This window comes from Empidonax traillii, unplaced genomic scaffold, assembly GCF_003031625.1.
Source record: "Empidonax traillii isolate 1590-97213 ecotype Southwest subspecies unplaced genomic scaffold, ASM303162v1 scaffold284:size1552100, whole genome shotgun sequence".
In the NCBI taxonomy this organism is placed as follows: Eukaryota; Metazoa; Chordata; class Aves; order Passeriformes; family Tyrannidae; genus Empidonax; species Empidonax traillii.
Window position 1 is genome coordinate 506,096 of NW_020955477.1, and position 141,922 is coordinate 648,017.

Genomic DNA, 141,922 nt, shown 5'->3' on the forward strand with positions numbered 1-141,922 from the left:
CTAGTCAACTTCTATAAGAGCTAATAATTTAATCCAAGAGGAAAAAAAAAAAGGCCATATCACAGCAACAAGGACAAAAAAAAAATCCTACCTCAAAGACATGGACCTTTAAATATTCCCATTGTTCAGACATTCTTCCTTCTTCCCTGCCTCTCTCAAAGCTCTAACTCTGTAATGACTACCTCTGTGACCACAAGCAACTCAGCTGTACCCAGTGGTGACAAGAGGACAAGCAGAGGCAAGGATCACACAGGAAGATTTTTAGACGAGAAACAGCTGGAAAAACAGGAAAGCTTTTAGATGCCTATGCTCCACCTGGCTTTTCCTGCAAGGAACCACCCCCAGAAATGTAGCTAAAAGTAATTTTTTTAAATATGTTTTCAAAACCAAATATTCTTGATATTTAATGGCATAGCTAAGGTGAACTCAGCTGCCATCACAGATGCCTCACTCCTCAGCAAGGTCAGTTCTTCTATCCCTGCCATTCTAAATGTTTGTTTTTCTACCAACCATTGCAACAATTTTCTGAGGGCAACGTTCAAAGGTGGTCTGGGAAAAATAAACTCAAGCCAATGTGCTCCTTATCAAGTTTGTTTTGTTTTCTATAGTCTGTGAAGATTTTCTAGGAATGCCACGGAAAATGAGAGAAGTAGCAAAGTGTCTCAGCTAAGCAGAGGAAGCTGATTTTATTTACTTTTTTAGCCTTTTTTTTTTTTTTTTGGTGAGCTCTGCAGTACAAAAGCATTAAAAAAACAATAAAATACCCCACAGAAACGTTTCTACTCAAGTTAAGTATTCCTAAGTACTCCAAGGCTGTGTGCTATCAGCCCAGGTGTTTATCCCTGTCCTACAGCCAAAACCCCCCAGATCTGTATATCACTGGATATATTTTTTTGAATTTAAACATGTATAATCTCTACAAGTCTTCTATATACATCAAGGAACAGAATCCAAAATGGTTTTAGCTCTTTGAAACAGCACACAAGGTCTGCTCACGAGGAGAGCAATTTCTGACAGGCAGTCAGGCAGATCCTCACGGAGAAAAGCCCTGCAGAGGAGGAGCGTGGTGCAAGGGGAAGAGCCTGGGCAGTGCTGAGAGGAGAGCTCAGCCCTCTGGACACGCTGTTTTCCCGAGGTTGTGTAGCCTCTCACCTCTGCTGCGGGCGTAGGCAGAGGCCATGGGCGTCAGGCTCTTGTGGAAGTCGTGCACCATGCAGACTTGCGCCTCCTCCTCGCTGAGCGGAACTCCAACAGCAGCACCTAGTGGGAAACACCAGCCAGGGCACTCAAACCCTGTCCCCAGGATCTCCCCACACTGCCAGGGGGAGGGACACCCCCCCCACCGGCAGGGCCTGCCAAAAGCTGGAGTGTGTCCAAGGAGCAAAGCGTGAGGAGGAAGGGGCCGCCCTACCTGCGGGACTGACGTGTTTGAAGGAGGCGGCCGCTGGAAGGCCCAGAGCCTGCTTGAGCTCCTTCACCAGCTGCCAGGCATTGAGGGCATCACAGAGGTTGATGAAGCCTGGAGAGCCATTCACCACTGCAAACACAGCACACGGACATGTTAAAGCGGGCAGAGCCCTCTCCCCAGAGCCTGGGGAGTGAGCACAAAAGATTTCTCCCAGCGAGAGCTGAAAGAACTACAAGTCCTTCTTGTGCAATGACCCTGGCTCCTCAGCAACTGGTTAAGTGCCCAGCAATCCACTGAAAGAGTCAAGGCCCTTTTGCTCTGGCCCTGACAGAAGAACTCCTTGTTCTGACACGGCAGCACTGTGAGCATTTCAGGAGAGTGGGGGAAAGATCATTTTAACAATAACCCCCATCCGGGCTGAGTGAGCACCGTGTTGTTCTGGTGCCCTTCTGGGAGGCAGACTTGCAAGCAAATCAATCTCCAGTGCAGGAATGGAAAAGCTTCCTAGGAGGTCTGAAAGTTGAAACTGGGAAACGCTGCAACACAAAGCTTCGCTGTTTATTCAACAGGACAATGCCTGCACACACTGGAAGCAGTCTCAAGAGCAAAAGCACCCAGATTCTCTCTCCAAAACAGGGGGTTTCCCCACTGTAACAATGCTGGGGTGAGTGGCACACCCCATAAAATGGCAGAGAGACATACCAGACCTGTCCCAAACTTTCAAGTGAGGCCAGTACCCCTTCCCTCTGCCACCATCAGCAGAAGCAGCGTTCTACAAACCTAAGGTAACAATTCAGACTTAGAGAAGAACAGCTTGGTTTCCAGACAGATTAAATGGTGACACAAAAAGATGGGGAACATACTAAACAAGGAAAATGGCAAGCAGAAAAGCATCTTCAAAGGATGATGAGGTTTTCCTTTGCAAAATCTGGATCTAATGTCAAGCAAAAAGTACACTATATAAATCTGCTTTAAGTATCTTGGACACACAATCCCACAGCAACAGAGAACACGGACCAACAGTAGGTCTTGTGGGGATCAGCAGACAAACTTTTCTGTCTCACACAGCTCAACCTTTTAATTGCCAAGGTAGTGCCACTCAGTAACAAAGCAGTTGTGAAGGCACTGCAGGCCATCCTAAGGTTGGCCTAAGGTACAAGAAGGTCTTTCAGTCCGAAAGACAGACAGCAGGTGTGTCCAACCACCTCCATTCCCAGCTGTCCCAGAGCTCCCTTTTGAGCCAAGCTCACCTGTCAGGGGAAGTTTGGCTCTCGTGGTGTAGAGCTGTGCAGGACTCTGGTGAGGGTTCATGCCGTACCTCAGGGGCAGCTGGGACACTCCCTTGCTGTATTCCTTCCTAAAGTAGTCAGAGATGGCTGCATCGTACTGGGCAGTGTGGGTGAAAGCCTGGGGACACGACAGGGGACACCTGTCAACTCACAAACATCAGCTTACAAACGATTTGGTGTTTGAAGAGGTGAGGAATGAAAGGCAAATGAGTCTGGCCCAGCCCTTCCCTGGAAGCAAACTCGACCAACCTTCAGCGCCAGGAGCCTCCTGGTCTCCATGGCAGTGTCTTTGTCCCCCGATGCCGCCATCTCTTTGGCTACTGCAGAGTAGTCTGCAGGGTCACACACCACTGTCACCCGGGCGTGGTTCTTGGCGGCCGCCCGCAGCAGGGCAACTCCTCCTGCAAGGCAAGGGCACGGCGTGAAGCACTTCCCTCCTGGACATGGCACAGTCACAGCCGAGGCCAAGGAGGGACATGCACCAATCCACCATTTGTGCCAGATGAACGTGCCCCCTCCCTCCAGCACGGAGCAGGGTGAGGGTGCTCCTCAGAAAGCACAAGGCTGGTGAGTTGGACTCAATCCACGAGGAAGGTTTGCACACTGACTGGCCTTTGCAGGCCCAGGCAGAGCTGCAGTGCTGGGGAAACAGCTCAAGGGCCTGAGGAGCAAATGGGGCAAGGATGTCCTCAAGACAGAGTCTGCATCCACATCTAGAGATGGCTCCATTCATACATGGCTTAAGCACCATGCTCTGCAACATCAAGGTGGGCAGGGGTCTAGAGAAAGATTTATTTCTACCCTGCCAAGCAATCAAGGTTTCTAAAGCTCTCTGCAAATAATGCTGAATCTTGCCCAGGCCCTCTGTGTGAGATAAAATGCCACAGTTACCCCTCAAGTCTGACTCTGCACAGCTGTTGCAACACTTTAAATCACACAAGATGGGCTGTTGCAAAGGAAAAGGAGAGGCTGGCACTGCTTCATGCAGAGCAAGTATTACTCCATAAAACATTTAATAGAGAGCTCTGCTGGGCATCATTTGGACTAAACTACTGCAGGAAAATTCAATCCCAATCCAACTGCATGGCACAAAGCTGTGCCTGTACTGTTCAGAACATGCCAAGCAGAGATGCTGCAGTGAAGAGCAAGCCTTTTGGGGTTAATAACTAGGAAGAGAAAATCTGCTAATACAGGTGTCCATGCTTCCAAAGTCAGGTCCTAAGTGCTCTCCCACACAAGCAAACCAGCCCCTTTCCTTGTAACAGCTTCCTGCAGTGAAGTTCTCGGCCATCCCCAGAGCACTTTCAGTGGTTCAGCCTTTTGTCTCCAAAGCTCATGTTTTTTGAAGTTTTTATTACACTGCCAGAGGCAGCACAAGAGGTTTATTTTGCTCCCTGTGTTTCAGTAGGAAGCATGCTCCCCCTGGCCTTTCCTAGCACAACCTTCTGCAGTACCTCAGGCCTTCTCTTGGGCAGCGCACAGCTTGCCCCCCATGCAGTGTGCCTTCCCAGCCTGTTACCTGCCATTTTAACTGCAGATCTGCTTGAAAGCCCAACAAGGCTCACCCAACTTATGCCTTCAGTCTGCTCCTTGCAGCTCCTGAGCTCTCGAGCAGACTTCCCTGGCGGGTGTGCGAGGCCACCAAACAAAAGGGAAAAGAACTGAGACCACTCAGAGATCAGAGGCATCGAGTCTGTCTGGTAAACAGATCTGTTCTCCCTTTAACTTACCGATATCAATCTTTTCCACCGCGTCCTGAACAGTCACACCAGGAGAAGAAACGGTCTTCACAAAGGGGTAGAGGTTACACACCACAACCCTGAGAATTGAGGGGGAAAACCATTACTCAGCAAGAAACAAAAATGCCAAATTAAGCTTGGCAAGCACGTGATACCAACAGTGCTCTCACGGTCTTGTTTCTCAGGGACCAACTAAAATCCCGTGGCCAAGGCTTCTTCCTCCAAAAGACTTAAGACATGGTGGTGCTCAGCCAGAAGGCCAGGTGATGGTACAGTGTATTCTGACATTTAACTGGGTTCTGTGTATCAAACAGTGTTGGAACCACAATTTACAGGAGCCAGTTTAAAGGAAGAGATTCTTTGAATACGTGGGCCTGAATTTAGATGTTCAGTGATGTTGGTGCACAACTTGAGCCATCTCAAAGGACTTCAAAGTGGGTTCTCAGCAATACTGAAAACAGGCACCCAGTAAGCACTCAGGGCAAGGGCCGTTGCAAACAAAGAATAATCAATCCAATTTTCCACAACTTTTCCAAGAGCAGAAAATGACCTACATATCACCTTCTGGACTTTCAAAATACCAACAACATATTAAACCTGAGCGTGCCACCCAGATCCCACAAAGCCTTTGTAGCACATGAAAGCAGGAGGGAAAATTGACTTTTCCCTCTCAAGCTAAGACTGGACCTCACTGGAATTAGTTTTTTCATCTGATCTGGAAGGTCTGTATTCCAGCAAGCAAGAAGTAATAACTTGCCCTGTCCCATCCTACCAGTGCCACATGAACTGTAGCGAAAGAAGGGATTTGTTCTGACCTTCACAAATAAGGTTTTTAATCCAAGAGAATTAATTTACTCTCTTGATCTGAATGTATGAAGGTATTGAACTCCAGTGCATGCCCAGTACTGGCAGTGAATTGCTGTGATGAGTACCCTTGCGTTCAACTTCTAATAATCCTTTGTTCCCACTCAAGTGTGAACTCCAGCAGAAGGGATGATCAGCTTCCAGTATGGCTTTCAGAACCCCTCGTGTCCCTAAATTTCCTACAATGTCTTTTATTGTCTCTTCTGTTTCTAATACCCTTTTCCCCTCCATCCATTCATGCTCCTAACCTGTTGCAAACCATCAGGAATCCGTGGACTTTAACACTGCTAATGCTTTTATCTGTGGAAATCCAGACAATCAACATCAAGCTTTCCTACATTGACTTGGATATGCAAATTTTATGCAGCTATGCAAAGACAGTCCTGCTGGGGATCAGCTACTTGTGCTCTTTGTAAGAGAACCTGAATCCAAATTATTACTCTGGAATGCAAGTGCACTATAAGTCACTGATGTAAGGGCATGTTATTCCCCCTGCAATTCAGCAGAGCCTGCTTTAATGTGCAGCGTGCTCTGAAGAGCCACCACTGCTGAGCCATCTATGAGGATTCCCGTGGTTTTAAATTTCAGGTTTTCAAATTCAGCCTGGAAATCCATCCATCAGGTTTTAAAAGTCATTTTAAAACTTAGGATGCATTCTGGCCCCACGGTCATACTGCACCTCCCATCCTGGCTATACCTACAGTTTACTGTGTCCAGCTCAGCCACTGTCTCTAAACCAGGAGCTGACATACAGCTGCTTATTCACAAGCACTGGTTAGATGTTAACACCAGTTAGTGACACATACCACCAAACTGCCCTGTGTGAATGAACCTGGTAAATACATTCTAACAGAAAAAACGACCTTTGGTAAATTTTACTTCAGTTTCTGGCTGCAGCTCACTTGCTCCCAAGATGGCTCTCAAAGTTTAAGTTTTCTGTCTCTTATCTGTGTGTTTTATGTCTAAACAAATGCTGCGTGTGTTCCTGACCCACTTCTGGTGTCTATTCTTTATTTATGTGTTGAAACTCAGTAAACATTATGCAAATATCAAAGGGTATATTTACTAAGCAAGTATTTCAAAATCAGGAATTGCCATCTGATGGGACATGTGGAACCAAGCTGAGGGGAGACGAGCCAGCTTCAAAAGTACTCAACTCAACTTTGCAACACGTGTAACGTGGCCCTACATCAACAGAATGTAACGTGTCAAAATTCCCAGAGAACCAGAAGAAAGCAAAACCTCTGTTCCCCGCGGAAGCCACAAAGTAACTTTCTCCTGGTTTAGCTTTTCTCTTACTACAAGCGATGAAAATGCATCGGTTGAGTACATTTTTAAATACAAAGTATCTCCTGCCAGGGAAAAGGAAGGAGACTGCAGATCTCCCGGTGTGCAGATGTTACAATCCCTACTGCTCCCCACTCCCTGGTGCTGAATGGTCTCCAACGTCGCAATTTGATAACTGATGGTTTGTTTGCATCGTGTCCCCCAACATTTACCTTACGAGGCTGAAATCCTGTTTCTTCATATCAGCATTATCCTCAGGAATATTGCGAGCCAAGATGCCTAGTTGTAAAAAGCAGTACATCTTCATTGACAAAGAGCTACATCACCACCAGATTTTAATTCAGCATCTCCTGTCAGAGTGTGCTTTTCCTCAGAGACTTTCTATCGTGAACTTTCTGATTCCAGTTCAGACAACACCCTCAGCCCCTACTCCTTTATTCCATTTTACAGACTCCTTGGCTGCTCCAATTCCACGCTAACAGCTGTTTTCCCCCAATGATAATTCCTAGAACATTCCAACTACTGAACAGCAATTTCAAAAATGTACTTTATAAGCACCCAGTTGCTACTCTTAAAACATTAAAACTGTCCTTAAGGAGTTCACGGGGGAGGAAAAGGGCACGTGCCCTATGACACGAGGGAAGCAAGAGAGGCTGTGCCTCTAGCTGGGCAGTGTAGGTGGCTGGCTTGGGTCTAGGAACTTGGACAAACAGGTAGGTGACAGACAGGCTGGCACAGCGTAAGCAACAGCACAGTCCTGGGTTTGAGGCAGTCAGAGATTGCCTCCAGCCCCCAGGTATGACAGACAGCGGGTTCCACTCCAGGGATCTCCAGCACAGGAACAGGAGATGAAAGAGCGGATGGATTAATTTGCAGATGGACTAAGTGTCAGAGATCTTCTCTGCTGAAGTGGAGCCAGAGAATATCAGAGTATGCAGAAATCACCCACTAAAGACTACGCTGTCGCGTTCCTTATGCTGCACACCAGATTCATCCACAGATTAAATTCCAGGGACTTCTCTGCCTCAACAAGCCTGCAACTGACTCTGCAAAGGATGCGCAAAGGCTTTTACAGAGAAGCTCTGTTACTTATAGCCCCAGGGAGGACGAGCTCTGCACAGATGCCAGCACAGCAACAAGCAAGTAATTCAGCCACCGTGCACTTCTCCACCCCTGTGCACTTCTCCACCCCGTGGCTTTTCACCTCTCCTCCAGCTCCTACAGCAAATCTGTTCTCATTACTTGGTTCTTCCACACAAACCTTAAAAAAAGATATCTGTCAACTCCTTTTTCCCACCCTCACTGCCCATGGATTTCTCTTTTACACTAAAAATACAACAGCAGGAACATACCAGCATGGACTGCAGGATGAAGGGTTTTCACACGTCCACCCAGCATCTCAGGGAAGCCTGTCAGGTCTGAAACATCTCTGCTCAGGGAGAAAACAGATGGTAACAGATGTGCCATACTGACTTTATTTATAGGCTAAATGAACCAAACCAAAAGAATTGTATAAATTTCACTGCAACACCTCCCTAAGCCAAAGGGGCAACAACTGCTTTTCCCGTGAATGGAAATAAAGTTCATGGGTCACACTCAAGTAAGTAGTATGGTTATTTCTCAAATACATACACTGGAATAACCAAGACAAGCAAATCCCAAGTCAGCATGGTTTACAGAGAGAATGGAAGGCCATGCTAAGGTGATACACCTCAGTGCTCTGCACCACTCCTTGTAACTGTTTAGGACGGTGAAGAAACAATAAAGAGAAGGGGAAATGTGACCATCTTTGCTTCAGACTCCACTGACAGCACAGCCAAGCAAAGCAGTTGGAGAGACATGACCAACTGCAGGGAGCACAGGGGGTGATGTATGTTCGTGCTGATGCGTCCCACTGCATTCACTGGAACCAAAAACAGAGTCATGGTCACCTGTCCTGCCGAATAATTGACAGGTTTTTCATCACTGCACTGGAAACCATTTTTATTTGGCCAGAACTGCTTTTTAATCACAGCACGGAAGAAACCAGAACGAACTTCCCCCGAATCATTGGCCAAAACAGCACGACTGTACATGCACCTTCTCAAATGGTGGATGCACAACACCTAAGTGCTTTGTTTGGATCAGTGGACCACTGCGCTGGGAAAACTACTTGTGACAAATGAACTCCAGCAAGCTTCAACATGTTCCTGACACATGTCAGTCCCGTTCCAGGACCAGGCAAAGATGAGCTTGCACCTGGCTGTGAGGAGCAGGACTAGGGTCAGATTATGAACATCAAGATAACAGATTATCCCATGGAAACAAAGCTGCCTCAAGGCAGACAAGGCATCACCTCCAACACGAGGCTCCTGGCATCTCTCTGTGTGCTGACCTGCACAGTAACGCTCTTCAGCCTCAGTAAACCAACTCCTGGCCAAGAAGCTTCAGAAGTTTGCTTTAGGGCACGTTTGGGGGTTTTTTTGTAAGGGAAGACTTGCTTTCAGGCCATTTTTGCTCACAGAGAAAACAATTTAAGCAACCTCAGGGCCCAAATGAGCCTTTTTGTGGGGATGTCCAGGGCAGCGTGTGTACCTGACAGGCAAGCCAGCATCTCTCAGGGACTTGGCTGTTCCTCCGGAGGCAATGAGACCCAGGCCGAGCGCATGCAGGCTCTTGGCGAATTCCACCAGGTTGGTCTTGTCAGAGACGCTGAGCAAAGCTGGCGGGAGGGAAGAGCACGAGTATTTGGGTTTTTTAAAAGCAGAACAGAGGGGACAACAGGATCAAGTGGGTGAAGCCTTTAAAACTTCTGTAATTTGGGGAACGCACGTGATGCCAGTCGGCTGGGGAGGGGAAGGGGAGCACCCGAGCCCCACGCTGCTCCTCACGGGGCAGCCGGCCCTGAGGCGGGACCCCTGAGCCGGGACCCCTCAGGCGGGACCCCTCAGGCGGGACCCCTCAGGCGGGGGCAGCGCTGCCGCCCGCGCCTCAGGGCGCCGAAAGCGCGGGGCATCCACCGCCTGCGGTCCTCCCGCCTCCCGGAGCCCGAACTTCATCGCCCCGCACCCACAACAAGGTATAACCGGCCCGAGGGGAAAGCAGCGCCTTCCCGCGCCGCAAACACGCAGCCCGGGCACCACCGGGATGGAAGCGGCGGCCCCGCGCTGAGGCGCCTTCCGGGGCCGCCCTGTTGAGTGGAAGCGGCGGCCATTTCGGGGCCGGCGGGCGGGCACCCCCCCCCCCCCCGCCCTCAGGCACCCCCTCCCCGCGGCCATGGGCGGCCGCCCCGCGTTACCGAGCTGCTGCCGGGCGGCCATGGCGCCGTCGGTGGGTGCAGGAGGGCGGGGAGGCAGCAAAGGGCCGAGCGGCGGCGGCCCGGCGGGATTTGGGTGCACGGGGGCGGGAGCCGGAGGGGGCGGCCCGGGCGGGGCGGGGAATGGAGGGGGGCGGTGGAGCCTCGGCCGGGGGTGCGGGCACGTGTGTTTGGGGTACACGCGTGTCCTCGGTGCGCTGGAGAGGGTGTGTGGTGGAAGTGCCCCCTGGTCGGACGTGTTGTGTGTGTGCGACACGTGTGTGCCCACGGGTGCTCCCGCTACACGTGCGCCACAGACAGGGATGCATCGCACATACAGAATCACAGAACAGCTGAGGTTGGAAGGGACCTCTGGAGATCCTGCAGTCAACCCCCCCCCCCACCCAGGCAGGGTCACCTGGAGCAGGTGACAGAGGAACGTGTCCAGGTGGGCTTGAAATGTCTCCGGAGAGGGAGACTCCACGACCACCCTGGACAGCCTGTTCCAGTGCTTTGCTGCCCTCCATGGAAGCAACATCTTCCTCATGTTGAGGTGGAACTTGTTGTGTTTTAGTTTATGGCCATTATTCCTTATCCTGTAGCTGGGCAGCACTGAAAAGAGTCTGGCACCCTCCTCTTGGCACCCACCTTGGAGATTTCATTTGTATTCATGAGATGCCCTCTCACTCTTCTCCAGACTAACCAGGCCCAGCTCCTGCAGTCTCTCCTCATAGGAGAGATGCTCCAGACTCCTCATCATCTTTGTGGCCTCCTCTGGACCTTCTCCAGTAGCTCCTTGTCTTTCTTGCGCTGAGGAGCCCAGAGCTGGACACACATACATATGTGTACAAACACACAGGCACATACGTGTGTGTGTGGGTGCTCAGCCTGCAGGTGTGGGGGACAGGCAGGCAAAGGGCAGCAGTGCTGGGGTGAGGAGGGGGCACGGCCCCCCCTGTGCCCCATTTGGGCTGTAGCTGGTGGTGACCCTGCTCCCCAGGTCCCGGTGGGGACAGGGAAGGTGGCCACCAGCCTGGTGTGTTCAGGCCAAGCACCTTCAGGGCAGGGTACAAGGTTTTGTGGGGCTTCCTCAGTGACAGGAGTGATAGGATACCCAGCTTAGTACACAGGTGAAAAATGAGGTGTGGGTGAGGCAATGCCTCATTGCAGTGAAAGGTGGTGCAATAAGGACAATTAATTTTTCACAGGAATACTCACTGGAATTTCATCCGTGGAAAATCCTCTCACGGAGCTTACACACGGGCAGAGACAAAACACTTGTTTACCAAGTCTGAGGTGAAAAACTGTTTGCAAATAGTAAAATGATGCTTTTCTTCCTTTATTTATTTTTTTCTCTGTAAGGGAAACTAACAGGGGGGAGCTTTTGTTCTCTACTGGCCTCCAAATTTCCTGATACTCCCTGCAAAGGAGCTTTTCTTGTGTTCATTCTAGCTTCTAACTGTTGGTTTTGACTGATTAAAAGCTTGGCTGCGCCCCTGTACACCCCAGCAGGGTTAAGGTGCAGCACTGGGACAGCAGCAGCCCCATGCTGCTTTGCAGGTAGAGAGCTCTGCAGTTACTTTGCAGCACAACCCCTGGCCATATCTGGTATATTGAATCAGCAATAAAATCAGCATGGGCAGGCCCTGAGTACTCCTCTCACGTTTTCATGTCCACACAGGTGTTTACTGTACACTTGCAGCTCCTGGAACAGTCCAGACTGCCATTAAAAAACAGTCCCTACTTCCATTAAAAAAAAAGAAGGAATAAATGAAATATTTTAGCTCTTGCAGATAAAAAGCTGGGAAGTACAATGCAAGTGCAACTGGAAGGCACAGAAACTCGGCTGTTTTGATTTGTGGCTCTCTGGCCTTCGGCAGTATTGTCTGTGCAAGAAAGAGCCAAGCAAGAAATACCAAGCAGCCCAAATAAACCCAGTTTGTGTGTTACTCTCAGTAGCAGCCAGTGACAAGCAGTAATAAATTACTGCTCAGGAAGGTGGCTGGAGCCAAATGAAAATATACTGTTAAGTAGTACATGAGCACCATCATTATGAAAATACACACCTTTGAGAGAATAAAAGTTGCACAAGGAGTGCAGCTGAGGTGGGCTCTGCTGGTGATTAATGTCTGTGCAAATGAACAACCCGAGGGAGCTCTGCATGTTTATCCAGGATGGAGAGCAGTTGTGTTTTCCAGCTGCTGGCGCTGTCAGCCTGTGCACACGAGGACAGGGACGCTGCTGCCTTGGGGCAAACAGTCAGAGGGACGTTATCAGTGTCAATAGTGGCGTTGGCTCTGCTGCAGCTGCAGCGGTTCGTTGTCCCTTGGCCTGTGAGTTTGGGGTTTTGTTTGTGCAGGGCCGGGAGTGGCAGGGGGTGGTCTGGGCTTACCCCCTGTCACATCACAGGAAGGACATGGACCTGTTGGAGTGAGTCCAGAGAAGGCCACTGAGATGATCAGAGGGATGGAGCAGCTCTCCAATGAGGAAAGGCTGAGGAAACTGGGATTGTTCAGCCTAGAGAAGAGAGGGCTCTGGCATGACCTAATTGCAGCCTCCCAGGACCTGGAGGGAGCCTACAGGAAAGAGGGAGAGAGACTATTTACAGGGGCCTGGAGTGGCAGGACAAGGGGGAATGGCTTCACAATGACAGAGGGCAGGGTTGGATTGCATATTAGGGAGGAGTTCTTCCCTGTGAGGGTGGGGAGACCCTGGCACAGGTTGCCCAGAGAAGCTGTGGCTGCCCCATCCCTGGAAGTGTTCAAGGCCAGGTTGGACAGGGCTTGGAGCAACCTGGTCTAGTGGAAGGTGTCCCTGCCCATGGCAGGGGGTTGGAATGAAATAATCTTTAAGGTCCCTTCCAACCCAAACCATTCCATGATTGACATCCAAGAAGGGACATTCTGGCTGTGTGCTGGAAGGATGTCAGGATTTGGATGTGATAGATCTGTCCTGATTTGGGGAGGGCCATGCAGGGAAAGCAGTCTGCCTCCCCAGAGGTTCAGTTTTGCTTCATAGAGCTTAACTAATTAACTGTTTTTGGTGATGTTTAAAGGATATTCAAATATCCTGTGCTCTGCTCATGTCCCATCATTTATTCAGTAGGAACGAGGTCTCACTGGAGCTTTTTTTTTTAAAGCATTACAGAAGCTCTTCTTGAGCCAAGAATGCAGGAACATCATACTGGAAATCATGGGGAGAGGTAAATGCTAGAATTACAAATACTAGATTAAGGTTATTTTTAAATCATATCAGGGCCTACATCCAAGAAAGAAAAATCAGGCTTAATTAGCACTGTGCTCTGCTGTGTTACTAAGGAGAGGTAAAAAGAGGATGAGGCTGAATAGAGGCACACAAAAGGGACGGTGTTCCTGGTCTGGTTGTTGTTTGACAGTACCCTAGATTCCCTTCTTTTGAGACTGCAGGGAGCAAGCAATGATTTGTAGCCTGGCTCTGAGTCCCTGTTGTAAGTCTGTTTCCTACTGTTGTTTTTTTTTCTTTTTCAAGGATCAGACCAAGAGGAGTGTAGAGCATGAGGTTAATCTGGCTGTCTGTTAATTGGTTTGGGTAGGAAGCAAACAAGCTGGGATCCTCCAGCTAATCCTGCAGGCTGGCACAGGGGTGGGCTGGGCCTGGCAGTGGACAGAGAAGACCCAGCCAAAATGTAGGACTTCCATCCAAAGTGGAAGTCCGAGGTTGGTCTGGTTTGGCGCTCCAGAGATGAAGTGTCATCAGTGGTGAGCACTGCACCAGTGTCTGACCTGGATCTGCCCTACCCCAGTGAAGGTGCCTCAGAGACATGAGGCTGCTGGAAAAAACCATGGTATTGTGGAAATCTCTGCCTGTATGAAAACAGTCTTCAGCTTTGAAATGCTGCGTCATATCAGGTTTATTTTCCTTTACCAGGCCCTGCTTTCATTTAAATATCTCCCTACTCGTGTGCAAACAACCCCTTGACTCCTTCATGCTCATTCTGAGCTGCCTTCAAGCAAAGGCTGTGATGTCTCAGCATGATGATATTCAGCGTGATGTAAGACAGGTACATCTCTGTCCTACCCCAACTCCTGTTTTCTTCACTGCAGTTATTGAAATAGGAAGCAAGGAAGTATAGATGAGGAAGATGTCACATTCACAAGGGGCACTGCCTTGTCTGCACTGGTCTGGTGTCTGGTCTCTTCCTTCAGGATGCCTTTTGTCAGGCACTGGGCCTCAGTTTCTCCAGTCTCACAGAGACCACACTCCTGCCAGCAATACACCCGGTATTTTGGGATTGCTCACTGCAAAGCTGAGTTCTCATGAAGGGGCACGCTCAGGAAGCTTCAAGTGCCCTGTCTTCAAATGTTGCACAACAGTAGAACTGGGAGTGGAATTGAATCCAGGCTGTTTCTCTCGATGGTTAGTGCCATATCCAGGCTTTTGGGTTATCTGCCTTTTCCTTTCAGGGTTCATGAGAACTGCAGGGTAAAATCTTTTTGGTGCTAAGTACTGCTCTGTTGAACCTTGTTCAAAAACTGCCTCGCGCTGCCTGTGCCACTTGCCACAGTTGCCAGACCTCTGGGGTAGGTTCAGCACGGAGCTGATGAACAGACTCTCCTGGAGAACACCACAATAACAGAGAGGCTCCAGAGCCCTGATGCATTTTGAGTTTCTTTTTCAACCCTTATCAGCTTGGAGCAGCTTTTGTTTTACTGTGTTCCTCAGAGGTCCCAGCTAAATCATATCCGTGGCACGCCGTGTGCCGGCCTGTCCTTGTAAATCCCTGCTCAGGGTCCCACGTAGCTGCAGAGACGACAACGAGCCTCTCAGCTAAAGTTGAGAGGCACCAAAGAGCTTTGCCTGGACAATTTGACCTGGGTTGTGAAGGTCTCATCCCCTCTTCACTCACCAACACAAATGGTCGGTCTTCCCACGCCTTTGATATCAATGTCTGGTGCTTTTCCTGAGAAAGAAACAATTCCCTTGCAATGGAATAAATATTGCAGATTTCAACCTGAGCTATTCTCCTAATGCTCTGGGTTATGAATGAGACCCAGAGGTGCATAAAGTGAACAATAATTTATTTTCTGAATGCTCCCATTCCTTTCCTCACAGAGGCTTGTTCCTATCCAAGCATGGAAAGAATAATAATAATGAAAAAGGTAAGAAATAGTTTCTTCTCTTGGCGACTTGGTGCCCACTCTATGGTCCAAAACCCACATGCAGAATGAATCAGAGAGCAGGAAGCCCTGTGTTGGTGGGGGAGGAAGCAGCCTGGGAGGTGCAGGCAAAGGGCAAAGAGATGTTTTACAGAAAGGCCATGTGCCCTCAGAGCAGCCTCAGCTGAGCAGGAGGGACGAGGTGGTGCTGGAATGTTTACTGACAGGCAGCAAGGGGGAAGATGATGCTTGAAGGGTGAGACTGAACAGCTTTGTTTGTGATTGTAAATATGGGGTTTGCAGTAAAAGAAGTCATCTCACCCGCTTTGAGGTTCTTTATGTGCCTTCTCAAGCTACTTGTGTGAAAGGAAGAACTCCCAGGAAAAAGAAAAGAGGGGGAAATATTTTGTTTGGTTTTTTTTGACTTAGTTGCAAAGAAATTACATTATCTGCAAATAATAGGCTTCTTTACCTTTTAATAGCACCATGGAGTCATGGAGTGGTTTGGGTTGGAAGGGATCTTAAAGATCATCTCATTCCACCCTCTGCCCTGGGCAGGGACACCTTCCACTAAACCAGGTTGCTCCAAACCCCATCCAACCCTGGCCTTGAACACTTCCGGGAATGGGGCAGCCACGGCTTCTCTGGGCAATTCAAATCACCGATTCTTTCCCAGAGGAGCTGGTTTTACAGCTGTCTCCCTTTGCCCCCAGCTCATTGGACACTGCATTTGTATCCCGGGGTGAGAGGGCTGCAGCAGGGATAGCAGTCCCGCCGGGATGCAGCCGGGAGAGCGGTCCTGCCGGGATGCTGCTGGGAGAGCGGTCCTTCCAGGATCCGGCCGAGCTGTGCAGGGCACCGGCCCCCACTAGGGTGCGCTAGGACAGCTAAAATGGGGATGGTTTTTCTTCTGGCGTCTGGGTGGAATCATCAAAGACGCCTATGCAAGAAATGGCACTTCTGTTTTTACACCGAGAATCTGGCTGGGTTCCCCACCGGTTGGCTGCGGTTTCCCTGGATGAGGCTGAAGGGCGCTGCAAAGCCAGCTGCAGCTGCCTGGGAGCACTGGGGTTTGGGCTGAGTCAAGTGCTGGCAAAGACCTTTGGGAAGACCCCAGGCTGTACACAGAGGGCAGGGAGAAGCTTTGTTCTCATGCCCTGTCTCATCCCACAGTCCCTTGGTTTGCTGCTGTCTGTGGCAGAGGAAGTGGAAATTGGGCATGGACATGGACAGGAGTCTACTTCAAGGTCCCACTAATGGTCTCCTGGTGCCATTTGGGCATTTCAAAGCTGCCCCTCACAAACTTGCCCATCGTCACACGAGGATTTTCTGCCTCGACCCAGGCTCTCAGACCCCCGTCTGCCACCCTCGTTTGCTTCATGTTTACTTAATTAGCCAGCTGGAGCATAATTCCTTTCATGATCTACAGTCTAATACATAAAGATGACAGTGACATGAATCTTGGCTCAGGATTCAATTTGCATGTTAATTCATTGTGGTTCCCCAGATAGGTGGAATTTGCTCCGACAGGATCTGGGAGCTCGTGAAATGCTCCACGGGTGGGGTGTTCTCCTGTGTCCCAGTGAGAGCCCGGAGCGACAGGTGACATAGTTTTGCTGTCCACCAGGCATCATCTGTTGGGGGACCTACAGCAAAAAGCAGAGCAGCAACCATCATTGAGGAGTTTTTGTTAGAACACAATGCAAACAGAGTGACAGCTCTGGTGGTTGAGAAGCATCTGGAAATCGGTGAAGCCTGGCAAGAGAACTTGCAACAGATTAAGGAACGCAGGCATTTTGCACAGCAGTCCAGCCCCAGTCATCTTTGGGTCACACCTCCTGAAACACTTTTCTAGGGAAGAGACAGGGAGGAAAAAGTGGAAGACTAGCCCACATTGGCTCTGAAGGCTTTAGGCACAAACCCCATCCCTTCACGAAACTCACCCTTCAAACCTCCCGGAGCTGGCTTACAGGGAAGGGAATGCCCTGAGCCTCTATTCATTTCCAGCTCTCCGGGGGACCCAGGAAACCCGTCCCGTTGCTAACAGGCTCCCAGCAGACCTGACAGCCAGTGCAGGCAGAGCTGCCATTCTCCAGCGTGCCTGAAGAAACAGCAGCTGGCCAGAGGGGGCACAAGGAGGCTCTCCTGGAAGGACAAACACCACAAGGTGGTTGTTTGTGTGTTATGTTGGAGCTCTCTGCGATCTGGACCCCCGGGAGCCGGGATACGGGATACAAAGAGGGTTTGCTGCAAAGCCCTGTGAGCGGAATAGATATCATGGCTGTTCGAACAGGAGGGTGGAGACGGAGACAGGGCTGTGTGAGCAGACGTGGCCAGATCACACAGCAGCCAGGGCCACAGCCAGCCAGCCTTGGAGCAGCCTCTGCCTGGCAGATGGGTTTATCCTCATGGAAGATGAGTTTAGTCGCAGTAAATCAACCATTTTCAGATTTTGCTGATTTTACACGGGCTAATTTTCATAACAGGAGGAAAGAGAGAAACATTTTAAATCTCTTATTCCTTTCCTTTTTTTTTTTACTGGACTAGGTCACTGTATTTTGGCCTTAGAAACGTGGATAACATTTTAATGAAAAATTGTGGAGGAAAAAAAAAAGAAAATAAATGTTGTCTCTTTTCTGTGTTCAAAACTCGATGGCTGTGGATTCCCCAGGAGTTTCTTGTGCTTTCTGAAATGCTGTTATCCTGTATGCCCTGCATTCATAATCACTTGTGGCTCCTTCTTTCTGGTCTGACCTTCCTTGCTCAGAGTCTCCAGTTGCAACAGAGCAAATTCTGGCTTTTCAGAATCATCTCACAGAAGCTTTGTGGGTAGGAATGACTAGAAAAGGAAGGGGTTTTGTTTTGGTTTGGTTTGTTTGTTTGTTTGTTTGTGGTTTTGTGGGGGGTTTGTTTGTTTGTTTTTTAACACAGAAAACATTACTAAAACTTTTAATTTTTCACCTCAACCAAAGCCAAGTTTCTCAGCTTTTCATTAAAAACCAAGTATTTGAAATTGTTCAGGAGGCCATAAAATGAACATTTCCAGGTTCTAGAATAAACAATGTCATTTTTGCAGATAGTACTTTTCAGAAAACTAGGATTTAATCGGGTAGCTACTGTTCCGTTAACCAGGGTCCCCAGGTAAACACAGCTCTAGATGTGGGAAATGCAAGGTTACAGTAACCCTGTGGGAATTCAGGGAGGGGTATTGGCATTTCCCTGCATGAAATGGGGGCAACAGCAGGTCTGTATTCGCAGTGCAGTTGAAATCTATTGGTGAAAAGCCCTGGGCAGGACCGAGTTCCATCAATCCTGGGCACAGACTGCCTGTGTTCCTGTGGCACATCCACCTGGCAGAGGCAGGGAGCCTTCAGGATGGGGATGACAAACAGCACCCCTCACCAGGCAGAGCTGAGGCAGGTCCTAATTAACCTGGAGCTACAGGGGTGCTGCTCATGGCTCCTGCGGTGTTCAAGCTGTGTCTTGACTTGCTCGTTTATTGCTGCCCCTTCTGGGGCAGGATCAGCACTGGCTCTGCGTGGTGCACCTTTCCCCACGTTAGCTTCTGGCTGTCTCCATAGGTTTCAGGCATGGAAGCTGCGTCCCTGTGCCCATCTGTGCTCTGTGGCTCTTGTCCTGCAGTCCCTGGAGCTCCCAGTCCTGCTTTAATTGTGTGGAGCTGTTTTCCTGGGCTAAATTAACAGGCACGGGGGGGGGGGACAATTTTGGCCCTGTAGGAGTTCAGTGGGAAAAACTGAGCCTCGGACTCAGGCCAAGGCAGCAGGGCCAGAGGGGATTTAATGGGACTTCCTGCAAAACACAGCTACACACTTTCAGGAGGGTTCTTCAATTTACCTGACTAATATTTTCTCCAGCCATGTTTTTTTTTTAATTCACGGTAATATCATCAATCACATAATTATGACCTCATTCCATTCTCCATTAAGACATGAGTGACAAATAAGGACAGGGTAACACTTTAGTTTATTTTGCTGTGTTTTATTGACCAGTTGAAAAGAAGCAAAACATGCAGGGGACAGAATTCCCACAACATAAAATTTTGCTGACAATATGCAATCTTTAGCTATTTCTGGAGAGCTGGGAAGCAGGACTTTTTTGTTTTGTTTTATTGTTATTTTCACTGTTTTTCACATAAATACACACCTTGTCAGACCTGGAAAAAGACTCTCTTGGGTCTGTTTGTGTCCATTTAACCCATGTCTCAAGCACCCATCACCATCATAACACACACACAGGGAGAAGAATGATTTCTGTGGGCAAGAGGCAGCTTAATCCAACGGGTCAGATAAAAATCCTTCAAATAGAATGTGGAGAGTTATTAACCAAAGCATATGACATTGCTGGCTGGGCCAGGCTTGGCTTAACACGGGGCCAGGTCAGAGGCTGGTGTGAGCAGGACTAGATTGATTCTTTCCAGTCCTTTCCCACCTCCTGAGTTCACCTTTTCCCTGCCATCAGCATTTATGTTCTCCTCTGCCTAAAGCCTCATTGCTACTTGCTTTGTAGCTGATCACATAACTTCGTTGCAGATCTTGGAATAATTAGTGGTTTGGGTGTTTTTTTCTGAGAATGATGAGACTTTGGTGGTTTGAGGTTCGGTTTCATAGTTTGTTTGCTTTTTAATTCAGAGAATGAAGCTCTAATTCATTTAATTCAGAAAACTGACAGCTGTGACTGGAAGTTGCATGAAAGTTGAAAACTAGAAGGCAGACATTGAGAATATATGGAGTGTTTTTATACACCTGTCATTTTGAAGCCACTTTCACAGTTCCCAAGCCTAACTTGACAGTTTTGGGTGTTTGGGGTAGGCAGTACTACACAAACAATATCCACTTCCAACACTGTGCATTCACAAGCCTCTCGTTGCTGGCACTGTGAAAGCACTGCTATTTCTCCGACAAAGAATATCATGGAATACTCTTCATACCAGTTTGATGCCCCAGTCTGAACTGTGCCATGCAATGCTCTAATTTCTTTTATTTCCACCTGGTAGCTGCCATCCTGCAGCCCTCCTGAGCTTGCCTTACCGTTTCCCCCTGATTTTCACTCGTGCTCACATTAGCACTGCGTCATCTTTGCAATCCTTGCCTTTCCCTGTGTTCTCTTCTCTACAACACTCTACAAATAAGTGTTTGCACAGGATTTTGAGGAGCTTCTGCCCTCACTAACAAAGGGGCAACTTCTCTTTGGAAGTTCCCCCCATCAGTTCTGACATCCCCTGCGGCCCTGCCACTGCTGAGCATTAATTTCTATCACTTCCCCCGATTTTCCTGGAAGAAATTCTGATTGGGCAATGGGTGCCGGGCTATCCATCATTTCGTGCCAGGAACAAGGCACACGGTGCTTCTCAGCCTGTAAGGCACAAATCGTTCTTAATCAACCCGAGTGTGCCTCGGGTAAAAGAGCTAAAGCCCTGATTTCCACGGCCATCCCCTTGGGATCCTGTCTGACACTCTGGAAGTGAGGCAGAGCCATTGACAGTGCCATGTAACAGTGCAGCACAGCTGATTAAACCCCTGCGAAGCTCCGATGGCTTCACAGAAGCCCTGTCAGTCAGCTCGCGTTTCATTTCAGGTCTGATTTTCGTTTATTTACAGCGCCGCCCATTACGTGGCGAGTGTTTGCTAAACGCTGGAGAATAATGGTGCTGTCCCACCTAGCTGACAGCACAAGAGCCGACAAAGGGCAGGAGTGCAGTAAAAGTGGTAATTTATGTATGAGTCATGCTTCCCAGCCAGCTGTGCTGATAAAAAAAATGGCTACTTTTATGGGAAGGCTGGAAAAGAACAACAACAAAATTACCTTTGTGAAAGAAAGGAAAAAAAAAAACAAACCAAAAACAAAAACAAACCCAAACACCTAAATATTTGGAGCAGCAGTTAAAGATGACTTATTGCCACCAGCACAGGGAAGGGAGTCCTGGAGAGGCATTTAGGATTCTCAGATGCAGGCCTGTGCAGGGAAAGGTGTTTCTGGCACAGACACGTGCACCTAAGACAGTCTGGAGACAGCAGCTGAAAGTCTTGCCTTTGGCACAGGAAAACCTGATAAGGAAGCAGGAAAACAGAAGATACTGAGTGTGGGAGATGAGGACTGGTACGCAGGGAGGGCGTTATGAACTGAGAGCACTGGGTGAGGCAGGGCAGGAAGACTTTGGAGGTACTTTTTTTGGCAAATTGCCAGGTGGTCCCATATCCACCTGATGCACGGAATTGTGCAGGAAAATTTGTGTTTTCACCCAGCAGCGTGACTTGGGGTCTGACTTTGCTCCACTTAGAGGCAATAACAGACTCCTATTGATTCATGGCAGCCATAGAAATCAAAGGAAACTTGCTGTGGCAACTGGCTAATTCAGTAAAAGCATTGATTTCTGGGGCTGGACAATTAAAGAGCATGAATGCTGTGTAGCTGATTTCTGTCTCTGAATTAATGTAACAAATGATCATTGATTCAAGTGAGAGGAAACTGCACCCCAACGGAAAGGACCTAAAAATCCCTCAGCCCGTGTAGGCTGGTCTTTAATGCAGATAGATGTGGCTCCCATTCTGCACCTGTGCTGGTTAGAGGGACTTAGGAGTTAGCTGACTGGGTCCTTCTCACCTCACAGACCAACACAGGGACAGGGAACAGCCTGGAAAGGGGATGCAGGAGCCCATGGTGTCCCAAACAGGTAGTGGGAGCACCACATGGCATCACTTCAGATGGGGGCTGTGGTTTTCCCCTGGGTTTGAGACAGAATCACAAAATGCTACGGGTTGGAAAGGGATCTTAAAGCTCATCTTTCTTCAGCCCCTGCCATGGGCAGGGACACCTTCCACTAGACCAGGCTGCTCTACGCCCTATCCAACCTGGCCTTGGACACTTTCAGGGATGGGGCAGCCACAGCTCCTCTGGGACACCTGTGCCAGGGCCTCACCACCCTCACAAGGAAGAATTTTTGCCCAATATCCAGTTTAAACCTAATCTCTTTCAGCATGTGAAGCCATTCCCCTTTGTCCTGTCACTCCAGGCCCCTGTAAATAGTGTTTCTCCATCCTTCCTGTTGGCCTGTTCAGGTACTGGGGGGCTGCAGTTAGGTCACTGCAGAGCTTCTCTTCTCCAGGTTCAACAATCCCAATTCTCTCAGCCTTTCCTGATGGCAGAGATGTTCCATCCATCTGATCAACCTGGTGGCCTCCTCTGGACTCGCTCCAATGAGCTTTACCTTCTTCCTGTGCTGAGGATCCCAGAGCTGAAGCAGCAGATGGGAGCAGAGAGTTGCCTCTGCCTCACGGTGGGGAACGTTCTTTGAGCCCCACATCAAAGCCATAGAGGAGGAACTTCCCAAAGCACTCACTGGAGCTGAGAACAGGCCCTGAGATTTCCAGGGCTGCTGAGTAGTTGCAAACTTTGGTTACAGCTTCATGCTTTGGAGCTCTGCCTCAGGAGCCAGTGTTCAGTGCAGTATGATGATTCCTTTCATAGGCAGTGGTTTGCCACTGTCCACTTGCAAACCCCTTTTGCTGCTGAGATTGTCTCTAGTGGGTTTGAGGTGAAGGGATGAATTTTGAGCTCACTGCACCACAGCAGCCCCAGCAGATCAGACCGGGGGGTCGCAGCTGCTGACAGAGTGGCCACCAAGGGTGACCAGCCTTGCAGCGGGGAACACATCCCGGTGTTCCCGGCTCCTGATCCGCAGGCTGGCTGTGTGTGAGGCTGCCAGCAGAGGTGGGTGCCACGGTTTGGGGTGGTGCTGGCACAGAGGCTGCCGCTGTGCCCTGCTGGGTATGGTCACACGGGGTGCAGCGGCAGGACAGGCTGTGACATTTTAGCAGCTCCAGCTGTTTGCGTCAGTGCGAGAGTCAGGGCCCTGACCTGGGAGTGTTTCTCATCGATCCACGGGCTCTGACGTAGAGCAGCCTCACCTGGATAACATCCCATCCCAACACACACTGACCTGCCAGACACACCACCTCCTGTCATCAACCCTCTGCTTCTGTGCTTGATGCCTTTTATTTTCCTTTTCTAGTGGCCTGTACCCGCGATAGAGATGTTCTGAGAGTGCCCAGAAGACACAGTGCAGCTCCTGCCCTTCATCACAGGAACAGGACTGAAGAGGTGTGATAAGAGTGTGGAGCGTTAATGGAGTGGGATGCTCAGTGCCAGAGGGGAGGAGGGATACTTTGATCAGTCACCAGGATAAAAGCTGAGCTGCTTTACAACACAGCCTGCTGGAAAGTAGTTGTTAGAAAAACGTGTCTATTAAAAGGTCAGGTGTGGTCCTGTGTTCTGGGCTGACACTTGCACAAGCTGGTAAATTATACATAATGAACACCTTATTAGGTTAATTTTGTCTATTTGGGGTCGTCATGAACAGCCTATTAGAAAATAACAGGTTTCTCAGTGGCTGCCAAATGCTGGTTGTTACTGTTTCTGCAAATAGTACTGAATCTGTAACTTGTTTGAGAGCAGTTTATTGCAGCATTTGGTGATCAAATTTGGAGCATTAACTGCACAGGTAAGTACTTAGTGTGCTCCTCTTCACTGACCATGAGAGCATAACTCTTAGAATCAGATTTCTCATGTGCAACAGGCAGAGGGACAACCACAAGTTCATTTTCACTGCCCCAAACCACTGAAAACTTTTGGTGGCTGTTCTGATGTCCATGTCTTTCTTGAGTTTACGGTTTTCAGCATTCCTTTTCAGTTGTGAGAGCTGACAATTAATCTTCTGTTTCAAGTAAAGAGGGTACTCTCACTCATACCCCAGATCCCAGCACCAGGGAGAGAAATGAAGTATCTGAGGGGATAAACCTGCAAATGTTCTTTCAGAATACAACCCGGGATTTGCTCCCAGTAAACTGCTGGGGCTCCTGCTGGAAGTGTGGAGTGCCTGCTGGAAAGCTCTGTGAAAGGCACCAGACTTATTTTAAAATTTAGAGACACATTTACATACTTAGAACTTTTTCCCCAGTAATAAAGTAGCTCCACTTTTGTAAATGCTGGGAGCTGTCACAGATGTTTTTTTGTTTCCCAGCAAAAAGTACCAGAGGCAACAGTGGCACGTTCGAGAGAGAGCTTTGATAGAGAATGTTCAAAAGCATGATTTCTGCTTCCTCTCCAAAGCCTGGCTCCCAGAAACTTTCCTTGACCTCTTCCAGATATGAAATAGTCCTGCATGGGCTTTGGTGCTCGTCTTCAGAAGATTCTTCCATGTCCTCCCCACGTGCATCTTGCCAAACAGGCAGATGAAGTGTTGCCAAGCAATGCTTTCTTCTGTGCCTGGATTTGGATTATTAATAAGGTGGTCGGGATGAATGGAACTATTTCAGGTCTTGTCAAAGCAGCACAAGCTGGATGCTGCTTTTGTGAGATTTGCCACTGCCCCTCCCTCCTCCAGATCATCTCTTTCATGTGCCTGAGCACTGAGGTGACAGCCTGCTTCATTAGAGGCTGCTACAGCATGGGAAACAGCAAAGAGAAAACTCAGAGAATGAAAAAGAACAGGGAAAAAAAAAAAAAAAGAGCTGATTGCAGTTTCAAGTTGAATTTCCACGACCTTCTAAGCAGGCACTGCAGGATGAGCACATTAAATTCATGTATTACTCAACAGCCAGGGCTATTTAGCAATAAAGACCTCTGGCACTGGAAGAGACTCAAACCAGATCTTTGCAGGTGGCAGTAAAACACGAGGAGTGTCGTGCAGAAGATCCCTGGGTCACCCAGCCTGCTAAGGCAAGAGGCTGGAGCCTGACTTGTGCAATCACTGCAAGGGATGTAGTGCTGTGACACACTCACCGTCACAGAGAACTGCCTGGGAGATCAGAAAAGAAAAAAAATTACATGTAGTCCTACAAATGCAGCTCTGTTTTCTGACAGTAAATTAAAGTGTGCAACACACACACACAGAACGTGAGGGCTTTTGAAAATGGACCCAAGCTGCTTTGGGAGTTGGGTTTAGAGCTGTTGATTGTTGTCTGTGGAAAAAAAATAACTGCAAGTGATGCTGGTTGTTCATCCTCTGAGCAACCTCATCTAGGGGAAGGTGCCCCTGCTCAGGGCAGGGGATTGAAAGTAGGTGATCTCTAAGGTCCTTTCCAGTCCAGGACATTCCACGATTCTATGATTCTATGAAAATGAGGGAAAAAAGTCTCAAAGGCAATGCATGCTACAGAGACTTGCCTTGAAGTCCCCAGCTTCCAGTCCAGGAAACAGGCAGTGTGGGGTTTTCACATTTTCTCCTGTAAAAATAAGATATTTGACCCCGCAGCTTTCAGAGATTTGAATAATGAAATAGTTTTATCCAGAGTTTTATTCAGGTTTGACTGCTTTGCATTGCACCCACAGTGTGCCAAGGGCCTTCCTGCTATCCAGGAGAGGCCTCTGGCTCTTGCAGGCTGGTGCCCCAATCCTGCAGGGATGCTATCACAGCCTTTCCTTCCTGTTTGTGGGTAGCTGTTCCACTTGACAGTTGTTTATGGAGTTCAGTATGCGTATAAATGATTGTACAAGTGGGGCTTAGGGTTATGTCAGGGCTATAAATTTTAAGATGGTTTCTTCTGGAGATTTTGCAGGCAGGTTTGGGTTTACCCTGCTCATACACCAAGGAAACCTGAGCTGTGGAAATGTGTCCCTGGTTAGCTGACATACTATGCCCCTCACCGTGGCTGCATCAGCATTATTCCTGCTGCTGAAACGACCTGCACTCTCACACCAGAGAGAGTGTGTGTGTGTGTGTGTGTGTGTGTGTGTGTGTGTGTGTGAATTATTCCACCTTCTTACATGCACCTGAGGTTTGGTTTTTTTTCCAAAATCTACCTCCCTTCCCAAACCCATTGTTTAACAAATGCTAGATAAGGATGTTTTAAATTTCCCATGAAATTTGAGATGACTTCACAGTCACAAAACATCCGTTTGGAACACTTGTAGGAGATTGTATCCCAGTGGCATTAATATACAGGAGTGGGCGAGTCTCTGTAAATACCAGTGGCTTAGGAACCCAGTGTTTTACATTAATGGAGCCCCACGGCTCTTGCTGCCTCAAAATGATGAACTCTTGGGCAACCTTTGTTGAAAATTGTCCTGCAGCACAGAACTGCTGCCAGTGTTTTATTCCATTGCTAGCCTAACCTTTTGCCAAATTAATCCGTGCCTAACTCACTTCATGCATATACAGCAGATAAATTGTTGATTCCACAATAGCTGGAGTAGTCAAGTCAAGCCAGTGTTTAGGTATCATGGAGTCCCCAGTATTGCTCTTCTTGGGAGAAGGGGAGAAGTTTTCCTGATGGGAGACAACTGATCTGCTGTTTGATGATTTCTGCTGTTATGTGATATGTTACTTGTGCACTCCAGGTTTCTTCACACAAGTCAAACAAACAGCCTGCACTGGTGAGAAGGTTAATGCCTCGCTGTGTCATCTGACTGACGCTGGATGTTATCTCCACATTTATCCTCTGGTTTAACTTCTAGGCAGAAGCTGTAACCCGATAAATACACAGTCCCATTCGCCCTCAGTAGTCCTTCCTGCTGTCTCAGACTTATCAGGATGACACAAACTGAGGCTTGTTCACCCATTTCTAGTGAGATATCTATCTATATATCATAGTCTGTCTTGAAACTAGTTTTAGACAACAAGGCATCATCCTTCCAAGGGATTACATGAATTGGTGTCTACAGAGTGTACTCTCCCATAGCGTTTTTTCCTCAAACAGACATCTGATGCTACTTCTGCTTTCTTGGAGGCAATGAATGTTGCTTCCAGTGCATCATCAAATATCTCATTATTAAATAATTAGGGAAGGTTTTTTATAAACATTTTGACTGTAAAGAGCCCCAATTACAATTCTCACTACTACCTTCTGGCAATGGAGGGGAAGACACTGATGAGTCCTCCTTTGATGCCTGTTAAAACAAGCTGAGAAAAAGGGCAGACCTTTGGACTCTAAATAATGATACTATCCATAAATAATAAAGCTCTTCAGGGCCCTTTGTGGACAGACTGTAACTTCCTGCCCAAAGGTATTAATCTTCATGCACAGGCACAGTGTCTGTGCTGTGCTCCCCTCCCACCACCGCTCCAGCTGCGTTTCACGGCTACAAATGTCTCACAGAACACATTTCCGATGTGGCAGCTGGAATGGCATCCAAAAAGACACACACCCAAGGGTTTGGGGGTTATTTTATAATTTAAAAGTTTTTCCAGGCAAGAAGGCTTGCTTTCCCAGCTTTCCCAGCAAGACATTTGGGATGTCTTGGACTTCAGACCAAGGAGCCCAGAATAAATTCACCAAATAGCCTTGCTAAGAGTCGGGGGCTCTTCCAAGCCTGCCAGAATCCAGAGGCCCTGGAGTTGTGGCTCTAGAAAACTTACTGTTCAGCTTCACAGTGCCCATGTAGTAGGACCAGCACAGACAAGTCCTGTCTGACCTGCTGAGAAGGTCCTGCGTGGTGCATCACTATATGGCCACCAAGCATGTTTTGGTTTGGCTGTGATTGACTATCTGTGGCTATCCAGGAGGTGCTGGACTTGCTCTGCAAGTCCAGTCCAGCAGTACTTGTGATTTGTTTCACACTCAAGGCAACTTCCATGTGATGCCAAAGTCACAATATCAGCTCTAGACTTTATATTGCTCTAATTTCTGTTTGAAAAATGAAAGGATAAGTCCAGCAGTGACAACTCTCTGAGGTGTGAATAGAGTGGGGTCTGCCCGTTTGGTCACCCAGGGATGGGCATCTCCCAGCTGAAGAGCTCAGTGTGTATCAGACACCTCCCAGGGTCAGGGCACACCTGGAAGCACCACCGAGGGTGTGCAGGTGGCAGGAGCTGGGTAATTGCACACTCCACGTGTGCAGTGAGGCCCAGGTGGATGCAGCACATCTTACACCTCCTGCCAGGGAGCCCTTCCCCAGCACGTGTCCCACGCCTGCTCCCCAGATCCCCAAGGATCACCCTGTGTGCCTCATGCTCAGGCTCACACAGGTTTGGAAATGCAGCCCATAAACTGAGGGCAAGCCTTATCATCAGCCTTTCCCCTGGGCACTGCCTCAGCTCAGGGAATCAGCTCAGAGCTCTTCCTGAAGGACCGGGCTGGTTTCTCTCAGGAATGGTGCCTGGTGCTGGTCACTGGGGAAAGGAGGGCTGAGCACTCTCTCCCAGCTCATCGCTGACCCACCCTCCCTCACCCATCCATTAAAGATTGCCCATCTCCACTGTGTGAGTCAGAGAATCAAACCCTCTTCTGCGACATCTGCCTTTTATCAATGACCTGAAGAGGGGAAAGAGTCCTTTAACCTTTCCTTTGCTATAAACGAAGGAGCTTTCAGAATGACTCTGTAGGCAAGCAAGCCCTTCTCTGCTCCTCTCTGTGCTGCTCCACCACCATGGTGCTCGCAGGAGATTATTACAACACCTATTTTTCTCTCCAGCAAGCAGGTTCCCAGCTCGAGGAGGCTGACAGGCCTTGTGCAACTTGTCATTACTCATCAGCACTCCCTATGCTCGTTTAGATCTCAGGGTGTGGTTTTAATTAGCTGATTCTGTAATAACACCCTGGTGACTTGGTGATGGATAGTCACCCTAGAAACCTATTAAATAGGAGTGTGGTGGCTCCACATCCTTAGCCTGTGCTCTCAGATTGCTATTTGCTTCTAGAAATGGGGTCTGTGGGTTTGCTTGTCCACCCTGCCCCATAGCATCCAAACCTGTTAGTGGATGAATCCCACAGAAATGATCAGACCTGTAGATATTTCACTGAAATCTGCAACCAGGCAGAAGAGAAAGAATATGATAAGTGCCCGGACTGAGAACTTGCTGCTTGTTTAGGTAAACAGAAAATCCACGTGGGAAGGAGCGTGTATGAATGCACCCCAGCTATGGGGGGTAAAACACTGCTCCTAACTCAGTTACTAAGTATGAACAAACTAGATCACAAGTAGGTGTTTTATTCTCCCACGATAACCTTAGTTTATATTTTTTTCCCGTTGCTACTTCTGAGTTCTTTTATCTCAACAGCTTAGTGATGTTTTCCACTTTGGTAGGCTTCTGTGGGCCTCAGTGTGTGTCAGCCAAGTCCATGGTCTGTGCTGAAGCTGCTGGGGCTTTGAAATGCTCTGCTCTTGAGGTATGTGCTTGGCCAAGGGCTTTGGAGCTAAACCAAGCTTTTCTTGGTTGTCTTTATAACACTGAGCAGGTTTTTGGTCTAGTGGGTTGTCTTTTGAGTAGATTAATAAAATTAAGTGGAACCCTCTGTACAAGTGGAACTCTTGCTTTATCTGTGGGGCAAATTTTATAAGGAAGAAGCAAGATGAGTGTTCTTTTTCAATACTGGTGATCACTGCTCCGTTCATACTGGCCTCATGTTCTGTGGTGTCTCCCAGGACACACCTTCTTGCTGTTATTTCTTTCTTCTTTTTCAAGTCACCCTGCTGTGAAGCCAAGCTTGCACTGATTATGGAACATAGGAGAGAACCTTTACTGAATTCACATAACTATGGGTTTAACTTCCTATCATGTGCAAATACATTCAATTTCTAAGTTAATATAATTTTAATCTTTCAGTAAACGTGTGTTTCCATTGCATACAGAACAGCTCACTTGTGATACAGCTCTTGTCACAAGTGCACCCTGCCTCTGTTGTTTCCTTATCCTCACAGTCTGTCCTTAGGCCTCTTAATTTGGAAATGGGTTTGTTGGAGTTTTTTGGGGCAGCTCTGCCCGCAGGTTGATTTGGAAAGCACAGCCTTGGAAATACCCATTGTTCTTCCAGAAGTCAAATTGATTTTTCACAATGACCTTGTCATTGATCTTCTTATCAGTCTTGCCATAAATATATGTGTGATCCCTAATTAGTCCATCTGTCAGCTCTCCAGGTTCACTGGTGGGACATGAGCGTTGCCACGCGGGTTGGAAACCAGCTGAGTGCACAAAGAATGATAAATGAGAAATGTCAGGATTTGCACCCTTGGAGCTGCCTCATCTCTTGTTGCAAGCCTTGGCATTAGATCTGGGCTTAACCTTGTTAATAATCTCAAGGAAGGGTTAAAGGCCGTGCTAATGAAGCTTCCACTGTATGATCTGCTTGCTCTTCCAAAGCCAGGCTCTTGAGCAGAGCTTGTATGGACACGGGGACACGGACAACGGAATGCCCACTTACCAGCCTTGGGATTCAGTGGGTTTGTGTAGGTTGAAAGTTGGGCCCTGGCCCCGAGAATAAGGCTTTTGAGAAAGGGTTTTAATTCTGGAGGCACTACACTGTCTGAGCACAACAGACCCCATGTTAACCCCTTCAGTTAACTGAAGAACTGTGTGTTGCTGTGCTTATTTGATGAGCAAGAAGGGGTGGAATAGAGGGGGTGTGTGGCTCTACTAGTGAAGCTCTGCTGTAGCAGGGGGAGACTAACCTGGGCTTGGTGATGGCTGCCAGGATCTGGCAGTAGCAGCTGCCTTTCACTGCCCATTTTGTGCCCACAACTCCTTTCTGACTAGCTTGTAATCCTTGTAATCCTCCTTGTATCACAGGAGTTTGTAATCAATGGAAAAGGGGGATTGTGAAGCCTGCAAACAACCTGTGGCAAGGTAGGTGTGTGTGTGGGGGGAGCCTCTTAAAGCCCTCACTGCTGGGTGTGGTGGGAAATGACTCACGGGCCTTGAGGTTTGCAAGGATCACATGGAGCTGAAGGTGACCTTGGGAGCAAGGGAGGAGGGTAAAGGGCTGGCTGATAACAGAGGCACTGTGGCTTTAGAACCAAAAGTTGCATTTCCTGTAGAAGGTTTTTGATATTTGAGAATCCTGTCCCAAATGTTTCAGCCTGTGGTGCCTCTAAATTCATTTGCAAGAAGCTCAGACATTTCAGTTTTGGTGCTTCACTGCTCTGATATCAGAGTATCCCAAAACTCCTCTTGGTTTGGGGGGCTTATTCCTGGAAATAAGGCTGCTGTGTAGAAATAAGGAGTTAATATCCAAGGGCTTTGAGCCAAAAACCAGTGCTCCTTGAACTCTTTGGAGTGGGCCCTGCGTGACAAAATCCTTGTATTGCTGACAGTGATGGATCACTGAAGGGAAAACTGCTTCCAGGAGGGGCTGTTGTGCAAATGCATTTTAATGGGGAAGGGGGAATCACCAATAAATTGTGGAAATGTGTTTGGTGGCAGAGGGGCACTGTGGTGATGCCACAGCAGCAGCAGTTTCTGTAGTGACTAAAAATATTGCTGCCCATTTTAGTTTTTCTGAGGGTTCTGATTTTTTCTTCTTGTTCACCCCAGAGCCACGTCCTCGAGTGCCACATCCACACGTTTTTTGAACACGTCCAGGGATAATGACTCCACCACTTCCCTGGGCAGCCTGTTCCCATGCTTGGTTGTTCCAACCCTTTCTGTGAAAGGGTTCTCTGATTTCTCCACATTCTAGCTGTGGACCATCCTAAAGTTGGCTTGGTTTGATGGCCTGTCCTTGTGTAGGGGGCTATGCCATGAAAAGGAGTCGTACCCATTGTGTGAAGGCTTTCCTTGCAGAGTTCTGGTAGAAATGGTGACAACTGGTATTCTGCAGGGCCTTCCTTGCGTGTGACACTGGCAAAGTGCCACCTAACAGGATGTGCAAGCATGCACTTACCTTTGAGCACGTAGGTCTTCTCTGCCGTGGTGTGTGTGTGTCCTGCAGCTTGCAGAGCAGCGTGGGGCTGCGGGCTGCTTGCTCAGCAGTGCTTGGCCTGCCTTGGGTTGTGAATGAGGGATCACAGCTACAGCTGATGCATAGGCATCTCTGCAATCCCTACGGAGAGTGCGTCAAACATTTGGTCAATACTGGCTTACACAAGGCATGAGGAAAGCCCATCTTGCACGGCCTGGACTTGCCCCTGAGCTCAGTTCAGTAACTAAAGATGCTGCAAGCTCTGCAAGGGGAAAGTACCCTCGTGATGAGTCACTGCGTTACCCCATCGCTCCCCTGCTCATCTCCTTCGGTTCCTTCTGCCCTGCCTGTGCTTCTCTGGCCTGGCAATTCATCTGGCTGTGCTTGCTCCTGGTTTGATCTCTCCTCCTCCAGGCCCCTGGGGGCACCCAGCCGTTTGCCTGCCTGCCTTGGAAGCCTCTGCTGAGTGTTAGTTGTAACACTGAGTCACTGCAAGATTAGGGTTGTGTTTTGGGTTTTTTACTGTACTGGTAGCTGGCTGAAGAGGTTATTTTCGTTCTTGTCTGGTGTTTCAAGGGGGTAAATATTTTGCCCTCTCATGTTTGCTCCAGCTCCCCTTGTGTTTTAAAGCCCAGCCAGGAGCGTTAATGAGCAGACAGCTGTTTGCATTTTATGGTGCTGTTGGCTTTGTGCTGTGTGGACCTGTTGTTTTGGCCAAGCAACTAGTGAAAAATTAACTATAAAGGCTGGCCATTTCTTCTCATCCTCCCAGTGTGTTAGGGCTGGAGAGAGCCCCCCATACCCCTGGCTGACCCTGTGCTGCAGCTCCTTCACAGCAGTTTCCTCTGTTGCTGGATCCCTCCCTTGCTGCTGCCTGTGGCATTCACAGCTGCCAGCCCTGACATGTCAGGACCCATAAGGATGTGTCCTGCAAGCAGATCATTCACTCAGAGGGACTTTATCCTCTTCTCTTACCAATTTTGTCTTGCATCACTTCCCCAAGTTTTCACTTCTCACAGAGCTAACTGTGGCAATACTTGGGAAGCACAAATGCATTCCTTGTAACCCAAGTAAAAACTCCTCTCCTTGAAAGTGTGTCCCAAGCTAAGGGGGATCTTTCTGCCCTGGAAGGCGCAGCCCCTGCATGATGCTGTGAACTGTGGTCACTGCTGCAGCACAGGGAATGGCTCTAAGGACCTGCTTTGTATGAAGTCACAGCTCCCCTGAAAGTTTCCCCAGCTTTGTGGCCACAGAAACAGATGCTGCTCTTCTTCTCAGTGATCTGAACCACCAGTTTGCCCTTCAGCCCAGAAGAGCCCTAGTTCTCCAACCAGAAAAATAAACCAACTGAGGACTTTTTAGGAGAAGAAATTTGGCCTTTCCTTTCTCTCCCCCTTTGGCTGTATGTACATTGGCACACTGGGACATCTGTCTGCTCTGGTCACTTTGTCCACAGCCTCCTGTGCCATCTGCAGGAATTATTCAGTAAAGGAATTAAAAAGCAAAAAAGGTACAATGGCTTAATAAAGTTCTCATCTTGTGTTCTGGAACCGGAGTGCTGCAGTGTTTGGGGAGTTGAATGCAGGTGTTCTGAGAGCCAACTGACACTGAGTTATTCTGATTTTACAGTGGTGAACTCGAACAAATTATCCTTTGGGTACTTCCCAAGGGGAATGTTTGTTGACTCAGTTCACAAAGGAAGTAAGGATGTGCATTTGCTTGGGAAAATTATTATCCAAATCATAGTGTTCTTTTGAAACAGTTGTTTGACTGAATATGAAAAAGAAGCAATCAGACACTTGCATTAAAAGACCTTGGCAAGGCACTGAATGGTGAAATTATAAATTTCTTCTCTCTTACCCCCTCAGAGCAGAATTATCTATATTTGGATTTCTTTTTTCGGCCCCAGAGAGGAAGTGAATCAAGTTTGCAAGTGGATTGGACCAAATACAGTGAATCTGGCTGTGCCTCTGACATGGAGCTGAACTAGAACAATGTCCCAAGGAGCAGTGCTTGTTCTTGATCCACAGACCCAAACCAGATCCCTCTCTCTCTCTCTCCTGAGGACATTTGGGGGGGGGGGGAAGGGAATGTAAGCTGTGAGGTTAGACATTTGTGTTTCTTCCCATTGCTATCAAACCTATACCAGGGAAACCTTTTAGGTTAATTTTAGCTCCAGCTTCACTCCCACCGTTGGAATGTCTGATCTATTTAGACTGAAGGTGTGTGGGGCAGGGACTGCTCCGGATCTGTTGCTATTCCCAGCTTTGAAGTACTTCCTCACCAATCTGGAGAAGCTGTTTCTCTTCACTGAGTACCACATCTCTCTCTTCCCTTCTCTCTCTTTTCCTCTCACTCGGTGCTTTTAGCAACCCTTAGATCAAAACTCCTCTGCTGCCACCTCTGCGTCTGTCCCTGGGTGGAGTTTGGCAAGGACTCGTTCAAGATGTTTTTCATTTTTGAGGCATAAAGTTAGTTTGTGGTTGGAAGAAATACCATGTACAAGAATAGTCTTTCATCTTTTATGGATTATGCTGAGGGCAGTGATGTCTTCCATGGCTTGCCAAGGTGCTCTGAGGAGGATCTCAGTGTTACCAAGAAGGATACTTGACTGTATGTGCTCCTCTCTGAGGGGGACCACAGCCCTTCTGGATGACCAGAGCCCATCAGACAAGTCTGGATTTTGGATCTGTGCTATTCCTTGGTGCAATGAACTGTCCCCTGTGCTGTCATTGCTTCCCCATGCACCTTCTCTTTCATCTCTGGCTGTTGTTCTTAGATATCGCTAGCTTGGAAAATTCAATGATCGGTTCAATAACAAGTGTTCAAGCTGCACTAGTGCTTGAAATCTTTGTGGGGTGTGATCCATTCCCAGTGGATTGGGTATGCTACCTGGAATTCAGCCAGTGAGAGCCCCAGGACTGATCTCCTGGAGGAAAGGGAACATGCAGGAAGCTGAGCAATTAGATCAGTCCCTGAGATTTTAATTTATATACGTTTTCCAGCGCTTTCATTTAATTTCCTTGGATGGCTAGGTTTAATTAAAAAAAACAAAACCAAGCAAACCAGAAAACATCCAAACCCCAAACAACTAATTCCAAATCAGCAATGCCAGGAAGATACATGGTGTGGATTCTTTCTTGCCAGGCATTCCCTGAGAAGCCGGGGAAGTCGGACTGGCCTGGCGAGCAGCCGAACTCTGCCGCCGCTGACACCTCTCCAGCGGGAGCGGTGTGTGGGCAGACAGGTGGTTTCATCACGGGGAGGAGGAGGAGGCATGCATCACCTTTTGTTTAAGCAGAAGCATCTTTTTGGAATGCTGTCCATTTTATCGGTGAGGGCAGGAGCAGGGAGCATCCAGGAGAGGCCGGCTGTTGTAATTCCCACAAGTGGAGGCAGGCTGCTGCGCCCGCCCGCTGCCGCCAGAGGAAGAACCTGTTCCATTTGCTGGGAGCTATCGCTGGGAGGACGAGAGCCACGCTCACTGGGACTGCAGCAGCCACCAGTGCATGGAGTAGCTGCTCCAGAGCTATGCTGTGGGGAAGGGGCAGAGGCTTGGATATTGGACACTGGCTGCCCCTTTGGGTTAGAGCCTCCACTTTCGCCTCCTAAGCCGGGGAGGAAGAATACGCAGCCGCTCGCTCGTGGTTGGCCCAGCCCAGGATGGCCGCGCTCTCTCAGCACCTGAGGATCCTGCTCTGGAAGAACTGGCTGAGTGTCAAGAGGCAGCCGGTGAGTGTGGGAACAGAGGAGCGGGAAGCTGGGAATGGTGGGAGCTGATGAGCAAGGGGGACACTGCAGGAGAGGAGGGTCACGGTGATAGAGGCACAGGGAAGGAGGGGAATGGCATGGAAGTGAAGGTGGGCCTTTTTAAGCCAAAGTAATTGGGTCTTGCATTGGAGCTCGTACATGAGGGCTCAGGAGTCCAGATGGAGTACCGTGGATGCCACTCTTGCTCCCTCTGTGCAAACAAAACCATGCACAAACTCACAGGCAGGCCTGAGTTCAGCTGCAGTTCTGTACCTGCTCCCCTGGAGCAGACCCCATGGTTGGTGTACAGCCTCCAAGATGTCCCTGGGATTTGGGGGTCGTGGGGGCTGCCCTTACACAGACCCATTTGTAAAGGATGGACAAAGAAAAAAGTAGCTCTGAGAGATGCGGGTAGGACAGATTTCCAGTGCAGTCCAGTGTGCTGCAAATCAAACACCCCAGTGGTCTTTCTTCCCAAAAGACAAACCGTTGGCACCAATGTCCAGAGAGCAATCTGACCTGCAGCAGCATCGGGGAGGTGAATGTTCCTTTGGGTGGCCTTGTGTGGCCAGGCAAAGGCTGCCCAGTAGTTTTGTCCCAGTCTGGTCTCGGTGCAGCTGCACAGTAACTACAGCACCCTGAGGTTCTGGGCCTTGTACCACAGCCTGTCCTCTTGCTAGTAATTCAAACAGGGTGGGTTTTAAACTTGCCTTGGTGGAATGGAAGCCTTGGCAGGTGCAGAAAATGCTGACAGAAGAGAAGTGGCCGTGGAGGGTGTGATATGAGGATGGAGTGAAAGGCCCAGTATCACCATGTGCTTCTGCAAGGTCAGTTCTTGCCCACCATGTTCTCCCTCTCAGTTTTGGAGCCTGATTTGGAGAGGTGCTGAGTTCCTCTGACTCCTGTGGGTGTGCTGCATTCCTGAGTATTCTTTGCTGCTGGAAAATACACCTTTTCTGAGATGCAGAAGAATCCCAATAAATTACTTCTAATTTCTCAAGAGAAATTGTAACAGCCTCATTTAAAGCAGAAGGTCTGGGTCTCTTTGAGCTCTTGTGTACTCAGAGTAAATGCCAACTTAAGCCTTACCTGTGCTTTGACCAGTCTCACTTGCTATAATTCTGGTTTCCTGTGGAGCTGAAATATCAACTCTATAGAATAGAAATGTCAATTAAAATAAAAATCTGGCCACTACAGACTATTTTATGGCAGCCATTCCCTGCAACTCTCCTTCATTTCCCTCGCTTGTTCCAAATTAGGGAGCTTGCTCAGACTGCAGATGGTGTGAGGAGGTAAAGCCAGATCTCTGCTCCCAAGCCCATCCTGGTTTCTGTCCTCCTCCTTGCGTGTTTTCTACCTGTGTAATCCGCCTTCCCTTACTGACCAGGCTGTTGCAGAGCTTTTTTTGGGAGGTAGGAGGGGAGGGAGGGAAGGGTTCTGTTGTGCTTCTCAATTTCTGATAAGGAGTGAAGGTGGTTCCTGCTGCTGAGGTGGTGTTGGCTGCCCTCTCCGGGAATGCCTGGAATGCCATGGGCTGGTGTGACACCAGGCAGCCCCATCCCAGCCCTGCAGACTCCAGTGCTCTCCTGCTCTCTTCATCAGCCTCTCCAGGGCTGGCAAACATGTTTTACTTCTACCTTTTGCTCCATGCTGTATTTCTATGTGCCTGCACCCAGAGATACTGATCTAAGGTCTGAGCGATTAAATCAACTTTTAGCAGTGAAATAATCCACCAGCCAAGGGATTATGCAGTGACATCACAGTTCTTAATGTCACAAGAGCCAAACTGAGGTTGTTTATGGTTCCATTCGAGCCAACATGTTCCACCTGCAAGCTGTTTGGCCAGGGTGGTTGTCTTTCGCTGGAAATGCCTGGGACAGTGGGAATGCTGTGATGTTGCAACTGGTGTGCCCAGCTACTATTAAATCCAATTAAATCAAAGGCCAGAGATACTGAGGGAAGAGCTGTGTGGAAAGTGGGGAGTAGAAGCACCATTATAGCTCAAAATGGGGAGGTACCACAGTTTCCCTGAGCAGAAACTATCAGTATTCACTCATTGTCCCAAGAATGTGACAGATGTCTGGCCCTTCCTTCAGGCAGCTTCTGACTAATATCAGTTTCTGTGCTGTTACCCCATAATTTTCCTTTAGCCTGTGTGGTTCTAAACGAGGAGGCTGCGTTAATGATACTGTTTGCACAGGAATTAATCACAGTTAAGCTGCGTGTTTGGGGACTGATTATAGGGAAAGCATCTGATAGAAAAAAATTATAAAAAGATGGTAGTTTCAGTGATGGATCCTGTTACAAGTTGGCAGGGTGTATATAAAAGGCAGGAACTGTCTGTAAAAGCTAAAATACTGCTGAATGCTGGAATTATAGGAGTGCCCTCTGTGAAGGGATGTGTGGGGAGGGGCCTTGTGATTTGATGTCTGTCACTTGCCTATTTTGGGGCATGAATTTGCTCCTGCTTTCAAGCCTGTGTCACCTCATCAGGGCTGATAGGGATGGAGATGCTGTAAAAACAACCATCTTCAAGCTGAATTGCTCTCCAGGATTTGTTTGTCTGTCTGTTTGGTTTTATGTTCCAGTAAGTGTTACAGGAAATGAAAACATGGTTATGGGCTTGGAATTACTTTGGAAAAACAGTTGTGGGTAATGTGTGCTGATCTGAAAAAAAAGAAAAGAAAAAAAAAGAGTAGCACAACGATGAAAAATAGGATTATTTTGAAGAAAGACATCTTTGCAGTTACAAAAATTGGCATGAAGATGGCACAGCAATTTTGCAGCACAGAGTAGCTTGAGCTTAGCTACTGATGGATGGAAAGCTCTAATGTAGTAAGCATGGGAGCAAGGTAGCCAGCTAGTGCAGAAGCTGTTGATTATTTGGATAAGTTCATTTTCCTGGCTCACTAAACTCCGAGGCTTGCAGTTATAAGATTTTGGGCCCCCTACCTCCATTGGTTTACAGTAGATGATTACTAGACTGTATTTTCTTAATCCTTATCCATTGAAACAGTCAAGCCTCACGTTAAACACAAGAGTTCTATAGATGTTCATGTGTTTTTCAACATATTAAGCCAATTCTACATAATTTCTCCTCCATCCTATGTTAGATATATGGAATACATTCTTCCCTGAGAGGGTGGGGAGGCCCTGGCAAAGGTTGCCCAGAGAAGCTGTGGCTGCCCCATCCCTGCAAGTGTCCAAGGCCAGGTTGGACAGTGCTTGGAGCAACCTGGTCTAGTGGAAGGTGTCCCTGCCCATGGCAGGGGGTGGAATGAGCTGAGCTTTAAGGTCCCTTCCAGCCCAAACCATGCCATGATTCATCTCAGCTCATCTCTGTGGGCTGCTACAGTCTGGAGATGGAAAGGCGCCAGGGATTTGCGTTGCTGGGGTCAGAAGCTCACATGAGGGATCTTGGTGATTGGTGTTCAGATGTGACTTCTGTGGCTGACTGCTTGCACAGCTCCATAAACCCTTTCCTTCACCCTGCTTGGGCTCCACATCTTGTCAGTGCTCAAGTCCTTTCAATAGCTCAACCATGAGGCTCAACTATTTGTGAAGAACACTGCAATTTTCTGGGAAGAAACGTTGTAGACTTGTCAAACACTCAAATTCTGGGGTGTAACTAAATCAAAGTCCTATTTACCCATTATTTGAGCAGCGTCTTTCACTGAAAGTGAAACCAAACTTTCACACCTCAGGTCTTTTATCTCTCCATTGGTGTGTCCGAAAGCTCTGTGTTTCCCAGCGTGCCTTTACTATTCCATGGCAGTGTCTCCAAGCTGGATAAACACTGTCCCCCATAATTATCAGCCAAACTGAAAGACAGGAAGCCTCGTGTTGTTTTCAGCCTTGTTATTTGCTCTCAAAATCTGAGGTAGTTTTTCTTCCTGCATAGATAATGCTTGGGCTTTAATTGTATGCATACTGAGACAGGTGTGATTTACAATGCACCTATAACTCATTTAGGGCACTACTTGTACATTCCAGACAGGCTCTGGGACACATCAGCACGACAAACGTAACCCATATATTTTCATTGCTGTTTTATAGGTATGGTCGTTTGTTTTAATTTCCTGGCCCGTGGTTGTTTTCATAATCTTGGCCATTATCCGTCTCAAATTCCCTCCAGAACCACAGCAAAACTGTAAGTAACTGGTTTGTTTTTCTGTCTGTGGGGTTTAGTTCTCATTTCAGTGACTGATGGGTTCATTTGATGTGTTTTGTTACTTTTACAAATTTGGTTCCTTTTAGTTTCCAGTGGAGATTTCCTGGGATGCAGAATGCTGTAAATAAAATGTGTGTGTTTCCTCTGAGGTTGTTTCTGCTCATGTTTGTTTTTTTTTTTTTCAAATTAGCTTTATAATTAGAAAACAACTCCAAAGAACTGTCTCATGGAGATTTACTCAGATACCACTGTTGTAGACAGCAATATAAACTTAGAGGAGAAATTGAGGGAGAAGAGGGCACTAAACTGAGGGAGGGCAGAGGCTTCAAGTGTGATTATGGAGGTGGGGTAACAAACCTGAGAGGGGTCAACATGAAAGGGTTTACTTTGTGTGTGCTCCAGGCAAAATGTGCGTATTTAAGCATCTTGCTGCAAAGCTCAGCTGAAGAGTGGTAGCTGGTGGTGTCTGTGAGCCTTCTCTGATAAAAAGAGCAGCTCTTTGGGTGGGTGAGGAGTTGTTTGGGGTCAACTTCTCTTGTGCCAGAGAACTTGCAGCCTAATCTGGCTGCAGGTTTGTGTCCCTCCTTTTGTAGACAGCGATGGAGAGCCAGGCAAGCGACTTTCTGAAGGTATCATAGGAATTCTTTAATGGAGAAGGACATTCTTGATGCGTTAAGTGTCATTTTTTTTAACCCCAAGCCCATCTGCTGTCAGCAAAAGACTCTTTAGACCTGTTACATATTTCAGGTTCTCCCAAATTCCCTTGAACCAGTTGGAGAGGGCAAGATGGGACACGCTGTGCTTTGTGAAAATCCCAGCTGTTGCCAAGTGTGGAGATGGCAGTCCTCCCACACTGCTCCAAGTTGTACTTCCTGTCCCTCATAAATCTGATAAGAAGGATGTCAAGAGAGCCAGCTGGATGGGGAAATATTTATTCTTTTATTTGAAGTGGTTATTAGTTTGAATGTCTGCTTATTTGGAGTATTTTTGCTCTGCGTGGTCACATCTCTGCATTAATGGATTAGCAGGAATAATCTCAGCAATAGCAAATAGCTCCATCAGTTGTGCTTTGCAGGGAAGGGAATGACTAGGCAGTATCTTTGGATTAGTTCCCTTTTCCTCTGTAGATTAATTTTATTTTGGTACAAGCCTCACTAAGTTTGTGAGTAGGTGTCTGTCTCTCTTAGAAGTGGGTGATAGGAACCCTCTCTTGCAAGAGAGGTTTTATGCTGGAAAATAATGGTTTTGGTGTATTCTTGTGATCCAGATGTTCAGAGATCATCTAAGAATCCCGAGGGGATAGAGGAAAATGTTACCAGAACATCAAACAGCCAGTTTCCACTGCTTTTCTAGTTAAATAAGAATAGTTGCTTGACAATTACTCTCTCTTCTTTTTGTCAGCTGGAAAAAAATGTATCAACTTTTTGCTTGAAAGGCAAAAGATAAATCACTTGGGAACTTCCTTTTCTGATAGAAAAGAAAGGCAGGCGGGGGTGGACACATCGAGGAAAACTAATACAGGAGAGGGGTTTGTTCGTTTTCAACAGTAATAAAACCCACCTTCTGCTGAGTTCTAGTGCCTGCTTGAAGACAGAATCGTTAAGTAGTGGCAAAAACTGTTTCTAGTTCTGCTGTCAAGGGATTATCGCAGGTAGACAAAAGCCAGGAAGCACAGAATCAACGGCACAGAAGGTGGAATAAGGTACCCAGATGCTGAGGTTTGGAGCCTTAGAGATAATCCCCTGGGAAATCTCAGTCTGTAACCTTATCTCAGGTATTCTCACAGAAATATCATGAAATCTATTATTTTTTTTTTCAATTAAAACAGCTCAAATTCGAGACAATGAGTTATCCTGAAGGACATCTAATACACATTCAATAGATGGAGGTAGAGAAATTACCTGGCAAATATCAGTAAGAATGAACAAGTGGCAAGAGCTTCCTGCTTGTGTTGAATTAGAATGTGTTGCACCTACTGCCATGGGAGCTTGTGCCAGGCTGAGCTTCAGAGGGAAAGGACATACCAAATAAATGTCTCTAGGGAACAGGATGCTCATGGGCTAACTAAGAACTGAGGAAAACAAGGAGCTGAAAGCTATCCAATATATCATTTTCTTCTCAACTAAAGCATCTTCTATCTAGGAGGTAAAAAAAACAAACAAACAAACCACTAACCAAAAAACAACTCTCTTCTTTATTCTGGGCATCTGTTTGATGATGTGTTTCCAGGTCAGCAGAGATTGTTGTCAGGAGAAATGAAAAAGATATTTCACTCTCTGTGCATACCCAGCTCCTGTGATGTTCTGAGAGTCTAACCAAACAAAATCCCCATCCAACTTACTATACACATCACAGCTGTGGCTTTTGACCTTTTCATTTCAGCCTCTGTCTTTGCTAGGAGGTGTTGGAATGTGTTTTGTGGCGTAGGTGTGGGATAGGAAGGACTGTATTGGAAGCCTGCAGGTGAAAGCCAGTAAACTCTGATGGTATTGTCCAGACTTTAGTGCCTGTATCACTTGTTTTCTAGAGCAGGGAGAAGTTCCTTTCCATCTACAGGTTTTTTGCAAGGTATGGGAATTGTGTGCGAGATACAATCTGTCCCTCGGGGCTCAACCCACTCAGTCTGCACAGGAGCCCAATTACACTCCTGCTTTAACGAGCCTGTCACACCCGTCACACCCTCCCCGCCCGCTTTCTTCCTTTTCTGCTGGCCTGCTCTCCCCTCCTGTCAGTTCAACCTCATCAGTATTCCTCGTGGAAGTTCTCCTGGGTGTGGTTAGTCCAATATTCACTCAGAAACCCTGCACTTCCACGGGGAAGGTGAGGGAGAAACCTTGCTCTCCCGTGCTGCGAAAGCCGTGCCTCGTTCACGGGTATTTTTCCTTTTTCGTGGAAAGGAGCTGTGCTCTTGGGTCTGGTCTGAAATCCACCAAATTCTGCCAGGGAATTCATTGCCAAACTCTTCTCAGTGAGGCACATCTTGCCCTTCACCTCTGCCCAGAGTTTCCACCCAGGTTTCCCAAGCTCCGTGGAGGTGCCTGCAGGGTGGATTGCAGTCACTCGGGTATTTGTCATAGACTCAGGGGCAGAGTCCTCCACGAGGCTGCTCTTTGCAGCCAGTGTTATGGGGAGTATGATGATAATTGGTGAGTAGTCTGTTGGCCAGTGCCAGCAGAGCTGTTGGTCTAGTTTAGAGACAGAGCTGTGTGGCACAACACTACATAGGAGCAGATACTCATACTCTGCTCTCATTCCTGGCTCCAGAACTCCAGAAGGACGGCCCGAGATAGGAGAGTCTTTGGGCTACATCCCGTTCAGTTTTATTGTGGTCAGTAGGTAGGATTTGAACGGAGCCAGAATTGCCTGGAAAAATCCATATGAGCCACTGAGCAGTGATCTGAGATGCCTTGGGAGGGAGGCCGTGGTTTGCATGGGCAGACACACCTTCCCCGGGACTTCTGTGCTGAACGCTGTTACCAGGTTAGAGTTAAGCGAGGCGTGACTTACCCTGGTCAGGGCGGTGTCAGAAAAAGCAGGAGGATGCTCTGTGTTTCTTAAAGGGGTACATGCAGGGTTTCCCCTCTCCCATACGACTGAGAAAGCAGGCAGGGCAGCTGCGTGTGATGGGCCTGTTCTGGCGAGCACAGGGCAGGCAGTGCCTGTCACCCCCGTCCTTGTCACCCCCGTGTGTCTCTGCCCCTCTGGCTGTTGCAGCAATGTGCTGGTAGATGAGTTCAGGGGGCTCCTGCCATGTGAGTAAATAAGGACTTAAACCACTTCTAGTTCTCACAGTTCCCTGCCTCAATCCCAGTCAAATGCAGAAGCCCTTGCACTAATTTTGTTCCATGGTTAACAGAGAAAGACCCTGAGCTGGGTTAGTTCTCAGTGTGAGTGATCATTGTGGCTGCCAGGACATGTATGAGGGCAGGTGACATGGAGCAAGGTGGGCCACAGCACTGCCCTTCCTCTGAGATCCCACCCTGGAGCTGAGAAAGCTCGGAAAATATGCTGCACTTTATAAAGGAATTTGCCTCCTAGTTGGAGGGACCCACACTCATCTCTTTTCCCAGTAGGGTGGAAAAATTAATAGGTTCCCATGCTAATTACAGGGAGTTGGGATAGTGGCTTAGCTGCTGGGGCCACTCCATTCATTTGGACGAGTCATGGGTGTTTATGCAAGGCATAACCCACCCCAAGAGTTCAACCTGCTCTGTGCACAGACAAGCACAAGCACACACCAGACTTCTACCTCTCCTTCACCAGTTGCCTGGGCTAGAGCAGCCCCACTCCCTGTTTTTCATTGCATTGCTTCATGTTCCTCCCCTGCTTTTCTGTCACTTTTCTCCCCTGTTCTAGACACCCACACATCAGGTTTTTCTCTGTGCTCATCTGCAGTGATCATCAAAACAGTCCCATCAGGTCTCCTTACGTACACAAGCAGTGCCCAACCATAGAATTCCCTGCCTTTTATCCAAGTCTCTACTCAGCTTGGAGATCCACCACCTGAGCAGACACTGTGGTGTTTATAATACCTCTCTTTCCATGAATCTCCACACCTCCAGTTCTTTCCACAGACTCTTTGCCTTGTGGGATGTTCAGAGTTGGAGTTAGGAACTCCGGAGTTACCACTGTGTTTTTTCCTTCCCTGCTGAATTACAGCAGGACCTTGGGGCAGTCACTTAATTCTAATGGGCTTCCTGAAGCATCTCGATCGAGATCCTGGGCTCAGAAGTATTTTTGCAGAGGTGCTGAGCAGTTTGGCTAGAACTGAAGTCGGCAGTTGTTGATGTCTGTGTTTCTGGAAAGGAGGTCATTTGTTTCCAGAATCTAAACCTGGACTCTGGAGGCACTCAGCATTGGAAGATGTTGTTTGGGTAAACACAGCTTTTGTGCAGGGTGTTTCTTCAAGGGTCTAGATATAGATTTAAGCTTTTAGGTTCCAGCTTCTTGCTGGGAAATGTTCTGACTCTCTTTCTTCTCAGGTTCTGTTTTTGCAGTGCCCTGCTGCTCATACAGACAAGAGCAAGTTGGCTGTGTTACAACGCCAGGTTAGCCTTGTCTGCATTAAGTATTGCTTAAAAAAAGCCCTGTAGGAAAAGGGCTTGTGTACAGCTCCTGCTCTCTCCTGCTGTGCTTGTGCTCCAGGCAGTGGAGCATCCTTCCACACCCTCCAATGTCCCTCCTCCTCAGCTCTGCCCCTCGGTGCAGACATCAGCTCTGGCATTTCCCCACATTGACCTGAATTTGCAATACCTCTTGGAAGGTTCTACTTCCCTCCTTTGTTCTTCACCTTTGGTTCAAGGGTGCCTTCTCCTCCCTTTACACCTGCTGCTTCTTCCTCTCCTTTGTGATTTTTATTCTCTCCGGTCTTTGTGATCTCCCTCATCAGTACATGAACCAAATGCAATCGGATCCAAGGGCTGATTTTTAATATCTTAAATAAGGGGGTGGAAGTTGAAGGTCTGTGGGCGAGCAAAACTAGCTTGCCTAGTCTTAATAAGCATGGAAGGAGATGCTGTCTGCTCTGGGCCGGTCCTATTTGCAGAGCCTCAAGTGCTTGAGGGCAGAATTAGGCAATGGAATGAAGAGCTTCCTCTGTTGAGGCCACCAAAGGAGGAAGGAATCTCGCTGTGAGTTTGCTGCTTTGATCACACTGTCCTAGGCAGACAGCTGAGGACGTGGTGTTACCGAGACATTCGAGACAACAGGGGTGCTGTGGCTGTAAAGATGAAAAATGCAACGTTGTGACTCTCAGCCAGCCATACTGGGTGTCTGGAGGGGTTCAGTGCAGTTATCTGGGGTCCTGCTGTGCTTTCATGTCAAAAAACAGGAGCTGGGGAAGCGGGTTGTAGTGAATTGGAGTGAATGCCTGTTCTGCATTGTCTCAAGTGAAAGGATGAGAGGAAACGGCTTCAAGTTGTGCCAGGGGAGGTTCACGTTAGATATTAGAATAAAACTGTTCACTGAAAGAGTGGTCAGCCTTTGGAATAAGTTGCCTAGGGAGTTGGTGGAGTCACTGTCACTCTGAAAGGTAAATATTGAGGCTGCTGAGTGTCTTGCAATGTGGGGATGAGCCCAGGGAATCTCTTCTTTCGGTGCTGCTCAACAGCTGAATTGTGGAGGTAAAAAGCATTTCTTCTGGATGGCCAAAAATAGGGCTTGTTCCTGAAAGGAATCATCCAGAATGGCTTTAAAAAAGGGGTCTTTGATATGGAAGGGAACAGTATAGGGACAGTGCCATGGGGAGTGCAATCCCAAACCATTAGCTCTGATCCAGCACAGCTCTAAAACACGTGTTTAATATGCTGTGTGAGTAATCCCATTAAAATCAGCAGTGCTGATCACTGCTGTGCTGTGTTTGGACACACTGAAGAGGTTTGGTCTGTACTGCCAGGAACTGTGACACTTGCTGTCCTCACCCCAGTTTTTACAAGTGTGGGACTGCTGTGGGCACTGACCTTGGAGATGTGAAAAATGTAAAGTCTCAGCTGGTGTTTGTGCCCTGGTGTTGCCCCCACTGAAGTCCTCATTGCCAGGTAACTAGGAACATGCATGTCCCTTTTTCCAGCTTCAAGGTCAGATGTGAGTTTGAGTGCATGCATGTCACAACAAAAAGCCATGGCAATTAAATAGTCTCTTTTAATAGGTCAGGGATAGGCCAGCTGGCTGTTTGGAGCATTCTCTATGTGTGTAAAAAAATATCCTGCTTCAGAATTAATCTTATTCCGTAGATCTGATGGTTTAGTTTAGTTTTTGGAGAGAGATCAAAAATCCTAGCATTATCATAAAGCTTTTCCAAAAAAATAGGCACTTAATGCTGAATAGATGTGAACAAAGCTGGAAATGGACAGTTATATGTGGCTGAAGAGAAACAGTATCATCATGTCATGAAAGAAGAAAGTCTGTCTTTTTGATTGATTAAAAAGACGTAGGAATAGAGTTTGAAGTAATGCTGTGTGACAGCGGGAAAGACTAGAAAGGAAGGGAGAAGGTTGTGCGTACACAAATATAGTTTAAACATTAGAAATGTCCCCATAGCAGGAAATATTTCCATCAGATGTTTTTGGGATTTGTTAGATAAATAGGGATCACAGCTGATAAACAGTCAGTTTGGTTTTTTTTTGCTGTTCTGGGTTAGACCCCCCCCTGCTCAGGGGTGGTAGAGAGAGTGTGTAGGAACACACAGCACAGTGTGTTCCCCCCACTGCAAAAATGCTGAAAGGTTTAAGGTTTCTTCAGCCAGGAGCTGAAGGGGTTGAATCCAAGTGATCGTGTTGAGTAGCTGCTGACAAATCTGTTGTTGTGAATTTGTCTAATTCTGTTTAAAAGAACATCTGCCTTTCTCCTCTTACCCTGTGGCAGTGAGTTCTGTAACATTTTGCTGTTTGTCATAAAAGGTATTTTCAGTCCCTTTTGCCTGATACCTCATGGTCTCAGTGTGCTCCTCTGTCCCTGTGTTGTGAGGGATGATTGTTCACTCCCCCTTTTCATCACTGATCATGACTTTATTTCTTTATCAAACCCCTTTGTGGCCTTCTTTTTCTTAGCTGAAAAGTCCCAGTTGCTACATCTCCTGCTATGATTTGGCAACGATTGAATTAATTTTCAATTAAACACAATACTTTCTAATGAAGCCATTTGCTCATTAATGCCTCTAATTTCGAGTTGAGATTTGTATGGATTTTTTATGAACTATGGAAGGAATATGAAAGGACTCCAAGCATAAGTGCAGTGTCAGAGTATGTGAATTCTGAAGCCAGGGGAGTTTTTTTCATGCCCAAGGAGTGGTGGTGACACAACACTAAACTATGGGTGGATGGAGAACAGAAAACCTCAGCTGGGGGCTGCGTGTTCGTGGTGCTGAGCCTGCAATCCACTGAAATGCCCAGCTCCTGGTTGGATCAGCAAATGCTTGGGCTCAGCTGATGCGAATTCCTGAAACCTCAGCGCGCTGAGAGCAGCAAAATCAATGTGGCAACGTGAAACATGGTCCATTTAGATTTAAACATTTTGGTCCATTTCAATTAATCTCAGAGATCGGAGTGCAATAGTCATTTCCATCCTTCTTGTATGGCATTTATTGCTACCCTGACATTTTTCATTGTTGTTGTACCAAGCACCTTTACCTGGAGAAAACAAAATTGCTCGTGTTGAAGGGAAGTGTGTGCTGGAATTTACAGCATTCAGGAAGGGAGGAGAAATTAATTTGCTTCGTTTTGCTCTGAATGAGGAGCAAATGGGGAAATGCCAGGATTCCCAGGGGCATGCATATATTTAGGGTTTCTTCTGTTTATTGTTACTGCTCTGCATGCCTTATTTATTTCCAGCCCTTGGAGATGCTACTGAACAGGGAGAACCAGCCAGCCCATGCAGCCCTGAGCCCTTGGCCTTGTCTGCCCTGTGGGATGCCTGTCTTGGCTTCAAGTTTTGGGGACCTTCTTTCTGTGGGGATAGAAAATCAAAGTTCTCAGTCAGAGGGGACAGCAGAAGGCTCTATGCTTGAGATTCTGCTGCTGGCACACCCAGAAGTCAGTCTTCACTGACAGGATACAGATCTGGACTTGGGTTTCGGTTGCAGACAAGTGGATTTGACCGCAAATGTGACCTCTCAGCTCAGACGTGGGGCTGCAGTGGGTGCAGTGATCTCTCCCTCCTGACTCATAGGCAGTGCAGTGGAACCCTCCAAATTGTAGTTTTAGGAAATTAATAGGTTTAAAACTAAGGGCATTGGGGAGAGAGAAAAACTGCCACTAGTCATCCAAAGACTGTCCTTTAAAACGTGCAGAGCATTTACAACTTTCCTTCCGTAACATCCCACAGCCAGCACTTACGTTGAGTCCTGATGTCACTGTCACCAAGGCAGGGACAGGTTGTTAGGTACATCAGTCTCCTGGAGCACTGGAGAGAGTCAGGAGCCATCTCCCCACCCTGGAATTGGTTACAGGTGGTTATAGGGCCAACAGTGAACTTGGATATGTGGGCAGGACAGCCCGTGTGGCTCCCTGGAGTCACATCATCTCACCACGAGCAAGGGGGAACGGAGAGTGGGAGGATGGAGCAGGGAGCTCATTACTCTCTTGACTCATCTAATCAGTAGCTTCTTTCCTTTGCAGGATGAGAGGGAGTTACAGGAAAGAGCTCTGAGGCTATGCCATGTTTGTCTGGGGCTTGGGCTCCCAAATCAGCCACGTTTGCTGCCACGGTGCCTTCCGCTCTTGTCCTGCTCTGATCTCAGGCACATGGGCCAGAGGAGGCACAGGCGGAAGCTGAACTTCCCATGGCTGTGCTTCTCAGCTTGTGTTAAACTAAGCTGTTGGGCTCTGTAGCCCCTGACAGGTGTGATCTTCAAGGCAGTGTGAACAGAGGGGCTTGGTGGTTCCGGTGGTGGTGAGGTTGACAGCTCGTTATCTGGGAGTGACAGACCTGTCACACCAGCCTGGCCACCCCATTCCTGCCTCGAGCAGTGCATAAAGAAGGCAGTGTGCATGGTGTGGGTCCTTCAGCAGTGGCTGCCCTGTGAGGAAGGAAGGATGAGATCCATCTCCCAGTGGTTGGATACTCAGTGCTGAGAACCAGAACAGGTCTGGCTTACACCAAGTGGGAATCTGGCCCAGGCATTTCAGATTTTTCTGTGAAAAACTTCCTTAATTCTCTAACTGCTGTCTGAGCCCAGAGGACTCTTCCAGAAGAGTTCTCTGGCATTGCCACTGCCTTTGTGCCAAGAACATGGTGGGGTTACCCTGGTTCATGCCTGCAGTGACTCAGGGCTGGATCAGGCCCCATGCCTGGATCCAGCTGCCAGCAAACTGCTCAGCATCTGCTGCAGCTTGGCAGAGCCTCACTGGGTACCTCAATTGCAGGGGCCAACGATGTCTTCACAGGTGTTGTGCCACCACCACAGGCAGCAGCTCTTCCAAACTTCAGGCCACGAATTCCTGTCTCTTTATATTCCAGGCTGCTGTTTCAAAAGACAAGAAAGAGCTGATATCATCACTGTGTTCTGACACTGAACACCTCGCTTGTGATAGAGCAGCTGATTGTTTAATTGTCCCCTTAGCTCAAAGTGTGCCACCTTTGAATCCAGTTTTAGCATTTGTCATTGCTGCTTGTACCTCAAGGAAGTGTCTTCCTCTGCTCTGGATTCATCGGGGTCTCTTGCACAATCATGCCTGTGAACAGCTCGCACGGCTCTGGAGAAGACCAAGCTCCCAATCCCATCCTGCTGTTCCCCAGGAGTTCCACAGCTTCAGCTGCTCCAGGTCTGCTAGGAGACGTCAGCTTAGTTCTGGCCCTGCTTTTTAGTGGGGCATATGAAGGGTGCAGCTGCTTCCCTCCAGCTCCCACTGGTCTCACATCATTGTGGGCACACTCTTCATCCTGAACCTTGTGGCTTCCCGGGTCTTTGAAGCTTCGTTTTGGTTGTGACACTGATAAAGTGAGGTCTGTGGTGTGCATTTTTGGACTGGTGTGCGAGTCGGTTCCCTGAGCATGGAAGGAGGGTGTGGGAGATCAGATGGAAGATGAGAGAAAACTGCCCGTGTGTGCAAAATGCCATTCTGCAGGATTGTAATTGGTGATCCCAAGGGCAAACATCACAGACACAGCAGGGATCTTCACACAGGGGTACTCCCAGATTAAAGTGTCCTACTCTAAAGTTTCCCTCATGGGCAGCAGATTAATTATGCTTTGAAACCTTTGGAGTGGTAGATGCTTGGTCCTGTGGCCCCAACACCAGAAGGTCTGCCTGTAGGGATAAGAGAGATCTTTTACTCTCCTTGGTGCTCTGTGATTACCTGAAGCTGGTTCAACCTGCTGTGCAGCTCCTGAGGATGGAGGGATGTAACTTCTGAGCTGGCTTTGAGGGGTGCAGTGAGTGCTGGGGAGCTTCCCAGACAGGTAGCCTTCTCCTCTGGCTGGGGATCCATGTCCTCTAATTTTCTAGGCCAGCTCTCTGCTGAGGTGTACAAGAAAATCCTAACCCCATCCAAGTGGGTGCTTTACCTCTCAGGCCTCAGCAGTCCTCTGTGCCAGTTGCTGTCTTGCCCAAAGCAGTGGGAACTCCTGTGCTAAACCTGTGCCTTTGCATTTTGACCCAAAAAATGCCATGCACACTCGTGGGCTGTGACCAGCTGTGCTGGGGGAAGCTCAAGGTAAGCCCATCAAGGAGACTGGCAGCCGTGGACTCCACCTAGCACTGCCATCCCTCTGGGAACAGCTGGGGTTTGCCCAGTGCTATAATGAATAAATGTAGTACATGTGCTATGTGTGTCCTTTTTGGAGGGGTGAGAGATAAAACCGTGCCTGGGTGAGAGTCACAGGTCATCTTTGAAGTCTAGAGAGCAGGGTAATCAATTACCACAGGCCTGCCTGCAGGCCTTCAGTAAATCTGGATGCTTTCCACGGCAGAAATAATAGCAGTGTCCTTTGCCAGGTAATTTTCCAAATGATTATTTTAAATAATAGGCTGCTGTGATCCAGCAAAAGAGTTTGGAGATTTATTAGGGCGTTTGTCACTGTGGGGGAAAACAGGCGGTGAACTCTGCGGGTTGGCAGCGAGCAGCACGGGGCAAGAGGTACAGCAAATACTCAAGTGTCTCATTGCTCAGGTCCACTCTGGGTTTGGAGAAACAGGAGGCAGGGACATACATCTCGTCCCTGAGCGCTGGCTGCCAGCATCCCAGCATCCCAGGCGGTGCAGATGGTGCTGGAGCTGCTCGGAGGCGGGAGGAGACACAGGGGGGTTCTGGTGATAGATTGCTCCTCTCCCTTCCCAGGGCAGGTCTGAGCAAAAGGCAAGGGAGGTTTGTTGGGCCTGGATCCATTGCCCCTTCCTGTGGTGAAAGCTGAGACAGAGCCTTGTTTTAACGACCTGGCTTGGAAATGAAGATCATGGCATTGCATAGAAGCTGTTCCGAGCAAGCCCTGGAGAACAGGCTCTTACAGTTGCTTCAGGTTACTCTGGCCATCTGCCTGCTTCTTTTTTACTTTAAAGGCAGAATTAGGATATCTTAAACCTAGGCTTTGGGGGATTTTTTGTCATTTCTTGCCTGTTTCTTGGATTTTGAAGTGGAGGGGGGAAATACTACAATACTACAATGCAGGACTGACCTATGTCTTGTAAGCACATCGTTTGACTCTTTTTCTATTAACTGGGACCCCGAGCAAGTGGGCCTAGTGGAAGGTGTCCCTTGCCCATGGCAGGGAGTTTGGAACAAGATAATCTTCAGGGTTTCTTCCAACCCAAACCATTCTATGATTCTGTGATTAAATAGCCTCTGATGGCTTTGTCAGTGTTGTGGATGCACTTCTGGTGGGATTTGGCATCTGCCAAATCCCACCAGAAGTGCATCCACAACACTGCCAGGGTGGAGTGAAAGAGCCTCAGCGAAGCTGAGGATCTGTCCTGGGGTTCAGGATGGGAAAATAGCACATCCTGATAGAAACATCTGGCAAAAAAAATGCATGTCCACATCATAATAATGGCATTTTCTTCCTCCTTCTTCCCCCAGGTTATCTTGCACCCCGAAACCTTCCCAGTGCAGGCTTCTTCCCATTCCTGCAAACCGTGCTGTGTGACTCAGATGCCAGGTGTAAAGGCACACCATACACACCAGAAGATTTGCTGCCAAGACTTAGTGACATCTCATCTCTCAGACTGTAAGGAAATCTGAATATTTCTGGGTGTTAGAAGCTGTAAAGCGAGACTTGCTTTGAGGTGGAGGGAGCAGCCATGCATGTCTGTGTGTGCAAGTTTGTCCATGACAGATATACCTCAGATACCTGTCATAACAGGTATCTGACACTTAGAAATGAGAATATGAGCTGCAACACGGACACTTCAAAAATGTTCATACTAGGGACAGCTCTCAGTAATGTGTCCATTGCTTCACACTTGATACTTGAAGAGAATTTTACTCCTTGAAAAAAACGCTTCTGCTCACCCACATCAGAGCAAGGAAACTTGTGTGCACGACTGTGGGTGGGGTCAGTGGGTAAGACTGATCTGCCACCCTAGTGATCCATTCAGGGTGCTTTGGCTGGAAGTGGCAAATGTTCCCCAACAGCTCTAGCCTGGGATTCATTTGTTCTGGAGTGACTGCTCTTCCAGCAGATCCTCCAGGTGCCAGTCAGAATGGGTGTCCTCTCTGCAGGCCATCAAACGTGTTGGGGAACAGATGAAAATGAGCACACAATTTTTGCCCACAATGTACATTTGCAGTGTGGAGCTGGCTGGGCACGTTTTGTTGGAACATCATTTTTCCGAAATTGAAACGTTCAGCGGAAGCATTTCAATCTATCGATGCTCCACTCGAAGCCAAGAAGCATTTGCTTTGAGCCTTGCCAGCCAGGGTTGTTTCAACGTCTTGGCTGCCTGGTTCTGACACACCCCTGGGGACCATGCCACTCTGAGGCCTGGCTGGTTCGTGGAGAGCTGAAAATCTGGGCGTCTCACAGAGTTTTGGTTGTTCATCTTTGCTTTCTGGTGAGAGGCTGCTCCATAGTGGCTGTGTCAGAGCCTCAAAATCCCCCTTGGCCAGAGCTTGGCAGCCTGAAGAGCTAAGGTGGGCCCCAAGCCTTCCACCAGAGAGCCCACCAGGCAAGATGGGGGATCCTGGGGGTGGTGGCTCCTCCTTGGAGGAGCAGAGGGGCCAACATTTTCCAGGCCAAGTCAGTGGGCAGGATCTCTCCTTGGTTAGAAGGATGACAAAGGATGTGGCGAGTGAAGTTCCCCAAGGTGAATTCTGATCCAATTCAAGGTCATGCAGCAGAAGAAAAGAGGTGAGGCAAAGCCACACAGAGACTGGGTGCCTGGATTCACAGCTCTTCTTCCCTCAGTGTCGTTGTTTTTCCCTGGGCACGTTAAACAATGGTTAATTTGGGGTATTGAAATGAAGAAATGGGAGCTTCCAGCGCCAAAGCTGGAGGTCTTCCATGGGTTTCAATAGCTACAAATCCTCCTTGCTTTCTGTTTTTGGTTTCTGAAAAGCTGTGTAGGAAATAACTGGTTTTCCCTGCCAAGTGAAAATCAAAGGATTTGGCCAAACTATAGATCAAGTCAGATGAGTTGTTAATAAGCATCTTGACCGCTGCTGATGCTCAAAGTTGTCTGTGTGCAGTATCAGTACAGCTACGTGGCCACAGCCACCCTTGGGAGGTCATGTCAGCCTTAGAAATATATTGTATTCTACAAGAAACGACACCAACTGTTCAGCAGCCACAGCAAAATTAGTGGATACAGCAGAGTCTAAAACCTCAGGAAAAGGTCACCTGGGAAGGGAAAGCTCCAGATGAGTAGGTGCAACTCTGCCTCGGGAGCAGAATCACCTCGCATGAGTTGGTCACAAAGGCAAAGTGTTTCAGCTGTGACCCTTCGCTGTCTGGCTATATTATTGTGTAATATTCTAGAGTTTGTAATATTCAGCTAATCCAGGCTGGTTTTCTCCTCTCCCATTGTGCAACTCACTGAGGCTTTTATTAAACTTGCCCTAAAACTGTTTTGTACCAGTGGTCAGCAGAGAAAACGGGCAAGGTTCTCATCTTTGATTCTGTTCCTTAGAGCCATTTACCAAGGTGTGCTTGAGGTTTCCCTTACTAAAATGGAACTAAGTCCAAAAACCAAGCTCAACACCCATTTCTTCCACCATTTGTTTACTCCTGTAGTGAAGCAATGCAGTAAAGTATGAGCTTAATTATAAGAAACTGTGAGTTGTTACAGGTGGCTTTTTTCCTTTCTTTTGTCCTTTCTTTCTCTAGTAAGAGGAGGAGCTCATCCAGTGTATCCAAGGACAGCCATCCGTCAGCGTGGAGTGCAGAGATTCCTGAAAGCAGGAACGCTTCACTGGGTAGGTTATTCACTGCTCCACAAAGTTCTGCTCTTTGAAGGCTGACCTTTTGAAGCTCTCTGGACAGAGATGCAATTCCTACAGCACTGCTAAAATGATTTATGTGTTCGATTGAGGCACATGACCATGGCCACGACATTAGTGCAAATTCTTGGGAATAAGTGCAAGTAACTGTCTGTAGAAAAGACTTTTGGAATTTGGCCAAGAAAAAGGATTAAATGCTTGCGCTTCACAGGAGCAATGCAAGATCACAGATTGATTGGACATTAATTAAAGACCTGGCTATTTATGGAATACTGCCCTTTTACTGCCCACAAATTCTCCATAAACAGCTTATGATTTTTTTCAAATGTACTTTTTATTCGCAGTTATCCAGCAAATAAGTTGTCTTCTGTGCCACAGTGCATATTTATTGTTGGTGGTGTTCTCCTCTGATGTGATTCTCTTTCCTGAAGGAACTTTCGGACTGAAATTTTCCATAAAATCGTTACAATTATTATTTATTGATGGTAATGGCCAGTACAGTCCACAAGCCATCATGATGGATAGTCCTTTCTCCAGGGAGCTCACGGTGAAATGAATGATTGCAGATTTGCATTTGCCTCTTCTGCTCCAGCCCTTCACTGTTCCAATTAGCATTCCTGCCAATGCCCTCGCTCTGTGGTGCACAGACAGAAAAAGGCAGAATGCAGGAGGGACCAAGCACAGACTGAACAGTTCTGGGAACTGTCCACTCATAGTGGTGGTCAAGGGGGAACTCAGCCCTACCTCTTATATAAAAAAGAAAAAAAAAATAAAAAAAAATCATAGGTCATGGCCACATGTAACATGTTACAGAAGGAAACAGGATTTAATCACATCAGAAAAAAACCCCATTAAACACTTACAGGGTGCCGTTGGCTGTATCCTTGGAAACACCTTAACAACAGAGAGGTGCCCAAAGCTTCAGGAGGCTGTCCTGTGTCCTGGTTTGATGTAGCAAAGAGATTAAAAGGCATTAAGTAAAATGCAGTGTTTAAAATTGTTGTTGCAGCATTTGGGGATTTGGGATCTCCTGGAGAAAAAACCCTTGGGAATGTTTCATCACCATCCAACTTGACTTCCAGCATCAACACGTTCAACAAAATCCTCGGTTTTGGGAAGGTAAGTCTGTATTTGCATAGGAGCTGAGTGTGAACCTTTATGTATCATTGTGTTTAAAGAATTAGAAGCTCAAAGTACCAACATAGAGCTTTTATTACTTCTGGATCTCCCCTATTATCTAAATATGCTTTATTTTGGGAAGGCAGTGATTGTAGGTGGAATTTTAAACTTTGTGGTCAGTTTATTATCCTCTAAGCAGAACCCAGGTAAACCATACACCTTGGGACATAATGCCATGAAATGCTAAATATGGACACATGCAATACCCTGAGATATTTTGTTCACAACTTGTCTGAGTTAAGATGTTTAGAGTGTGTTTTCTTCTGGGGGAAATTAGGGATACAATGTCACTGGTTTTTCCATTCAATTATTTGTTTACCCATGATACTCCTTCAGTGGCATCAGAGGAACTCTGTGTTCGTTATGTAGGTGTAAGTCATATATAGGAGCAACTCCTTTGTAAGGGAAACTTGGTACAGTGTAACGGGCACTGCTATGGACTTTAATGACATTGTTCAGCTGCTGGAATCCTGTCTGTGCGTAAGTGCTTGTAATGGCAATGCTTTTCAGATGGCACTACTGTCCCTTAAAAAAAGTCTCCCCACTGCATTTAAAACCATCCCAACCAGAATGTTGCTTTACAACTGCCTTGAAGGTTTTGTCTTTCTCTCAGAGCCAGACCCAGCGTTCCACTGCAGCCACTCTGAGAGTCCTGCTGTGCGAGGTCTTGTCGCGGTACGTGGCACATCCCGCTGTCACCGGAGAGAGGATGGCGGCCAACATCCACCACACCTTCTGCTTCACCGACTCGTCACTCTTGGAGTCGTTCGCCCAGGAGTTCAGGAGTCAGCTCTCTCAGGTGGGTGCCTGGGACACTGTCCTGGTGACTGCAGCTGGGAGCTGCGGTACTTCACACACTTGGGAGCTTGAACAGGGCCCCTCCTGCCTAGGAGCTCATCTCTGTACCAGAGTGCACACGGGGCGTGATGAGGCTGAGCTATTTCATGGGGATGGGATTAGCCCAAAGACCTCCAAGCGGAGTACACAACTCGGAAAGACAAGGATCAGCACCAACCGAGGGTTCTCACCATGCCTGGGCCTTGTTTCTCCTCTTCACTTGCCCTGCTGCAGTGACAGGTAGATAGAACAGCAAGAGGATGAGGTGTAAATAAGAATATTTAAAGCTAGGGAAGGCAATAAATTTAACTGTGTATTACCTCAGCTGTATAGCTTCATCCAGTAACTCCTGCATCTGATCCAACAATCCATGATTGAAGCAGTACTTGTCTTTGGGAAAGCAATATAATTAAAGCAAATGAATCCTGTAAAGGTAATGCCTTTTTTTTTTTTTTTTTCCAAGGCAAGGATTGATATTAATTTTTCTTGAATTCCTAGTCTTTGGACTCTTTAGGACATTGTGAATTGTAAGGCTTGTCTGAACAGAGAATTTATTGTACAATCTGGAGTGTGAAGGTAAAGCACAGTCACTCTGTCAGTTATTGCCTGTCACTAGAGTCCTTTGGATGTATTGTTTGTAGACTTGCATGCAAGTGCAGTGCAAGCTGAAAAACATAAAAGGACCCACCAGCAGCAAGGGTTCTTGTTCTTAAATAATTTCTTGCATTGTTTTTTTTGTTAAGGTGCAACACAACCCACAGTACCAGGAGACATTTGTCAGTGAAATGGTCTCGTTTCTGACACTCATCTCCCAAGTGCAGAATGACACTGCCCTGTGGCATCTCCTTTTGCTGGCCCCAGATGTGTTTCAGGACAACATGCAACTGCAAGACATACTTGATTTCCTTCAGAATCCGAGCAGGTAAAATAGAGAAAATGCCAAGAGAGGCACTGAAAGGTGGTGGGTTTATGTATTGGCCTCCAAGGACATCAGCTCTCATCTTGAAGAGAGGGTATTAGTTTAAAAGCATGATTTGTTTGGGAAATGATGTGGCTCCACACTAATGCATCTCTGTGGACTGTGAGCAGTGTGCTGATTCTCAATGACCCTTGTGTCGCTTTTGAAATGGGAGCTTGATATAAACTCTGAGTTTTCTTCCAGCCTGCTCAGGGGCGCTGTCATGCCCTTGTGCAGAGAGAAAAGCTGGTGAGCCTCAGCCACTGCCTTTGGCTGAAGGAACGCTCTGCTGGCTGGATAAGGAAAGCAGCTGCCTGCTTCTTTGCAGAAAAGCATGGAGCTGAATTCAAGTTGCTTTGGAACACCTCAAGCTCTTGTAGGGGAGCCATAATTTTATTTTTTTTAAATGGATTTCCTAATTCACTACTGGTTTAATCTTTCAAGACTGGTCCCAAGAAAGCAGCGAAGAGAGGGAGCCTGGTTTTTTAGCACACAGGGCTTTGAGCTTGTCTGACTTTAAAAAGAAAGTGCCAGCTATGTACTTGCTCAATAGTTATATGAAAAAAAAAGACCTGACTTAACTGCATGAATGAACTGTGATTAAATGTTTGATGCAAGACAATAAAAACTCTTCTAAAATGGTCTTAGCCTTGAAATCCCTCTCCTGGTCTGCAGTTGGGCTAACCTCTCAGTGATCTGTGGAAGACTTGACTTACTCAAGGGATTAGGGGACTCAGTTCAAAATCATCTGCTGGATATGAGACTGACTGTGATATTCTGAACAGTCCAGTTGTTACAGCACATGGAGGACAGCAAGAAACTGAGTGTCTGCAGACAGCTTTTTGGTTTTATCTTGCATGCCGTGAATAGTTGGGTAAAGATGCCAAAAGAGGCTGTAGAAGCTTTGCCACTTCGATTACACCCAGGCTTAGAGGGACTCACTTTTCATCGCTGGTGTGTTGCCAAGGCACTTAAAACCCTGTGCATTTAATATCTAGGTAATTTGCCATGCTGCATTGTGAGACCTATTTGTAAGTTGTAATGTCCTTATCCTTAAAGGAGTCAGTAGAAGTGTGGCAAGAATTTTCATTTTATTCAGAAATGTTTTGTTCATGCCGCTGTTTCAGTCGCAGGATTATTGCATTTGCCTTTACTGGGTTGCAGAAGGAAGCCTGAGAACCAGCAGTGTTTGAGTGCCCAGGGAGAATTAATATTTGCTGTGCTGCTCTGCTCTGCTCTACAGCTGCAGAGCTGGGCAAAGTTATCATAGGCATGACAAAGAGGCACATAGAATTTCATCACCAGAACTGTGCAGCGCTTTTATGCCTGGCATCTGGCACTGTAAGTGCATGAGTAAAGAGTTATTGCAAAGAGATTGCACAAATAGTGGTTTTAATGATGCTTACAAAAGCACATCTCAGCGAGCCTGGCCATGTCTCTCACTCAGGCAGTACTGACCTCCTCTTAAGATGTGCTGTACAGGGATTTTTTTTTTTTTTTTTTGCTGTATGGAGGTAAAGGTATAAAAGAAAAGACCTTTTGCTCATTGTGGCTTCTGTATTAACCATGTGATAAACGCCACCACTGTGAAACAGTAACTTCCAGGTCATGAATTCTACAGAAAGTTCAGGAGCCAATTTTATTACGTACAAAAACCTGTTTTGGAGACTATATTCACAAGTGCTCCTGTTTGGTGCTTTAAGATAGTTTTTCAGCTAAGCATGTAAGCTGAACTTTTTTTTTTTTCCAAATACAAAGTCTGCAAAAGCCCTGCAGGACTAAAATAAAAGGGCAACAACAACACTTGTTTCCATGTTTGCTGCCTTCTGATCTGCGTGACATGCATCTGCTTTTGGCAAGCCTGTGCCTGCCTCCTCCTTGCCTTTGCCATTGCTCAACTAAATATATCATTTATAACCGAGTGTCTTCCCCCTCTAAGACTCTCACTAACAAGCACATCTGCAGAACAAAAATGACGAGCACCAAATTCACGAAACCTGCATGGAGATGTTATGTTAAATGAGGAGAAAGGAGATCCCTGGTGCTCTGTTCTCACCAGCAGTCTGTTCCCAGCGATCAGGATGTATTTATTCATGCCACTGAAATCAGCTCAGCCGGGTCCTTTGTGTATCACCTGCAGAACTTGAGGCGGGTGAGAGATTGTGCATTTCACGGTGACCCCACGCCTGCAGGGAAGAGCTGCTCTTCGTGCAGGAGAAAGCAAAAGGGACTGATAATCACTGTGAAGTTTTCAGTTACCCACACACCTGAACAGACAGTCCTTTAAATGACTTCCTCTGTGACACAATATGCCTGATTACCAGCTTGTTCTTTCCGAAGACTGAAAAACATTCCTTGCTTCCCCGGCAGCCTGGCTGTTTAAGCACAAAAGAGGAAAGAAGGAGAGTTGGAAATGGTGGTAGTTATTTGTGATTGCTTCTCCCTTCCACAGATGTGGTCCCCTGGGGATCCTTGCTCTCCCTGGAGCCTTGTCTACTTGTTTCTTGGTGCCTTTTAGGAGGAAATCCCTCCACAGCAGTGAATCACATCACCTGGGTGTTTTTGGAGACCTGCTGGGAGGATTTAAGCGGGCTATAGATTTTACATAACTCTCTACATAAGTACACCTAATGAATGCCACCCATATGTTTGTGCTAATACACTGCTCTGGCTTTCCCATCAAAGCCCTTGGTATTTGTATTTTGTTCATGATCAAACAAATAATTAGAAGTAGGGGCGATGTCTGTCAGACATTTTAAGAGTGATAGGCTGTACTCCAGCTGTTTCCTATTTGAACACTTGTTTTATTTCTTCTCATAAACGTGTAACTACAATTTATTTTCCTGGGTTTTTTTTTCCCCTTTAGTGTTAGGCTGGCAGCTCAGAATGTCTCTGCGTCGCTTTTGACTGATGATAGATCCAAAACTGTTCAGACTGGGGTCACAGATCTTCCATACTCACTGAACTGCTTGGAGCAAGGTAAGGCTCCTCCACAGAGTCATATCTCTGCTGAAAACCTGTGGTGCTGAGGAGAAGCAAACTGCAGGCTAATAAGTAACCACACAGATTGCACACTGTTCGGGGCTCAGCACACTGGAGTCCTCTTTCAGTTTTTTGCAAGTGCGAATAAAATACCTCATTTCAGACAGGGAAGGGAAAAGGCTTGGTTTTGTCAGGAGACAATGAATTGACGTGAGTTTGCAGTCTCAGCGGAAGCGGAGAGCAGTAATTTTTTACTTTGATATTCTTTTTCGAGGTGTGATGTCAAAATCTTCCTCTAGCTGGGGGTTCTGTGAAAATCACCTCTGTATCAAGGCAGGGGCTGGGGCTGGGCTGCACAACAAGCTGTTGACATCCAGATTAGCCACTGCTCCAAATCGCCGTCACTTAGAGCAGAGGCAGTCCTGGACATCCCCCTCTAGCTGAGGGCGTGTGAGCAGGCAAAGGAAAGGTCCAGCATCTAAATGCTACAAGAAGCAGATCAGTAAATGCTGTCCATTCTCGACTTGTTTCATGGAGATTGTGGAAGTTGTGGTGGGTAAGAAGAAAGATTCATGCAGTGCAAGTAGAGAAAACTTGGAGATGGGGCTGGACACATAGGGATATCAGATTAAGTGTAAATGGCTATGGGGGGAGATAAATGATGCTGCAGACAAAGCTGATTTGTGAGGAGTTTAAAAGCATCCCTAAATGAAGGGAAAGGGATGGTACTTGGCCACCTTATCCTGCGTTACTGATAGCAAAGTGCTCCTAAAGCAGGAGGAGAGCTCTGTTAGCACCCACATCACAGGGGCATGGAATTGCTCCTGAGAAGGAAAATCATTTCTGTGATGCCAGGTAGCACCTTCGCTTCCTTTAGAGAGCCAGGAGGTGTTACATCCCAAAAGAGCCCTCACATTTCTAACCAGGATATTATGTCTTGTGGTAGGAGCCTGATTCCACATGTGCATGTTATCCTTGACAGAATTGCTGTATAGCTTTTTCCAGGTTCCAGAATGATGTGATCTTTACTAATATACTCTTTACATTTTTGTCATAGATAAAGAAAAAAGTTTGGTGACCAGATACATTTGTAATTCCTTTGTTAACTGGAAAGACAAGCAGACTTTAGTGCCTGAATTGGAGGAAGTTGTAAGGTAAGACATGAGCTAAAGGGATATTACTAACAGTGTAATTCAAATCTATGATCTTTGCTCTAAATCGCCTTACATTTCCACTTGCATTGATTTCATATTCACTAAAACACTTTTTTGTTCCCCTCCAGAAAAATAAAGTCACCAGAGATTGGTAGAAACCACTCCAAGAGGTCCATTAATTCAGATGATTTAGAAGCCATACAAAAGCATCTACATCGTTTAAAAGGCTTTGAGGAAAAAATGAATAGAAGTGAATTAAAAACCTTAAATTTATTCAGAAATTTGAAGAATGAAACATTACAGAAATTGTATGCATTTCTTGAACTGGGAATGAATCCTCATCATGATTATAAATTAAAGGAACCATATAATAAGGAAATAATTGATGAAATCTATAACTTCACATCACTGCAATTACTGAGTGACTTTAATGGGACTTCCATCTTTGATATAATGACCCAGTGGAAAGAAATTCAGAGCGCTTTAAAATTAGCTACCATGATTTGGAATCCAGTTTTGTTAAACAATCCTAATTTTAGTACACTGCAAACTAAGGATGCTCTCAAAATGTTGCTCTCCACGAGCGTGCCATCACTCCTGGAAGACTTCAGAGACCGTTTGAATGGGATGCAAGAAGCACCATCTTTGTTTTCGGATGATCTGCTGAAGCCTGTGTCCTCCAGGAACTTTCCAGAGCAGCTCCAAGCTCTGGAGAGGATGTTTTTTGCGATGACGGGCACGAACGTGGGTTATCAGTACCTGCTGCTGCCCGTGTTTGAGCTGATGCGGGGAGTGGAGCGCTCCGTGGGGGAAGCATGGTGGGATGAGCTGAATGTCTACTGGCGCCTGGGGGAGAAACTGAGGTCGATGAAGTGGAACAACACAGGCATCATTGCCTACGGGCAGTTCTTAGAGGTATTAAACAGCCATTTACAAAAGCTGAATAATAATTCAAGTGGTGTCTTCAGTGAACAGTTGGATCAGCTGTCAGAATTTATAACAGGCGTGTTTAAAGAGTTTGGGGAAAGCTCTGGAGCAGCCAATATCTCACTCGTCACCCAAGCCATCCAAAAGACCTTGTACATATTAAAAGACTTACAGCTGAGTTATAATGTCACTAAATTAAAATCTATAGATCTTTTCTTTAATTTTGACAATAAAACCTTCAAGAGCTTGTCTGAACTTCTGAGGACGGGAATGAAAATCCTTCGTCATTTCAGCAACAGTGAAGCTTCCAGGGAAGAAATAATGAATCCTGTCTATAACTTAACACATCTCCTACTGCAGGAGTTCAGCCAGTCTTCCCTACAGCCCAATGCTTCTCTAGAGGCAAAAATTTGGGAGTTCTTGCATTCGGCTTTGAGTCCTTTCCTGGAGAACAGCAACGATGGTGACGGGACCCTCCAGAATTGCTCTTTTGAAGACGTGCTCCACATGGCACTTGAGATGCTGTTTGAAAATGCCACTCTAAGGGAGTCCTTAGGCAGAAGCCCCTGCAAACCCCTCTTTGATTCCACGGGCATGGAGGGTGGAACGGTGCCCAATGACAGCTTTGCCAAAGTGTTCCAGCTTGCCGTAAGAAACCTCAAAGTGTCTCCAGAGTTTGCCTCTCTCTACGCAAACAGCAGCGAACGCTTCTCCAAGGAGCTGTCTTGCATCACCCAATCTCTGCATTTTTCTCTGAGTTTCCTTTCCAAATTAAACCTTGTGTCTGAGCTGGAAAACTCTTGGGTGCAGGAGAAGGCGAGAGCTCTGACTGCTGTGACGGAGGGGCTGCTGCAGAGCAACGTCTCCTGCCCCATCCCAGTGCAGGATGTGCTCCCGTCTCATCTTGTGAGCCTGCTGATTCCTGCCATGCTGAATGAAACAGTGCTGAGCTCCCTAAATTTCTCTGACAGCTCAGCAGACTGGCATAGGCTGCCTGTGTTCTCCCATCTGTTACCTGCTGCTTCCACGAGGAACAGCAGCCTATATGAACTGCTCCAGGTGGGCAGAGATGCCTCCACGCAGTCCGAGTGGGGACATTTCTCGCGGCTGTGGCGTGCCACTGGCAACGTGCTGACCTCCAAATGGAACCTAACAGAAGTGGGTGAATATGTGAAACTCCTGGAAGTTATGAAGAAAGCTCTAATCCTTGTGGACTTTGGGGTGGCTCCTGGAAGAACATTAGTACGTCAGATCTTCCATAATTCCAGTGAAGGAATGAAATCCTCAGATCCAAATGATTTGTATGGTTCATCGAAACTCTTGTTCAATTCAACTTCTTCCACAGACAGCACGCTGGACTTAGAAAGAATATTTCAAGAAATACTTCCTCTGTATGAAGGTGGTGGTGAAGAATTCTTCTACTCTAATCCCTATGGGAAAGAAAATCAGGATGTTCTGACTATGGCTGCAGTGATTTGGAATGAGATAATTTCAAATGGGACTCATTTTAATACAGAGGATACATGGGAGGTTATCAAAATGATTGCACTCGATGCTGTTTCACTTAAAGACATAGAAAATTATCTCAGCGTAGATGAAGAAGTGTCATCGTTATTTTCTGACTTCTTGTTGGCCCCTGGAATGTCTGAAAATTTCACAGAACACCTCTTGTCCCTTGAGCAGCTTCTTAGTGTCATGGCAGAGGTGAATACCAGCGATCATTATCTGCTGATCTCTTCCTTGTCTAAGCTAATGCAGAAACTGCTGGATGTCCCTCCTGTAAGGCAGAGCAATGAGCTGCGTGCTTTCTGGCATATTGCTGAAGGCCTCCAGTCTGTGAACTGGACTAGCACAGACAGCCTCACTCCCCAGTCACTTCGAGACCTGCTGCAAAATCAGTTCAATGCCATGGAAAAGTACCCCAGTCTTCCCTTTGGTGAGGAGCTGAAGCAGCTGCTAAACTTTGCATCCTCCATGCTTGAGCTGTACAGGGAAGAGCACTCCAGAGGAACCAACATCTCCACGTACTTGCAGGCCATGCGAAGGAGTATCTCGGTTTTAAAAGGTTTGCAGAAAAGGTATAATATCAGTGAGCTTGAAATGATCATCCTATTATTTGATACTTACAGTAACTATACCCAGAGACTGATCGAGATAGGGAGAGCAGGGATGAAAGTTCTTCACGACACCAACTCAAACAAAACATTTGCAGAAAAAATGGACATTGTCTACGATTTCTCACACTTGCTGCTGCAGGAGTTCAGCCAGTCTTCCCTACAGCCCAATGCTTCTCTAGAGGCAAAAATTTGGGAGTTCTTGCATTCGGCCTTGAGTCCTTTCCTGGAGAACAGCAACGATGGTGATTGGACACTCCAGAATTGCTCTTTTGAAGACGTGCTCCACATGGCACTTGAGATGCTGTTTGAAAATGCCACTCTAAGGGAGTCCTTAGGCAGGAGCCCTTGCAAACCCCTCTTTGATTCCACGGGCATGGAGGGTGGAACGGTGCCCAATGACAGCTTTGCCAAAGTGTTCCAGCTTGCTGTAAGAAACCTGAAAGTGTCTCCAGAGTTTGCCTCTCTCTACGCAAACAGCAGCGAACGCTTCTCCAAGGAGCTGTCGTGCATCACCCAATCTCTGCATTTTTCTCTGAGTTTCCTTTCCAAATTAAACCTTGTGTCTGAGCTGGAAAACTCTTGGGTGCAGGAGAAGGCGAGAGCTCTGACTGCTGTGACGGAGGGGCTGCTGCAGAGCAACGTCTCCTGCCCCATCCCAGTGCAGGATGTGCTCCCGTCTCATCTTGTGAGCCTGCTGATTCCTGCCATGCTGAACGAAACAGTGCTGAGCTCCCTAAATTTCTCTGGCACCGTTGGAAGCTGGAGTAACCTGTCCATGCTCTTCAGTGTGGCACACGACGAGCTCCACGTGAACAAGCTGCTGCAGAGACTCCACGACGCCTTCAGCCTCCCCAAATGGAGTTCTTACACAAGAGTCTGGGATGTGGTTGACAGGTTCCTCAACACCAAAAGGGATCCAACTGAAGCAACTGCCTTTGCAAAGTTGTTGAGAGCAGTGGCAAACAACTCTTTCAGTGAGATGTCAGCTCAGGAAATCGCTGAAGCCAGCCTCTACATTCTCAAGGGGCTGAACTTCTCTGATCTGCTAAATGAACTGAATATAAGTTCCAGCTCAGCTTTTCACTCCAACAGCACTGGTTTTGACAGTGTGATTGACATCATCTCTCATCACTTCGTTGTTGTGGCAGAAACCCTCTACAACAAGAGCCTGCCTTGGTCTCACAGTGACCACGCTCTGTCACCAACTGGTCTGATCACACGGTGAGTCTGCTTTTCGGGTATTGTAATTGCATTTATGGGTAGTGACCACCATTCTCATTCTGGCATGAGAAATATGTAATTTTCTTCTGTGGGGCAAACCAAGCCTGCAATCACCACAGTTTAGGACATGAGGTGTAATGTGGGTTAAATTGAAAAAAAGAAGACTTCTCCTTGAGTTGAACATACAGCTAGAAGTCAGACTTCAAAAAATCTTCTCTTGGCATGTGTCAGTTCATAGTGGAAGCAGAGTCCTGAAGGAGTCTTGCCACCAGTGTTAGGCTCTTTGGAAACCCCTTCTTTGTGTTATGATTCTCTCATTTTAGATCCTCAGTCTCCCCTGGGTGTGCCTTTTCCATCTATGTCGTGCATCCACAGTGAACATTTCAAGTGTGTTTTCTTGTACATGTGGTTTGAGAGTGAATGACAGCTTTGGGAGATAACAGCAAAAAGAATTGATGAAATAAAACTGGGAGGGTACCCTCTTAGGAGAGATGGCTTTTATCTGGAATTCTTATTTACGCTGCCAAGGAACAGCATCTACACAGGTGACAGGTTGCTTGCTAAAGTACCTTGTTTCTGAAAGAGAAGCTGATTTAAATTCCTCTCTTATTTTTCAGATTTCTGTTTTTGGAATTTGAAAACACCCTCTTGCAGGTGACAGCAAATGACAGCTCTAACCCTTACCTGAAGTGTTTAATAAATGCTGCTGAAGCTGAAGACGGAGAATTGACAGGTGATCATGATTTCATTAATGCTGTGGCACCTTGGTTGGAGTGCGTCATTCCTGTCTTTTCCAAGTGTTTTGTCTAGTGGTGGGAAGGAATGGTGCTGCATGTTTTCATCTGCTGGTAATTAACTGGGGCTGTGAGACCTCGGGAAGCCAGCCAGACTCCTTTTTTATTTGAGTTATGTCACATTGCCATTATAAGTTTCTATCCCACGCTATCCAGAAGGCACATCTACTCTTCACTGTGTGATGACAGGTTGCTGACACTCTAGATAAAGAAATCTTACAAATAGAAACCTATTTCCCTTCAAAGCTCTTTGTACCTGGATGACAGCAGTTATGTTTGAGAGTTAACCTGGTATTTCTCGTAGATATTGATCCTATGAGGTTATTCTAACACCTGAGGCTTTATCTGCTCACAGAGTGGCAATACCACCTGTGCTCTGAAGGGCACTGCCAGAGCCCTGTTACCAGGGTGGGGTGGATTTCCCTAGGAACAGAGTACCTACTTGGACTGGATCCATTATAATTCAGATTACCACCTAAGCCTTCCTCTGGGATTTCCCAGGTTCTTGGCCATGTGAATTTGGTGGAAAATAGCAATGCTCAGTAGGCCTCTGAATAAAAGTGCTGATGTTCCTACCTGTGAAGTTTCTGCAAGTCTGGCATTTTTGTCTGGAGTAACTATTGTTTTTTTTTTCTCTGCACAGAAAACATCACTCTGCTTTTGAAGCAAACTCATCTGAAAAAGAACTCTTTTATGCAAAATAATACCTCTGAGAAACACTCATCCATACCAGAGCTCCTGAAGCTAAAAGTGAGTCTGCTTAAAATGCTGACTTGAAGGACATCCCGCAGTGATACATGAATGTGCAATGGTGGTTTAGAAAAACAGCATATGGAAAAAAGTTTCTGAAAAGAGCAGCTGATAAAAACTAGGACGGAAACTTTGCGTTCTGCCTGTATTTGAAGGTCACCGGTAAACTGGGTTGAGGAACTTGTTCTTGTATCGGTCTCTACCGAGTGTATACCTTTCTTTCAGAGAAGGGAGAGGTGTTCCTGTCCTCCCAGCCTGCTGGACAGAGTGGCTCTGTTTTCCACCAACCATCCCAAAAGGATGGGCACTGCAGAGATTGCCAGTGGCAGCATATTGCTCAGGGCACCATTGTTTTAAAGTTCACTAAGACTCAGTGAAGAACCTGGCAGAGCTGGGGGCATTCTGGGATGTCTCTGCTTCAGCTCAGAAGGGGGTAGGGAGGAGTTCTGGAAGGCACAAGTAGGGATTAGATATCTCTGCCCTGCTGATCAGGGAATGGTGCATCCCTAATTGGCAGTTACAGGCATGACTAACTTGGTTACCGCTGTGCCTAAGGAGCTGTGCCAACACCAGCGTGGCTGCAGTCAAGTCCCCACATGCTCCCTTAGCCCTCCGTGTCTCACAACACCAGAAAGGGTTCTGAGATTAAGCACCAGTATTTATTGATGGAGTTCCCTCACCAGCTTTGGGTTAGGCAGTGCCTCACTGGAATAAAATGCTTCTTACCCCACTCACACATGACTGCACTGATGGCATTAATGCACTTTAGTCTATTGCTCCATATGAGAAATAGGATTAAAGGGTCCTTTAAAAAATATAACAGTATACAATGCTGTTGCTGTGCAATATATCTGTAATAATGATATGATGAGCCTCAGTGTGACAGGTACTCAGAGGCATAAACCTGAAAATAACTCTTCCCATAAGAGCCTGATAATGTAAATAATGAAGTCAGACAAGAGGGAAGCCCATAATAGCAGAGTAGGCAAAGGACTATAATTTTACATGTGTTGGCAGATGTGGAAGTCCTGACTTGTGGCCAGGTCTCTTTGCTGTGCTGTAGTAGACGACTAGGTGGTATCTGAAAGACTGAACCTGCTGGGCAAGGTGGATTTATTTGGTCTTTGGGAAAACTAATTGATAAATGAGTAAGTCTAAATGGAGTATTGCTATGTATGTGTGTTGGGTGGGGGAGATGATATGTTAGGACTTGCAAGGTTTATTAGATCCAGCCAGGTCTGCTACAAACTCATGTAGGAACGATTGTTATGAACTCTCCTACTGAAGACCTTTTGAATGAACCTAAATATATATATATTAAAATCTTAACCCTAAGGAGAAACAGAAAGGGGCAGCTGGACTCTTTAAAACTCGCCTTTTACAAATCTATCCTCTAACTGGTGTTTGTGCATTTGTCTTCTTTCATCCAAACCTCCCCTGAAGATCTCTCGCCTGCGGGATCTCACGACCCTTCTGTGTGACTACGAGAGCTTTCAGTCCGTGCAGCAGCTCTGCCACCTCCCCGAGGTCGGCTTTGCAGAGCTGTGTGAGCGAGGCCAGTCCCACGAGCAGCTGCTCCGCACCGTGGAGCTGAGCAGTCAAGTGGTGACCGATGTCCTGAATCACAGGAGAATCTCCCAAGAGCTTCAGAATGTACTCATTGGGGATGCCACCAACATCCAGACCCAGCTGAATTGGTGAGGCTCTTCCCAGAGTTAGGCTGCTTTAGTATTCTGTTTAGGAAACGACTTCTTGTGTTCTTTTCATGTTCTTAGTTTTGTTTGTTGTTTTGTTTTGTTTTTTTCCCCAATGTAGGCTTCAAGAAAATGTACCAGAAATTGCTTTCTTTCAAGAGATTCCTCAGTATATGGCTACTTTGAATTCCATGTTGAACATCACTGAGAGTTTAACAAACTCTAGCAAGCAAGGTACTTTTCTGTGTTTCCAGGGTTGGTACATCATCACTAGTACCATACTTTCTGCTGGAAGTCCCAGCCTGGCTGCCAGGAAGAAGTGATATTAATGAAATAACCATGCACCATGGTTATTTCATACCCCTTGGGATCCTTTACCTGGGGTACCACACTTCCAATACTTCACCTTCTCTGTCTGCTTGAGATTGCTGTGTGTCTGGAGAAAGCTGTTACGTGAATTGTTCTATGATTGTTCTTTACAGAAAAGTTAAGAGATGTGTTTAAAGATGTGGACCAGCTCAAGGAGGATCTCAAAAACACAACAGGAATGTCTGCAGCCAGTATTGATGCTCTTCTGGAAACCTCTCTCCCGGAAAACTGCAGTCAGGTAAGTCTGCTGTCATCCTGTTGGGAGATCTGGTTGCTTTCTGCTTCTCAGGCCATTAACACCAAAATTAGTGAATGCAGCTGAGCAGATCACTGCATGTGTGACAGCAGAGGGGGGGAAAGGTGATCCCGCAGGGATAGACAACAGGGCACATTATGGATTGGAATCACCACCAGGAATGCAGTCAGAGCAGTCACTGATGTCAGTCCGTCCGCTGGGGACCAGGAGCCATATGGTCCCTCTGGCTGTCACCAGTGGCTGGTGCACAGCCAGGCCCTGCCTGGGGAGGGAGGGCTCTGATCCGTGGCAGGATTTGGTTCACTTGGGACAGACTAATGAGGGCTGGGCAGGGCCTTCCGTGGGGTCGTGGTGCTCAGAAGTTGTCGCAGTCCAGATGGAAAAGACACTTGTCACCACATCTCATGGGAGCACTCGGGGTCCAAAAATAGCCTCCCAGAATGAGAGATGAGCTTGCCTTCCTCAGCCTCCTGTGCAAGCAGAGCTCCAGATGCTTTGGCTCCCCAGCCATCTTGTCTGGACTGAGCCCCAAAGAGCGAGCTCTTTTCCAAACTTCGCATGCATCAGTCAATAAGAAATTGAAGCCACAAAAGCTTTTACTACTGTGCAAGCTGGGTAGTAAAACACAATCCTTAGGACTTGTCCGTGGGAGAGGGAGCAATGGGTAGGCATTTCCTGATTCTGGGGGCTGAAATACGACACTGTGGAAAGAACAACAGCACGGCGAGATTAATCCATGCATAGTGGAGCGTGCAGTCCACCCCTCACAAATCCACTTTCCCTCTGTGCAAACACAGCTCGTTTCCCAGCTCCTCCAGCTGGAGTCCTGCAGTGTCCGCCCCGCTGACCCGCAGCTGCGGACGGTGGCAGAGGAGCTGTGCCAACTCCCTCTCTCCGAGAGGACTCGTGGGACCTACATCCTGGGGGTCACCCTGTTACGACACTTGGACGTTTACAATTTCTTGTACAAGGTTAGTGCTGGCTTTGTGGAGTGATTTCTGTAGTCTTCGCTGCACGCCGTGGCTGAAAGGTCATAAAATATCATTGCAGTGGCCAGAAGCTATGAGGATTTACGCAAGCCAAAGATCAGGCTTTGCTCATGCAGTAATTTTTATTGCATATCCATGCTGTGACAGTGTGGATATAAATGAGAATCCCAGCTGGTGTAAACCAGCAAACCTCATTTAAAGGCACTGGACCTACTCTAAATGCCTCCCTGTCTGCTCGTATCATTTATGTGCTGTCACAACCTCTTGAACATTCCCAACTGACCCAGAAATAAGGGCACTGGGCTAAATATTTTTATTCCTTGAAAAGGAAAGCCCAGGAAAAAAGTCCTGTAAAATATCTTTTTCCTATCTATTTGGAACTACAGAGTTATTAAATGATTCAAATATCCCACAGACAGAGCTGTAGAAACAGCATGAAAGAGAACGTCCACGGAGAAATGAGTACATATTTAAAAATGCTTATTAAACGAGAATGCCAGTGAATTTGGGCTCAAGTCAAAAATTACTCGTAGTGTTTGACACCCATGCTGTGTGAAATGCTACCACTTAAGAGACCTGATTGCATCCCAGCCAGTAGCTGACACACATTTCCCAACTGTGGGTGTTTGGAAATGTGCACTGTTCAGATTATGTAACATTCAGGGGAGTGGTTTTGCAAAAGCACTTGGGGATTTAGGAATACAAATCCCATTCATTTCCCATGGGACATCCACCCTGTAAGCCTCCTAACAGTTTTGAAAGTCCCACGCTCCTTGTCTTTGAATGACCACGCTGTAGGTGTGTACACGCATGTGCACACAGATTCCTCCTAATCAGAACTGGTTTCCTTCCTGCCTCTTGTAGATGTTTTTCCCTAAGGAACTTCAGCAACCCATGGACAAGATGTTAGGCCTTCTGACCAAAATGAAGTACTTCAGACACCAGGTTGAATCTGGTGTTGATCCATTGCTCCAAGCTATTCATTCCCTGAAAAAGCTCCCTCAGTCCAGGAAAACGCCACTGACCAAGGTACGTGGAGTCTGCATGTGCTTCAGAGGCAAAACGCCACTGGAACAGTTTCCACAGTAACTTCCTACCCTGGAAACCACATTAAACCACCTTAAAACGAGAAAATTCTCTATCAAACTTATCCCTGGCAGTGTTCAAGGCCAGGTTGGACGGTGTATTGAACAGCCTGGTCTAGTGGAAGGTGTCCCTGCCCATGGCAGGAGGGTGGAACTAGGTTCTTGAAGGTGATCTTTAAGGTCCCTTCAAACCCAAACCATTCTGTGATGATATGCTGCCTTCCTGGGAAAGCTCTGATTTGGAGCAGTGGGGCCATCATGTGCTCGTGACAAGGGGACATGAGGAACACACGCTGTGGGAGGGACACTTGGAGCAAAAATACAGGGGATAAACAACTGTCATGAAGGAGGGAGGACTTCCAGCAAAACACTGGGAGGGTCAACGGGTGAAAACAGCTGGGGAACTGTCCAGTAAAGGCAAAACCAGGAAGATTTAACAGCAAAAAATTGCTCTGGCTTTAGATCACACCTAAAGCCTCGAGCCTGCCCGAAACATTCAGTACAAACACATTACTGCTCTGACAGCTGCAGCAACTTCAGGGAGCACTACCTTCATCCAGCACCATGCCCAGTCCCTCTCAGGCCCACGGTCATTGAGAACACCACAGGAATCACTCCTGGTCATCACTTGGCCTGCACATTGTAGAGCCACGTGCATTCATGGGCTAGGTGGGGTTAGGGAATGTGTGACAAATTCTGTGTTGTAACCCAGGGTCTGTCTGTGTCAATAATAGGGAATTGCTCTTGCACACATTGTAGGCACTTCCCACATTGGCTCTCACACCTGGAAATTATTTGCCACCACTGGCATAGCAGAGGTTAGCCAAAAAATGCGTTATTTCCATGGAAAGTTCCTTTTTTTTGTAGAGGCAAACTTATCCTAAGAAAGCAGTGTGAACATGATCAGTCCTTGCCTTCTCATTCTGTTATTTCTCTTTTCTCTCAGAGTGGGATCCTTTCAGCATGCAGGATTTACTTGTATTTTGTCTTTTCTGCAGGCATTATTTAAACCAGCCACCTTTAGAATAACACGTGGCACCTTTAAGTCCATGTCAAAAGTTCTCTGCAACCAGGAGATCACACCCCTGTTCTTTGAGTCCTTGCTCCCAGATTTTGGAGACCCCATAAGCAACAGTTCTGATGTGGAGGATGTCTATGTCCAAAAGCTGATGAGGAAATACGGGATTCCTCAAGACTCCAGTAAGTCTGGCTCCTCCCTAGGGCAAAACCGTTTCTCTGCTATTCCCAGGCAGAATGTAGTGCTGAGCTGTTCCCCTCTGTGTCTCTGAGGGCTCCAAGTGCTCATTATTTATGCTGGCTGAAGATCTGCACTGCCCTAATTATTGGAGCTTTATTTCCGTAAATGTTCAAAGGAAAACTGCCCGTGCAGCAGAGCGGTGCTTGGCACTGCACTGTCTCCCATTTGCTGATGGTCTGGTCTTAGGGCTCGACAGGTCACTGCTTTTTCTTGATGTGTAGTTTTTCTGACTGCAGTGACATTATTAGCTCCTCTGAGTTCACAAAACTCCATTTAACCTTCGAGCAGATAATCTTGGCTTGAACAGTGAGACTCTTGTTGTCTTGAGTTCAGCAACAGGAGATCTTGGGGGTGGATTGCTTTTGTCAAGATGCATTAGATCAGTCAGTGAAGGAGGGCCCTGAAGTCATTCTCTGGACACAGCAACAGAAGGGTAGATGGAGGAAAAATACACTGGTAGATTTCTTGTGTCTGGTCTATTTGTTCTCTGTGCAATTTGTTTGCTTTTCTCCCCTTGCAGCACCATTTTGCTTATCCTTTTACCTGGACCTGGTCAAGACCCCGACTGGAGCTTTAATTTGGTCTTTTTTAAAACCAATGGTGCTTGGGAAGATCCTTTTCACACCAGATACCCCAGAAACTCGAGCAATCATGAGGAAGGTATGGCTCTGTTCCAGGACATCAGGGTACACCCACTCCAAAGGGTTGTAATTTATCTGGCACAGGCTTGTTTCTCTGAGAAGCACCCTTTCTCACTGTTTGGTGTATTCATCCAACTTTCTTTTCCTAGTTTCCTTGTTGATATGTGATTCATCTTTTGTCTTTGAATGAATCTTACCCCCAGAAAGCTGCCGTTGGTCTAATATTTATAATATGGTTTTTATAAGGCCTCTGGTTTAGGAGGTTTCACCCCCATATTTTCAGCCAGTAAGAGAGATGTGTCTCCCAAGACAAATGCTCTAACCAGTGCTTGTTCACAAGCAGACCAGTGGTAGAAGGAAAGCTGATATCCAAGACATGCTCTAAATGGCACTTTTAGGGCTGTATTTTAAGTATTTGCATCAAATTCAGTGTGTTAAGGGGCATTTTGCCAAACAGGGATGGGATGGTAAGAAAAATCCTGAGGAAACCAAATTTGGTCTCAGCTGCTTTATTGATATCTTTATCGATTAAAATCTGTAAGATAATGAATAAATTAATCCTTTATGTTGTGGGCTTCTTTTATAGTCTAATGCAACCCTGGAGCAGATGGCTGATCTAGCCCTGAAGTCCCAAGAGTGGCTGGACAAGTCTCCTGTCATCATTCATTCCCTGGCTAAGTTAAACCAGACAGTTCCAATGATCAAGGTATGAGATCCTCCCTCCACTGTCTCTCTTGCCAGGAGGGAACTGGGAGGATGGATTTACTCCCTGAAATCACCTGCAGTTCCGTAGACATCTGAGGTCATGTGGGGAGGCCCTCCTGTCCTGGACTTCCCAGTGCCTGTGCCTGCCTGTTCCCGTAACAGGAACCCTCCTGCCTCACCTTGCCAGGCACATCCTCTGTCTCAAATGATGTGTTTGTAATGTGCTCCCTGACACTGGCCACGCTGGGGCCGACTGGAGGGCTGAGATGAGCAGGGAACGCTCTTCAGTTTGTAAATTAACTTTCTGCTTGATAGAGTGATCCAGCCAGCCAAGACCAGGAAAGAAATGACTTTTTCACAAAATGAAACAGTATCTATAATAAGCATGTTGCTCTGGGTACACACATAAGAGCTGGAAGGTGTTTTGTACCTCAGTGAATGTAAATAAAATTTCCTTTTTCCCCCTCCTAAGGAGCCTAGCCTTGCTTGGATACAGAAAGCAGTAGACTGTAATGTTAGGCACACTTGTTTCCCATTCTCTAGGAAAAATTGTCCCCTTTTCTTACAAACTAAGAAAATGAGACCCCTGGAAACCTAAAGCATCAGAAGTTAATTTCAGGGGCTGGAATTCATTCTAATTTCCATGGCACCAAGAGAAAAATCCAGAGTGGAATATGCAAAAGTGAAATTAAATATCTTCTGCTGATTGCACTCATTGGCGGAATAATGAAATATTCAGCCAGATAAAAATCTGCGCTGATCTCCAAGCTCTGGCTGTGTTCACAGGACTTAAAACACACACAAGGGAAGTTTACTGTGCTTCTGGAATAAGTTAGATTATCCATAGTTTTTCTCCTGGGACTCTAGTACCTGGAGGAGACTCAGCAGGCGTCCTCTCTTGACTCCAAGAAGCAGTAACTTGAACTCAGAGAGCTCTGTATGACATTTTCATCGCTGGCATTTCCCTATCCTGATACACTGAGTGAAATAGGGAAGGTCAGGAAAGGAATAGGAGAGGGTTGTACAAATGCTCAGCTAAGTCAGCTGGTCTGCTACATTTTAGAAATACACTGAATAAGCTCAAGAGGCTTCTGGTCAAACTGATGCTTTTTCTTTTTTTTTGTTTTTCCTTGTTGATAGAACGTTCTGCACAATCCCTTTGTGCAGGTTTTTATCAAGATGATGGTGGATTTGGATGCAGCTGAACTGCTGAGCCAAATCAATGAACTGGGTAAGCGTGTGTTCATGTGTGCTGCCCTCTTTCATACTTGTACTTCAGGTCTGGGAGCTCCAGAGGCACCAAACTGCAGCCATCCCATAGTGCTGCTCTTCTCTGGCCAGCGTTGGATGCTCTAGTGCAAGGCAATCTCAGCTCTGATCCAGCAATCTTGTGGTCTGTGGGAAAAGACTCTTAGAAAGCACAGAGCTTTGTGGAGAGATGTTTCTCCTGGGTGTTGAAGGGGGAGTGGGATGGGAGACTCTGCCGCTGTGTGTGGCCACTGGAGGACACTGTTTAGCTGTAATTAAGACTTTAAATGAGCTACCTGGGACTGCTGGAAGTGTTGTGGACAGCTGACTTGCATTGCAACAAGGTTCAAATTAAAAGTTCCCCAGAGCAGAAAAGCAAGGGCTCAGATAAAGGTACCCAGGCTGATGGAGCCAGAGGAGATGCTGTGCTGGAATTTGCTGTTCTCTGGTGGTCTCACATGGTCCCTCGAAGTGAGAGTTGCTGATGTGCACTGTGAGAGCCACCAGCTAACAGCGGTGGTGGATACATCACCCCCTGTGAGTGCACAGCAGGGGGATCCCAGTTTCATTCTCCCTCTCCTGCTGTCCCTACCTGCTCTTTTAACATAAATCTGGGCTATGCCAGCGAAACCAGCAGCAGCCAAGAGTACTTATGGTCTCTTGCAGAAGGCATTTACATCCTGTTCATGATGACCCCTGCGTTACTCCACGAGTAACAATTCCTCTCTTAACTCCCCAAAAGCCGTGGTGCCGGCAGCAGCTGTTCCCTGTTAGCTCCCTGCATTGTGCAGCCACCTTTAGAACCTGCCAGCAAACAGCAGTGTCTTCATTAACTGCATTATCAGGCTCAGTCCACACATCAGCACAGCACACACAGCTCTGCCTTGATGGGCTGGTGCTCCCCTGAGACACAGCAGCTCACCAGGCGAGGTGATTACACCCAGAACCGTGAGGTGTGGGAGGAATGGTGAGCATCGTGTGCTGCTTAGGAGGGACCTGTGATTTGGGATGGCTGTCACATCCCACTGTTGGCATCCTCCCAAAGCCAAACTCACGAGCATATTACAAATGATTAACATAAAAACTGGGTCAACAACATGCCTTCATTGCACTGCTGAGTGAAGAAATGTATTTTACACGTAATGTTTACTGTGATGGGCAGTTTATTCTTCCTTTCTGGTGCCATCGTTAGTGAATAGGGTGGAATGGTCTGATGGATTTTTTGCTATTGTAGCGATGCTGACGGTTTTGTCTGTGGGTTTTTTTTTTCCAGATGATATTCGGCTGGAATTACAGAACAACAGTGACATTGTTGATCAGCTGAACACTCTCGCTACCCTCGCTGTAAACGTGTCCTCCTGCGTCTCGTTCAATCGTGTTCAGGCAGTCAAGGACTTAGAGGAAATGGAAATGGTGGCTAAGAAGCTCTTTCTGAAGAACGAGCTATTTGCAAGTACGTGACAGTCTCAGATCCCCCTGTGCATTAAATTTAGCTGGTAGAGGGTGGGAGTGCAGCATAAGAAATCTGGCTTTTCACCTCAAACTGTTGTGGTCACAGCTCACACTGCACAGCAGTTGATTTTGATCCACTATGTGCGTGGGACCTGCAGCCTGAGACCTCCTTATGGAGTGTTTTACACTCTCCTTTTTATACCTTCTCTTCTCTTACACCTCTTCTTGGTCAGCTGGTCACTTCTCTTGGTTAATTCTCAGTTTGAACAAAATTCCCCTGCCCTAAGGGGCTTTTCATGCAACGACTTTATTTCAAGGTTCCATGGGAAAAGATGCTTTAACTGAAAAAGATGTCATAGAATCATTGAGGTTGGAAAAGACCTTTAAGATCATCAAGTCCAAATATGAGACAGTTCAATTTGTTAGGAAGTCAAAGTGCTTAAGATATTTCAGCCAAGCACCATAATGTTATATTGTTATATTGGGTCTTCTCAGTCACACTTTTCACATCCGTGAGATTGGATTGCAGCTTCGGATCAGGCTGCAGAGAGCAGTGGAGGGAGCAGGGAATAGGAACTTGCAGCAATTTGAAGAATACAAATATATCTGAATTTTTAAACAATGGCCATTGTCTCCTCAATTAGGATTTTCTTAGAATTCCTGTGACCTGTTTGGTTTTGTACTTCATAACTGAGGAGTAAATAGAAACTTGCTTTTCTTGGAACTTCAAAGCCTGATAATGTTTGTCTGTTCCCATCAAAGCAGTTTTCTTCCCTGTTTGTCATCCACTCCATTCCATCGTATGTTTTATATATGGAAAAATCAGCAAAGATATTATGGAGGGGAAAACTTCTGTGGTGTTACCTCTACTCAGAGACATTTTAAAGGCAAAACATTTCCCGTCTGTCAAACTGTACATAACTGCAATTTCCAAACAGGAACTTGCAAAGCCTTTATAATCTTAGACCTCTCAGCTTTGCAGGCATTTGTGTGGGCCCAAAAATAAGTGTCTAGGTCATCAACAATTGTCAGCACTGTGTTCCTGAGGCTTTTATGTTACAGCGTGGAGACATGAGCTGTATTGATAGAGAGCTCCTTTGGGCACAGTCATGACAAGTGTCAGCCCATCTGAGCGTTATTTGTGCAGCCAAGAAGTGAAATGTAGAAAAGGCTTAAAAAATGAGGAATTCCTACGTATCTGTGTGTACTGCTCCCGTGCTGTCAACTCCAAAGGAAAGCCTTTTCCCTTTCTCTTCCAAGGTATCATTTTCAAGCTGCCTTCAAGCCATAGCAGCCCTGGATCCTCAGTTCCTGGGGCCTTGAGCCTCCCTCCTGTGCTCAACTACACGATCCGAATGAGCAGCAGGATCACACAAACCACCAACAGGATCCGGGAGCGCATCTGGACCGTGGGCCCGCACAATTCCACCTCCCAGAGCCAGATCTACAGCCGGGCCTTCATTTACATCCAGGACAGCATTGAGAGGGCCATTATTGAATTACAGACTGGCAAGAAACCAGAGGAAATAGCAGTTCAAGTCCAGGCCATGCCTTACCCCTGCTACAACAAGGATATGTAAGTTTGGGTGGCTTTTGTCTTCATGCTTTGTGTAAGCTCATCTTGTCCGACCTATAAAAATGATCTTTGTTTTTGTTTTTCGGTTGGTGGGGACTTTTTTTCTCCAGAGGTTTGAACAGAAGAGGGAATTTTGGTCTCTAGTGTAAATGGTCTACGTTTGGTTTGCCGAATCTTTTGTTTTCAGTGCTCTCTATGTACCTGGATTGTCATGGTAACTGTAGGTTTTACAGCAGGTAACATTCCCTGTCCCTGTTTTACTACCCATGGTGGAACTGAGAGTTGGCAGGACTTGGGTTAAACATGAACGTTGGTTTGTTCTGCAGGTGTTTACCTGCAGATAATGCAGCAGAACTTAGAAAATGGATTTACTGAGAAAAAAGCATCCCTAGGTTTATGAGCTTTGTTCCTAGAGATTGCTGTCCAGCTGTGGTGTTTGTTATTCATTCCAGAGATTCTAGATAACATTCAGTATATACTGAGTAACTCTCAATCAGGTGGCACTCCGATGCTTTAAGAAGGATGAGAGGGAAGATAAGATTGAACCACTCATCTCTGCAGTAATGAGCGAGTTCAGGGAGGCTTTTGGTGCACTGAGTTGCCTGGGTTAACAGCCTGTTGACAGAGCAGTGTGGGGACCAGAATAAATTTTGGATGGTGAAGCAGATCAAAAAAGTTTTGGATCATCTTCCTTTTCCCCTCAACTCGAGCCAGATCTGCAGCCAGTATGAACAGCATCTCTGCCAAACGCAGTGGAGAGAAGCGAATCTCCCACAGCTGAGGACCTGCCCCTCTGGCAAGGCAGTTCTGGTCTGTGTGGGAAAGCTGGCAACGTGGCACTGCCTCAGAGTTATTACCCTGACCACAGCTGGTGGCCAAACTGAGTGGAAAACATTCAGGGAAGGGATTTTCAGCGTCCATCAGAGAGTCCTGAAGGATGTTTGGCGAGTTGAATCGGAGGGTTGGGTGGTTGCTGTGCCCTGTGCTTGGATCAGAAGAACAGACTGGACTTGGGAGCAGAGTGCACTGAAAAGCCTCCATGTCAGCTGCATGAGCCAAAAGATTGTTTGGGAGAGCTGTAAGGTGCCATTTAGGAGCTCTAGCAGAGCCCTGAATCTTCTGTCCCAGCTGTCACTCAGGAGAGATGGAGGCCCGTGACCCCTTCTCGGGGTAGTGACAAGCAAAGTGCCCACAGGTGCAGGCAGGGAGCATCCAGACCAAGTTTTGCAGCAAATACCTGGATTATTGCTGAGAGAGGGTTTTGTACAGTGATTAACTGGCTGCTGGAAGCACTTGCTACAGTGCTGTCTGCTCCTTTTCCTTGTTGTTGGGCTGCTGGGAAAACCTCTTGCCTTCGGGTTTCCCTCCCCACCCCAGGTTCAGAGGGACATGAGTTCGCTCAATTATTAAAATACCTAAAGGCTTTGGATTTGCATCCAGCAGAATTCATCATAAAATGCTTGCTTATCAATTGTTATTGCACAGTTGCCATCCTGTAGGGAAAAGGAGGGAATATAAATATACCAGTGCACAGAAGGTGTTGGGAAATGCTGAATTTTTAATAACTAGAGATCATGCACAAGGTGGTAGCAAAAAAAAAGAAACCCAAACAACAAAGAGCCAGTAGAGCTACTGAAATGCCTTTTCATGATTCTTTAAAAATAAGGCTTCTTTGGCATGGAAGCATTTCTGGAAGCACTGGTTCATAGGAAATTTTCAGCTTTACAGATTGAAAAAAAAAAATTAAAACCAAATGTGTCTTCATTTTCTACTGTTGTTGTACATTAGGCTTTTTCCAGGAATGACACTGATTGTGTTTTTGAAGCCAGGTTTAGAAATTATGGAGGAAAGCATAAGCCCTGCAGATGCAATGAAGGGAATCTCCTGCTATGAAAACTTGCTTTCCATCACAAAAGGACAAATTTAATGTTGGCCATTGTTGTCTTTTTTTTTTTTTTTTTCCTGCACACATTTGGCACTGGAAGAAGGTTTTAATTGAAGTGAGCAGCCAAGAAATGTGACCTGGATCCTCAATACCTGTTCTTTGGGATAGCAGAACAGACACTTTGAAGGGAAGACTCTATACCAGGATGTCCTGACAGCAACATTTGGCTGTTAAATCTCTGCACAGGACTGGGAGTCAGGGCTGGTTGTGCTGTGATCCTTCCAAATGGGATACAGCCCATCAGAGAGCCAGGAGATGCCACTGCCCACGGCGCTTCCTGCTCCTGCCAGTGGTGCTGCTGAGCTAAATTTCCAGACTGCATCAGGAAATCCCTCTGTAATTTAAAAAAAAAAAAAAAAAAAAAAAAATGGAAAAAAGATTTTGAGCAGTCAGGGGATTCATGAATAGAAAATCCAGTAGGATGGCAAAGGAGTCTTTTTTTTTTCTTTTTTTTTCTTTTTTTTTTAGTAATTATTAATTTTACTCCATGTTTTGAAATCTAAGCATGTCTTTTCCTGCGCCAGAGTATTGTTCTGAAAAAATATATTCTGCAGAAAGCCTTAATCCCCAGAACATTTGGTATTCAGCTAAAGCCTGCATTTGCCTTTTACAGGTTCTTAACCAGCGTGACCTACTCTCTTCCATTTGCTCTGATGGCTGCCTGGGTGCTGTTTATAGCTGATTTTGTTAAAACACTTGTTCAAGAGAAAGATCTGAGGCTTTATGAGGTACGGTGAAACTTTCTGGGGCGTGCAAAATTATAAACAGATTTTCCTCATTAGTGGTTGCTCTGTCTCATGTTCAGTATCAAATGGAGCAAAACAAGCATTAAGGAGAATATTCCAGGTACCAATAGTTTGACCTGCAGCGTTTGAATTCTGACTTTGTAACCAAGCTCAAAGCCACAGAAACTCCCTTCAAGTGGAGGGAATGTTGCTCTGCAGCTCTGAAAGGTGGAAACATGGGCACCTCACAAAAATTACAAGTTTTCTGATGATTTAAAGCTCTCTAAAAATTGACTTTGAGTCATACCTACTGGGGACAAAGACATGAAAAGCGACTTACTTCCTATCCTTGAAGTTATTATACTTAATATTTCAGAAGGTGCTACATATTACATCAGCTCCTCTGAAATGAAGTTCTGCAGGTTGCCTGTTGGAAAAGAACTGACATTGAGGCGTAAGGAATTTAATAAATTAACTCAGGTTTTCAGTGTGATCACTGTCAACAGAGATGAACAGCAGAGAACTTTAGTAAAGCTAAGCTTCAGCAAGCAACAAAAGCTCGAGCAGATCTGGGGTTTATCTGACACCGTGGAAACAAATACAGATTCACCAAGAACATTCCAAAAAAAGGGCACTCTGTGTGTGACCTGTGACGAGATGGAAAATGAGTGAGTCCCAGGGGCTCCCTGGCAGCCCCTTACTCTAATTTAGGGAACACTTTTCTGTGTCTTTAAGGACCAGGGAGTCAGTCACCTTTTTAGCTGTGTAATAATCTACAAGAAAGACACCAGCATCTATGGTTTCTTTTGGATTTATCAATATCAATTTACAGTTTTATGCAAGTCTTGGGGACTTGATCATGAGCTAATTTAATAAATTAGTATTGCTTCCTTGTAACCATGGTAATTCAGCTATTATTTGTTGAATTGGGGTTGTGTGAGAAACGGTTTGGTGAGAGCTTTTACACTCAAGCCACTGGACCAATTAGGATAATTAAAAAAAAAAAAATAACCAAAATGCTTTAGAAAAATTACAAATCTAAGGCCAGAAGCTGCTTTGGAGCTTGTGAGCTGTGACAGCTGATACTTGCAGATCCTATCTGTGCTGTTCTTTTGCAAAAGACTGCTTTGTAAACCTTGGGCATTCCAGGAGTGTGAGCATGTGGTTTCTCCCAGCATAGAAACCCAGGGGATGGCACAGTGGGAGAGAGCATGGTCTGGTTGCATGACCTGTCCAGGAGCTGAAAAAGCAAATCATTCAGTGTCAGCAGAAAGATCTCTTCATTTCTGCCAAATGTCTTTTGTGGTTGTTTTTTCCCCCTTTCTCTCTGCAGTACATGAAGATGATGGGTGTTAATGCCAGCAGCCATTTCATCGCCTGGTTCGTGGAGTGTGCCATCTTCCTTCTGATCACTGTCACCTTCCTCATTATCGTTCTAAAAGTGGGTGACATCCTCCCCAAAACAAACACAACGCTCCTGTTCCTGTACCTCATGGACTACAGCCTGTCCATCATAGCCATGAGCTACTTCATCAGTGTTTTCTTCAACAACACCAACATAGCAGCCTTGGTGGGAAGCCTCGTGTACATCCTCACCTTCTTCCCCTTCATCGTGCTGCTGGTCATCGAGAATCACTTGAGCTTCTCTGTGAAGAGCCTCCTGGTAAGTTCTGCTTTTCCGTGACATCCCTAGCCACGGAAGCAGATGTAAAACTTTGTTTCTTGTCAAGGGTCGGTATGGGTAGATGTTGGGTTCCAGAAGTTAGGCTTGTTTTCCCTGAGTCACCAGATTCAGGAAAGGACATCTATTAATGCAAGTGGTAGAATAATTAACCACATGGCACCGGGAGGTAATTCTCAAGCAGTGCTCTATTGCAAAAACCTAAAATAAAGGCCTGTGTGAGGGAGGAAGTTGGGTCCTGAGTGTGGAAGCAGAAGAAAGTCAGGCTGTAAGGAGACATTTCAGCCTGTCACCAGTAGTGCTTCTCATCATAAGCCTGGTCCAGCACTCTTTGTGGCTGCTGGGAAACAAACTCTAATCATTTTTTGGGTAATGGGGGACCTGACTGATTAACTGACTTGATTTGTCTTTGAGACTTATTCATAAGTTCTTTGTTTTCCATTTTGTTTATTCCCCAGAGCCTGTTGTCCCCAACTGCCTTCAGTTATGCAAGTCAATACATTGCTCGCTATGAGGCACAGGGCATAGGTATGTTTATTGTATACAGAACTACACCTTGAGCTCCCCTGGTGCTGACATTTCACTGGCTAACATGGATTCTGACTCTATTTCCCAATTCCCTTCTGCAGGTCTGCAGTGGGACAACATGTATAAGTCCCCCATGATTGGAGACAATACTTCCTTTGGCTGGATGTGCTGGCTCATTCTGATAGACTCCTTCATTTACTTCATCCTGGGGTGGTATATAAGGAATGTTTTCCCAGGTAAGGAGAAAAAGCATTGAGGGTGGTGCTGTACTACCTCTTTTGGAAAACAATGCACACACGGCAGTGGCTGATTCAGTGGTTCAGGCAGTGAGACAGTCTGCACACACAGGATACCCCTGTTCTAGATCAAAGAGAGCACGACTTAGTGGATGTTTGAGTTGTTAATGACACCAAGACAGAGCAGAGCAGGAGAGAATTCAGGTTCACATGGGTAGGTGGGTCTCCTGAAGAAGCTGAAGCCAAGGAGCCAGGAGGACGTGTTTGCAGTCTGGTGGGTGAGAATGAGAACGGAGCACGTTGGCCCGCGTTTGTCAGCTGAGTGATTTTGAGTTGTGTTACTTACATCATTTGATTTCAAAAAGTAATTCGTGCCTTGGGCAAGAGCCAGTACATTTGTCTTCTGCTTTTCTTCCCCACCTAATGAAGCAGTCCACTGGCATAGGGAAGTCTACCCAGTGGAAAATGTGAAGAACTCCTGCCCTCCAGCTATGGAGTTGCTCCGAATAACAAATCAGGGAGCGCTTCCTGTTGTGCCAATCAGGCAAACTCTCTACCAAGTCTCAGTAGCACGTGAGCACATCAAGAGGGGAGAGATCTCTGTGAAGTTCATTTTGGCTATTTTTTGAGAGCCCCCCAAAGAGTGCTACTCCCTGGGGAACAGACACCTGGATGAGACTTCTCTTCCTGCAGGTAGATATGGCATGGCTGCTCCCTGGTACTTCCCATTGCTTCCATCTTACTGGATCGAGTACAACGGCTACCTCCCCTTCTGGAATGAGAAACAAAGAGGCCTTCTATTCTCCAGGCTGATGTTAAGGAAAGAAGTCACCCTCAACAATAAGATATGTATGTGGATACTGCATGGGGTAGCAATAACAACTTATATTTTAAGTAAACAAAGCCAAATTTCTAAGGGGGCACCATACTCAGAAAACACGTTTTGTATCCTTATTTTGTAGCACAGGAAAAATTGGAAGCTGGTACTTACATGAATGGAGATTTGGCTTTTAAATTATATTTTTTTCTTTCTATTTGTTGTGGAGATCCAGTACTGCTTGTCCCTTGAATATTCATGTATGTTGTATTTAGGCAGTTACCTTACATGCACATCTCTGTCTACAACACTCTGTGTAGAAATGCACTTTTGTTTGTGCAAGCAAATACGAGTTTCCACTTGGCAAATGGGACATGTGCTTCTTTGTTCATCTCTTTACATGTTTAGCCTGTAAAATATTGTGAGCTCACACAGAAAAGCTTGCTAGCTATTCCTAACTGAAAATAACTCAGCAGTTTTGCTGTGTGTCCTCTAATTTTCTGTGCTTGCTTAGTATAAATTAAGTTAGGTGCTCTGAAACACCCAGATATGAGGCCTTTTCAGAGGTGATTAATGCCTATTGTCAGGAGTGATTAGATGCTGCAGAAGTGAAAAGGAGAAATCCCAGAGAGCTCAAAATGATACAGATCCGGTGACATGGATGAAAGGCACCTGCCTTGGCTGTATTTTGTTTTTAAAAGCCCTGCTTATCTCTGAGGTGAGAAAAGTAGTGCAAAGAGCTGCTGCAGTGCAGTCACTGCCCTCTGCCCCTTCTCTTCGGTGTCAAAGGTGCCCCCCACCCTCACCTGGAACCGGAGCCCACTGATCTCCCCTTGGGAGTCTCCCTCCATGGCATAACAAAGGTTTATGGATCCAAAGCTGCAGTGGACAACCTCAGCCTCAACTTCTATGAGGGGAATATCACCTCCCTGCTGGGACACAATGGAGCTGGGAAAACTACAACCATGTGAGTACCCTTTAAAGCGGCTCTTTTTTATGCTGTGGGGTGGGATTGGGTGAAGGAGAGAGCAGGTGGGGCTGGGCAGTGGTGGGAGGCTGAGAAAGTTACTGTATTAGGCCAAATCTCTCTCATGTAGTTTTGTCTGGCTCACAGATGACCTCGGGAGTTCCTGTATTTGTTTGAATTCTTTAGATTATGAAAGGTTCTTTGCTGCTCAGGGACATGCTTTTTAATCTGGTGAGACACCTGTAATATTCAGCAACTGCTCAGGTGTTCCATGGCACTTTGGTGCCAGGCTGTTCTGGAAGCTGTGGGTAGCCTGTGCACACACCAAAACTGAAGTGATACCAGCAAGAAAACTTAATAAAGATACACTTCAGCTGTAGAGACTCATGTGTTGCCTGTGCTGGAGTGGCAGGGGATTAATGCATTGGCCTTTCAGCCTTGCTGTTTATAAATTATTATTTGACTTGTTAGATAACAGCACTAAAACAGACCTGTGGAACTTGATTTCTCCACTGATATATATGTGCATATCTCTGAAAGCAACATTAAGCTGATAAATAGAAGCCTCAGAAGAGCCAAAACCAGTAAGACAGATGTGTGCTTCATCTCAGCTATTATCAATTCATCTCATATTCTGTTTGCAAAGTGTAGGCAAAGGTGATATGCAGAAAAGTATAAAACCCTCTTGAAACTTAGTGCAGACTTCAAATCCTGACTAAGGTCACAAGTTACTGCTTTTTAATGATGGTTAAAAGTCCTAGGAGAGAGAGAGAGGCTCTGGGAAGGTGAAGGGCAATCTGACGTCTTGTCCCTGAAGCTCCTCCAGGACAGCTCCAAAAGTGAGCTGTAATGTGCAAGTAGTTATTCTGAGCAGAGGGTGTTGGACTCAGGTCTGTTGGCCATTTTTTCAGTGGGTAATTATTTGGTTGAACTAGATCAAAGTGCTGCCCACTGCGAGGTGTCTTGTCTGGAAGTCCTCTCCCATCTCTCATTAGTAATGGCAGTGAAACCAGTCTTCCATCTCTGAGGTGGTTGGTAAATGAAGAGGTGGGTTTCAGTCTCAGTTGTGGTTACAAGATAAGGCTGTCTGGGTGCTGCAGGCAAACCTCAAAGAATGGAGTGTAGCTGCGTTACGTGAATTCCCAGTAATTACCCTGGAAGTCGAGGGCATTCGTGAGTGCTGGCGCATGGAATGTGCAGAGAGGAAGGCTGAAGAAGACAGAAGTGAGAAGTAGCCAGGGTTCAGTGGGTGAGCAGCAGGAGACACAGTGGGCAGTGGCCTCTGGCTGGAAGGAATGATACAAGGAAACCCTGTAAGCGATGACAGGTACAGGACCACGTGAGAAAAATTACCTATGGGTTTTTTCTCCTTTATCTAACTTCCCTCTCTGTTTGTTTTTCCTTCAGTTCTATTTTGACTGGATTGTTCCCTACGTCATCAGGGACTATCTTTGTGTGTGGCAAAGACATCAGGACCGACCAGGAGGTCATCAGGAAGAACATGGGGGTGTGTATGCAGCACAACGTGCTCTTTAACTACCTCACCACGAAGGAACACCTGCTGCTCTACGGGTACATCAAAGTCCCTCACTGGAGTAAAGAGGAGCTCTACCAAGAAGTGAAGAGGTATAAAAACAGCAGGGTTGGAAAAGGGAGAGAAATTATTGTGTGGTAGCGCCAGTGCCACTGCAAAGCACAAATTAATGGGTTTGAGGAGAGCTGCAGATCCAGTTTAAGGATCAAATGATACCTTGGTCTGACTGCAGGAATATATTGATACCTGTGGCTGTGAGAAAACAGTGTCTCTTCTCCAGGAGCTTTACAAGCTTCTGTGGTAATTCTTTGGAGATGAATTTATAGGGCTAAAGGTCTAGTCCTTGCTGCTTTACAGTTTTCCTCGGAAAAAGATGTAATCAAGCAGTCAGAAAGATGATGTTGGCTTTATTGGTTCTGCAGAGAAGTGAAGCAGCCAGAACATCCCGGGGAGTTTGGATCTTGATGTCTCAGTTGATGGGGTTGAGCCTTTAACCTTGACTTGTCAGATGGAAACTTTGAAAACATCCTAAAAAAATGTTTTAAATTAAAATCCCGATGACTGAGCTACAGGGTGACTCGTCTCCCTGCTCTGTGAGAGCAGTCCATGCTTGAGCAGTTTTTCATTTGCAGTTATGGGGGGGTTTTGGGGTATTTTCAGATTCCCTGCTTTTAAAAGGTGCCTGAAGGGCAACCTTTCAGGCTTGTCTTTCCTTTGTTTTCAAGGACCTTGAAGGAGACTGGGCTGTACAGCCACCGTCACAAGCTGGCTGGCGCCCTGTCTGGGGGGATGAAGAGGAAGTTATCCATAGCCATTGCTCTCCTGGGTGGATCAAGGGTGGTGATACTTGATGAACCAACCACAGGGGTGGATCCATGCTCCCGCAGGAGTATTTGGGAAATTATCTCCAAGAACAAAAAAGGTACCGTGGCTAAATGAGATGCTGCTCAGCAGCGAGGGGGACTTTGTGCTGCTTTTGCAAATATGGGATCAGTTGCTTTGAACCGTGGGTTTTGGAGGGCACAGAGAAAGAACTGTGGGAGGCTGGGATTTTACAGGTCTGGAAGGTGCATCCTGGTTGGTTCCTGTAAATTCAGTGTCTTTTGAAAAGTAACTTTACCATAACACACAATTTACAATACAGTCACTTTCAGCTTCTCTCTGCTGATGCCTCTCATCCAATATCACTAACAATTACCAAAAAATGCAGTTGATTTTCACCTGACACTCAGTGTCCCCTCACTCAGCAAGGCTTTCACCTGTCTCAGGTAACCACGTGTGTTCATTCTGTGGTGGCTGACATCGGCTTTGTGCTTTCCAGGCAGAACCATCATTCTCTCAACACATCACTTGGATGAAGCCGAAGTTCTGAGCGACCGAATCGCCTTCCTGGAGCATGGAGGGCTCAAATGCTGTGGTTCACCTTTCTACCTCAAGGAGACATTTGGTGATGGATACCACCTGACACTCACCAAAAAGAAGGTTTGTGTCTGAGCTGGTCCTAGAGCTGGAGTTCTCTCTCTGAGGGAGCCATCCAGGCTTGTTGAGGGATGTAGGCACTTAGGGCTGTACTGACAGGAGCTGAGTGACAGATCCAAGGATAGCTGTACCAAAGAGCTGTTGAGGATCTGGATGTGGGCACGCTGCTTCTCAGTGAGAACTGCCCACAGAACATGTGTCCCTGCTTTCCTTAAAGCAGAGGGACGCTCTCCAGCAAGGCCACTGGAACAGCCTCCATGGCCCTTGGGAACAGGAATCTCAGTGCTCTGCTTTGTTGAAAAAGAACATGGTCCCTGAGGGTTAAAGACAAGGCTGGATGCAGAGTGTGAACTCCGGAGTTCAGAGGAATAAAGCAGATGGAAAGAGTCCATCCACACTGTCTGGCCTGAGGCAAAGTGTTGTGCTTGCAAGGGGAGAGGAACTTTGCTCCTGATCGTGTTCATTACAGTGCTCTTGGTAGGCCCAGCACACAGAATAATGAGCATATACCATGAGAGATCAGTTCTTTTTCCAAATTGCTGACAGTAGAGATAGAGAAAATGAAAAAAAGACCCATGTGCAAGCCCTGTTTTTCTTGGGAAATAGAGTGTGTGTGTGCTGGCAGCCAAGCTCAGATGACAGCTCCCTGGTGCCCAGGCTTTTTCTCTGTTGTACCAAAAACCCTCGAGCCAGTGCAGAGTGGTTGATTGAGCCCATCCTCAACCCCTGTAGGCAGAGGGAGCCCAGCAAGGTTTTGGATGGACCAAGATGGGCTCAGTGCCACACATCCCTTTTCAAGGGACAGAAACCCACTTTCATCTGCTTGTGATATTTACCTTGGAGTGCTGGATACCTGGTCTGAGATCACTTCTGGATTATGCTCTGGGACAGGATGGGGGCTATGTCCTGCAGGAGGAAGCTAGACCTCACAGCCTTCTCAGTGACCACAGATTGTTTCCCTCCTTTTTCAGAACATGATAGAGGAGTGTGACACCGCAGCAGTGACCTCCTTCATCCAGTCCCACCTTCCAGAGGCTTATCTCAAGGAGGATATTGGTGGAGAGCTTGTGTACGTGCTTCCCCCCTTCAAGTCCACAGTGTCAGGGGCCTACCAGGCACTTCTCAGAGCCCTGGACAGCAGCTTGAATGATCTGCACCTTGGCTGCTACGGGATCTCAAACACGACTGTGGAAGAGGTATGAGCTCGGGAGCCACTGCATGTAAGGAAATGTTATGGGGATTAATCTCACAGGGCTGTGTAGCTCTGCTTCCTGGGCTAGATGGTGGCACATTTTGGATGTGGGAGTTTCAGGCAGTGGTTTGGTTTTACAGTGAGTTACACTTAGGAACACAGGAGGGTGTAGGTGTATCCATAAATCTGTACATACACTAATGCACAAAGTTTGCCACTGTCTCACCTTGCTTACGGCTCGGAAAATGAGATACTGGTGTTAGACTAAGGAGGGAGGGCAAGGATGTGTTTCCCCTGGAACTATCTCCTGGCCTCCATGCCTCTGGAGATGGGGGGGAGTCAGCAGACCATCTGAACTGTGGACTTGAGCGTGAATGCTGAAATCACTGTGCTGTACAAGTGAGTCACCTGGTGCATCTTAGCACAGGCACCTTTCTTCCCATGGGAAATCTGTGGCCAAATAAACACATTTAATTGCACCAGAAACAAAAAGTAAATTATGAGCACTGATGACCCTTGTTTCGCAGAAAGGAAGGAAGGAGATTGTTACCTTTCCACTCAGAAATGATTTCTTGCTTTTAAGGTGTTTTCCCAAGGCAGCAAGAATATGGTATACATCGTGTACCACGTGCAGCTTGGGTGCCATGGCTGCACATTCCCAGCCTGGAGGCAGGGGGACTGTCAGAGGCTGGAGGGGAAAATATCCCAGGGAAACAGCTCTCCCTGTTTCTTCCCTGCTGCCATGCAGAGAACTTCTGTGTGCTGCTCACTGCGTGGGTGTGGAGGGGAGTGGGCTAATGTGGGGCCTGAGCTGAAGTGCAGCCTTTTTGACACCTACACACTGGCCACAGAGCAGGTGGTTCTAGGACAAGGTGAGACCAGGGGGCAGCTGCAAAGGTTTGAGTTTCCACTGCTGCAGCAGGAGACAGGAGGTGACAGGGAGCTGGGCAACAATTTTACAGTGATAAAAACAGAGCAAAAAGGGAATAGAAAGAAGATTGTAATGCACAATCATGGCACCAACTACAGCTGTGAAACAGGAGAGTGGATTCTAGTTATTTTTTTGGTAAATGGAGTCCTTTGGACAAATTTTCCTTCATATTTCCTTGCTCTAGGTGTTTCTCAATCTGACAAAAGATCTGGTGAAGGACCAGCAAGAAGATGCTGCGCTGCCCCACCAGCTGCCTGGAGCCAGTGGTCAAAGTGGCAGTGACGGAATGTCTGTGAGCACAGACACCTTCACAGACAGAGACGGTACTCAATTACTTCCAGGTTTTATTCCAGATCTATCACAAATGCAAACAGTGACAGATGGACTGATTTGAGCTCCCTATCTTCCTTTGTTGAAAACCACATTTCATCCACCTAGGAATCACAAAACCAATAAATCACCGGAAATACAGCACTCATCAGTTCTTTAGATCCCCCGGTTTGGAACAGTCTGAATCACAGGATAAATTACAGAGGGGTTTTGTTTGCATCTGCCTTCCTTTAAGTTGATCCAGGTTTTAAGCTAATCAAATACAGCGTGTGGGTGACAGTGTAAATGTGTACCTCTGAAAGTAATTGCTGTAATAGATGTAGAGGATTATTTCTCCATAAGTAGCAGAATTGGAAAGAAACTTTGGGGAAACCCCTTAGTCTGTTGGAAAAGCAGCACAGCTCAGAGCTGGCTCCTCCTCGCTACTTTTTGCTGTGTCCCAGATGTTGCAGTGTGGTAAAGGAGCCAAAAGGACCAGACAGTGGGATAAATTCACACTGAGAGGAGGATCAAGCTTACACCCCTATCTCTGAGGGCTTGAGAGCTGCTAAAGGTGGCACGGCTTCAAAATGGCCAAATACAGAAACATTTTTTTTCTCCTTACGCCATTTATAGTTAGGGAGGCATCCAAAGGGCAACTCAGAGGTATTTTTGTACCCACTTCTCAAAGGTGACCTGCACTGTAAATGTTACTGTAAACAGTCACTCATATGTGTAGCGAAGTGTTTTGTGTCACCCTTAAACGGAAGATTGAAAAGGATTTGCTTCATGTTGTATTATATAGGTTAATATTTCAAGAAGAAGAATAGGTTGCACAGGATTTGGCTCTGCTTTCAGTATGCCACAAAATCTGTCCATGCACAAGGTCAAGTGGTTTGTGCTTGTTTTCTTATTTCAGGATTAATTCTGTTATAGATTTGTCTGAGGACCTGCTTTTTGCATGATGAAAAATTTCAGTTTGTAAATCTAAGAATAATATGTTTCCCCTGTAAGTTGTAACTGGGTAGGAAGGATGTAGATAACTCAGAGCATCTGGAAGCCTGTATTCCTCTTGCAAGATCTCAAACTGAAAATCAGCACATGTACACATTTGAAATGAAACAAAAAGGCTGGTGTTACGTGAGCCTAAGACTCAAGCCAGAATCTGAGTCCTGTCCCAAGCCTGACCCTGTGCATGTTCCAGCTTGGTAGTTTTGATTTTCCATCTGTAAAGGTGTGCAGGAAGAGAAATGTACTCCCAGAGTACTATAACCATCCGTTCCCTGCACCGCACAAACACTGATCCGTGACCAAATGCTTTCCTTTGCACCCAGATCAGCTCCTGATCAGATCCAAAAGCCTGCAGGGTTTGCCGCTGCTGCTGAAGAAAACTTCAGCTTTGTTCATCAAGAGATTCCACCACACCCGGCGGGACGTCAGAGGCTTCATCGCCCAGGTCATCCTGCCTGTGCTCTTCGTGATGGCTGCCATGGGACTTGGGACACTGAGGACCAAGGAGACCGAATATCCCGAGCTCCTGCTGTCCCCCTCCCTGTATGGCACGTCTGACCAGGCAGACTTCTTTGGGTGAGTGGTGGTGCTGGTCTTGGTGACTCCTAAACCCACTGGGTTACAACGAGCCGGTTTTGCCTTTGGGATTATTTCTAAGCATGGCCAGTGGAGAAGTGTTAGTGTAGTTATGTTATGCAGATAACGTAGAAATCCTGTCCTAAGGGATCTGTGGGGCAGATGGCTTGGTTCAAACCAGCAATCAAAAAGCTCCAGAAGAACAACCTCTCAGTTGGAATTAACTGTGAAATGTGTGAGGAATATTCTGGGTGTTTCCAGTGAAGTCCTCTGGCCCTTTGACAGCCATAGGGATTTTCTTAATATGTACACACTCTTGCCCCAATGAGAAATGGGGGTCCCTGCATCAGTTGTCTCCAACATTACAACTCTGGGATTAAAATTCTATCCATCCTGTGAGCTGTCTGCATCACCCTCCTCTCTGTCAGTACAGGATGTGCTTTCCTGCCTGGGCCCTGCTAGTCCAAGCCACACAGGCAGTTTGAAGAGCATGTGCTTCTCCAGTGTGATTAAGATGTCACCATTGAATTATTTCATTGTGCTTAAAAATCCTGTTACCAAAATGATTATAATTTGTATCATCCTGTTTTCGTGTTGTGAACTTCCTTCTTTCTCCAGTGGTTCTCAGCTCTAAGTCAGAAATATAAAATTTATCCCTAAAGCAAGTGTGTCTGCTCTCGGTGTCCTTTGCCAGGACTGCCATGCCTTTCTACTCCAGTCCTGCTAGATGGGGGCATGAGCCAGAGCTGCATGTCCAAGTCCTCTGTTCCTAATGTTCCCAACTTCTCCTGATGGATCACTGCTAGAGAGCCGGGGCAGAACTGAGGAGCTTCTTCAACGACCAAGGACAAATGGGTGTCACAGATGAGAGAGCTGATTGAGACAAGGCTGGAAGTAGTGCCTGTAAATTGCAGTAGTTGTACCTTCCCTGGAAATAGAATCTTGATTGTCCAAAAGTTCATCAGTACCTTGCCTGGATCTAGAGGCACCGCAGTAGCTCTGGGTGTTGGGCAGTCCTTTTAAACCAGTGTGACTGTCCTCATGTACTGCCCGTACTTCAGTGATGTTTCCACAAATATTTATTGAACAACTCAAATAAATCCTGTTTCATGCAAACGATTTTCCTCTGCTTAGTAACAGTGGAAGTTCTTTGAACCTTTTCCTGTTTTCTTTTCTCTTTTCTTAGGAACTTTAATGAAACCACAGGTGCTTTAGTTGCTTCGATGCTTGCTTTCCCTGGAACGGATAACACATGCATGAACGAAAGCAATTCGTAAGTAGTTGTGGGGTTTTTTTCCACTTAAACTCCAAATCTGCAAGAGAATTGGCATGGCATTATTAGCCATTAGACCTTAACAACCATCTTTGATCATCTTCAGAATTTTCATGCCTTGGTGCCACCTGTAGAGAAAAGGCTTTGCCTGTCTCCAGCTTGGCTTGCAGACTCCTTCAGCTCCGTAGGAGAGGCTCACTGGCCATTTGCTTGTGCTCTCACAGGTTGGGGCTGGTGGGATGTGAGTGACTGTGAGCAGGGAGCTGTGTAGTCCTGGTTGGTGTAAAGCAGACCTCAGCTCTGCTGAGAGCTTGGAGTGAAGGCTCAGGTCTGCCAGCCCAGAACTTGTAGATGTTCTTGAAGGCAGGAAACTACACTGTCCTTTAAGGAGTTCCACATGGTCCCAGGACTCTGCCACTGGTGCTCTTTGCTTGCCTCAAGTATTCACCACCACAAGTGGAATCCTTTACTGCTATGAATAGTGAGCAAGCAGCTTTGGTGGTGGCAGGATGCCAGGATGAGTCAAGCAATGCTCATCTCTGGGAAGTGCTCCTTGGTGTCCCAATAATACCAAAATATAACATGAGCCCACACAGCAAGTTCTTAGCAGAGCTTTGGTTACCTCTATCTAAAAGCTGTGCCATGAGGGCTGGTTCGTTTTGGGCTCTGCAGATAAATTCTCGAGGAACTGGTAGTGAGATCCTGGGCAGGCTTGCATGCTCGTGTGTGCCATGTATCTGCAGGCAAATATTTATCCTGGGAATTTACAGGGACAGCCTGGGCAATACGGTCCATCACAGGAACGCCCAGCTATTGCCAGGACAACAGCCCTCATTTCTGGGCTCTTTTAAGATGCTTTTGGCCTTTGTGTGCCAATTCCTTGCACTGTTTACTGTGGGAAAAGTGGTGCTGGATTCTTTCTGAGCAACTGAGCGAATCCAGGCACAGAGAGCAGCGAGGGCTCTCTGCCGAGAGGCACAGGAGGGGGGTTATTCCCTGAAGTGCCCAGAGCTGACAGGAAGGTCTGCTTTTCTGCTGAAGCTCCTCAACTGGCAGCCTTGCTGTCATTAAACATGACAGCAATTAGCTTCGTTTGCACACCTGAGCACGGAGAGCCTCAGAGGAAAATGTGTTCCTTTTCAGGCAGTGTTTGACAGAGGACATGCTTGGCCAGTGGATTACGAGTGGAAACCAGGGAACTAAGTATTCTGCCTGCAACTGCACAGATGGCATCCAGGTAATTTGGATAAACCCAAAACTGAGGGGGCTTGTGGGGCCTTGTATGTTGGGAGTGGTTTTATGGGCAGGCGTGACGCTAAGGGTGGCTCGGCATTCAGAATCCTCCTGTCTCTCTTTGGCCTTTTTGATTTTGCACACTGGATAACCACTGTCTGCACCAGCTTGGGGCCAGGAAAGGAAACAGCATCCTCATGAGATTCACACTCTAATGTACCTGCCTCACTCCCCATGGTGGGAAAAGGTTTAATGGTGTTTTTGAATGTCGTTTGATTGTCCCATTGAGCAGAGGTGAGAGTGTATTCAAGAGGAAAATTTCATCTTATGCAAGCACTGTCATTATATAAAAGCACAGCTATTACTGCTGCTTGCTCTTCAGAATTTAACTTTATGCAAAGTCTTGATCTGCTCCTTGTTATAAAAAATTATGATTAATAATATTAATTATTTGCGTTACGGTGGTACATACAGAGCCAGATAAGGGCACTGCTAGGCTTAGTGGGGAAGAGGCAGATTCTGCCCCAAGGGTGTTACAGTTTTGTAGTTCAGTTTGGGGTTGAGTTCTTCTCCCCCCAGTGCTCTTAACCTGTCTTCAGTTTTTTTCCAGTAGGAAATCAGACTTGTGGCACAGTGTGAAGCCATTTGTAAGATAAAGGATGTACTTAGTTGAACATTCCTAGTCATTCTTTAAAATGCAGCTATTTTGTGCAGTTTTCTGGACATACACTTAATTTCACTTCATTAAAAGTATTGGCATAATTTCTCCAGTAAGTCAGGATAATGTTCAAAGCTGATTCTCACCTCCAGTGGGCACAGGCAGGTGTTCCTCAGCATGGAGGAAGCTGTTCTGTGTATTCTGATGAACATCTGCACAGTGGGGGAGCGCAGGGCTTTTGTTATGGATGAGCTGAAGGAAGCAGCCAGCGTGCTGTCTGGTAGGACACTTCAACCTCATGGAACAGTCCATGTGACTTTGACCCCCAGCATGGTAAAATTATATATTCAGAACTAATTCAAGGTTTCTCTGAAGCCCAGGAAAACATTCCCAGTGACGGACATTAAAGCAGAAATGTACAGTGTAGCTGCTGTGAAATGGAAGATGAGAGTTTGAGGCCACCACAGAGTTTTCTGCTCTGTGAGTTGTTTTGCCCTCTGCAGTTGTCTGCGCAGTCACTCTGCTAAGTAGGATCAGCCTTAATTCAGCCAGAATCTTCCTGCATGGCATGAAGTACATTTCAAGGTCTCACTGATGTCAGTAGAACTGAAGTATAGATTTAAGCCGAGGTTGTTTTTAAGCACCTCCCCTAAATATGCTGGGGACAGTAAGCAGGGATGTGTGCTGTGTGTCTGCACATCCTGCTTTCTGAAGGCTCAGCTTCTGTAGGAATCAGTCTCAGGACCAGAATGTTGCCATTGCCTGCTCTCAGTCCTGTCCTGATATGGTAATTTTTACTTAAAACACAAACACTGACATTTTTCATTTGTCTCTGCTCAGACATGTCCGCAGACAAACTACACTCCCCCTCACAGGAGGACCTTCTCCACACGGACACTTTACAACCTTACAGGGCACAACGTGGAGAGCTATATCCTGGCAACCACCAAAGACTTCCTGCAGAAGCGGTACGGCACAAAGCTCTGTTCCCTCTCTCACCTGCACTGGGAGCAGCCTCTTACACCTGGCATATCCCTGTGCTTGGGGAGGTGACACTGCAGGGGGGGGTTAGAAGGGCCTCTCTGCGAATCTGGTGAAGGGAGGAAAAGTGTCCTGCAATCAAGGAATTCAAGCCTTGTGCAAGTGCTCTGCTTGATCATAGCAGAGATAGCCCAGGGATAAGGTGTCAGTTACTACATACATTGGGGCTGGATCTGCAGACAAGCCTTTGTCTGACTGAGAAATCTTTAGAAAGAGGAAAATCTGACTCAGGCTGTCATGAAGCAAACCCTGGGGAGAGACTTTTCTCCAAGTTTGAGTCTCTGAAGAGTCTCGGCGTGTGCTTCACTTGATCAGGCTCAGCCACTCCAGTGAAAGCAGAGGCTGAATGTTGCCTTGTGCCACGGGGCTGCTGGAGCTGTTATTGTGCCTCAGCCCTGCCACACAGCTGCACAGCAGGGCTTGGGGCAAAAGTGGCCTGTCACTAAGGTTGCCAAGGAGCGTGTTCATCTGCCATTGATACACTGAGCTGTGCATCTTCTGGGTGAGAAGCGGTCACCTTACTCCAGTGTGGCAGGCACGCAGGTTAGGAATCCACGTGGCTCCAGAGCCTTTCTCAAATGGAGGCTTTCAGCACAGTTCTGTGATTGTGTTGCCAAGTTTGTTTCTCTTTTTTTCCCCCTCAAAGAAGGGCTCCTGCAGCAGTGGTGGCTTGGCCCCACAGTGGGATAAGTTCTTTCAAGTCAAGCTGGAATTCCCTGGGGTGGTAGTGGCGTGTTGACATGCACCAGGTGAGGGTATCAGAGTGTTTGGGTGAGGGTAGCAATGCATTTCCCTCTGGTTTTCACCCAGGTATGGTGGCTGGAGCTTTGGGATGCCTTTGACATCAGATCTGCAGTTTGACATCAGGCCGGTGCCCCCCAACAGAACACTGACCAAGGTAACTAATCTCCATCTCTCATCCTGGCATAGGCAGCGTGGCACCGAGGGGAAGTGATGTCGAGTTCATGGATATTGCAGAAAAGAAAGAGAAACCCCCTGAAATCTGCAGCTTGGCATGACAGAGATGACTTGCAGTTCATTTCCTTTTCTTTCCCCATTCTTCTTTATTGGCCTGACTTCTCTTGCTAGCAGGAGGCAATTTTTCTGCTGTCATAATTTTATTACACAGAGGTGAAAAGATCAATTAGTGGCACCTTTATCTCATGAGGGGATGTACGTACTGCAGCGAGGGCTGGCTGGTGCATTCTGATATGCCCATTTCTCTGGTTCTGCTCAATGAAAATGTTGTAAAGCACCACGGCTGAAATCTGAGGTAGCAGGGAAATGCAAGAGAGCTGACAATCCTGTGCCCTCACTGCAAAACCCAGCTGCCAGGAGAGTGTCCCTGCAGGAGCAGGGCTGTTTGCAGAGAGGGCTCCAACAAAAACGTTTATCACAGGTAACAAAAGTTGTCTTGGGGAGGGAAGGGCTATTGCTGAATGAGAAGGTGACAACTATTTTTCAGGGCTATTTTTTTGCCCTGAAGCAACTTTTTCCCCTGGTTTTCGAGGGGTGTTAGACATTGGGCTGCTCAGCTGCCTTGGGGAAATCCCCACTGCTGGTGCTCATCAAATCTCAGCAGCATGTTACAGAGAGGGAACCAAGGTTCTGTACATTGGTCACATCTGCAGCTGGTGCTGCTTCTCTGCCAGAAGGCACGTGAAGCTGATGAACCTCCTTGTGCTGAAAGAAAAGTCTGCTTTTATTTTATTCCTTGACATGGTTTAGTCATTGCTCTTTAACCTGTGGAGCTTAGATAGCAACCATGGAGTGATTCACTTGTGCAAGCAGAACAAACCAAATGTTATCAGGAACATCTCTCCCAAATTGTTTCAATTTCTCGACTGTGTGCAGGTGTGGTACAATCCTGAAGGTTATCACAGCCTCCCAGCCTATCTCAACAGCTTGAACAACTTCATTCTTCGAGCTAACTTGCCGAAAAATGAGACTTCCAAATATGGTAAGTGTTCCTTTACACAAGCAGATAAATTCTCCCCTTTGAGGGGGATATCCTGGTTCTGTTGAAATCGATGACAACACTTACCTTGACTTCAATGAGGCCATTTCTTTATTCACAATTCTGCAATTCCTTTAAAAACAGAATTGAAAAGCATGAGTAGATCACAGGGTTCATTTGTCTTAGTCAGAGACTCGGGGGAGCTGGACAGGGAGGACCCCAGCTCCTACATAAAACACTTCATCCAAGAAATGCCAGTGGTGGCTCTTTGATTTATTGCTTCTCCTCATGGCACTGGAATAGCTGTCTTTGATAGGTGCCCATTAGTTATGCATAGAAAAGCTACTTCAGGTCATCTCCGGGGGTGGTTTAGATTAGGAAATTTTAATATGTCACTCTTGTACTGAGAGCAGCTCAGGGGGTGTGGGTATGTGTGTGTTTGTGTTTGAAGGAGAGTGGGGAGAGTGAGATTAAGTGAGAAATATAATTTTCGGCTGTATTTTTCCTCTGACACATGACATACACAGATCTAAGGGGTGTTAGTAGCCCATTTGGGGTTATCTCTTCTCAGAGCTTGGTAATGCACTGCAGCAACCCAAATTCCTGCTGATAATGCAGGGCACCCTGTCTTTCCCTTTCCAGCACGGGCAGAAGCCTGTCTGTGCGTGCATGCCTGCCTCCAGACATGAAATGGCTGCAGGGACAAGAGAAAGACTCTTGTTGATGCCAATCTCAGAGATCTTAAGCAGGGATCTTTGGACTCTGCTGAGAGCAGCAGTTGTGTGCAGAAATGCCCTCCTGACTGGCTTTCTTGGACAAATGGTGCCCTTCCAGCCTTGTCGTGGTCAAGCCCAGCCCCCCTCACCTCAGCGTCCTGCTGTCCCAGGGGACACAGGGATAGGTGACAGTGTCTCCTGGCTCACAGGACTGTTCCTCACTGACGTGTGTGGATTGAACTAGAATGGAACAGGCATCGGGTTTGAAGCTTTGAGTGTCACACCATGAACTAAAGAAACAGCAGATGCTGATGCAAGTCAAACCAGCATGTCCTGCTTCCCACCTCACACACCAATGCACCGAGGGTCCCTTAACAGGTGAAACCAGTGCCTGGTCCCTGTCACCATCCTAAAGCACCCCTCTGAGGTTTGCAGGGAGCCTCCCAGGTCAGATATCCCAGAGCTGCAGCCCCTGCCTGGCTGCGAAGAGAAGAGACCCGAGCCAGGCACATCCAGGGACATGATTATCCCAGAGCAGCTGAATTATTGAGCAGAGAAGCTTCCTGCTCTGTCTCAGTATTCCCAGCACAGGCTGTGGCAAGAGCAAAGGCAGGAAGCTTGTGTGAACAGCCAGAAAGTTTGCACAGGGAAAGTTTGATACCAGCAAAATACCAATTTTCAGTGGGAAAGAATAGCAGCAGTTTTTATTCCATCTGTCCTGCTGCTTATGTATTTTTGGAAAGAAATGCTTAGTAGTAAATGACCAGACAGATAATTCTCCGCCTCCCACTAATCATGCAGGCCATAGAATGGGAGAAATAAAATGAATGGATGAGGATGGCTCCCTCGAGGTAGAGTAAATCCAGTTTGAAATACAATTGAACAGACGTTCTGCGGGGTACGGTCCTGGCAGCTCAATCTATTTGTTGTTGTGACAAATAAATGATGGTTTAAGAACCATTGAAATGGCCAGATAAAAGTGTGTTGTCACTTCAGCAGCTGGAAAGAGGTGCCAGTCTTGCTTTGGAGGTTTGACTTAGATTGTGTATATTTTTAAAAAAAGATGCATGAAAAGCTTTTTACCCTGTCACTAAGCAAGTCATAATAGCTTTTGACTTATGTATATTGTGCTTTCTCTTCTCTCAATCCCAACCAACAAAAAAGAGAAAGCATTGAAATGGAAATTTTGACTTCTAGCCTAAGCTTCAGTAAAGGAAAATGGCTTTATAGTGAAGTATTAACAGATTAGACAGACAGTATCTTTATTTCTCTCTCTCCCTTTTAGAGAAGGGAAACATTTCCTGCCTGTTTGTGGGTCTTTATCAGCAGTCCAAGATTTTAATTCCATTTCTCTCCCTGATGACAAGACGTGAGGTTTGGGTTTTGGGGATTTTTTTTCTCCTCCAAAATTATTTTCCTATGAAATCCTCCTTTCAAATTCATTTTCTCAGGATGACATTTGGTCAGCTAAACTCACAGGGTCTTCCTTCCTGGTCCCCATGTCAGAGTGCTCATTCACAGAGAAAATAACCCAGAATAGCTCTTCATCATGTAATTCCTAGCCTGGCACCTGGCTGTAAGGAGCTTAAACTCCAGAAGTGGCATGTTCTAGAAAATCTGTCTAGCAGCTCTCCCTGAGAACCAGGGCATTTACTCAGGTGCCTAAATATGAATTGAGAACCTTATTTTTAGGCACACAAACGTCTGAACCCTCTCTCAGGTGCAGGAGGCTTAGAGACTGGGCTGTCTGTCTCTTGGTGGGACTGAGGCAGACGCCTGCACTGGAGGATGGAAGTGGCCCTTTTGGTTCTGTAGGCACAGGTTGCCTCCAAACACAGCAAAAAGAACAATGTTAGTATATTTTGGGCTCAGTGTTCTCCTGGGTAAAGAACTACTTACACCAAATCAGAAGATACCTGCACACCAGCAGAGAATTTCTCTCTTGCAGTTTGTGCCTGATACAAACCCATTTTAAAGGATTATTTTATTTTTTTTTTAAATCACAGGGACTTACCAATGCAGTAACTAGATTTTACTAGCTCCTTTGAACAAAGTGCTCTTTTACTTGCTTTTCTTAAGACAGAATAGTTCAGAATTAACTCACTGCCACACTGGGGACAAAAGTGTCTGTTCCTCACTTGGGTTTATGCTCACATCTCCACAGTTCCCATATTGAGGAAGACAGATGTCACAGGAAGGTAATAGTTGTGAAGAAAGGCAGTAGGGAAAGATTTGTTTCTGATGATAAAAGAACAAATGGAATGAGGGGAGATCATCAAACAGAAGCTTTAAAACAAAACGTATTCATCAGTTTTGCAGGTGTCAGTGTTGAGGAATCTGACCTGAAGCACAGGGACCCACGAGCATGTGCCTCATTTTAGGTGTGGGAGTGCTGAAGGGAATGATGCTGTTACCCAGACAGATGCACAAACAAGGCCTAGGGTTTGAATTTCAGGTCTGCTGTGCAGCAAAGGGAAGTCATAGGAAAAATGAAGGTGCTCAAGATTCTGCCCGAGATCACATTGAGATGACAGAGCAGAAACCCACTTTTGATCTGCTTTTCTTCTCTACTCACAGTTTTCTGTATTACTGTCAATATTACTGTCAATATCAGGAGCTGATGAAGGAAGATTTAAGCTGGACACATTTTCAATTTCTTTTCTTATTGTGTGGTTTTTTTTTTTTTTTGGTAGGTATTTTCTTATCAGCTCACCCATATCCTGGAGGACAGAGTCAAGAACAAGTAATGTAAGAGAATTCATTTGGCTGATGCCTGAATTATTTAGCTTCAAAAGGAGCAAACCAGCTTCCTGGAAACCATAAACCAACCTAAATTACTGAATATCTTTCTCTAAATGATGAAACTGTTCTCTCTTGTTCCCTCTATGCATGAATAGCTTCCTGCTTGCCACCAGAGCTGATTCCCATGAGGGTTTCTTTGCAGGAACCCATACAGAACTGAAGGCCACAGTTACAGCAACCCAGATTTGTGTGCTTTGGCATGTGACCTGTGTTATTGGCATAATAATAATAATAGTAATAATAATAATAATAATGCCATCACTTTCCTTTTGGCCCTTGCACTTCATTATGAGTACAGCATTATGAGTCAGTGCTGTGAGTGCCTTTTCCTAGGCCTCATTAACATCAGTAAAGGGAGGAAAGAAAGGAAAGAAAGGAAGGAATTCTTCCCTGTGAGGGTGGGGAGGCCCTGGCACAGGTTGCCCAGAGAAGCTGTGGCTGTCCCATCTGGCAGTGTTCAAGGGCAGGTTGGACAGGGCTTAGAGCAACCTGGACTAGGGGAAGGTGTCCCTGCCCACAGCAGGGGGTGGAATGAGGTGGGCTCTGAGATCCCTTCCAACTCAACCCATTCCATGACTGTAAAGGATGCTGGCCCAGAGTCAGGATCTTGTCGCTTCTGAGCCCTGAACAACCCTCTCCAGAGGGGGAAATCTGCAGCTCTGACTCACCACATACATCCTTCTCCACTTTCTCCCCAGGCTCAACAGCTTACTCGACATCATAGTGTCCATGTCTGTTCTGGTTGGCTACTCTATCACGACAGCCAGCTTTGTGCTCTACATGGTCAAAGAGCACCAAACCAAAGCCAAACAACTGCAGCATATTTCAGGCATTGGGATGACCACCTACTGGGTGACCAACTTCGTTTATGATCTGGTAAATAATTCACATTCCTAAATGCACCAAGAGTAGCACTACACACCGGGGGGAAGGGAAAGGGGGGGGATGAAGTTCTTTATTTAAGGTTGGTTGCCTAGACTTCTTATTATTACTACCCAGAGTGTTATGTAGTGACTGTTCTCCAGGGTTTTGAAGACTGTTAAGTGCGAACCACAACACTGGGTTCCGCCAAGCAAAGGCATTCCTTCTCTCTGGAGGGTGTGCAAAGCACTGCACATTTGTCTGGGAGCAGCATGGGACAGGCTGGAGCTTGGTTCCCATTTGACATGGAAGCAGCCAGCTGCTCTTCTGCCAGTTGCAGGGCTGAATCTGCTGTCACACAGGCCCCACACATCTGGGGTGAGGCCTTGGGGCTCAAGGCTACACATCCTGCAGCTGACACAGCTCTCCTGGGCAAAAATCCACTGCTGGGTTGAATGATCTCTTTAAGACTGTGTATTATAAAAGTGTTTAATCCAAATGCAGGTATCTGCCTTCCAGGACCTGGGCAAGTTCCTTCTCAGGGTGCTGTGTAGATTTACCAGTTTGTTCCTTGTTGAGCTCCCAGCACTGTGCTGCATTCCAGGCTGTAGGAATGCCCTTGTTCTCACTGAAGGTCGGTTTCCTGCTGGTACAGAGGGTTAATAGCCCTGCTGGAAAGCATCGCTGTGCTACCAGGGTGAATGTGCGCAGTGTCTGGAGACTGAATGTCTTATGAGTTGCCCCCTGTGCGTGGGGTCAGACCCTCCCTCAGAGAAGAGCCAGCACAGACAAGCTCAGCTCGTGAGCCTTGGCATTGCCAGCTATGCTGTAATGGGGACCAGCTTCATATATCCAGCAAATTTCTACTGAGGCAGTTCTGCTAGTGCCTAAAATCCCGGTGATATCATCACTTCCTGAAAACAGGGAATCTTCAAGGACATTTGGATGTCCAGCCCCCTTTGGTGCAGGGAGGGCTAAGGGCTGAAATCCCGTGGGGAATGGGAGCCTTGACTCTTTCAGCAGAGCACAGCCAAAGCTTCTGGGTGTTCTGATAACACACCAACAAGGCAGCGACCAAAGCATCACGACTGCCTGCCTGGAGGGGCTGGTGTGGTTCAGCAGCAGCACAGGGAGGGACTGAAAAAGGGTCTGAAGGCAGCGTGGCTGCAGCCTGGCTTGGCAGCACAGCAAGCAGGATGGAGCAGGCCTGTGCCTGCCTCCCTGATCCAGGCGCTCGCTCCAGCACCGCATATTTGTAAATCAGCCTGTGGAAAAATCCCTGGAGTCCCTGCACAATCAGTATTCAGCGGGCTGAAACTAATCCAGCGCTCGCGGCAACTTGATATTTCTCAGTGAATCCCTGCCAGTAAATTCTGCTAAATCCCAAAGCTGGGGAAGAGAGCAACCTCTCAAGGCAGACGTTTGGTAGGTCTCTGGCTTGGCTTAGCATTATAAAGACTAGATTTACAGGGCACAATGAAGTGGTCTGACTGCCAGGCTAACAGAAAACCCAAAGGGCTATTTTTTTATTCACAACCTTTTTCTAAGGTACTTTCTGCCTGCAGCCCTCAATGCTGAGGCTTTGCCTATTCAAAGTGGCTTTGTGGGAATTCATTTGCAAGTCTGGGGAGGACTGAGACCCACCTGTGTTCAGTTTCCCTTAGGAAGCCCAAGCTACACTTTTGGGACCAAATTCAGTCCTGGCTTTGTTGCTTCTGCATTGTTCTAGGAAAGTATTTAAGAACTGTTGTCCCAGTAACATCTTTTTCATATCATTTTGCAGGTACTTTTTATGGTCCCTGTTGGACTCTCAATTGGAGTTATTTCAGCCTTCCAGATCCCAGCTTTCTGCAACAACAGTAACTTACTGGCAGTATTTCTTCTGCTATTACTGTTTGGGTAAGTGTGGAGGTTAGTTATTTAAGTATCCCTGCACAGAGTGAGGAACTGGATACTGCAGGCTGCTGCAGTTTGAAATCCAGGGGGGGAATAGATGGGCTTTTTAACACACACTTTACAAACAGTGACAAGTTACTCCCTGCAGGAGCAGGGAGGTGAACCACCACTGCTGCCTGCTTTATTCAGAGTAAAGCCTACATGAGGAGATGGGAATATTCCCAGTGACAGCCCAAGCTGTAAGCAGATGCTTACTGAACTGTTGCAAAGTTCAAGATACAGAGGCATTTCAATATCAGAGAGCAAAATAAACAGCAGCACAATTCAGGAAGACTTAGTCAAACTGCCTTTGAATCCTCCAGGCCTAGTCTGTTTGTTTTCAGGTGGGGTTCCATGTTCAAACTATGTATCAATGTAAACCTCTTCTCCAGATTCTGACAGACACAAAGTCCGTTTGCCTTCTTTAAACTCTGTAATTTGGAAACCTAGTGGTGTGCCAAAACAGAGCTGTTATGTTCTGTTCCATCCCTGGAAGAGTTCAAGGCCAAGTTGTACTGGGCTTGGAGCAACCTGCTCTAGTGGAAGGTGTTCCTGCCCCTGAGAGGGAGGTGGGACTGGGTAGTCTTTAAGGTCCCTTCCAACCCAAACCATTCTATGATTGTCTGATGTTTTCAGTTGTTTGCTTTCAAAGTAGCTTTGTGAGTTACTGTGGTCTCATCTGCACTGTCGCTAATCTCTAGGTATGCCTCGTTTTCATGGATGTACCTGCTGGCCGGGTTCTTCAAGGAAACAGGGATGGCCTTCATCGTGTATGTCTGTGTCAACTTGTTCTTTGGCATCAATACCATCATCACTCACTCGGTTGTATTTCTGCTCTCCCAGGAAAAGGCCACGGACCAGGTAGGAGCCCTGACCCCTGGTGAAACACCAGGAGGCTTCTTGTGGGTGTGGTGGCTTTGATCGGGTCCTAATCACGGGACTCGATGGGGTTCCCTACGGACAGGACACAAGTCACATACTGATCCTGCTTGTCTGTAAATCTGCACCCCCAGCAGGGAAAAAAATGATGGTGACAGAGGGGAGAACATAAAAGGAGAGGCAGAAAACTGTAGACCCTTTTTCTAGTCATCCTGGTGATGGAAGACGAAGAGCAGGAGCTGCGTGGAGATGTTTGATGAAATGTTGATGATGGACACTTCAAAGCATTGCTGAGTCCCTGCAGCACAAACTGTGGGGAGTGACAACTAAATGTCACTGCCCTGAGCCTGATGTGCTGCATTAAGCCCAGCACCAGCTCTCTGTCATCTAGATCTGTAATGCAGTCATCTTCTCCCTGCAAGAATGAAAGATGGCTTAGAGATGGTGATGACTCCCTAAAGTAAAGGCTTCTGTTAAAGATTATCTCTCTGAGATATCCCTGGGATAACATGTACACCTTACACTTAGGTTCCTTTTTTTATGGAGGGCAATTACTTTGTACAACAATAGCTGGGTTGGATTTTTCTCTCTAGCTGGACAGAGCTTATTCAGCAACCCCCTGGACTTTAGGGACATGCAATTATGATCATCTTTCATCCCTCTGTACCCCAACGGCAGGGAGTGAGTCTCTTTCCATGCTAATTTACTGCCTCTCCACTTTGCTGTGTGCACTAATCCTTTCTTCTGCTAGCGATGTACCAAACCTTTACTGTGAGACTGCACTGGCCTGCTTTGCCATGAATTAGCTGGAAAAGCAGTTCTACATCTAGTAAAGCCAAATCTTGTGTTTTATGGAGATGTTTGTCCAAGGAAAGCAGATAGGACAGTGGTCCAAGGGAGCAGATGGTGCTGCAGGGGAGCTGTGCTGCACCGTTTTGGGGGGCACAGTGTAGCTCAGGGGCAGGATTCAGCTCTGGCCCGTGGGCAGGTTCTAGGTGGCTGGAGCAGCAGTGAAGGACCACACTGGGAAGTGGCTGCTGTTTACTATGGGTGATCACAACCTCAGAGCTGCCTGTTGACTTTTATGACCTTGTGCCTGTGAAACGAGCTGTCTCCAGAGCTCTTTGCTCTCAATTTATCTCTGCTCTGAGACACAAGCAAATCCCAGTGTAATTGTTACACTTCAGTCCCACAGTAAAACCTATGAATTTATTCCATGAATAAAAGCAGTGACTGACTGTGCTGCTCTTTGTTTTTTTCCAGGGCTTGCGTGATCTTGCTGAAAATTTAAGGCACGCGTTCCTTCTGTTCCCACAATTTTGCTTTGGCTATGGCTTGATTGAACTGTCGCAGGATCAGGCACTGCTGGGCTTCCTAAAAGCCTATGGAGTGGACTACCCTGACAAAACCTTTGAGCTGGACAAGACCACGTCCAAGCTGTTTGCCATGTTCATCCAGGGCACCGTGTTTTTTGCCATTCGTCTTGCAGTTCACGACAGGATGATTCAGAGAGTCTGGAACAACGTACTGGAGTAAGTAACATGTGGAGCCCCACTTTGAAAACAGAGCAAGGCAGAGCTCAGTGGTTTCATTCTGGGCTCTCACACCATCACTGTCAATTATGAAGCCCATAAATTTCCAAGACACTTTGCAAACATGGAGTGAGTTTCCTCTGGCAGCAGGCCCAATAAGTGGAGTACCAACGGAGGTGCAGGTTACCAGAGTCCCTTGGCATTCTGTGCTGGCTGGGACTGCAGGGCTCTGGGTTTGCTGGGTGGATGTTCAGTGGTTTGGTGAGTGCTTGGTAAGAGCAGCCAGTCAGCCAGACAACCTCTCTTTGAATCTCCCCCTCTCCTCAAAGAGGAGTGAAAAAGTTCCTGTCACCTTCATTAGCGGTGTGTCCACAAGCCAGGACCTTCTCCAGCTCAAAATATTTGCTGAAAAAGAAGAAAAAAAAAGAGGCAGAAAGAACACTGGGCTTTTTAATTCCCTAAATGGAGCAATATCAGGAGAGAACAGAATCTGTCTGAGTATTCTGTGCACGCCCTGGACCTCACAGGAGGGCTCCTTAGGATCTCTCCCAATCACAGAGGCCTCTGCTCTCTGCTTGCTGAGGGAAAGCTCCCCCTGCCCTCCCCGTAGGTTCCTGTTCGACAGAGTGCACGGCAAAGGATCACTCCTGCCCCCTGTGGAGGAGGACGGGGACGTCCAGGCAGAGAGGAGCCGGGTGGAGGCTGGCAAGGCTGATTTCGACGTGGTGCAGCTGCAGAACCTCACGAAGATCTACCACCTTCCTCACAAACGCATCGTGGCCGTGAAAAACATCAGCCTTGGGATTCCCGCTGGAGAGGTGAGCAAGGGGAGAAGGCTGTGGGCACCTTCCAGTGTCACTGTTGTCTTCTCTCCCAGTCCTTGCTGCTGTCCCAGCACAGCTGCAATGGTTTGTCCTGCTCTGAGCTCTTCCTCCCTTTGCCGCATTCTTGGGGTTACAGTAGTGATGAAAGGCTCCTTGTGCATTTGGGGCACCAAGTGACAGTTTGAAAACCCTAGAAAGAGAGGAATTGGATGGGAATTGACGGAGCAAAATGTCTGCATGCTGTGTTTGCACAGCACATCTTGTGGGGTCACTGGGGGTCACCAGGTGGTAAATGAAGATAGCAGAATGTGTCCAGCTGAAATCATTCACCTGAACTGCGTGGGAGATCGTGAGTCAGACCATCGTGTTTTCCCATCGGGGAAGACAAATCACTTCAGCTGAACACACATTTTCATGAATCAGAACTTGAAACTAAAGGAAAAATGATTCTTTGGTGGAATAAGGTACTTGGCAAATTTTAAAACAACATCCAGACAAAGTAAGGCACTTGACAAACTTTAACTTAGCAAACTGTGTAACTCATGCGAGGTCCACCGTTTTGGGGCAGCCGGTGCGATGCCATCGCCATTTCGTTGCGGGCCAAAGACTCACTGAGGCTGAAGGGGCAGGTGCTGGAGCAGTGCCTGTCCCACCTGTGCACAGCTCACCCTCTTCCCCTCTCACTTCCCACCTCGTTGTTTGGAGCCAGTCAACCATTCCTCTGCTCTTCTACAAGTTCTCTGACTTCTGGCAAAATTCACCCTGCTGCTGGTGGGATTTAGGGCGCCACTCCCCACCTGTCAGCAGAAGCCCTGGCCCTGCACTACAGACCGTGCACAGACACTGTCCCTGCATGGACCTCAAGGTGGGGGAAGAGCCCTGGGTCAATGCTGTGCATCTGCAGCAGGCCCAGCACATCAGATGGTTTGTACTGATGGTATCAAAATAATAGTAATTATCAGCACAGTGGTGATGGCTTATGCAACACATAACTGCATTTACCCAACCTTAGTAATAAAACATGGATTTTACCATGAGGTACTGGAACTGCACTACAGGGAGCCAGTTCTTAATCTTATTAATGCAGTGCATTACTGAGATTATTCAACAAAAATCTTGCGTCACATTAAGGTTTTACCAGTGACAGCCCAAACCTCACTCGCCTCGTTCCCATGAGTAGCTCTGTTCCTGTCAAAGGGGAGGCTTTGCACAAATGAGTTAATCAGGATTTGTCCTGTCAGATGGGCTCCTGCAGAAATGCACCTTGCAGGAAAAGGAATGACTCTATTAGAGACACATCCCTGCTTCTTCACCATATTAAACAAACGGTCCTAATACAGAGCCTCGGAATATTGCACCATAAACAACCTCCATTATGGCGTTGGTATGCGCAGGGTTCTTCTGCCTCTCCTGCAATCCATCTTGCTCAGGGGGCCGGAGAAAGAGGAGACAAGGTGCACTGAGCGCTCCTCTCAGAGCAGGATTTCTGCATTGGAAATACAGCACACTTATATTTCCGCTTCTCTTTCCCACAACCCAGTGCTTTGGCTTGCTTGGTGTGAATGGAGCTGGGAAGACGACGATCTTCAAGATGCTGACGGGTGATATCGGTGCATCCAGCGGAAGGTTGCGGGTCCAGGATCATTCTGGGTATGGAAGATGTGATTTTTTGGGAAGGCACACGAGCAAATCCACCTGAGCGGTTTTTAAGGCTGGGTGGCAAAGGAAAGGAAATATGAAAGTCTGAAACAAACCAAAACATTCGAAACAGAGCAAAAATAAATAAGGCTGGGAGTTCATCCTTTGAAGGTGATATGGTTGCTTCCTAGGGGGTTGCGCTTTGCTGCCAAGCCTCTGCTCTTCTCAGAGGTGTTTCTTCCACTTCATTCCATTGTAAACAGGACCAGGCTCAGATCCTCAGCAGAGTGTGATCCCACTTCTGATCTAGACCTGGAGACCAGTAGGACTCACCTCAGAGTGCGCTTCAGCAGGCATAGGTGTGCTGGCAGCTGTGCCACCTGAGCTGCTGCAGTAACTGGAGAGCTGTGTACTAGAACTGAGGGCCTGAAAGCTGGAGGTCTGCTTTCATAGCATTTTCCTTCAAGGGCTGGGAAAGGGGGTAGGAAGCTGGAGAAAGGGATTTTCTTGCTCCTGTTTGATTCCAGAGTGCATTGGCAGTTCAGTGCATGCAGTGACTTGCCAACTTCCTTACACAGGTCCTTGAATGACATCAGCGAGGCACACTGGTCACTCTTTGGCTACTGTCCCCAAGAAGACGCCTTGGATGACTTGCTGACGGTGGAGGAGCACATGTATTACTATGCCAGGCTGCACGGCATCCCAGAGAGGGATATCAAGGGGGTGAGTAACACTGGGGCTTGATTTGCAGCATTTGTCATTACTGAGAACCTTTACATCAGTCTCTCAGTAGATGTGTGTGTGGTAACTCATGCCCGGACACGTTATGGACGCAGTACTCTTGCTCCGTAGGTTGTACTCCAGCTTCTCCACCGGCTGAATCTGATGGCCTACAAGGACAGAGTCAGCTCCATGTGCAGCTATGGCACCAACAGAAAGCTGTCCACTGCTCTGGCTCTCATTGGGAACCCATCGATCCTGCTGCTGGTGAGGAACAGGGGCCTTGCTGGGAGCGGGAGGAGCAGGTCCTTGGGCTGGCAGGGGCGCTGTGACAGTGTAGCAAAGCCTCCTCAGGCACACTTACAGGGCACTCCCAACATGCCCTGCTTAGCCTGACAACAGGGGCATCAAAGGAAACTTTAGGTGCCAGCAAACACTCAGATGTTCCTTGAGGGCATAAGCGTGTGGTGACTCTGCCAGTTTCTCTGATAGCATCTTTCAGAGGTAAAAAGAGGTCTTATGTTTGCCAATTAAGCTCTCCTCGTTCCCAACTTATCTTGTTGGGTTTTTTCTATGGACTAACCTGCAGTCTTGAAACAAAAGTGGCATCCAAACCTGTAGGAGAGCAAAGGAACAACTTCCCTCAGGGTTAGAGCATAAACCTTTTTTTCTAGGTTTGGCTTCCCCTTTTGTCTTTGAGCTTTCCAGTTCTTCCATGAGCTATGCCGTTGCTAAAACATGCTTTTTTGTGCAGTTGTCCCCCTTGCTGTGTATTGAATGTGTGCAGAGCTCTGTAAGCAGGATTCCCAACACTAAGTCTGATACCTGGTGGACATAAATCTCCCTTGCCCCGACTTGTATCAAGCCCAGCACCGCTGCCTTTGCTTCTGACCACACACTGGTGCTCTTGCTGCTTTTGGGAGATAAAAAATTTGAATGAAAATAGGCAGTGGGGAAATTCCCTCTGTGCTGCCTGCTGCCTGAACCCAAGCTGGTTTATTTCTGCCTCTTGTAAGCTGTTGTCCTCAACAATAGCAGCTTGTCAATCAGGAACTGGCTGACAATTTCATCAGCAGTGCATAAGAGAGGAGATGGTATATCCTCTGTCATCCCTCACTTCCTGTCTCTCTAAGTGGAGAAATGTGACACCAGCATAGGATAAAGAGGCAAGTACCTGTTGTCAGCTGCTTGTCTGGGGTGGTGCCTTTGGGCTTTGGGTGTTTCAAACACTGTGGTGTAAAAAGCACAGGGGGTTGCTCTAAGGTGGAGCTGTCACAGCCCATCGGTTCCTTGCATCTCCAATCACCAGGAGAGCTGTGCAGCTCCACAGGGCAGTGAGGAGGGGAGGCTCAGTCAAGCTGAGCTGCTCCTGCTTGAAGGAGGTGTGGGATATCTCAGTCAAATCCATAGTGGAATTGAGGATAATCCTCGTCCCGACTCTGTACCAGTGCAAGCTCTCCTGTGCACCCTTACAGCAAACATGACACTGAGGATGAACCTGGAAACAGCACAAGGGCTGGGGAGGTCAGATTCTGAGTGCAAATTTACATTCAGTCCTGTCTTTCCCAAAAGGATGAACCGAGCTCTGGAATGGATCCGAACGCTAAACGCCACCTGTGGAAAATCATCAGTGAGGAAGTGCAGAACAAGTGCTCGGTGATACTCACGTCCCACAGGTAGGGCTGGGGTGGCTCTGCCCCCGCTTTGGGGTGAGCAGGAGGACTGGAGAGGCCCATCCCTCGCACTCCCTGTCGGTGCTTGTGCAACTCCAGGGCACCCAGCTGTGAGAGGTTTGGGGGTTTGTTGTGGCTGAGAGTGGGCACCCACAGAGACTCACAATACTTTAGGGAAGAACAGTTATGGTCTCTGACTATTAAAACAACTGGTTTTTTTTATACTTTCTCAATGACTTACTAGAGTTTCTGGTTGGTTTTCCAGCATGGAAGAGTGTGAAGCCCTCTGCACCAGGCTGGCCATCATGGTGAATGGGAGTTTCCAGTGCATTGGCTCTTTGCAGCACATCAAGAGCAGGTCAGTAAAATGGACCCGTTTCACTTTTGCTGAGCCATGTGCAGAGTTACTGACCTACAGCTTTGAGGGCTTAGAACATGAGACCTGTGTTAACAGAGCATCAAAATAATGACATTTTCTGGTTTATGTTCCTTACTGCACCATTGAAATTCTTTGTTAACTAATGCACTTTCTTCTCTCTCACAGCCTTTCTTCCCAGAAATGTGCCCCCGAAGTATTCAGTTCACTGCTGTAAATGTGAAATGCACATGATGGTTTAGCTGTTATTTTATTAGTTCTAACAATAGCTTGGCTTCTTATTAAGTTTCACTCCAGGTTAACAACCCTGACCCTATTCAAGTTGTACTCTGCCTGGATTAGATTTCCCCAAAGAGGCCATGCAAGAACTCTCAGGGGATTTTCTTTATCTGTTTCTCTTTTCTGCACTGTTAATTGTGATTTTCTTTTTCCTCTAGATTTGGAAGAGGATTCACTGTGAAGATGCACCTAAATAGCAACACGGTTTGCACTGAGATGCTGACAGAGTTCATGAAGTCACACTTTCCAAACACATGCCTGAAGGTAAGCAGGACAAAGGAGAGACCTTCAAAATCCCTTCAGATTAACCAAGAGGTTCTTGCAGGATGGACACCTTGTAACAACCTGTGCCCTCAGGGCCGCACTTGCCACTGCTGTCAGCTACGTGGTCCAAGGGCTGGAGCTCTCAAGTTCCTCCATGGCTTGAGTAACATCAGCCAAATAGCTGCAGTGATCCTGGAAGGCAGCTGCCCCAGGGGTGGTCCCACAGAAGCCTGGCCTGCATGGACACCCACTTCAGGCTCAGTGGGTAATGAGATGGTTGGGTGCTTCCAGTAACTGAGTAACCGTAGAACCAGATTAACTCAGTCACAAATCCCATCCCTCGTCCATAACCCAGTCTCTGCATTAATCAAAATGGCTCACTTGGAGCTGGAAAACGCTATGGCCGCCCTGGAGATCCCAGCTCTGGGGCTTAATTACCTTCTCCCAGTAACAGAACCCACAGAAACTCCCCATGGGGAAACACTGGTCAGTACCAGGAGACACCCCGTGGCCCTTCATTCCCCATGGGCCATCAGATCTGTTGGCTCTTTACGAGGGGCAACCTCCTCCCATGACCTCATCATTCCTGTTCCCACAGGATCGGCACTTCAACATGGTGGAGTATCACGTTCCAGTCTCTGCAGGAGGGGTAGCAAATATATTCGATCTCCTGGAAGGCAGCAAAGCAGCCTTCGATATCAGGCACTTCTCCGTGAGCCAGACAACGCTGGAGGAGGTAAGGAATTAAAATGTGTGACCATCCATTTCAAACTGCCAACGGGGGAGCAGACTGATGGTTACACATAATGGACTGCTGCACACAATAGACTACATTTTGAAAGGGATTTCCATCTATATTCCTCCTGGGGGTACTTTATCAGTACTACTGCCTCCAGGTACCTGTGCTGGCACGAGGAAAATGCACACGGAAAGCTGCCCGTAGCATAAAGGATCTGTTCTTCCCTCAGTCACTGCTGATTTCAGCAGCCTCGTGGGTTTGGATGAAGGGCAGGATTATGAATCACTCCCGAGTCCAGGGCTAGGCTTGCCACCAGTCCTGGAAATTTGCTTAGTTTCACTCTCTGGGTTGTAAGTTCATTTAGCATTACTCCAAACTTAACTTTGTGGTTAAGTCCTTTCCATTTTCCCTTGGAAGAACATTCCCACTGGCATCGAAATCTTGTAGGAAGCACATCAGCTGAAGGGATGCCACCCTGTTGAGCATCAGCACCTGAAATACTAGAGAGGAGCAGCCCTGTAGTCCTATGGCCTGGGGCACAGTGATGTGGGGGGAAGTGCTGGTGTAAGAAAGGGCAGTGGCTGGGAGAGAAACAGGCAGACAAAACGCAGGAAGCCCCAGGTTTTGTGGGATGGCAGCTTGGATTTGTGAATATGCAAATGTGATTGCAGGTAGCGTTGTAGTAAGAATACTCAGTGTATTCGTTCCGCACTTTTCAAAGGAAGACTTAGGAATGATACACCCCTCTCTGCACTCTGCAGTTGTGTGTGCACAGATGTCAATTACACAGAGACAGATGGGTTTATAGAGTAATAATAGGACTGTGTTACAGTGTGATCGAAAGGAGCCTCCACACGGGTATTACCTCGCTGGTACTGCTGGAACCTGAGCTGCAGGACAATTAGGCTTCCTGCAGGAATGTCTGCCTTTGCATCCCGGGTGTCGATTCAGCAGTACAGGAATGTGCATCCATTTATTTGCATTAGCCCATGGAAGACCAACATTTGCAATTCTCAAATCTAGCGTGAAGCCAACCCTGAGCACGCTCTCCAGGCTCACAGTCAAATGAACAGCCAATCCTTTTTTATATTCATTCATATTATAAATTATTTATGCCGTCACAGACTGTTTTCCTTTGAAATTCCAGGTTTTCATCAACTTTGCCAAAGATCAAGCGGATCCCGACGGCGCGGACGCGGGTCCTGATGTGACGGTGGACAGCTCTGACACAAGTAGCCAAGCGAGCACCATCAGCTCCATCTACTGAGGGGGCCCAACCACACGGGATCATAGAACCCGGGAAAAGACCTGGCAGAAGACCCCTCAGGGTTCTTCCAGCCCTGTTTTCTATGATTCTGGGATGGTGGGGATGAAACAGTCCCATTTTCTTAAAGTACTCTCTTTTTTGTTATGCACTTAATTTGTAACTAGGAACACGGTAGGCATTTGAGACTGGCACTTGGTTACAAATCAGATTGGTCTTCCCACAGGTTCTTTTCCCCCCAGATCTTGCTTTGTGATCACTGTAATGCCTGTGAGGACTTAGATGACATCACGTGCTGCTCGTGGCCATTTGCTTACAGCAGAAATGGCTGTGATGGAGCAGAGGAGCTGTTGGCAGTGCAGGGTGTTTGACCAAAGAGCAGCCCCAGGCGGCAGAGGAAAGCCCACACTCCACTCCTGGCTCAGCAACAGACTTCCAGGGCGACCATGCCACAGTCCCTCAGGTTTGACAGGTTCCCTGCTGGCGAGATGGGGCTCGTGGCCTTGCCTTGCCTCCCAGGGGAGCTGTGGGGACATGGGTGTTGTGTACTGAGAGCTGCAAATGCCATTGGTGGGGGCCATCCTTGGTAATGACATAGAGCTTATCTGTATGTGTGGGTTACGTCAGCACAAATACACTTATTTTCAAAGTTAGTGCTTCCAGTGGTTTTGGTTTGTTCCTGTAGTTTATTCCAGCCCTGTGTAACTCCTCAAGTAACTCCTCTGGTGCCAGGCAGTTCCTAGCTCTTGGTACCCCGTGGAAGATCATTCCCCCACGAGCCCTTTTCTCCTTTGGGCTGGTGTTCAGGGCTGCTCTGCCACAGCTGAGGGACAGCACAGGGCAGGTGTGTTGGAATCCTCTGACATGAAGAGGTTTGCTTTCCGAGACTGTTTCCCTGGGCACACTAAATGTAGTGAGCACCTCCCTTGCTCAGAAAACCTCCATCTCCCAGCAGCTCTGCCTCTCCGTGTCCTCTCCAGTGACCTTCCTCCTCAGCCCCACATGGTGGCTGCCCCCATGACTCCGGAGCTGTTTTCCCACATAATAAGGCATCATTAGCTTCTGCTTCAAAGGCTCTGCCTGCTGGCTTTCGGTGAGCCCTCTGCCTCCCTGTGAGCAGCAGCCCCCAGCAGCCGAGTTCAGCACACACACATCCTGCTTCTGCCCCCCCAGAATCATTAATAGATGGAGTAGTTCAGTGTGATTCTTTATTATATGTATCAGCATAAGGCCTCAAAGACTCGGGTTTGGGTCAGGGCATTGGTGTACGTGGTGCTATTCAGGCACGTAATGAACTTAAACTCTGAGCTCAATAAACTTGCTGTTGCTGGTAAAAGAGATCGCAGATAAAGCCTTACCTTGTGAGACCTGGGATGGCCCATACAACTTACCTGGGTTCACCCACACAATTCCAGCCAGGTGGTCTCTTTTTCCTTTTTTTTTTTTCTTTTTACCGAAAACTAATTTGAGCCAAAGGAACCTTTGATGAAAACTGCAATGGCACATCTTTCTCACCCTGATCATCAGAGCAGTTTGACTAGTTCAGCTCCTATTTGATGCCTTCTGAAGGACCAGGTACTTTCAGTATCAAGGGGTTCAGGATTTTACAGTGGGATACTGAAGTTCAGGGTTTACTTGCTGCAAGGAGGTCAGGAATTATCCTTGGTCTTGGTATAAACTCCTTACTGCTAGCAGGAGGAGTTTTATTATGGGTTGAAGGTATTGTCAAGCCTTGAATTATGCCTCAACCTGCTGGCTGTAATTAAAACTGGGATTCAGCTTCTTTCCAGAATGCATTTGACACCTGCAGTTTATAAGTAACTGAAAAAGCTGCCCAGACATCCATTGTGGCTTCTATTATTATGTCTCCAGCTCTGCAAAGGCTCTTTTTTCTCATTTTCATCACATATCTTACACAGATCACAGTATAAAATTAAGCTTTTCTCTAATGGAGGGCTTGTGCTCCCTGCAAAGGACTCGGAGCATGAATGCCAATGATTTAAATGCAGCCTTGTAATACCAATCAGAGTATTATTTTATTATGTCGATGGCTTTGCAACTGCCAGTGAAAGATGGATCTTCAGACTCTGTCGAGATGTACTTTACATGTAATTGAGGGAGACTGATACAAAGCTATTCTTTTGTCCCTTTAGAGCCTACTAATCAAACAAAAAAAAAAAAAAAAAAAAAGGGAAGTGATTCACTGGAATACTTCAGCAAGTTGCAATTTAATTGAGTAAAATAGTTTTGAGGGGGGAGAAAAAAGCAAAAAGCATCCTTTGCATTTCCACCCAATTCTGGCATTAATAGAAACATCTGCTCCATGTAAAATGTGTCAGGGCCGTGATATACACTCCCCGTTCTCACTTGCAGGTAGAAATAAACCATCTGCTGTTGCAATCAAGTCTGTAGGTATTGGTCCAAACAAGCCCAAGTTTACATCCTGGAGGGAATTTAACTGAGGCCCGTGGAGGAGCACTTACAACTGTTTGGGGGGTTGAAGCATCTGGCAAGGTGGTTGTATATCACGTCACCAGGGGCTGAATTACCTTTTGTGCCACATTACCAACATCCCTGTTCCCAGCAGAGCCTCAGAGTCATCCTGTCCCTTTTGGGTGTGGAACACACTCCAGACTCAATTCTGAGGCAAAACACATGGAAGTTAATACTTCCCTGCCTCTGCACCCCAGCTGCAGGCTCCTCATCACCTCTGTCTCCCTGAGCAGGGTCCATTCTGGTTCCAGGGGTGGCCAGGAATGTGGAGGCTGGACTCAGAGGCACATGCTGAGGGTATGTCTGATGGGTTAGGAGCAGGCTGTGCATGGCCTGGGAAGGACGGGGTCGCTCCCCTGTCTTTGGCATTCACCATCATCTTCCCCTGTGGGTGTCACAGCAGGTGCCCCCCGTTTTCAGCCCTCTCTGGATCCCCTTAAAAGGTTTTGCTTTACATGGCTCTGCTTTCCAAAAAACCCAGGCAGCCACCAAGCTTCCTCCTCCCTCTGGCCCGAGCGGGGAGCTGAGACTGCTGAACACACTGACCCAGCAGCGCCCTGTGCACCTCTCCAGGAGCTGCATTCTGGGGGGAAAACAAGCTTTTCATCTCGCTCCTTTAATGCATTCTCCCCTCAGCCACCCTCATCACCCTTGTTAGAGGCAGCAGGGCCAGGGCAAGCCCTGCCAAGCGGTCACACAGCTCCTGTGTGTTAATTGGAACTGCACGGGCCTCAGCCGAGCTTTATTTAGAACCGCCCTGACACATCAGAGACGTGAGGTGTAGGCAGTGCAGGCGCTGGACAGGGCCGGGGTCAGGCAGTCAAGGAGGAATTTCAGAACTGGCTGTGTGCATTGTGAGGCTGATTGAAGTCGGTTTTGTAATTGGAACTGTGGACTGGGAGACAACGACTCAAATCTCCATCCTGGCTCTCCTTCATTTACTGCTCTGCGCTGTTGATGAGAGCAGGGTCCTTCTACCGCTTGATCCTTGCTTAGCTTTGGTCTCGATGCCAGTGACCACCAAGGGCTGACTTCAAAGGGTCAGAGAGGGCCTGGCAGGGCTGAGGAAAGCTGTCCGGAAAGGCCAGTGTAAAGCAAAATACTGTAAATATAATTTTGGGCTCTAATGGGAATGTTTTGTCCCTTTATGAGAGCGGCAGGAATGGCTTTGTTACAGGGTCCTTTCAGGAAACATGTTTACAGGTCAAATTAACACATCCAGGTAAACAAAACTCAGTGGCTAGTAAAGCACAGGAGCTGGTGGTGCCCACAGACCTGCTGCCTCTGTGGAGTCACTCCTGGCATCCAGAACTCACACAATCCAAGCTCATAACAGGCTCAGGATGGAGCCCCCGCCTGTTATAGGAGCTTTGACTTCCTTCCACTGCTGCAGCTTCGCTGAAGCTGCTGTGAGGCTTTTTGGCTTTTTACAAGCCAAGAGAAATGTATGCTTCTGCACTTAATAGGGGAAGGGTTATTTTGTGAGCTGGTGGAGAAAGAAAAATGGGTTTTGGATGGCAACAGCACACAGAATGATTTTACTCTTTTTTTTTTTTTTCAGACAACAGCTGTGATCTTGCATAGCTATAACAAAGTATCAGCAGCATATTAAAAGAGAGCACAACAGAGAAAAGAAGCAGTGGGGAATGACAAAAAAAAAAAAAATTGAATTCACCAGGATTATTATTCCATGACAGTATTTAAATACAAAAACCCACTCTAATTAATTTAGTTGTTCAGGGAGAGGGTGGAAAGAAGGAAGATGGCACAGAAACATTATGAACAACATTAGTAAGGGGCACAGCCAGCGCGTGCTGTTGGCTCTGCTCCTCCCGCTGCTTGCATCCATGGCGCTGGTAACGAGGGAGGATGACCAGCCCCACAGTTCTGGGGAGCAGCAGAGGGAGTGCAGCTCATTTTGAGCCAGACCAGGCTCCTCAAAATACCCGTGGCAGGGGGGAAGCTGCACAAAACCACCCTAAGGGGTATCAGTATTTTGAGACCCATACCATGGAACAATCCTGCAGCACCCGAGCGCTGGCACATGCCGAGAAGGGAGAGCTACAGTGGCCACGTGGAGCTCAGGAGGGAGGAAATGGATAGTTGTGCTTGCAACCCACAGAGCAACGCTTGAAACCAGGCGCTGCTCCCCAGTGCTTGGTTCCTGGGCACGCAGCCCCCACTCCAGCGCTGATTGCTGCTGGAAGACACCGCTGGAAACAGGCCATTGCCAGGGAGAGCAGTTGTGAGGGCCCCGTGCTGGGAGGCGGGAGCAGGAAATGGCAGCGCTCCCACAAGCTGGGAGGCTCAAAGCAGCAACCCCACCATCTACCCCAGCCTCCAGGTTAAGCAGCAAGTCTCTCACTAAACCAGCATGTTGGGTGGAAATGAAGTGTCTCTTAGGAAGAGCTCAGGTCTTCACTGACTCCAGAGAAAGAAACAGGAAGAGCATGAATGACAGAATTCATGGTAAAACTCACATGAGATAAAATCCAGGTGAAGACAGGGTTATCACCAAGGCTCTTGCCTCCATCAGCAGGTCAAGGGGAGCTCCCAGCCCTCTCCTCTCTTTGTCCCAGTGCCAGCTGAAGGACAGCCTTCTGCTTTAGTGTGTGCTGCTGTTTCACAGCCAGAGACAAATGGAGGCACATCCAGGGTGCGACGGGGAGGAGGAAGCAGGGTGATCTCCTTCTCCGTAACCAGACCCAGTTGGGTTATTCCTGTGCAAGACAGAAATGAATTTAAGTTAAAATTACATCAAGCAGATTGAAATGCAATTAAAGGAGTTCCCTTAGGGTTGCACATCCAATTAGTAGAGTACCTTTAATTACACCAGTGCAAACACGTGTTGAGAGGACCATCAGCATGGAGCTGAGGCCTGCCTGGTGACCCATATCCACGGGGGCTCCAGAGGAATTATGCCTGGGTTCCCACCAACACAGGTGACCTGCTCCCCCACAGGGGAAGAGCCCCTGGGCTGGCCCAGCCTGGACTAGGAGCAAGGCAGAGGAGAAATAACAGAAACCATTTTCAGCTTTGTAAGAGCAATTGTTTCTAACAGACAGTTTCTGGAAAGCAATTAAGATCCAGGTGCTTCTAAAAGGTAAGAGTTTTTCCCAATTTTTTGCACATGAGGTTTCCCTCTTGCAGTGCCTGAACATACCCTTCTCCCAGGAACCGTGGAAGCTGAAGCATCGGAGTTGACTTTGATAAGAAAACTCGTTAAAACACTAACAGTACAAATATTAAGAATTGCCAGAAACACCAGAGCACTTCTAGGTGTCCCTCAGCCATCTCTAGGGAGTTATGTGAGGTAGAAGAACTAAAAATACCTGTAACCTTGAGCATAACACCACCTCCAAAGCAGCCAGTGGGTGTGATTCAGGAGTGTGGTCCTTGTTTGGAGCCTTAGTCCAGCCTATAATCTGGCTGATCTGGACCATTCCTATTTAAAATCCTGTCAAAGAGAGAAAAAAAGCTGAAGGAGACTCTCCTTTGCTGACAGGGGTACAGCAGATGCTCCACACATCTTCACGTGCTCCTCCCCAAGTGTTCCTTTAAGCACCCTCCAAAGTTGAGACCATAGGCTTAGTGAGATTAACAGTGATAATCATTCCCATCCATCACGGCAAAGCAGGCTGTGGAGCCGCCAAATCCGTTCTGCTCCAGGAACCCGGCAAACCGACGCCGTACCTGAGCAGCCAGGCAGGGGCAGCTCCAGGCTTGCTGCAAAGAGGAACAGAGCGATTGCTCCGCTCACTTCCTTATTCATTTTTTTTATGAGCCCTCAGAGCCTCCCTAGGAATTATTGAAGCCTCTCCAAGGAGGGCAGAGCCGCAAAGGGAGCGTTTATTCACAGGCCGCTGCCTCACGCTGCGATAACGCTCTGTGTGAACACACTGGAGTGGCTCCACGGGTCTCCTCCCTCACATGGGTGGTGAGGCCTCTCCTTTAACCCGCTTTGTGCACCTTCAGCATTTGACCACCCTCATTACGGACTCACAAGTGGCTTTTTTCCCCTATAATCAGCTCTTTGCCACGCACTGGTGGACGGCAGCAAAGGCAAAGCTTGTATGTTTGCTACAAACTATCCTGGTGCTCTGTCTGAGGGAGCCTCCTGCTCCCCAGGGTTGGATTACAAACTGGGATGTGTGAAATCAGGCAGGATTAGGGAATACCATGACATTTAAGAAATGGGGACCTTCACTGGTAGGATTTGGGCTGAAAACCAAGCAGGGTCCAAGACTGTGAAACCTTCAAAGCTCCTTTATGTTCTGGAGCTGGGCCCCCAACCTGCAGGGATGGAGATGTTTGAGAGGAAGAATGGGATGGTTTGCTTCATGCCTGCTGCCCTGCCCTTCCTGACAGCAGAGGCAGCAGAGCCAAGGCATGCACTTTCACACCGAGTTCATATTGCAACCATTCCAGAAATCCCGTGTGCCAGAATGACATAACTCTGCCACCACACAGACAAATGTAATTACTGGGTGTCAGTGGGACTTCAGTCCTGACTTGTGAGAGCAAGAAACCTTCACAGCTCCCTTGGAGAGTCTTGATGTTTTAGGGGTTATTTTTCCCCTGTAAAAATCCTACAGGGGTGATTTCAGGGCTTGAAAGCAGCTCATACGTGGCACTAACACAGTGTCCCTCTGAACAATATAGCACCCCTTCTCCTGCCAACCTAAATGGGAGAGGCTGTTTCCTTATTACTCATCAGCCTGATAAATCAAAGCTGCTGTGCTGCACTTCCCTCCCACCCCCTCTGGCGTTCCTGAGCTCTGGCTCAAGCAGAAATCACGGGCTGAGCTCGCTTGGGCTGTGTAAGGGAGCACAGCAGCCCAGGTGCTTATACAAGTCCTTGAAGTCACCTCAGGAACTGGGAAGCTGTTTTTCCATCCACCCAGGCTGTGACATTCAGAGGTGCTCAGCACCCATCCAATGAAAACAGGAGGGTTTGTGCCACTGGGCTTTGCCATCCCCATAGGCCTGTTTGCAGAGTGGGGCAGGAAAGCCTGTTGTGTTTGGGCAGCTCAGGGCTGGGGGGTCCCCGCAGAAGGATGGGGCAGTGTGGGTGCAGGGCTGGGGCTGTGCCCTGGCTCTGGGAGGGGAGCTGCTGGAATCACAAAGCATCCCACTTCCTTTGGAGGGATCATAGGGAAATCAGAGCACAGACACAGGGGTTGGTGCTTACACCATGGTACGCTGGAGTGACAGAGCCTGATAACTCCCTGATAACTCAGAGGGGAGGCTGCGATGGCACTGGCAGCCACCAGTTCCAGCACCCTTCCCTGCAGAGGCTGGAGCAGCCACATATGCCCCCAGCCAAAGGGGAACAGCCCCGCGGCTGTCAGGTCAGAATGGTGTTTCTTTGGCAGTTTATAGCAATCCTATTTGTGGATTAAAACACAGCCATCAAGGCAGCTCGCTCAGGATTTACAACACGGCCTCACAATGCAGGAGAAAAGGGAAGCTGAACTCTCCTTTGATGTTTGCAAGTGTAACCTGCAGACCTGAGCTGAACACGCTATAAATAAGGATCATTAATCATCAGCTAAGCGGCACACAGTTGCTGTTATTTATTATAACAACATAAATCACCCGGAGCTGCTATCATGTTAATTTGGATTTAGTATGGATTAGTATGGAAAGGAAATAGGTGAGGTATCCTTACCTATTTACAAAACACATACCTTTATTTGTAAACACCTACAGATGTGCTGTGGTTTCTGTTCCTTAGTTTCCTCTAGTTAGGAAGCAAATAAGGAAAACGCTCTGGGAGCTCTGCACGTGAGAGATTTCCAAAGGTTCAGGCCAAGCTGCAGCCCAGAAAAATCCGTCTTGTGATGACACAGTGAGTTGGCACCGAGGGTACAAGCAAGACCAGGAGCTCTGGGACATGTTTCAGAGAAGCAGCTCCGTGCAGCGCTCCCAGACCTTCCGCAGGGCCCTTCCCAGGAACTGCCCTGCATCCATGTATGGCTGCAGTAACCCCATGGACTTCCTTACTTCTTTTATTATTTGCAGCTCAGCTCTGGCTTTCACTTTTAAGAAGTGCAAGGCATGGGTTTTGTGGGATACTGGAGCCCTCCTGCCTTTGGAAGGAAGTCTTCGCAAGGAAGGAGCATTTTAATTTAAATTTAGGGAGCATTAACCACACATTTCATATTCTCCAGATATGCCATCTGTCCTTCTTGCTGATATATTATTTCTAGTTGAAGCTAAAAGGTGGGGCTGAGACCCTCATGCACCAGAGCAAGGCTGGCAGAGGCACCAGCGGAGCTCATGCCAGGGCTGTAGATGTGGAGGCAGGTTTGTTGTTAAGAAGTCACAGCAAATTTCTCCCCATGGTCCTGGGAATCTGTTTTATCCTGATGAAGCTGGAGGTGCTGAGCCTTGACTCGGGGTGTGGAGATCCCTGAGCGACCCCATGGAGGTCACCAGTGCTGCTTTAGCTGGAGATTAGTCCTGATTAAGAAAAAGGCCTTGCTATCCAGGAAACAGAGATCAGAACAATCAGGGTTTTACATCTTTAAAATGTAACTGCAAGGGAAATAAAAAGGATTTTATGTTTTGGGCTGGCCCAAAGATTTCCCACAGGCTTGAAGCTGCAATGATACATTTAAAAACAGGCTGACAAGTCCCAGGTAAAGAACAAAAGCATTGATGCACCTGCATCTTGATTCCGCTGGGTCCAAAACTGCAAGTAATTGCCTTTAATTGGCTCTGTTGTTTTTAACCTGTGTTTTGTGTGTGCCAGATGAACAGACATCAAACCAGGGAGAATTTCTCTAAGTTTTGAGCCAGAGCTGAGGTTTGCATAAATTAAAATTGGGTTAATTATAATAACTCTAGTACAATAGGGATAGGATAATAAGACTAATTAGAGTGGGGCTAATATGAGGGTTCAAGCCACAGCAGCCATTGTACAAAACACGCACCCAGGTTCTTCAAAGGTTTCCCTGGACTTGTATCCTGCTCGACTCAAGGGCAATCCAACATCCAAAAGCCTCTGCAGAGCTCTGACAGCGTTTTCCTGAGCATCCAGGCTTGCCTCGCACCGACCATATGTCTGTCTCTGTCTGCTAGCAGATTGCACCAAATATTTTCCTTTTCTACCGTGGCTGAGCAAACAAACACCATCTGCAGGGCTCATCGAGGGAAATCCCAGCCCCTCTGTGCCGGCGGGGAGGCGGCCGTGCGTGTCCGTGGGGCTGAGGCTCCTGCACCCTGACCCTGGGACAGGAGCTGCTCCCTGCTCCTCAGCTCTGCCCATCCCCTGAGCTGAGCTGAGACCTGACAGTTTGCATCCCTTTTAATTCAGATTTTATTACAGGAAGGCTGAGCCCTCTCAGAGCAGGCTGCCTAGTGGTGACTCAGGCTTGTGGGGCTGCCTTGGGGCAGGGGGAGGTGGAAGAGGGCGAGAAGGCTTTATTTTTGCTTGGCTTTGTCTTGGATGTGTCCACACTGCCGGGGGCTTGGGGGATTTTCCAGCCATGCTCAAATCCCTGGCCCAGGACTGATTTTTGGTCCGCCTTGACATGTTTAGGATGAGAGGTCTGGGAGGGCAGCTGGTGGGCGATGGAAATTATTCCTTGTTCTAGCCTTTATTCCTTTGGCAGGTAAATCTCCTGGGGGGCACTGCTTGATGTGGAGGGCCTGTGCCATCCATCCGTGCACCCCAGCACTGGAGCAGGGAAGCATCAGCAGCTGCTGAAGCAAAGGTGTGAACGTGATCCCCAGCTAGGCACAGGTTTTCCTCCTGCTTTGCTGTTCTCTGTTACTTGCCTTTCTGCAGGAAACCCCTTTTCTGGTAAAATCAGAAGGATAGTCTCAATTTTGTAAAACCCTCTGCAGTTTTGACCCATGTGGCCGTTCTCAGAGGTCTCCTGCTGGGTGACGGGCCCAGTGGATGCAGGTGTAAATTACCTGTCACCTCAGCTGCTTTCCCACTCGCGCCTCTGCAGCACTGGGCCCAGTGCTCTCACCAAATCTTTTGTACAAGTGCCCTTTGGATTTAGTGATTCGTACGGTGAAAGCAGAACCAATGAACCACAGGCTCCTCTGCCGCTGCCTTTAATTAAAAAATGCCATGTCTAACACCAGCAGATGTTCCTGCTATAGAAGCTCAACGAATAATTTAATGCCGTGTAATGCAGTGCTGACTGTGCTGCTTAGTCTGAAAGTGTAACAGACTTTTTAATTATTATTATTATTATTATTATTATTATTTCCTTTTGGGGATCAAATCCCTCAATATTCGAAATCCTAAAACTTGCTAGTCTAATGGCCCTAACCAATTACTGCACCAAGCGGTCTCAGCAGCGCCGTGTCTTTCAAGTCAGGGCCGCAGCCCACGATACCTCTGCAACCACGGCGAGCTCTCAGGGCCTTGGGTGACAGCAAAATTGGCCCCAGAGGGGCAGCACGAGTAGCAAACTAAGCTTGTTAAAGGCTTTGATTCAGACATTTGGGGAAAGAGGAAATTCAAAGCATGGGGCCGTTCCCCTTCCCACTTTTTTTCCAGTCTTCTGATGAGGCAGATCCATTCTGTCACTTGTGGTGGGTGCTCAGCATGTCCTGGTGGGGTGGTTCCAGGATGTGCTCTGCCTTGAGGTGGATGGGAGGAGAGGGACCCCCTCTTTCCAGATGTTTTAGCTCTTTTAATCCCCAGGAAAACAGCTGATTTGTAAGACTCGATGGAACTGCCTCCCTTTGCTCTTGCTCCCTCCTGTTAAATGACGAATCACGTAATAATTGTATATTTGTTGAAAAACAGCTGAGGAACTTCACTAAATGAATAAAATATCAGGTACCGGTGTATTTACATAAAAAGGTCTTTACCAGATGGGCAGCACTTTGAAATGAAGCACGAGGTAGACGAGGATGTTTTACCTTCCCCGTCAGCCGCCGAGCCCAGCCCATCCTTCAGCGCGGGTTTTGCTGCGAAGCCCCGCATTGTTTGAAAATCACATTAACAGTTTAGCACGGCGGAGATGATCGTTGCCTCAGCGGGGCACGGAGCTGATTCATGCACGTACCAAACGCCAAACGTACCTCACTATATCACACCGCTGCTGAAACCACTTTACTGGCTTTCTGTCATGCAACAAATTTATTTTAAAGTGTGTGGGCCTTATACTGCCTGGAATGGCTTTAGTTGTACTTTAAATACTGCATAAACCAAATTTAGAGATATATTTCTTGCTTCCCTCTGTTCCCTGCATCATTTTTTTTGCTCCTGACTGTCCAATTGGTAGCAGTAATTCACTGCAGAGGAAGACGTTTCTTAGATTTCCAAGAGCGCCAACTCCTTAACCTTTATGAAATTAAGGAGAATGAATCACTCGTGACTTTTACATCTTTCTCGAACACAAGTATTTGCTAGCTTCAGGCTGCCCAGGGCAATGCTTTGGCTCAGTTTAACTTAGTTGTAAATGTTTGTAAATTCCCACATAATGTCTCAGCACAATGGAGACTCTGCGTGCACACGTGGATTTATTGGGAGAGACACTAAACATATTTCAGCTGGAGGGAAGGAAGATGAGGCACTTATCTGGTTTACTGTCCTATACAGTATATATTGGCATCTCATATTTTGTGAACATAAATGCCAGGTTGACTCAAGAGATCTATGGATCAAGTGTTGTTTGTAACCTGCTCTGAATGCTTCAAATCGCGTTTAAGTTTCATCTCGGCAGCGAGGCCTTTTGCCATCTTTCAGTATCCCCAGTGCCCTGGGAGATGCTGGGAGGTGGGATTTTGGAGCACAGGATGTTAAGGTAGTAGGATGTTAAGGTTGCATCTGGTAGCTGTTCATTTTTTAAGGGAAAAATGACTCATTTAGCTTATTTTGTGAGTTCATCCTGGTTTTGTCAATGTGAGGGAGCAGGTTGCTGTCCCAGCTCCATCCTCTGCAGCCCAAGGAAAGGAGTGAGGGTGCCCTGTCCAGCTGTGTCCCTCGCTGTCCTCCCTCTCCTGCATCCAGGTGTTTTGGTGCATGCAGATAGGGTGGGAACAGGCACCATGGAATGTGCCAGTCCCCCACCTTGCAGGGCTTGGGGACAAGCTCCTCTTTGGGCAGAGCAGGCCCAGGGCACATCTGCCTGCCCCCTTCTCTCCTCCAGGATAGTCAAGGAGGGTGCTGTGCTCTGAAGCAGCTCACTGCAGCCAGATCCTGACAGAAGCAAATCTGGGAGCAGCTGGCACCTACATGTGTCTCTTATAGGGTGTGATTTTCCTTTGGGTTTGTTGTACTTCCACGCAGAGCCGCTTCCCTCAGCGGCAGAGATCCCGCCGATCCGCACGGCCGGGGATGACAGCCCGTTAGCAAGGGGGACACTGCGCCGTGTTATTAACACAGTGGGGGGTTCCCTGAGCACCAGAAAACAACAGGCTATTACAGAGACACAGCCACACTTTTCACAGCTGGATCCAAGCGCACTGATGCAGCTCCTGCACTGTCGATGACAACAAACAGCCCTCCTCTCTGTGCCAGGGAAACCAGATGTGTGAGGATGGGGACGCCCGCATCCATCCCTCTCCGGCTTGGATTCTGCAAGGATGGCATCGCTGCAAGGGCCAGGCTGTTTTTTTGGACCCTCCACGGTTTCCCTTCTCATGGATAAGGATTGGGAGTTATCATGGATGCAGAGAAAGCTGAGACAGTGTTTTCTGGGGTCAAGAAGGTTAGGAGATAGGATGACATTGATAATAAAGGCTGAACACGCCATCATTCAAATCAGCATGATGGTGCCTCACCCTGTGAAGTGTCAGCTTGCCCCAGGTGACAAATGTTCTCAGATCAATGGAGCTGAGAGATTTCACAATTCCACATCCTGCGTGGTTGCTCACCTCCTTCCACCTCTGGCTAATGTGGGTAACAAACATTTAACCTTCTCCAAATAAAGCAAAAAGAAAAAAAAAATCCCAATTCAAACAATTCCCAGTGTTCAGGAGCCATGGAAGGAACAAAGGCAACAAACTACCAAAGCAGAGTGTGACACCTGAAAACTGGAGAACCTCTTCTTGGAAGACATTAATAGCTTATTAAGAAATACTTTCAGCCCTGATTTAACACTCATTTAACCAGAAGTCCTTCTCTCTAGATAAAGTAAAGCTGGGACGCTGCTCTGGCGGCTGTTTTCCATGACTGTCACCAACCAAATTTTGTGGCTCCACACCACCACATCCTTTTATGATGAAGTTTGCTCAAAGAATAACTCGCTTGCTTTAATCATGTTTTCTCTGAGATTTATGGCTTGATGCTTATTCACTGACGGAGCTTCTCCACGTGAAATGTCAGTAAGCCCGTTATAAATTGCTCCTGGCATCCCTGCTCTATCTTTTACTTGGCCAGGAGTATTTCTACCTGAAAGTGATAAATTCCTGCTATAACTGCTTTACGTGCTCCAGTAATTACGCTGTAGAGGGATGGCAGGGGCTGTGTGTGTGGAGGTACCACCTAAGAAAACAGAAACCTGTAAGAAGTGGGAGATTGGGCTGAACCCTGAGGTGCTGCAGGACACACAGGCTGAGGGAAAAACCGCTCTGGTCACCTGAAATAACAGTGACTAGTGAGGTATTTCTGTTAGGCTGAAGCTGGGGAATGGGCAGAAGAGAGGGAAGAAAATGAAATTTTTAAATTTGGAGCAGAAAGGCATGGGCACAGGGGAAGGTGCCCTGCCTGGTCTGGGTGCCAGGCATGAGGGGTGGATGCCCTCAGCCCCACAGTGCCATGTCCACCCACCCGTCTAAGGCCTCCTTTGGGCAGGGGATATTTATAGCATATTAGATGTCATGTAGATACACAAATACTGGAAAGATGTAGGGTATTTGATTGATTTGGGTGCTATTGCAGTACCTAGATGGTATCTAGATGGGCCGAGACCAACGGCATGAGGTTAAATAAGATTCAGTGCCAGGTCCAACACTCTGGCCACAACCACCCCCTGCAGTGCTACAGGCTGAGGGAAGTGGGGATGGGAAGGGGCCCTGAGGCAAAGGATCTGGGGGTGCCAAATATAAGCCAGTGTATGCCCAGGTAGTCAAGAAAGCCAGTGGCACCTGGCCTGTGTAGTGTGGCCAGGCGCAGTGACCAGGGGCAAGTGGTTGTCCCCCTGTGCTGGGCACTGCCGAGCCCACACCTCGAGTGCTGTGTCCAGTTCTGGGCCCTCAGTTCAGGAAGGACACTGAGGGGCTGGAGCGTGTCCAGAGAACAGCAATGGAGCTGGGGAAGGGTCTGGAGCACATGTCCTGTGAGGAGCAGCTGAGGGAGCTGGGGGGGCTCAGCCTGAAGGAAAGGAGGCTCGGGGGGACCTTCTCGCTCTCTGCAACGCCCTGACAGGAGGAGGGAGCCAGGGGGGTTCGGGTTCTGCTCCCAGGAAACAAGGGACAGGACAAGGGGAAACGGACTCGAGCTGTTCAGGCTGCGGATCCAGGATGGACATCGGGAAGAATTTCTTCACAGAAAAGGAGATTAAACTTTGGAATGGGATGCCCAGGCAGGTTGGTGGGTGGAGTCACCATGCCTGGAGATATTTAAGGAAAGACCGGGTGCAGCACTCAGTGCCATGGTCTAGTTGCCGCGGTGGTGTTGGGTCACAGGTTGCACTCAGATGACCCGAGACGTCTATTCCAAGCTAAGCGACCGTACCTCCATTACCGACCCCTGGGCTTCCCCCGCCCCGGCCCTTCCCCTCCCCTCAGGGGCGGCCACGCCCTTTCCCCCTCCCCTCAGGGCGGCCCCGCCCCGCTCGCGGAGCGCGGGAAGCGCTGGGGGCGGGGAGCGCGAGCGCGGCCCTGGCGCCTGCGCGGTGGGGGCGGGCGGGGAATTCGTAGCGGCGGCGGGAAGGGATGGGATGGGATGGGATGAGATGAGATGAGAGCAGGGGAACCATGAGGCAGGCGCTGTGCGGCCGCTCGGGCAACCAGCCGGCCCCGGCCGGCCACCCCCGCACTGCCGACCCCACCATGGCATCGTCCGGGCAGCCCTGGTCCCGCACCCGCGCCGCGCTGGGGCGGCTGGAGAGGGCGCTGAGCTGCTCCCGTTGGTAATGGGTGACCCTCTTCCCCTTCTCCCCCTTCCCCCTCGGCTCTTGCCGTGAGGCCGCGCGTGTTAAAAGTGCCGTGTTTCTCCCTCCTGTGCCCACAGCGCCGGCGTCCTGCGGCAGCCCGTGTCCCTGGGGCAGTGCGAGCACGTCTTCTGCCTGTAAGTACCGGGGCCCTCCCCGCCGGGCTGCGGCCACGGAGGTGGCACCGGCGGGGCCTCCTGGCGCTTTCGGGGGGCTGAGGGGGAGAGGAAGGCGGGAGCTGCCGTCCCCCTGTGGGTCCCGTGCCAGAGTGCTGATTTAGGCTTCGGGATGCTGGCCTGGTGTGAAGGGAGCCCTCAGTCTGATGGAGGGCGTTGTCCACCTGTAGCGGGATTAGAACTGCAAAACAAGTTCCAGTTTTCATAGTCTCTTAACTCGTTCCTCTTCCTCCCCTCGTAAGAAACAAAAAAAGAGCAGCCTGGAAAGATGCTCCCTGTTTCCGAGGGGGTTTTGCTGTGCCGGAGGGGAGTGAGTGCTGCTTGTCCTTGCCCTGGCCTGCTGCTGTGCTAATGACATCGCTCCTTCAGATCTGCCGCTGGAGCTCCTCCTGTGTTCATGCCCGTCCAAACGCGTTAGGATAGCAGGATTACCTCTGATTACAGTTTGTTAAATAATCCGAGTGCTTAAAAAAAACACCACGGAGTTATGTTAGAAACATTCTGGTGCGAGGCACTTCTGAGGAGGTGGTGGTCACTTAGCCTCTGTTAGGACAACTTACTGCGTTGTCAGTACAGGCCGAGTCTGAAATGTTTGTGCCCCAGAATCTCATTTGGTGGTGGAACCTTTTGGCTGCCCTGTATGTCACTGCTCCTCACGGCATGCAAATTCAGGCACGGGGAGGTAAAAGGTCAGTGGTATATCTTGAACAGTTTCTCTGCACAGCAGAGGTGCGAGAAGCGTGAAAAAAAAACTTCTTGTAAGCCAGTCTAGATGTTAGCTTTGCCTCTTGATACTGTAATCACTATATGAGTAAAAGCAGAGGAAAACCCTTCCTCCCTCGTGGATGTGTATCCACTCCCTGTCTTCTGCTGCACCTTTCTTATTGGAGCTTACAGCGCTGAAGGCCTGAAGGGTGAAGTGCAAGGAAAATATTTTCTTGCTTTTTAAGGAGTAACTGGTTATGGGACAGATGCCCTCAGTGTGTGGATGTATTAAAAGATGCACAATGATTTATTTCTCTCCAGACGTGTGTGCTCTTTCCCAGCTGTGGCCATTAATTGCTGTAGAAGATTCTTGAAGGGGGACTTTTGACAAGGGCATGTAGTGACAGGACAAGGAGTAGTGGCTTCAAATTGGCAAAAAGTAGGTTTAGATTAGATATTAGGAAGACGTTCTTTTCGGTGGTGGTGGTGATGAGGCCCTGGCACAGGTTGCCCAGAGGAGCTGTGGCTGCCCCATCCCTGGAAGTGTTCAAGGCCACGGCAGGGGTGTGGAACCAGCTGGTCTTAAAGGTCCCTTCCAACCCAAGCCATTCCCTGATTCTGCTGTCTGGAGGAATTTTTCCTTATTTGGTTCCTTTATATGATCTGTCTACAGATTACTTGGTAAAGTAACCCCCAGAAGCTTGTACAAGTTATTTATAAACGCAATTGTGTGGCTTAATAAATGTAATTGTTGTTGGTTGTCTGAGGCCTTGTGGTTTCGTTTTGGAGGACCAGAAGACAATGCGGTTTGTATTGGTGAGGCTGGAAAGAATAGCTAAGAGGAGCCTTAAGCACTCATTAGCAGCTATTTCTTGCTCTAGATGAAGGAGTTCATTTGCTATTATCCGTGTTATTGTTATACCTGATCTTTTCTCTTTTGTATGCCTGACCTTTTAGCAGCAATTTCATGTGTCCTTCCATGACTGAGTCTTGGATAGCTGCTATTTTTTAAAATAAACCTAGGGAAATTTAGATTAATTTGTTTAGAAGCAAATTATGTAGGGCACTGATCCACTCTGCAGTATTCTGACACGAACTGATTCTGATCCAGTGCTGAAGACAAACATTTGTTAATACACCTGGGAAGGAGTGGGGTGAATGGCCAGAGCTGGCTGCTGATAGATGAGGTAAAATATGTGAAACTAATGAACTGCAGTAATCTTGTCACACATAATAGAAGTGGTTCTCCCTCAGCGTGGTTTTATTATGGACAGGGATATTTATTAAGATCAGTTTCTGCAGTTTTGTCTGATTAGCTCTACCAGGTTAGCCTCAGTCATTACCCACCAACTATAAAGCCCCAACAGCTAGAATTAATTAAGCAGTGTTGTAGTTTAAAAGTCACTCTGGATTTCCTTTGCAGTACCTTTTATGGGCATGGGAAACCTGAGGCCAACTTCCCCAGGAGGTGAGACCTGATCGGTCCTTCCCTTTGCCCCAAGTGGTTTGTCAGTGTCACCTGGAATAAGTCAGAGCCAGGAACTGTATTTCAGTCTCCTGATCACAGCAGTGTCTCAGCCACGAGGTCCTTTGCCTGCTCAGAGCGCAAAAAACACCTGGCAGCAATTTTTCCATACCATATTTCCTCCCTTGGGGTTAGCTGAACGCAGGATTCACATGTGGTGTTTGAGGGAGAGATGCTGGTGCTGAGAACAGATCTGAAAGTATCTTTCTCCTTAAAGGAAGTGGCAGTAGCTATAATTTTGGTATATTTTGGTTAACTAACATGCTACTAGTTTTGGGGTGTATTAATGTTTGGAGTTGAGATGCATGGACTCTGATCTTCCTTTCCCTCATATTACTGCCTTGATATTACTGCGTTCTGTTCTTCTGAGTGTTTAACATGATCTGCTCACATTTACTGTGTCCTACATTGGGGTGAGGTAAGGGAGACTTTGGAAATTAATTCAGTCTTGGGCATTTGAAACGATAACCTGTATTTAATAGGATAGATTGTAGATGAGAAGTAACAACGGCCCTTGAATGTTGTGGTTCAGATGGGAAAGCACAGCGGCTTCTCACTGGCCTAATCAAAAGAATAAAAGATTTCAGGCTGATGTGGGGAGAGAGGTATTGCTAAGGAGCTACAGGTGTTAATGACCTTTACCGAGTGAATGTCCCCCCACCCAACGCACCTTGATCATCTGACATAAATGCTCTGAAAGAGAGAGCAGCGACAGGATACTCTGAACACCTGCATGTCCTCGTGGGACTTCATACAGAAAAGTGTTCAGACAGGTGAAACTTCACAATATCAAGAAAATTTTAAGTGGGGAAAAAAGCAGAAATGGTAGTTTGCTGTGGGTTGACTTTCTGACACTTGTTTAAAAATGGAAGGCTGCAGAATAGCAGGTGTAAAAGGATGTGTGGTTTTAACTGTTTGAGCCTAATTGTTACCTGGAGGCAGACAGCAGTGGAGCTTTAGCATTCCTTGAAAATTTGGGTTAGCTTCTGATTGGGGAAGTCACAAGACACCGCGTTTTCCATGACAGCATCCTGACAAGGCTCTGGACTTGGCTTGCTTAATTATGTTCAGCTTGTCACTTTCCAAGATAAATATGTGCTGTCCTGCATTTGTGGCTGCCTGGTGGGGTTCACATCAGTGGTCTGTCAGGGCTAAAGTAAGAGCTACTCGCTGAGTGCTTGGCTGTGGGGCGGTTGATAGCGAGTACAGCTCATAACCTGTGCCGGAAAATGGACTCTTCTTTTGCCTTCCAGGTCCTGCGTGGGTGACTGTGTGGGCACGGAGTGCCCCGTGTGCCACGTGCCAGCCTGGCTGCGGGATGCCCAGATCAACCGGCAGCTGGACTCCATGATCCAGCTGTGCAGCAAACTGCGGGAGCTCCTGGGCACGGACACCCCCGGTAAGGGTCACCCCGCGCAGCCCCAGAGGCCCGGCTGCTCCTTCCCACTTCCCAGGCTTTGTGGGGGACGAGCAGAGCAGCCCCGCTTAACATTCCGAAGGGATGTTCCGAACCACGTTTGGAAAATTTGATTTGAGGAGAACTGTCTGTATGGATTGCTCGTTCTTTGAATCTGTTTTACTTAGAAATCCGCATCAGCGGGTTAGTCCATAATTCATTAGAACCTGTCGTCCAAAATTAGATGGAAGTGGGAGAGGTTGCCAAGTCACGTGACACAAACCAGTTGTCATATCCCGTGCTCTTGGGTGAGGTGTAATGTTCTGCACTGTCTGAGGGGGGACCCTGTTAAAGAATCAACACATATATTCTCTTGCCTCTTGTGTTTCTGGGCACTGAGGCTTGTGTGCTGTCCCAGTAATTTTCAGTTTAGGGTGTTTTGCACGTGGCAAAAATTATGCACGTTCCTTGCCTAAAAGGGGAAGGAAGCAAGTCTTAACTCATTTATTTTCTGGTCCCTAACAGTCTGCTGCAGTGGAGTTTTGTCACTGCTGACTGTGCTGGAAGATTGCAGAGAACATACTCTGGGAATTCATCTCTATCAAATTTTAGGCTGTTTGTGAAAGGAGTTAAAAATGAAGTGAAATAAGCGTAGGTGAATGTATGTCTCTTTTGCAAGCTCAGAGAGGAGCATTTATGTAGTACCAAATTTTAGAAAACATTCATTTAGCTGTCAGACATAGAAAAGGTATTTCTTCCTTCATTGTTGCTTCCTAATATGTTTGTCTGAATTAAAGATTTTTTTTTTTAATGTCTAATCCCATCAGCACCTTCATTCATTTATGGAGTAGCTCTTTATTGACATCAAAATGCATTTAAGTGAGGGGGCTGGAAGCCTATGTCCAACTGTAAAGGAATTCATTTTATATAGATATAAAATCCTATGGTGATTAAATCTTCTGGAGCATAGAAAACATAGATGATGGCTTAAACAGGATTTCAGGGAAATATTTTAAGTGAGGAAGGCTTTTAAAAACACACTTGGAAGGGAATCTCTGAGAGGAGCTATTTGTGATGCTGTAAATAAAGCATTTAAAATACAACATGATAGTATTGATACTGTTTAGATGTTTTGGAGGACTCTTACAGATGGATTAACTCTTAGAAGTGGTATGATGTGTAACTGTACTAGGAATTGAATAATACATTTAATCCCATAGTTCTTAAACTGTAAAGTCTGCGTGGTGTGGCTAAACCGCAGAACGAAATGAGGTTCTTTCTATCATCCCTTGTTCTGACTTAAGAGCAGACATGAAATTGAAGTTTACAAGAGCATTATGTTTGGAGCTAAAGTTGGGAACTGATGTGAGAGAGGACTTTCCACCACTTGTAATCTTTGCAGTGTGCTAAGGATTAGTACAGTGGCCTTTTGGATGTTTCATACCACGGTTAAGAGAAAAGCCTCCTGAGTTGGCGACAGTTCACTGTCAGGAATGGTTTGGGGACATCAGTAAATGAGCACACCTCTAAGAACAGCCAATCCTGTGCTGTAAAACAACCCCCATATTGCTGAAAGTCACAGGATGTTGTAGCTTCAGAGATTTTGGGAGCAAATCCTTTGGGATGTGCTGTCCCTCATCTTGGGCAAATCTGTCACCTCCCATCGACGTGTGCCTTGAACTCAATGTATCCAAAGTGAAATATCCAGAGTGGATATTGGAGTTTGGAGAATCGGGGCCTCTCTTGTTAGGGACTTGCTTTTGTGCTCTGACAGCACTGTACTTCTGTCAACAATATTTTCTTTTTTGTTAGAAGGTCAGAAATTGTACTTTATGTTCCAGTAAAGGAAATAGACCGAAAAATCAATCTTTCAGTGGAGGAAAGGAAGAGAAGCAGTTGAAACAAAGAATATTTCCATGTATTTGTTTTATGTCTCTTTTGCATATTTGCCTTAAATGCCTTGTTTTGAGACAGTTGTGGCTCGCATCAAGGCTTCTCTTTGAGATCCTTGCTGACACTAAAATTTCTAATGCAAGTGCATCCTGCTACCCTTTTTTTAAGTCTGTGACAGAGCTAGTGAGTGCAGCAAGTTGTGTGCTTTTCTTTAAAAAACCCCAGAACTGCTGTGACTGAAAAGGATAGGGTTAAGCTCACATATTGAATGTTTCAAGTACAAAAATCCCCCTACCCTGAGGTTCCACAGCAGATATGAGAGGGATCTCACTTTGTATTCTGTTGGGATAAGAATAGCTTTTGCCAAACAGCATGTGCATTGTGAGAAGCAGCAGCAAGTAATTCAGGAAAGGCTGCACAAAACAGCTAATATTTCCCTTCAAAATTAAAGGGAAACACAACAAATGACACTGCTGGGACAACTGAAGGATGATTGACAAATGACAAGCCTGAAACTGGATAGAAAATGCAGATGAGAGGTAGAAAATTCAAACTATAGGTAACAAATGCTGAGTCTTGAAATTAATTCATTTGTTAGAGACGTTATATTCTTAGTCTATGGCAAGGTGAGGAGAGCTGTCTGACCTTCTCACTGCCCTGTGTTGTACCTTTACAAGGGCAGTGGGAAGCTGGGTGGCTGGCAGGCTTCACAGAGGGGTGTCTGCACCTCAAAATCTTTGGCTCTGTTCTTGCAGCATCCAGGGCATTGTGAGAACTGGCTCTGGGGGGATGATGGGCTTCCTGGGTGGGTAATTAAAAAGAACTTGTTGGGTCATGGACGTAGTGATTATGGTACAGCACAGAGGAAGGAGGCTGATTTACAGCGATGATTTTGAAAGTGAATTCCTAAATCAGCAGATTTTTTGTGTGTGATGTTCTCTAAAATGAAGAGATTGGTGTTGACTTCCAGAAGAATCGTTTGTAGATGATTTTACCTTATTCTGTGCAACATAATGTGCTTCACTCTAACACAGTCAAACTAAGCCTTTCTCCCCTCTTCTCAGATAGAGCAAGACCTTGCAGGTGCTGGTCAAAGCTTCCTAAGCTCGTGCTGGTGATGGTGGACAGTGGGAGAGATCAACTTTTGATCAGCCTCTATAGTGTCATGACTTAGTTTCAACGTTTGCTGATGTGGAGGAAAGTTGCCGAACTTCTGTTGTAACAGATTACATTGCATTTCGTGTGTGCTGTGACATTTTTCATAATAGCTAAAGATGAGGTTTTGAATAGTTGGAATTTCACCCTTTCCCCACCCTGTGTTGAATACTTAGCTTGCAAAATAATCATTCTTCAGTGAAGGCACTAATGTTGCACAGATGGTACCAAAGCTCTTCCCTTTGATTTTTAATAAGGGACTAGTTTGTCAGAGAGATTTCTCAACTTCTGTTCTGAAACCCGTAATAGAGAATAATTTGAAAGGCACACAATGTGCATCATTATATTCCTTTGATGCAGATTAGTGATAGCTAAACCACATTTTCTAATTGCTCCTTTTTTCCCCCCCTGCTCTAGCCTGTTATTGCCGTGCAGCAGAACTTGGAGATGGAGCTCTGGCTGCAAGGCACTGCCTATCTCCTCATATTTTTGTCTGCTCTCAGCCCTTTTAACACTCAAGAAATTCAACTCTATTAAATGTCAGCATTAAGAAACTTGTGCTTATTATGTGCAAATAAGTCTAATTTAGAAAGAATTCAGTTAATGTATTGTGTGTATGAATGTTACGTTTTAATAGGTAATGGAGAGTAAATTCACTGCATTTATTATAATAAGGCTGATTCTAATACTGTTATTGTGAATGCTCTTTACAGTATTGCAGATGCTTAAAATCCAGGATGAGTAAGGCATGCTCTGCTGATTTACCTTGTCTCAATGCATCTCTAAGAAATGTTGGGAGGACACTCATGTATTAAAAAGATAATTACATCTAAATCATATATAGTCATTTTTTTTCATTCCATTTGAGATGCGAGCTCTGGCCTCCAGCTTGGAGACAGCAGAGAATTCACTGGGATCGATTTTTCTATGAGCAATTTTCTCTGAAGGTAGTTTAACTGAACGCACTTAGCTACTAGATAATACCCTCTTTATATAAATTAACATTTACATATTAAACCATAAGAACTTCCTTTCATCTTCTTAGCACTCTGCCTCTTCTCTCTCTCTCTCCCTCTCACAGCTCTGGGCTCATCAAAAGATTTAATTTTCAGGGAGGGTAGATTGGCCATTTGACCAAATTACTTCTGCTCCCTCCATTGTCCTTTTTGGAAACGGAGGAAAGGATAGCAGAGTCGAAGAATTACCATCTTTTGCAGATGCTGCTGTTCAGATAAAGCTGTCATTGGCTGCAGAGTATTCCAGAGGATGGAGCTGTTGAAGAATGGCTGGGAGATGCCACACAGCCTGGCAGCAGTGTACACTTTTATACCTGAAGTAGTTGCATGTGAGGAAAAATAACTGGGAGCTTCCAGTGTGAATTCTTCACCATGTTACGCTGCTTTAGATCCTGTTTCTGAAGGGCAGTGCCTTTGATTGAATTTGTCACTTGGACTTTAAAGTCCTGCTGTGCTACACACATCAGAAAGAATTCTGGGCATCACGAAATCGTTGCACAAATTACTTCTGCGAGCTGATTTTATTCTGTCTCTTTACATGGGGATGACTGATGGTTCTAGCAAGGTAAATATTTTACAAGGAAATCTGCTAGTTGTGTAAACAGTGAAGGCACGACAAGTAAATAGTAACTTGTGTTTTATATTTTGCATCTGTTTGCAATCAAGCCCTTCCTTTTTTTAGCTGTTATTGTCAGAACAAGATTGGATACGATCTCAAGGATAGCTAGTTCTGAGATTTCAGTCTCAATTTCAGTCCCTTTCTTGCTGTTTGCACCAACTCCAGCCCTACAGGAAAACCAAATAGCTGCAGTTCTATGCTTGGTGATTGTCTTTAGATACCTAAATGATTGATTAGCTAGCCTCAAGCTGTATTCTTAAAGACTTTTGGTCTGATGGCTTTACATGTTCCTCTGGCTAAATCTAATGTGTAACATATTTTAATTCAAGGGGTAAGTAGGGCAGTTGAAATCAAGACTGAGGAAACATTTAACTTTGAAATATTACTTTAAAAGAAAACTGCAAATGCCTGCTTTAGTGTTCAATTACTAGCAATGCAGTTCTCTTTTAAGTGAAATTTCGAGCATACATTTTCGGGGCTGAGGGATTGGGTCTGGTTTGTTTGCTGTCTGTGAGTTTGCCACAGCTCGCTGTGGAAAAAGGGCTGTAGTTACTAACACCAAAAATAAGAGGTGTGGAGAAAATAAATTACCCATTGAAAGCTAATGCACCAAGTGAAAGTGATAGATTGTTGCAGTGAGTGTCTGTCACTTTTAATAACTGAGGCTTTGTATAGTTTATTTCAAGAATGTTTAAGCCTCCCCCGATAATCTTGGTCTTAGTTCTGTTTCAAAAAAAAACAAAAACAACTTTCCTCACTAGGCAAAATTCCTGTTGGTTTTGTGTTTGATTAGCTGTGAATCACCGACATTTTTGTGCATTGTAGTCCCTGAGGTTTGAGGCAACAGGAAGAATGACTGGTGATTTACTTTGAAGGACTTGTCCAAGTAGCCTAAAATAACTTGGGTTTCCATGAAGGAATCGGTAAAACGTATGTTCTAGTTCTTCTGCACCAAAAATAGTTGTTGTCTGATTAAATTGGTGTCTAACTTAGAGGTCACTTTATGCTCCTTAATTTATTCTTAAGCCATTGAGGACAGTATTTATAGCCCTTGTCCTCAACTGTTATTTGCTGGGAGTACAGGATATTCCTCTGTCATCTTGGTTATTGATTTGTAATGTGCTGTCCAGTGTGATTTATAAAATTGCTCCACTGCATATTTTTATAGAAATGTTTGAGATCATCAAAATGTTTAGCTTCCTTGAAATTATTTACTACCAAGGGGTAAAGGATCAAATGACAGGACACAATTACTTACAGATTTTCTATATATTCCTCTGATTCATCTGCTATATCTGTGGAATCAGTCAACATTTCTCAGGAATGTTCAGCACTCTTCTAAGGATATTATTTTTGCTTGCTTAGAGCTATTCTTCTTTTTCATCTTCAGATGAACTGCATTATCCTTTTAGAAAATTGTCTCTGTGCTCTTTTGTGTATGCACATGCCGTTTCGTTAAACCTGTTTCCAATGAAAACTCAGGCAGGAAACCAACATCTGCCCTTTCCTGAGCTGATCAGAAATCCTCTGTGCGCGTGCTGATGGAATTTCTCTCCCAGGATGCTCACTTGCCCAGTGGATCACTGGAGCTGCACTAGGATCCCTGAACTCGAGAGTGGCAGGTGACCTTGCCAGGCATTTTAAAGCATTACCTGTGTCTTCTCAGAAGAAATGAAGGCACTCCTAAATAGTGTTCAGTAAATAACACTTCAGCAGTTATTGCAGTTGTTGTTATGGTCTTTGTTTGCTCTGTGATGTTCTGTAACTCTGTAATTATTTCTCCTCTTCCCTGATGCACTTAGATTCAGCAGAAGATGCATCCACACCAACTGACTCAGACTTGGGAAAAAGCAGCAAGAAGGAACAGATAAAAATGTGGTTCAGCCCAAGAAGTAGGAAGATTCGATGTGTCCTGAACAAGAGTCATCATGAGACCAAAAGCAGTGACCCCGGTGGGGACACATCTTCAGTTTATGATTTCTTTCCTTCCCCTCCACACGAGAAGCCCCCTGAGCCGACAAAAAAACCAACCCAGAGGCAGATTAAGAGGATGAAGAAGAAACGTCTGGCAGACATTAACAAAGTGTGGAGCTTAGAGAAGCCTGGGCAGAAGGGAGTTGAGGAGAAGACTCCCAAGGAAAAGTGTGTGACCATCTGCAGTCAGCCGGTGATCCTCTGCACTCCAGAACTGGAGAGTCCTGAAGAGACACCTCGGCAGGAGGCTGTGAAGGAAAATGACTCCAGCAAAGATACAGGAAATGTGGAAGTGCCACCACAGGTCGAATCCCCAGAGAACAAAGATAACAGTGAGGTTGTGTGCCCTGCACAAGAGAGCAAAGAAAACAGCTGTGCTCCAGAGATGTCCCTGTCAGCAGAAAATGAAACTACGCTGTTAAAACGTGGGAGGGAACAACCTGGGCTTCAGGGCACTCCTCAGCCTAAAAGACTGAGGAGATCTGAGAGGGGCAGTGCTGGGAAGGCAGGCAGGCAGGCAGATTGCTTGGAGGAGCTACTTCAGGGCTCCCCCATCTCCCCAGCGACTGAACACCAGGCACCAGTTCAGGTTTCTTCCTCTGCATCAAAACTTACTGGCGCTGCAAGGAAGACAAGAAGCTCTGCAGTCCTTCAAGCAACAGATAGTCCTTCGCTTTCAGAATCTCCCTCTATCCCAT

General features: G+C 47.0%; 3 protein-coding genes and 1 long non-coding RNA gene across 4 annotated transcripts in view; 2 read left to right on the forward strand and 2 right to left on the reverse strand.

The window, feature by feature from the left end:
• Positions 1-9,967, reverse strand: part of ATIC (5-aminoimidazole-4-carboxamide ribonucleotide formyltransferase/IMP cyclohydrolase) — a 20,422-nt gene extending 10,455 nt beyond the window's left edge. The window contains exons 1-9 of the mRNA XM_027890352.1: positions 9,865-9,967; positions 9,162-9,288; positions 7,940-8,016; positions 6,800-6,866; positions 4,428-4,516; positions 2,947-3,098; positions 2,659-2,815; positions 1,412-1,537; positions 1,153-1,260 (exon numbers count right to left, since the gene is read on the reverse strand). Of these exons, the coding sequence (XP_027746153.1) occupies positions 1,153-1,260; positions 1,412-1,537; positions 2,659-2,815; positions 2,947-3,098; positions 4,428-4,516; positions 6,800-6,866; positions 7,940-8,016; positions 9,162-9,288; positions 9,865-9,886 (925 nt within the window). The 5' untranslated portion in view covers positions 9,887-9,967. The remainder of the gene's footprint in view (positions 1-1,152; positions 1,261-1,411; positions 1,538-2,658; positions 2,816-2,946; positions 3,099-4,427; positions 4,517-6,799; positions 6,867-7,939; positions 8,017-9,161; positions 9,289-9,864) is intronic.
• A 25,323-nt stretch (positions 9,968-35,290) lies between these two features.
• On the forward strand, positions 35,291-117,114 carry ABCA12 (ATP binding cassette subfamily A member 12). The gene is made up of 54 exons (XM_027890353.1): positions 35,291-35,359; positions 39,434-39,527; positions 52,058-52,205; positions 54,303-54,391; positions 55,425-55,534; positions 56,208-56,393; positions 57,175-57,353; positions 60,256-60,368; positions 61,429-61,525; positions 61,654-65,790; positions 66,408-66,523; positions 67,228-67,334; positions 68,778-69,031; positions 69,150-69,262; positions 69,511-69,635; positions 70,451-70,624; positions 71,507-71,671; positions 72,726-72,927; positions 73,506-73,645; positions 74,213-74,332; positions 75,472-75,562; positions 76,853-77,032; positions 78,292-78,607; positions 81,166-81,280; positions 82,611-82,940; positions 83,417-83,486; positions 83,588-83,722; positions 84,416-84,571; positions 85,329-85,506; positions 86,914-87,132; positions 87,766-87,962; positions 88,362-88,522; positions 89,491-89,715; positions 90,827-90,965; positions 92,286-92,538; positions 93,725-93,811; positions 94,955-95,048; positions 96,543-96,670; positions 97,554-97,641; positions 98,598-98,703; positions 102,110-102,164; positions 102,917-103,094; positions 104,863-104,978; positions 105,716-105,875; positions 107,157-107,425; positions 108,036-108,243; positions 109,790-109,899; positions 110,466-110,610; positions 110,740-110,874; positions 112,180-112,283; positions 112,546-112,638; positions 113,094-113,199; positions 113,798-113,935; positions 115,086-117,114. Exons 1-54 carry the CDS (start codon positions 35,291-35,293, stop codon positions 115,203-115,205), a joined length of 11,943 nt encoding a protein of 3,980 aa, XP_027746154.1. The 3' UTR covers positions 115,206-117,114.
• Positions 117,115-117,219: 105 nt separating this feature from the next.
• On the reverse strand, positions 117,220-121,129 carry LOC114060671. The gene is made up of 2 exons (XR_003571934.1): positions 121,028-121,129; positions 117,220-120,415 (listed from the first exon to the last, which is right to left on the reverse strand). It is a non-coding gene; the product is annotated as an uncharacterized LOC114060671 (long non-coding RNA).
• Positions 121,130-130,589: 9,460 nt separating this feature from the next.
• BARD1 (BRCA1 associated RING domain 1) overlaps positions 130,590-141,922 on the forward strand; it is a 42,437-nt gene continuing 31,104 nt past the window's right edge. The window contains exons 1-4 of the mRNA XM_027890347.1: positions 130,590-130,744; positions 130,846-130,902; positions 134,425-134,570; positions 141,053-141,922. The exon at positions 141,053-141,922 is cut by the window's right edge and continues 125 nt beyond it. Coding sequence (XP_027746148.1) covers positions 130,590-130,744; positions 130,846-130,902; positions 134,425-134,570; positions 141,053-141,922 — 1,228 coding nt within the window. The remainder of the gene's footprint in view (positions 130,745-130,845; positions 130,903-134,424; positions 134,571-141,052) is intronic.

What these genes read in the sequence shown, in the direction of transcription:
- ABCA12 (XM_027890353.1), top strand. Translation starts at nt 35,291, where the DNA reads ATGGCCGCGCTCTCTCAGCACCTGAGGATCCTGCTCTGGAAGAACTGG. An exon ending in AGACAGTTCCAATGATCAAG is followed by an intron (nt 74,333 to 75,471) that starts GTATGAGATCCT and finishes CCTTGTTGATAG; the next exon opens with AACGTTCTGCACAATCCCTT. An exon ending in TTGCAGCACATCAAGAGCAG is followed by an intron (nt 112,639 to 113,093) that starts GTCAGTAAAATG and finishes TTTTTCCTCTAG; the next exon opens with ATTTGGAAGAGGATTCACTG.